General features: G+C 44.0%; 1 protein-coding gene across 6 annotated transcripts; it reads right to left on the reverse strand.

Moving 5' to 3' along the window:
• Positions 1-19943: 19943 nt before the first annotated feature.
• LOC311147377 (voltage-gated potassium channel subunit beta-2-like) lies at positions 19944-100374 on the reverse strand (the record flags this gene model as incomplete). 6 transcript variants are annotated; one of them, XM_084184071.1, is made up of 15 exons in its annotated part: positions 19944-20033; positions 22136-22224; positions 22675-22795; positions 23891-23985; positions 24502-24622; positions 24764-24849; positions 29028-29114; positions 29506-29549; positions 30395-30439; positions 35791-35835; positions 36483-36562; positions 37224-37261; positions 37651-37694; positions 98379-98432; positions 100298-100374. In XM_084184071.1, the coding sequence occupies 15 exons, from the start codon at positions 100372-100374 to the stop codon at positions 19944-19946; spliced, it is 1116 nt and encodes a 371-aa protein (XP_084040197.1). The 6 variants fall into 6 exon arrangements, with proteins under 6 accessions (XP_084040197.1, XP_084040194.1, XP_084040195.1 ...); XM_084184068.1 differs by lacking the exons at positions 98379-98432; positions 100298-100374 and adding exons at positions 28404-28448; positions 74815-75293; XM_084184069.1 differs by lacking the exons at positions 98379-98432; positions 100298-100374 and adding exons at positions 28404-28448; positions 52456-52670.
• Between the last annotated feature and the right edge of the window lie 43805 nt (positions 100375-144179).

Here is a 144179-nt window from a genome sequence, read left to right on the forward strand (position 1 = left end):
GAGGAATTAGAATGATACAAACAATTATTGATGGGTTAAGACTGGGAATATCTATCATGTTTTGTGTGTACTACCATCTTTAGATTATAACTAGGAGAAAGAGATTAGCTCATCTCAGTTAGGCAGTATTTAGGTCATAAAAGTGAGCTATCAAATTGAGTGAGGCCTGGCTATTTGTGATTGTTGTTTTTTCAAATTGGGTTAAAATGGGTTCACAAAGCCAGAGGCTGTACAGAGAAAGGTGGAGCCCCCATGTTGCCCTAGTGAAAGAACATTCAGAGGAATGGTTATCACTAGGTAAATGGATAAAACAGGGGGAAAACATTACTGACTGGCAGAATACACCAAATGGGGATCAGTATGGCCACTGGGAGATATAGAAGAAAGTTAAATTGGAGAGCAAAAAACCCAGCTCAGGGTTCACCTGGAGATTTATTTATTATTATTTATTTTTTGTTATTTAGCAGACGCTCTTATCCAGAGCGACTTACAGGAGCAATTAGGGTTAAGTGCCTTGCTCAAGGGCACACCGACAGATTTTTCACCTAGTTGGCTCATTGATTAGAACCAGCGACCTTTCGGTTACTGGCACAACGCTCTTAACCACTAAGCTACGAGATAAATTTTAACGGATGACAGGAAGAGATTTTCTTAACTCAGGAACAGGAGGCTGAGTTAGCAGCAATTCCGTTCAAATTATGGTCACAAGGACAATAGATGTAGGACTAATTAAGGGGGAAGCTCCAGTACAAGTGATTCCTCGATCCGATAATAGACCATAACAAAAGCAATACCTTATGAAACCAGAAGCAATAAAAGGGATAACACCTACATTTGAGCATTTACTTAAGGGAGGGGTGATAATTCCTGGAGATGAGGTAAACTGCAACTCTCCAGTATTTCCTGTTAGAAAGGAGACACCTAGCGCCGACTGGAGGATGGTCATGGACTTACAGTTAGTTTAATGGAAATATCATTCCCAGAGTTCCATGTGTACCAGATCCACATACATTGCTGAACCAATTGAAACCAGAGAACTCCTATTTTACAGTGATAGATTTAGCTAATGCTTTCTTTAGTATCCAAGTTCATCCGGATAGTCAGGGGTGGTTTGGCTTTACTTTTCAGGGAAGGAAATGGACTTAGGCTAGGATACCTCAAGGCTACTCGGAAAGTCTTACAATCTTTGTCCAGGCTATAACTAGGAATTTGGGAAAGTTTGAACCTAGGGAAGGAAGCCAAATGTTAGTATATGTAGATGTTATTCTATTGGCTAATCCCACTCAGGAGGGATGTAAGAGGGATACAATCCAATTGTTAACCTTCCTGGCAGAACAGGGACACAAAGTGAGCAAAAAGAAACTTCAACTTTGGTAGAGCGAGGTCATTTACCTAGGACACACTATAACACAGGAGGGGCGAATGTTAAACTCATCCAGGAAAACTGCTATATTTGAAGCGCCAAAACCGTTAAAACAAAAAACAAATGATGAGCTTTTTGGTAATGATAAACTGCTGTAAAGCTTGGGTACTCCGTTATGTACTGCATACGGGTAAATTAAGTGATCTTATCTATGGGAAGGCAATGGCAGCTCATGGTAAAGTAATTTGGAACTCTAAGGAGGCATACATACATCAGGGATGTTATCCAAATGGTAGAGAGTACAGAGGGATATGACATTGGTCGTGATTAAAAGATGATGAGGTTTTTTGGTGGGCTATTAGATATAGCTGGGTTAATCATGAACATAGAGATTTTTATTATTTGTTACTAGACAGAAGACATAGGTGACCTAAGAATGGACTTGTCATGTCCAACAATTAGTCTTCAGGTCAAGCCCGGGAGAGCCTGGGTAGAACAGAGTTTGAACTAAACATAAGTGTTTTTACAAGATAAGAGATTGAAGATTGGATTACTAATTGATTCTGAACTGGATGAAAGTTGAATTTAGCTGCCATAAAAGAAAAAGGAAGTGGGAGGAGCAATAAAGAAGCAAAAGATAATCTCAAAAATGAAAGGCATGGCAATTGGATGATAAATTACCTAAGGGATGGTTTAGAAAGGTGGTAATATTGACACATGGGCAAATCATGTGTCAAAAAGGGGGAGTGATAGGATTAAATAATAATAATAGGATTAAATAATAATGATAGGATTAAATAATAATGATACTTAAAAAAAAGAAAAAAAAAAAAAGAAATTGAGAGCTCAACATGTATGTGTGAAGATAGTTTATTAACCACAACTGTATGTCAGAGGTTTTGTGCCCCACAGGTGAACTAAAGGAGAAGGTGACCCACTCTATCTCACCAGGAGACTGGGTGTGGATCCAGTCCCTAAAAGAAGAAAAACTGGAAGCAGGCCTGTTGGGAAGGGCCCTATCAAGTCCTATTAGATCCACCTGGGTGCATGTCACACACTGCAAAAAGGTAAACCCAGTTACACCTGATGAACAAACACAGAGTTAGGAGAAAGAACCGATCACCACTAGGGCTCGGGGGTTGGCTCCTTAACGAAGATTCCCTTACCCTGTCTGATCATCCCTGTGTGAGTTCGGTAGAAGGTGAAGTAATGGGTTGGCATCTGACATGTTCTCAGGGCGAGGGTGGGGATTCACAGGTCTCCTGACGGTAGGTAGCTGTCTGATAGTGGGGGCCATATTCCTAACACACTCAGACGCTTCTGATCAGCCAAAAGTAGTAGTTAACCTAAAACAAGTTGATAAAATAATACCTGAGCACAGTCTACGAAGGCATAGGAGACAGCTAGACGTAGGGAAAGGGGAAGTTTAGGGACTTTAGGGGAGGACATCACCATTTGTATGTCACCATGTACATCCTGGGACTATGTAGTTGCTCATATTTAGAGCGTGGGGGATATGTAAATCTCCATACACAGTTTAGGGACAGGTGTAGTATTGTGAAAGTAGGGAATTACCAGAAATGGCAGTGCGACCCATAGAAGGGTAGGTACTGTCTGAAAGTCTGAAGTACGCAAAAACAGGTTTATCCTCCATGCAAGCCACCTGGGAATGTGGTGAAAGAGTCTTGTAGTAACTTGAACTATCTGTATCCCCCGATAACAAAGTCATTCCGACCTATGTTGCCTACGTATGAAGTCTCAGGGGATTCTAATTGTTTTTCTAGGACTAGTAAGATAGGATACAGAGTAGGGCATCTTAGCTCTGCTCCTACACAGAGAATATTACAACTAAAAGAGACCATGACTAATCTCTCCTCTTTGTTGCAGCCAGAGGATTTTAGGAACCAAAATCAGGCCCGTGCTGACATCTGATGGTTGTGTGGTGATTACTGATTGTGAACTCAACTACATATGTAAACAATCAAACGTGTCAGAGACTGGTGAGTTGTCACGTAGAAAGTAGGTCCTCCACCCGGGATCCTTTGATGAAAGGATCCTGTGATGGGATAGGAGTAACTCGAGCGGTTCCAGAACAATTTAAAGCTAGGAATCAGATCGCAGCTGAGTTTGAATCAAGTATTTTTTGGTGGTCAACAATTAATAAAAACGTAGATTGGATGAACTATATTTACTATAACCAGCAAAGATTTATAAACCACACTCGTGATGCAATAAAGGGATTAGCTGAGCAGACAGTGGCAACTAGCTTAATGACATGGCAGAATAGAATAGCTTTAGATATGCTTTTGGCTGAGCGGGGCTGAGTTTGTGTTCTGTTTGGATATATGTGCTGTATTTTCATCCTCAAACAATATAGCACCGGACGGGTCAGTGACAAAAGAGCTTCAGGGGAGTAACTACACTGACGAACAAACTGGCTGAGAATTCTGGTATTGATAGCTCCATAAACGGTTGGTTTGATAACATATTTGATAAATGGAAAACTATTGTTGTAACTATTCTGGGTGAAGTTATAGCTTCTATGGGTATACTTGTTCTTTGTGGATGTTGTCTTATTTCCTGTGTCTGAGGTTTGGTGAGAAAGGAGATGGGGAAGGTGATTTCCCAACAGATGGTGAGATACGGCCCAATCCTGGACTCCAACCTAGGAATGGAGGATATGACCTACCAGGCTTGGTGGAGTGACACTAGAGGGTGTCTAAAGGGGGCCAAAATATACTTCTCTGTTTGTGTTTTATGTTTTAATAGTCTTATGTTTTGTGTTCTATTAATCCTGTGTTTTATGCTTTATTAATCAAGTTAACCATGTGAATGTTTGTCTTTCCTTATGTGATGGTTTGAAGTTTTTTGATGACTGGTAACAATTTGCAGGTTGGGTGTAGATGGACTGAGGGTTTTAATTTTTTAGTATCATTATGGCCTATTAATAAAAGTGTGATTTTTTGTTTGTATTGTATTATAATGAATGACAATCTGTGTTTTCTTATTTTCTGAATCACACCTTATTAGGTGTGAAAAGGGGGATTATTGGGGATTTATTATTCTCCTAAATTGATGGGATGACTAATTTAAAAAGAATGCATTCTTGACTGGGCTAATGTAGGTTGTGACACCTGGGAGGCTGTGATTGATGTGAAGAGCTGTTTTAGGGGGTAAAGGGAGATAAGGATTTGTCTCCAAATGCTAGACTATACTGGTTCTTTGTGATCTGTGAACCTTCCTTGGACATAGGAATGATGTCTAAGGGAGCTGGCTCTTCTCACTATGACAGGTTGTTATGAGGAACGTATGCCTGGTAACAGAAGAGGCTGGCAACAGGGGTGCATCAACGGATTGGCTGAGTAAAGTTTAAACCACGCTCAAGTCTCTACTCTAATTGGCCAGCAGAGAAGTGGGAAATTCCCTCTGTCAGAGTATTTGAGTATTGAATCTGGAACAATGTCTTTTAGTTCTCTGAAGTGCCCTGCGAGGTATTTCAAAGAGCCCATATATACGAAACATCATATTTACCATTGAAGGTTTTTGCATTAATTAAAATAACTAGTATATCTTAGAAGTCGTGTTGACCTCTTTTGTTCCTAATACCAGATTTGAATTGACGCGACTTTGACAATAGCTACCGTAGCTTGATAGCCTAATAATGGAAAGGTGGGAGCGTTACGTTAACGTTAGGTAGCTGTGCCGGTCAATGTTGACTTTTGCCAGGTATTACCTACCAGAATTAATCCTACTTTTGAACCACCCGATCCTCCTGGGGTGGTTGTACTTGGCTGGCAAAGCGGACTCATGTTTTCAAGGTTCAACTTGTCTTAATCCTTTCTTGTGATGATTGGCCAACATTTGCATATAATTAACATTTTGTTATTTGACTCGTCAAATAGTGTTATTTGACGTGAATCTTTTTTAACACGCAAAGACCCGAACGGCGGTCCATACTCGTTATTCTAAAGGCAAATTTACTGCCTTTACAACCATTATCCATCTTGGCCTTCAGAGAAGACTTTTGAGTCTTTGTTGAAGTTTGTATTGGAATACTTTGTGTTTAAAGATTAAATGATCTAATTTTGCCAATGTAACCACTCACTAATGTAAACACTCTTAACCATACAACATCAAAAAAGCTGTATGTTTACACTCGGACAATATTATGTATTTGTATCAACTTTAGCTAAAGAGTAGTGTCAAAGTGGGTGCCCATGCGATACATAAACAGTCACTTTTTTGTCTCGTGTACTGGAAATCTGGACACCCCATCAATCTTGGAGGCCTGTGTTGTGTTTGCGAGCAAAACTGTTAACATATAGACTAATATGTTATAAATTGTGTTCTTACACTGGTACAGTTATGCCCTATGAGAGATGTACAACTGCGCATGTGCGAAAATAAAGAAAGGGCATTTTCCCGCGTTCTGGTTGAAACACCAACGATGAACATGTGTGTTTATTCCTCCGTTAAGTAAGCCGGTATTCCTGTTCTGAAGATGACAGCACCAACAGGTTATGGGCCCAGGAGGGAACATGGAAGTCGATGGAATAGATTATGTTTCGACGGAGATGAAAAAAACTACGAGTTATGGGAGACTAAGTTTTTGGGACACTTGCGTTTGCTAGGGCTAAAGGCCACCATATTGAGCGTGGATGAAGATGAAGAAGACGGAGAGAAAAATGAAGAAGCCTACGCCGAATTGATACAGGTTTTGGATGATAAAAGTATTTCCCTGATAATGAGAGAAGCAGCAGATGATGGGAGTAAAGCGTTGAAGATATTGAGGGAACATTATGCAGGTAAAGGGAAGCCACGTGTGATTAGCTTCTACACTGAGCTAACTTCTCTTCAGAAAGCCAGTGACGAAAGAAGTGTTACGGATTATATCATTCGTGCTGAGACGGCTATTACAGCACTGAGGAATGCTGAAGAGACTTTAAGTGACGGGCTGTTGATTGCAATGATTCTGAAAGGTTTGCCCGAATCATTTAAGCCGTTTGCCATCCACATAACGCAGAGTGACGAGCCGACAACTTATGGCAAGTTCAAAACCAAGTTGAGGAGCTATGAAAGCACCGAGAAGTTTAGCGCCATTTCCACTGACGACAACGTGATGAAGGCAAGTAACATTAAAGTTAGCTGGCCAAGAGGAAGAGATAAAGGGACCGAGATAACCTGCTTCAACTGTGGCCAGAAAGGGCACAAGGCCCGGGAATGTAGTGTTACTGGAGAGCACAGAGAACGGAGACAGTGGTGTAGTTTTTGCAAGCGCTCCACTCATACTGACGCAAATTGCAGACGAAAAAGAAGAGACAATGTGAAACAAGCAACAGATGCTGAAGGCCACACATTTGCATTCAAAATAAGTGACTGTCAGGTTCGTGGACTGAAACATAAAGGGCTGATGGTTGATACGGGAGCAACGTCACATATAGTCACGGACATCGGGAAGTTTAAGGAGTTTGACGAGACTTTCAAACCGGAAAAACATTCCGTGGAGCTGGCTGACGGAACAAGAACGAATGGTGTCGCGGAGAGGAGAGGTGCAGCGGAGGTTTACCTGAGAGACAACACGGGTCGTCGGGTGAAAACAACGCTGACGAAGGCGCTGTACGTGCCGTCGTTTCCACAGGACATTTTCTCTGTTAAAGCAGCGACAGCCAACGGAGCTTCAGTCAACTTTCGACAGGGGTGTAACAAGCTCATCCACAAGAACGGTACCACTTTTGACATCGAGGAGTACGATAGACTTTACTATCTTAACACTGTAAGTGATGAAAATGATGATGGATGTCATGGGTGCTATGATATTCACACATGGCACAAAATTCTTGGCCACTGTAATTTTGAGGATGTGTCAAAGTTAGAAAATGTGACAGAGGGAATGAAAATCACAGGTAAGATTGACAAATCTACCCTCAACTGTGAAATCTGCACACAGGGAAAATTTGTTCAGAGCAGAAACAGAGAGCCTGATGAAAAGGCAAAAGCAGCTATTGAGCTTGTGCACACTGATTTGGCTGGCCCTATTGAGCCAGAGGCGAAAGATGGGTTCAGATATACTCTAGCATTTACGGATGATTATTCAGGGGCAGTTTTTGTGTATTTCCTAAAAGCAAAAAGTGATACTGTAAAAGCTACTGAGAAGTTTATTGCTGATGTGGCCCCTTATGGAAAAATAAAGTGTGTCAGGTCAGATAATGGCACAGAGTACACAGCCAAAGAGTTCCAGTCACTGCTCAGTAAGAATGCCATAAGACATGAAACTTCAGCCCCTTACTCACCCCATCAAAATGGGACCGCTGAGAGAAATTGGAGAACACTGTTTGAAATGGCAAGATGCATGCTACTTGAGAGCAACCTACCAAAGAAATTGTGGACATATGCTGTAATGACTGCTGCAGTAATTCGCAATAGGTGTTACAATAAGCGTGTAGGACAGACTCCACACTACATGTTTACTGGGAGAAAGCCTGATCTTTCAAAGATGAAATAATTTGGATCTGTTTGCTATGCATACAGACAGAACAAGAAAAAGTTGGACTCAAGATGTGAAAAGGGTATTTTTGTCGGGTATGATAAAAATAGTCCAGCATACCTAGTCTACTACCCAGACACTGGAAAAGTTCTTAAAAACAGATTAGTCAAGTTCGTTACAAAAGGTGTAGTCGAACGCCAAACTCAGACAGATTTGGAAATGAGTGATGATCTTCATGGGGAGAGATTTCAATCCCCCATGCCAAAAGCCAAGATGGCAGATCAAAATTCCGAAGAGACACAAGATGTGCAAATCGAGACTTCAGATAGTCAGAGTCCATGCTATCCAGACAGAGAGAGGAAGAAGCCCCAGTACTTAAAAGACTAGGAGTGTAAAGTGAAGTGTGATGACCAGATACCACCTAGTGTTGACTACTGCTACAGAGTAATGTGCAATGCACCACAAACCTTCAAAGAAGCAATGATTTCACCAAAATCAGAGATTTGGGCTACTGCTATGAAGGAGGAGATGGATTCCCTTAGGGAAAATGATACATTCACATTGACCACACTGCCAGAGGGTAAAAATGCAGTGGGGGGCAGGTGGGTCTATGCGGTCAAAAAACAATTCAGATGAGACTGAGACATACAAGGCAAGATATGTTGCAAAGGGATATAGTCAAGTGGCAGGAATAGACTATAAGGATACTTTTTCTCCAACTGCAAATATGACATGAGTACGTTGTTTGATGCAGCTAGCAGCTCAGTATGACTTAGAGTTGCATCAGATGGATGTCAAAACAGCATATCTACATGCTCCTATTGACTGTGAAGTGTACATGGAGCAACCAGAGGGTTTTGAAGTCAGGTCAGATACAGGTGAGCAACTAGTCTGCAAACTGAACAAGTCACTGTACGGCCTGAAACAGTCAGGAAGGAACTGGAACAAACTGTTGCATGATCACCTTAGTGAAAATGGTTTTACACAGAACCCAGCTGATCACTGTGTTTACAACAAACAAACTGCAACAGAAAGGATCATTTTGATAATTTGGGTCGATGATCTAATTATCGCTGCTAGTGATAGTGACTCACTCACAAGTGTAAAAGAAATGTTAAGTGAAAAATTTAAGATGAAAGATCTTGGGAGGCTTAGACATTTCCTAGGCATCGATTTTACACAAAGTGAAGGGAAAATAAAGATGAGCCAAACAAGGTACATAACCAAGATACTGGAAAGGTTTGGTATGTCAGACTGTAAAACAAGGTCAACACCATGTGAACAAAAAAACAAACTTTGATGGTGATGGTGAACCTATTGATTCAAAAAGGTATCGTGAAGTGATAGGCAGCTTGATATATGTTATGACATGTACAAGACCGGATATCAGCTGGATTGTCAGCAAGCTGTCACAATACCTATCAGAACCAAAAGAGCAACACTGGATAACAGCTAAACATGGGTTGAGGTACTTGAAGGGGACAATGAATCAGGAGTTGTGTTACAAAAAGGGGGTGGAAAAACACAACCTCGTAGCATATAGTGATGCTGATTGGGCAGCAGATCAAAGTGACAGATGAAGCATAACAGGGTATTGTTTTAGTTTAACTAAATGTGGACCTGTTATTTCATGGAGGTCTAAGAAGCAGCCAACAGTAGCTTTATCTACATGTGAAGCAGAGTACATGGCACTGGCTGCTACTACACAAGAAAGTTTGTACCTTGTACAGTTATTGGGCCAGATGGATAGTGAGTGCTAATATGCACCAGTAACAATCTTTGAAGATAACCAAGGTGCAATTGCTCTGTCAAAGAACCCAGTATGTCGTCAGAGATGTAAACATGTTGACATCAGATATCATTTCATTCGATCTGCGCTCAGTGATGGCAAAATAAGTATTGAATATTGTCCAACGGCAGACATGGTTGCAGATGTTTTGACTAAACCTGTAACGAAGTTCAAAAATGAAAAATTCTTGGGTTATATGTTTGGAATGTAAACTGACATTTGTGAGATGTATAACTGTAAGCTAAATGTGTTGATAGTTAGGTTGAATACGACTTGTACAGTATAAGAGCAAGTGGGGGTGTTAACATATAGACTAATATGTTATAAATTGTGTTCTTACACTGGTACAGTTATGCCCTATGAGAGATGTACAACTGCGCATGTGCGAAAATAAAGAAAGGGCATTTTCCCGCGTTCTGGTTGAAACACCAACGATGAACATGTGTGTTTATTCCTCCGTTAAGTAAGCTGGTATTCCTGTCCTAAAGATGACAGCTGTCATGGGCCTCTCACTCCACCGGGTTACCACCTTAATTTTCTTCCACTCTGCTCACCACTCTCTCTACTCAGCCTAACTAGCTCCACCTGTCCCTGCTCTGCTCTGCTCTAATTACTCTGCCAGCTGCGCTGCATTACCCACTACCTCTCCCAGTATTTAAGGCCCTGTCTTTCAGCTCTCCGGTGTCAGATCGTCTGCAAAGCTCACACCCGGAACCTGTTTGCTCGCGCTTCTGGCTCACCCTGGTTTTGTGACCCCGGACCTGCCTGTTTTTTGGATACTCTTCTGCCTCAGGAGATCCAGACCTGCTTCTGCCATTACGACTCCTGACTACTCTTCAATCCCGTTTAATAAACTTTCTGGTGTGACGCAATTGTGGTCCTCTGGTCGTCTGTCTGAACCGTGACAGTACGATCTGACCATTATGGACTCAGCGCACACTTTCCCCGACATGGAAACCGATGAGCATGAGCAGCAGTTCCAGCAGCAGCAACAACAACTCGCCATGATCATTCAACTCCTCACCAACCTTACCCCAGCCAGTCTGCCCACCAGCCCTGCCCCCGAGTTACCTGCCCCGGTCATTGCAGCCGCTGCTCCGGAACCCAAGATTGGAAACCCAGAGCGGTTCAACGGCGATTCAACCCAGGTCCGGCCATTCCTGACTAGCTGCCGACTTCAGTTCTCCTTGCAGCCAAGGACCTTCGCCACGGAGGGGGCTAAAGTTGGGTATGCCATCACTCACCTGACGGGCCGAGCTCGACTCTGGGGAACAGCAGAGTTCGAACGTCAAACCCCCGCATGTGCAACCTTCGACCTGTTTGCTGAGGAGATGCTGAAGGTGTTTGACCTGGATTCACCCACCGCAGAGGCGTCTCGTGAACTGTTCAGTATTCGACAAGGCAGACGTACAGTCGCAGACCATTCCATCGACTTCCGAACCCTGGCTAGACGAAGTTCTTGGAACACACCATCGTTGGTGGACGCGTTCTTCCATAGTTTGGCTGACTATATCAAGGACGAGTTGGTCTCCCATGAACTGCCTTCCACTCTTGATGAAGCCATCGCACTGACTGTCAGGATCGACAGAAGGATACAGACCCGTCGTCGTGAGAGGGGGCGCCAAGGTCCACCTACTACCGGCATTCGGAGAGATCCGACTGGGCTCCTGTCATCTACTGCCACTCACCCAGGTCAGCTTGATCAGTCTGAGCCTATGGAGATTGGGCGAGCCTCTCTCACTCCTGCAGAGCGCCAGCGCCGCTTCACCTCAAACCTCTGCCTCTATTGTGGAGGTGATGGACATCGTGTGGTAACCTGCCCTTTAAAGGGCCGAAGCTCACCGGGCATAGGGGGAGTCCGGGTGAGTTCAATGACCATCCAGTCCTCCGACCGCAAACCCCTGCTGCAAGTTCACCTCCGCCTCTCTGACTCAACTCACACCCTGGCTGCTCTGGTGGATTCTGGCGCCGAAGCCAACATAATGGACATCAAGCTGGCACGCCAACTGGGACTGGAGAACCTCCGTTTGACACCTCCTATTCCTGCCCGGGCACTGGACGGACACTTACTCGGATCGGTCACTCATGTCACGGCCCCGGTCTCGATGGGTCTGTCCGGAAACCATCAAGAAACTATCCAGTTTCACCTGCTCCCCTCTCCAGGCCAACCCCTCATCCTGGGTTACCCATGGCTCCGCCGGCACAACCCTCAGCTCGACTGGGTGACCGGGGTGATCAGGGAGTGGGGAGAGGACTGCCACCGAACCTGCCTGCTTGCTGCCGCACTACCCCCTCGGCCAGTACCTACTAACTCCGCTCCTGACCTCTCCAATGTCCCAGAATGCTACCATGGTCTCAGAGAGGTGTTTAACAAAGCAAGAGCCACATCTCTGCCCCCTCACCGACCGTACGACTGTGCCATCGACCTCCTCCCTGGAACAGCTCCTCCAAAGGGTCGTCTTTATTCGTTGTCTGCTCCTGAAAGAAAGTCCATGGAGGACTACATCAATGGCTCTCTGTCCGCAGGATTAATCCGTTCATCTTCATCTCCTGCTGGTGCTGGCTTCTTCTTTGTGGGGAAGAAGGACGGATCTCTTCGCCCCTGCATCGACTACAGGGGACTCAACGACATCACAGTGAAAAACCGTTACCCTCTGCCTCTGCTCACCTCTGCTTTTGAGTTGCTCCAGGGAGCCACTGTTTTTACCAAGTTGGATCTCAGAAACGCTTACCACCTAGTGCGGATCCGGGAGGGAGATGAATGGAAAACCGCATTCAATACACCAACAGGCCACTACGAGTATCTGGTTATGCCTTTTGGCCTCACCAATGCTCCTGCTGTGTTCCAGGCTCTAGTGAATGATGTACTGCGGGACATGTTAAACAAGTTTGTCTTCGTTTACCTGGATGACATCTTAATCTACTCCAGAAACCTGTCTGAACACACCCGCCATGTCCAGCAAGTCCTTCATCGTCTTCTGGAGAATTCCCTCTACGCCAAGGCAGAGAAATGTGAGTTTCACGTCAAGACAGTGGCCTTCCTGGGGTACATAGTGGCAGAGGGAAGTATCCAAATGGATCCTGCCAAAGTATCAGCAGTCACTTCATGGCCAGTTCCGGAGAACAGAAAGAAGCTGCAACAGTTTCTGGGGTTTGCTAACTTCTATAGGAAGTTTATCCGGAACTACAGTACCGTTGCTGCCCCTCTCACTGCTCTAACCAGCACCAAGCAACCCTTCACCTGGACCCCAGCAGCCGACAAAGCCTTCAGTACCCTCAAGGTGAGGTTCACCTCCGCTCCCATCCTCCAGATGCCTGATGTGGACCGGCAATTCATTGTGGAGGTGGACGCCTCGGATGTGGGAGTTGGTGCTGTGATTTCTCAGTGGGCTGCGGAGGATAGGAAGCTCCATCCCTGTGCCTTTTTCTCACGTCGGTTGTCCCCCTCTGAGTGCAATTACGACATAGGGAACCGTGAGCTGCTGGCTGTGAAGCTTGCCTTGGAGGAGTGGCGTCACTGGCTGGAGGGGTCCACCATTCCATTTCTCGTTTGGACCGATCATAAGAACTTGGAGTACATCCGCACGGCCAAACGGTTGAACTCCAGGCAGTCCCGCTGGGCCCTGTTCTTCACCAGGTTTAATTTCACTCTGTCATACCGGCCTGGATCACGCAACACCAAGCCAGACGCCCTCTCCCGTCAATTCCAGAAGGATGACACCCCCTCCAAGGACCCTGTGTCGATTCTGCCAAGTCCCTGCATCGTTGCAGCTCTGACCTGGGCTGTTGAGGAACAGGTGCTGGAGGCTCTCCGTAACCAGCCAGGTCCCAGCACTTGCCCAGCTGACCGCCTTTTTGTCCCCGAAGACCTGAGGTCCCAGGTCGTTCAGTGGGGACATGACTCCCGCCTAGCTTGTCACCCTGGCTCCACCCGCACTTACAACCTGCTCGCCCAGAGGTTCTGGTGGCCCTCTCTGAGGAAGGATGTACGGGAATTCGTCCAAGCCTGCCCCATCTGCAACCAACACAAGTCGTCCTGCCAGCCCCCAGCCGGATTGCTGCAGCCCCTGCCTGTGCCCAGACGTCCCTGGTCTCACATCGCCCTTGACTTTGTCACGGGGCTGCCCCCTTCAAGTGGCATGACCGTCATTCTCACCATCGTTGACCGTTTCAGCAAGATGGCACACTTCATTCCCCTCCCCAAGCTCCCAACCGCCAAGGAGACCGCCCAGGTGGTCCTGGAACACGTCTTCCGGATCCACGGACTGCCAAAGGATGTAGTTTCTGACCGTGGTCCACAATTCTCCTCCGCTTTTTGGAAGGAGTTCTGTCACCTGCTGGGAGCCACAGTCAGTCTGACTTCCGGATTCCATCCCCAATCCAATGGGCAGTCAGAGCGGGCTAATCAGGAGCTCGAGAAGGCACTGCGATGCATGACTTCACGCAACCCCCACTCCTGGTCGCAGCAATTGACATGGGTGGAGTACGCACACAATTCTCTGACCTGCTCTGCCATCGGTATGTCCCCTTTCCAATGTGTTTATGGATACCAGCCTCCTCTATTTGCCAGCCAGGAAGAGGAGGTTACTTGCCCATCTGCACTTGCTTTTGCCCGTCGATGTCGCCGCACCTGGTCACAAGCCCGAGCCACACTCCTCAGATCCGTTGCCAGCTACACTACCGGGGCCAACCGTCGGAGAATTCCTGCTCCCACCTACCATGTTGGTCAAAGGGTGTGGTTGTCATCAAAGAACCTGCCACTCAGGGTGGAGTCGCAGAAGCTGGCACCTCGGTTCATTGGCCCATTCCCTATCATAAGAGTGATTAGCCCAACTGCTGTCCGGCTCCAACTGCCTAATTCCCTGAGGGTGCACCCCACTTTCCATGTGTCTAAGATTAAGCCCATCCATGAGAGTCCGCTGGTCCCTGCTGCGCCTGGTCCTCCTCCTCCACGGCTCGTCGACGGTGGTCTGGTTTACACCGTCCGCCGCCTGCTTCGGTCCAGACGGAGGGGTAGGGGTCTCCAGTACCTCATTGACTGGGAGGGCTATGGACCTGAGGAAAGGACCTGGGTGCCAGCTAGTCGGATTGTGGATAGGACTCTCATCACCGCTTTCCACCAACGGCATCCTGATCAACCTGCAATCCGTAGGGGCCGCCCCAGAGGGGTCCCTAACCGTCCTGCCCGCTCGGCTTCCTGTCCTGTGCCTGATCCTGTCTCGGGACCTGTCCCATCTCCCGACCACGGCCCTCCGGCTTCCTCCGAGGATGAGGACGTTCACTCGGACCGTTCGGAGGAGTTCTAGCCCTCCTCCGGCTCCCCTCCTCCCGCCCGGCGTGGTGTTGCTCTTGGGACTTCTGGGGCCGTCCCTTGGGGGGGGGGTTCTGTCATGGGCCTCTCACTCCACCGGGTTACCACCTTAATTTTCTTCCACTCTGCTCACCACTCTCTCTACTCAGCCTAACTAGCTCCACCTGTCCCTGCTCTGCTCTGCTCTAATTACTCTGCCAGCTGCGCTGCATTACCCACTACCTCTCCCAGTATTTAAGGCCCTGTCTTTCAGCTCTCCGGTGTCAGATCGTCTGCAAAGCTCACACCCGGAACCTGTTTGCTCGCGCTTCTGGCTCACCCTGGTTTTGTGACCCCGGACCTGCCTGTTTTTTGGATACTCTTCTGCCTCAGGAGATCCAGACCTGCTTCTGCCATTACGACTCCTGACTACTCTTCAATCCCGTTTAATAAACTTTCTGGTGTGACGCAATTGTGGTCCTCTGGTCGTCTGTCTGAACCGTGACAACAGCACCAACAAAAACGTTACATAAGCAAAATGTAATTTGCGCGCCTTGGTCAAGAGGAAACATTAGCATTGTATTTTGATATGAATTGAAATTGAAAATGAACGAACTAATTTACAATCTGATATTTTTGTCCCTTGTGTCATCATCGCTTATTTCATCAGATTGGATATGTTTACGACTAAAAATAAACAATTCAAACCGCTTTAAAAGTGTCTTTGCTTTACAAACTTGATAATCTTCAATGGGAACAAATCTCCACACAGTCAAGTCATGTTCTGTATGAAGTCAATACGTTTATTTTTATTTATAGCATTTATTTGAATATTTATACGTTCTCAAGCTGTAAACACAATTCACCTAATGTCTGCTTCAATCACAATTCAGTAAGCGATGCTTGCAAAATGAACAGAAGATAAAACAAAGGCAGAAAGTGATAGCTAACAGCCATACAGTATATACATAATTTAGATTATATACAGTACAGAAAGAATCTGCGAATCCATTGTATTTTGACATTGCAAATGTACAAGTAGCTAGTAGTTGACTATATTACAGATTCCTATGCTGCACAGTATTTGTGTGTGTAAAAAATAAGACCATTAGAATAGCTTGTCAATTAGTCCCTTTACATGAAATGCACAGTAGCATATTCTACTTAGTTGATTATGTTTGGTCTTATCTACAACATAGTGTGTGTCTTCATAGCGTGCCTTAACTAGATGCTCGGGCTGCATTTACCTGTGACTGACCAGCACTATGTTAACAATCTGCAAAGGATGGAAATGTTATATAATGTAACTTTACTTTCGAACACACCCAAAGAGACAAATATTCTAAGAGAAAGAATGATCCTTGGCTAAATAATCACTTTTCTGTTTCTCCTGGCACCCAGGCTAGCTCCCACACACTCCTTTACTTAATGTTTCTAAGTGACAGTCTGATGTAGAGATGCCTTGTGCAGTAGCTCCCTGGGACTAGGTAGAACCAGCCTGGTGACCACAAACTTAGAGAAATGCACATGCAACAAATATTTTGTTGTCCTGCCAAAGTCCACATCAGAGCACACAGGACAAAACATAAGAGAGCAGTGTGGGTTACTGGTATACACACACACATACACAGGCTCTCACTCATGAACACATGCACACACTCACACGCATATGCAACTGTACAATTTGAGCGGTTACAGTATATAACCTAGCTTTAAAATAAGATGTTTCCTCCATGTTGCTCAGTTGTGAGCTTTGGTGAAAGCCAAAAGCCTTACAGGCTAGGCCAGTTGTAATCCCTAAATACATAATTTAAGCAAACAAAACATAGGTATGTTACATGTAAAACATAGGTATACAACATAAAAAAAGCTGTATGTTTACACTCAGACAATATGCTGTATTTGTATCACATTAGCTAAAGAGTAGTGTCAAAGTGGGTGCCCATGCAATAAATAAACAGTCACTTTTTTGTCTGGTGTACTGGAAATCTGGACACCCCATCAATCTTGCAGGCCTGTGTTGTGTTGAACTACAGGCTAAGTTAACCTGGAAGCACATCCATCATCCTACCTTAAACTATCATCACACCTAATGCTCAAGTCCCAGTCATTTCAGTCCCAGTCATTTTTATTTCAGTAACTGGTTGGACAGCAGAGTTGATATGGGCCAACTATCTCAGTGTCACAACTGTAATGGGTATAGATACTTATGCAAACTTGCGGTAAGGTGTTACAAAATTGTATTTACTGTAGACTTTACTGTCTTGTTACTAAATGGCATCATACCATCAACCATCCATTGCCATAGTTAGAGCATAATAATAATAAGCCATTTAGCAGACGCTTTTTTCCAAAGCGACTTACAGTCATGCGTGCATACATTTTTGTGTATTGGTGGTCCCGGGGATCGAACCCACTACCTTGGAGTTACAAGCGCCGTGCTCTACCAGCTGAGCTACAGAGGACCACATGTCATTATAATGGCAAATGTCAAGTTATCTTGCCAAATTGAAATGACATTATCAAATCAAAATATTGAACTCAAAATATTAAGGTGAAGCACGGATCAGGTTTTTATACCAATTGTAGACAGGATGGGTGTTTTCTCAGACAAGAAGTATCAACATCAATGCTGCCACTGATGTTTTAAGACCTGAGGGGGGCGCCAAAGCCCCAACAAAGATACTCCTGAGGTTTGCAGCATTGACTTTGACATGTCCCTCTCTCTCTTTTTCTCTCTTTCAATCTCTATCTCATTTAGAATGAGATACAACCAGTGTGTCTATCTCACAAACGCTTTTGAACATTGTTTAGAATCGGGACACAATATCTTTAGGCAGAAAATGTGACATTGCAAACACAGAAAATACTATGTTTGCAACTGTGTTTCCCAAATATCATGTTCCCACATTTTCAATGACAGAGGAAAGGAGACTAGGCTGCGTGAAAGCATCCCTAAATGAATCTCAAGCGACGTTGAGACTGAAATCAAAACGAACCACAGTCACTCTGACTGGCAGAAACCACTTAGATGCCTTGTGTATTATACAGTACAGTAATATGTGTGTTGTGGTGTTCTTTTTGGCTTTAGACGAGTGAACATGTCTCTTGTCCAACTACAGCAGTGACCAAGACCAGGTAAAGTGAGGTCCACACACGCACGCACACACACACTAATATGCCTTCCCACTGGACCTTCACTATTCCGTAGCTTTGTCTGCTCACAGAAAGCATTTATGAAACGAGAACATTACGCTTACATGAAACATATATATTTTTGGGAAGGGAGAAGTAGTTGTTGACAGATGGTGCCAGTTTGTTCTGTTTTGTGTTACATCACTTCATAACACAGGAAGCTGTATTATTTAGCACTCTGGGAAAACTGCATGACCAATCCCGGGACCCTGTCTTCTGCGATAAAGGGAGTAAAAAGTTAAAAACACTTAACCTGATCCAGTCACTAAAGGATGTGACAGAGTTATTGAGGCAAGGGGTTTTCTCACTGAGTGCTCTCTGAAAAGCCATTACTGTATATGGCTGGGAGGGCAGCCCTCTTCACACTGAAGCAGAGGGAGGGAGTGTGTGTGTGTAAAGGAATTGAAGTGAAGAAATACAATTAATAGGATAGACACTGCCATTCGGTAGGCTTACAAAAAAATTCACACAGACTGGCAGATTTACAGTCTTGTAGCTAGGTGAAATTCAGAAATAACTAATAATTTATGGAGAATGGTTCATGCTAGTGTTCAATTTTAATATTCTTGTGCATTGATGTTGGCATGAATCTTCCTCCATACCAATGTTTGTCTTTGGTTGGAAGATATACTGTAGGCTTCAACTTTATGCCAGTTGAAAAGATGGCAGCCCAAGTTGCCTTAGTTGAATGGGTGTGATTTAACCATACTAACTCATGACACCTCTGTGTGCAATGTGTGTTTAAGTGTTCAATGTCCTTTTTTTCAACTAATCATCAGGGTAGTGGGACATATGCCCTTTATATCAGATACAGAATGAATCATGTCCACTCCTCATCATTCTATTTATATTGTCTATGCATGGTATAGTATCAGCTTTGGTAATCTCAACAAAAGTTATCCTATTCAGTCTTCAATACGACCAATGTATTAGTTATTTAAAGCTGCAATATGTAACTTTTTGGGTGACCTGACCAAATTCACATAGAAATGTGAGTTATAGATCTGTCATTCTCATTGAAAGCAAGTCTAAGAAGCTGTAGATCTGTTCTATGTGCTCTCTTTCTATGCTTCCCGTTCTTCAGTTTAGTTTTTGTGTCTTACTTTCGTTTTTGTACACCAGCTACAAACAGCTGAAAATACAATATTGTTGGTTATGGAAAATATATTTCACAGCGGTTTAGATTTTACAGTGATTCTCTACACTATACTTGCTTGTTTTGTCATATAAAGTGAAATTAAGCGAACTATTAGAATTTTAGCAACCAGGAAATGGCGGAGTGATTTCTGCACAGTGCATCTTTAATGGAGTGCTGGATCAATTCATTTTATGGGACCTATACAAGACAAAAACCTTTTCAAAAGGGTTCTGGATTCTGATCCTTTTAAATCAAGAATCTGTTATAGAATAAATAATTTATTAATGAAGTGCATTTAAGGACTTGCTCTGGGTCCATCTACTTTTCTAAATAATAATAAGATGGCCAAGCAGGAAAGTAATGCAAGGCAAACATGTGCGTGACTTTTTGTGTTTTTCCCTTTGACCCGAAATAAATGTTTTTTTTTTCATGCTGAAGCAAGTGTTTCACTGAAATCACTGAAATGGTGAATACAGTTCCTTGGACGGGACACGTCTCCAAGTTTCCTCTAAAATCTTTGGGTTGGGAGAAATATATATATTTTTAGATACTCTGATTGACTTTCCCAAGTGGTTTAATGGCTATATATTTCCCATGGTGCCTGGTGTCTTGTTCAACTGAAGCTGGTCGCAAACGAGGAAGTAGGAAGATGCTGAGTGCCCAACAATGTTCCACAGGCAGCCTCTAGGATCTGTAGTCCTTTTTACTGTAGGGCTTGTTGCCTAGGATACTATCCATCTCATGCACGATGGAGGACGACAACTTTGGAATAACCTGTGAGAGAAGGAGAGTGACATACATTACATAATGAACACAATGTCCCCAGTTGGAATTCAAATTCAATGCCACTACACAAGTCATCAAATCCACGTCAACAACAGTAAACAAATACAAGCAAACAGACTATCACCCCAGACGGAAATATTTCCCAATAAGGCAAAAAATAGAATTGAGCTACAATGTAAAAAACAAAACAACAACAACAAAATGTTCTGGAAATTAAGCAGATGTCGCAGATGTACAGTGCCTTCGGAAAGTATTCAGACCCCTTCACTTTTTCCACATTTTGTTACGTTACAGCCTTATTCTAAAATTGATGTAAACTTTTTTTGCCTCAATCTACACACAATAACCCATAATGACAAAGCAAAAACAGGTTTTTATAAATGTTTCCAAATGTATACAAAATAAATAAATGGAAATATCACAATTACATAAGTATTCAGACTCTTTACTCAGTACTTTGTTGAAGTACCTTTGGCAGCGATTACAGCATCGAGTCTTCTTTGGTATGACGCTACAAGCTTGGCACACCTGTATTTGGGGAGTTTCTCCCATTAATCTCTGCAGATCCTCTCAAGCTCTGTCAGGTTGGATGGGGAGCGTTGCTGCACAGCTATTTTCAGGTCTCTCCAGAGATGTTCGATTGGGTTCAAGTCCGGGCTCAAGCTGGGCCACTCAAGGACATTGAGAGATTTCTCCCGAAGCCACTCCTGCGTTGTCTTGGCTGTGTGCTTAGGATCGTTGTCCTGTTGGAAGGTGAACCTTTGCCCCAGTGTGAGGTCCTGAGCGCTCTGGAGCAGGTTTTCATCAAGGATCTCTCTGTACTTTGCTCCAATCATCTTTGCCTTGATCCTGAGTAGTCTCCCAGTCCCTCCGCTAAAAAACATCCCCACAGCATGATGCTGCCACCACCATGCTTCACCGTAGGAATGGTGCCAGGTTTCCTCCAGACATGACGCTTGGCATTCAGGCCAAAGAGTTCAATCTTGGTTTCATCAGACCAGATAATCTTGTTTCTCATGGTTTGGGAGTCTTTAGGTGCCTTTTGGCAAACTCCAAGCGGGCTGTCATGTGCCTTTTACTGAGGAGTGGCTTCTGTCTGGACACTCTACCATAAAGACCTGATTGGTGGAGTGCTGCAGAGATGGATGTCCTTCTGGAAGGTTCTCCCATCTCCACAGAGGAACTCTGGAGCTCCATCAGGTTCTTGGTCACCCCTTCTCCCCCGATTGCTCAGTTTGGCCGCGTGGCCAGCTCTAGGAAGACTCTTGGTGGTTCCAAACATTTCCCATTTAAGAATGATGAAGGGCACTGTGTTCTTGGGGACCTTCAATGCTGCAGAAATGTTTTGGTACCCTTCCCCAGATCTGTGCCTCGACACAATCCTGTCTCGGAGCTCTTCGGACAATTCCTTCGACATCATGTCTTGGTTTTTGCTCTGACATGCGCTGTCAACTGTGGGACCTTATATAGACAGGTGTGTGCCTTTCCAAATCATGTCCAATCAATTGAATTTACCACAGGTGGACTCCAATCAAGTTGTAGAAACATCTCAATGATGATCAATGGAAACAGGATGCACCTGAGCTCAATTTCGAGTCTCATAGCAAAGGGTCTGAATACTTATGTAAATTAGGTATTTCCTTTTTTTTTTTTTTTTTGCAAAAATGTAAAACAAAACAAAGTTTTTGTCTTTGTCATTATGGGGTATTGTGTGTAGATTGTTGAGGAGTTTTTTTTAAATGAATTTTAGAATAAGGCTGTAACGTAATGTGGAAAAAGTCAAGGGGTCTGAATACTTTCCGAAGGCACTGTGTTTACCACTTAGAGGCAATGCTCGGTTAGAATATATTTCTCAGTGTGTGGAGAGAGAGGGAGAGCATGTGTATGTGGTATGTGAGCAAGTATCCATAAGTATGTGTGAATGTGAGTTCTTGCACACATGGGTTCACACCCAGTGTGTGTGTGTGTGTGTGTGAAAGAGAGAGAGAGAGATCATGTGTATGTGGTATGTGAGCAAGCATGCATAAGTACAGTATGTGTGAATGTGAGTACTTGTGTGAATGTGTGTGTGTGGAGTATTCACTTCTGACCTGTATTGCTGCTAGATTCTCCATCAGTTGGTCTGTGCTGGAGGCCCCCAGTAGCACAGAGCTCACCCCTTCATTCCTCAGGCACCATGCTGTGGGAGGGAACAACCACACAGGAAAATGAACAATGTGTGTGTGGAAGCACAAAGTACAGTGAAGGAGTGAGGAAACACACACACACACGCACATGTCCAGTGCAACTAAGTGACTTCAGGTGAGCACAAAGACTCATTCTCAGGCACTGTGACGTTAAGCTGAACCAACACATCGGAATATTTGACTACCAGGGACTTGACCAACCTCCTACTTGAGGTTCTACTAGACAGACAGACTATGGACGACGGTTAGCTCATTTGCTAATTCTGGTAATTTTACATTGATGTGAACACTGATATGTTGATTAACGTGCACTGTCCCTGTTAGATAGATTGCATAAATCAGACTGACTAACAGACGCTTGAGCTCTAAAGAGACAGACAGACGGACGGCTGGACAGGACAGACAGACAGAGAGAAAAAGAGAGAGTGGCAGGTGTGTGTTACCGATGGCGAGCTGGGGCAGGGTGCAGCCCAGTCGCTCGGCAATGGCCTGCAGCTCTTTCAGCTTCGCCTGCTGACGGCGCCCCTCCTCACTCAGGATCTTGTCCTTCATCCACTGGTAGCCCTGTCACAGCACAGAACACACACGCATGCGTGTGCAAACACACACACACACACACACACACACACACACACACACACACACACACACACACACACACACACACACACACACACACACACACACACACACACACACACACACACACACACACACACACACACACACACACACACACACACACACACACACACACACACACACACACACACACACACACACACACACACACACACACACACACACACACACACACACACACACACCAGCTCAGGACTACTGTATCCAGAAACCCCTTGTGTGCAGAGATGCCTTTCTGTGAATGGCTGAAAGTTATAGAGATATCATACATAACGCATACAGTGTGTGTGGATCTCTCACCAGTGGCAGTGCAGATGTCTGCTATGTGAGGGAACTACACAGAGACTGTAACTGCCTGCCTCTGGTTATCGCACACACACAGCCACCCTCTGTCTTAGACCTTGGTTCAGTGCTTCCACATTTGTGTGCCTGAGTGGACATAAATGGCCTGTTTCAACCAGTGGAGTGTATGACATTGGAAATCAATGGCATAGATCCCTTCATTTGAGGATCATTAAGCCAAAGATGTCGCTGAACAGGAGGAGGAGAGCGATAGACAGCATGGTACAGAACACACAGAAAGAGAGAGCACAGTGTGTGTGTGTGTGTGTGTGTGTGTGTGTGTGTGTGTGTGTGTGTGTGTGTGTGTGTGTGTGTGTGTGTGTGTGTGTGTGTGTGTCTGTGTGTGTTTGTGTGTGCGCATGTGTGCATTTGTGCATTTGTGCGTAGGTGTGTAGGAATGTTCCACTGAAGCTGGGTGACCCATATACACCGAATGGCTTTCCTGACACTTTCTAAAGTCCCCAATCCTCAATTGACATGCATTAAGTCAGAGGAACGTACTACAACAATGTGCTATCAGGATAAACTGTTGTTAGCAGAAAGGAAGGTGGCACAGTGGCAGGACAAAAAAACAACACCAACTACAACCACAAGCAAAGGGGTGTGACAGACAAGCGACGAGATGTGGGCTGGAGAGGATAAGGCATCAGTCACATGTCAAGGGTCAAAGGTTACCTTTAGTGAGGCCCGTGAGCACGGGGGTACCCCACTGTCGTACTTCCCTGAGATGATCCCGCACGCCAGCGGAGACCATGTCATGGCACCCACACCTGCACAGAGACATCAGGATCATATTCATTAGTGCACACCGTAGCAAAACGTTTTGCAACGGAAACCGAAAACAAGCGTTTCTTATTGGACAAGTTCAGGTAGGCCCTCTATGTTTTAGTCTGTTTTCTTCCATTTGATGCCTAATGAATACCAAGCTTTACCGCCATTATGACTTCCATGCCTTGGTCTTTATGTGCCTTGACAGGTTACTCGGACTGAGAGCATCCCCTATGAGTGATTCATTCAAAATACAAATACTGTATATTAGCTACATTAGTATTATCACAACTTCTGGCTAGCATTAGCCACATTACCAAACATGAATAGCAGCCAATGGAGTATGTTTGTGGCAAAAATGGCAGACCTCAGCTCTTTCAGGGTCTACCCTTATTAAACGCTGGAACCATAGCGATGGAAAGAGGGCACACCTATCTTTTATCGTTGTTGTAAGTGCATCCTCTATCCACCTCTATGGGTCGAACCAAAGGGAGGCAGACGGTTGCTGTGTAACTTACCTATTTTGTGGAAGAGCTCGGGGAGCTGCACCTCCACCTTCTCCCTCTGGAACATGTGGTACTCAGCCTGCTCACATATAGGGGGGATCAGGTTGAACTGCCTGGCCACTGAGTACGCCTCCTATAGGACAGAAAAGGAACAGAAGCAAACAGGCTCAGGGACGAACAATGTACTTTCGTAACAATACAGTGATGGGAATAAGTCATTGATTATTTTAAGTAATCCATGGTTTAATTGTGTTTCAACTGTTTTCCAACTCACCATGATCTCCATGGAGCTCCAGCGAGACGTTCCCCAGTACATGGCCATCCCCTGGTTGATCACATGGGTCATTGCCCGCACCGTCTCTGCCAATCAAAAGACACCATTCACCCATTGGCCCCGACATTGGAGAAGAGGAGTGGAGGGAACAGGTGAGAGTAAGAGAGAGGGTGAAAAGGTATTGAGGAGAGGGATATGAGAAATGAAAGAGAAAGAGGAGATAGAAGGAAAGTCCACATAGAATTTAGGACAAAGGGTAAAAGCACAAAGGAGTTACCTAGTTAATGTATACATCAGTGGAAATAATGAGCAGTGAAACATATGGGGAGAAAAGGAAGAAAATGTCATTCCTTTTTGGAGTCAATCAACACACTGATTTTATTTTTTTGAGGCTTTTGTTTTGATTTGACGCTCAATTGAAATTTTTAAAAGTATTTATGCGTTAAGGTTTTACAGTCACAAATCAGGCAGTCAAATTCATTGTCTGACCAATTTTATCGGGGCAAAAACAGCACTGTTCATGCCAGAGTCAAAATAGCAGTAGGGTCAATCCAAAACCCAGAGTTTTCTTCAAAGCTTTTCATGCTCCCTTTATATAAGAAACATTACATTTTAAAAACAGGTTGTTTTAAAAGCATGTTGTAAAGAGAACAGCTCTGTGCGACCTGTAGCGTCAAAACCGTAAAATCTACCGACACCAAAACAACTTTAAAATGTGTAGGCTGACCGTCCGCAGTGCACTTGAAAAAAAAAGCTTGATACTACTTTTCCTGCTAAAACCACATTTACATAAATCCCAATGCATTTCAATGGCCATAGAGTTGAATGGTAAAAATGTATCCCTTAACTACTAGTCTTCAACCATTTAAGCTAGAAACGCCATTCAAACTTTCAAATGTGCAGACTGGTCTGGAATAGGTTGCTCGTATTCAGCGTTTTGATACCATGTATACTTTCTGAACTATTACTGTTTTAAAGGTGATACCTAAGCTTAAATGGGAAGTATTTGGATTCGCCACTGCTCTTGAACCGTTAAATATACCAACACCAAAGCAACTTTAAAACGTGCAGACTGGCACTGGTACTGTTGCTTGAAAAAAACGTTTGATTCTAATTATACTTTTCACACTACAACCATATTTGCATAAACCCCAACATATTTCAGGGGTTATAGACTTTAATGGAAGAAATACCGGTCGCTGCTAGTCTTCAATGGTTTAAGCTAGAAACGCCATTCAAACTCTAAAACGTTCAGACCGTTCTGGAATAGCGTGTTTGTATACAGCTTTTTGATACCATTTATACTATTTGAACTATAACCATTTTAAATGTCCATAAAAGCTCTATAGGCTTGAAGGCAAAGTATTTGGATTAACCAATGCTCTTGAACCATTAAAGCTACAAACACAAACCAACGCTGACATGTACAGACTGACTCAACTTAGATTGCATGTCAAGAGATTGTTGATGCTATTTGTACTTTTTGAACTATAACAGTTTCACATTTGCATAAAAGCTCCATAGACTTCAAAGGCAAATTTTGGATTCCACTGCTCTTGATCCGTTTCAGCTACAAACACCACCCCAATGTTGACATGTGCAGACTGACTCAACTTAGATGGCTTCAACACAGCTTTTTGCTACCATTCATACTTTATAAACTATGAAGCTTGTTGTATCCCCATTTATTTATTCTAGTTGATATTGATTATTGAACTGCAATGTTGAGGGAGCTAGCACACAAGCATTTCACTGCACCTTTTATACTTGCTGTAAAATGTTATTTTATTTGAGATATAACTCTGACATATGGAAAGACGAGACAAGAAAAAAACTAGATCGTTTTAGAATTATGTGTTGTAGAACAGCTGACTAAAGATGCACATTCAGATACAAAAACTTTGAGACAGTTACCACTTGTTGTAGCAAGGTGTTGTAGCAAACAAGTATCATGAAATATATGCACCAGAAATAGGGCACACTTTGTAACTTGTCAGAGATATATCAGCAAACTAGGCTAGCTAGAGCAAAATAGCTGGCTAGCTGTCTGCTTGGCTAGCTACCTAGCTGCTTGGCTAACACAGAACGTCAGCATACTGCTCTCTGATTGGCTAAACAGACCCGTCTCGTCTCAAGTCTTTAGCTAAGTTTTGACAGGTTGAATTCTGGAAACTCCAGCAGCTGAAATGAGACATTCTAAAACTAGACCATTCAGATCAAGCAAACTTTGTTCTAAAACTGCATAAAAACGTCTTGTCTTGTCTCGGCTGTTATATTTGTACCGTCTTTAACTGTTGTAAAGAGAAAAAAAGGAAGATTTGTGAATAAGGCTTCAGTGGCCCCAAAACCATCATCTAGCCCGGGGTATGCATTCTTTACCTCCTATGGCACATGTGGGTGCAAGGTTTTGTTCCAGGCAAGTATCAAACCTATTCTACCCATTAACTAGTATTTAATCAAGACTCTGATTAGTATAATCAGGTTACTGCTTGGCTGGAACAAAACCCTGATGGGTTGCATGCTCAGGCTAGAGAGACACACTGCAGTCAAGACAGCGTTCACAAAGGAGGCTGCAGCAGCACCGGCAGCGGACATCTTGCAAAATAAAAGGAAACCAAGCCAGTCGTCTGAGAAATGGGAGGGGTGAGTGATGCCAACAAAAACAGTAATGGTCAGGAGGGGTTTGTGCATGGGGTACTTTGGCTTTCACAATGCTTTATGGCTACTGTAAAGGTACATGTGACTGTGTACACCTCATATCCTGCTCCTCTTTCTACATGGTATGGAACTCTACTTTATTGCATTGATCTGTTATAAGTTACAGTTGAAGAGAGAGAGAGAGAGAGAGAGAGAGAGAGAGAGAGAGAGAGAGAGAGAGAGAGAGAGAGAGAGAGAGAGAGAGAGAGAGAGAGAGAGAGAGAGAGAGAGAGAGAGAGAGAGAGAGAGAGAGAGAGAGAGAGAGAGAGAGAGAGAGAGAGAGAGAGAGAGCGAGAGAGAGAGAGAGAGAGAGAGAGAGAGATAAAACAGAAAGACACCAAACTGAGTAAATCAAAGGATTCTGGAAGGATTACATCATATTCTGGTTACAATTGTCAGCCGGAGAGAATGGACATCTTTAAGTGTCATTTCTTCCAACAACAAAAAGTGGAAATGGCCTTTTCAAGACGACAAGGGTATCTGAAACTGCCCGCATTGGCATTATAAGCCCAGAAATAATTTATTTATTTCTGACAAATAAACATATCTGTTATACTGATGAACTGATTGAGAAAACATGAGAAAAAAAAAGATTCAAAAATAAATGTTGGCTTTGAAGTGAAAATGAGAAAGGAAATTGAAGTTAAGGATTTTTCGTTTTTACAATGAATGAGGGATCCATGAAATTCAGTGAACTTCTCCAAAATGTACTTGCAAGATGTAACGTTACCAAGTATGAATCAATCCCTCTCTCAATCCACTACAGTAGACCACCCTTTTTTGCTAGCACTACGAAAAGTCCAACATTTTATGGATTCAAAGGGGGTTTTGAATGGTAGGATAATGGAGGGAGGACTACTTCTATCAAGTCACTGCCATAAAATGCCTTTCGTTTGAAGGGGTGTTGATTGAACACTTTGTTTTGACTAAGGGTACCATGTACCTTCTATGATGAATGTCTTGGACTTTGAGGTGTGAAATGGGTCTCCTGGTGACAAACAAAAAGAAAGTGAAGACGTTGACCAGTCTGTGAATGAAATGACATCTGGAAGTATACATAAGGGGCAGCAGGGTGGGAGCCACAGCTCAATACAGCGAGCCCCATCATGCACTGACTGAGCTCGAGCTCAAGTTCAAAGTTCACAATGCTTTACTGACCATTTAAATCGGTGACAGGAATATACATTTATCATCCATTGCCCATGCCCCTGTTCGGTAGGTTTGTGTTTAGACAATCATATATTACCGCAGTTCGTACGCAAAGAGGATGTTTGAGCTGTCAACTGTGTCCTATCTCTACAGTTAGGATTCGTAAAACTTAGACTTATGTACCCAATGAAAGTAAATGTAACCTTAAGGTCCAAAGCATAGAACCATTTATCTGTCTGTAGATAATATACACGCATGAGATGCTAGCCTGACTGAGCATTATTAATGCACCGCTGCACAACTGGATGCAAGGTGGTCTGTTTATCGCAAGAATATGTCACTGTGCAGCAGATATGCAGCACTGAAAATACCACAGATGAATGTAAACAAACAGCATTCAAAGAAGAGTGCTGCCTACCTTCCATAGGTGTGTTGGGGTCCGGTCTGTTTGCGAAAACGACATCCACATACTCTAGCTGCAGTCTGTCTAGCGATGCCCTTAGTCCTGCATTATATAGGGCAAAGACCATCAAGATAACGGTAATACTTAGTCCCGTGTAGCTCAGTTGGTAGAGCATGGCGTTTGCAACGCCAGGGTTGTGGGTTCGTTTCCCACGGGGGGCCAGTATGAAAAATATGTATGCACTCACTAACTGTAAGTCGCTCTGGATAAGAGCATCTGCTAAATGACTAAAATGTAAAATGTACTTTACATTAAAGCCACAATCCTGTTTGTCTTTAATGCTTTCATTTATGCACTGTATATACAGTAGGTACTGAATCTAGTGAATGACTGGATTGGACGCAAATGTCATATTGATATCCTGCAAGTATATAGGCTACCACATTGTACATGCATTAATAACTCGGTATAAAAGTGGCTTAAAATGGCTTACCTTCGATTATATGTTTTCTGGACAACCCTCTTTCTGTTTCTGCTCTGAAAAGCAAACAACAAATGCCCTTGTCAGGATATAAAATCGTGACATTTAACAACTCCCTGCTACCATTCACAGTTTCACAAGTCATAATGTAGCTGATACAGTACAGATGTTCATTGTATTGGATCCATATTGGTGGGTTGAATGTGAGACATAGAGATAAATAGAGGGCACACTTGACACACAGCATGTCTTAGCAGGGGCAGCATGTGCCCTCTTTCCATCTGTATGATGCAAGACATAAACGTATTAAAGTTGAATGGGTGCCTCCTGTCAGTGCTAGGCAAGACCATTAAAGCAGCATTAATCGAAACATTAACTATGTGTTCTCCCCGCAGTTTCAGTCAAAAGCTGAGGGATGGGGCTGGAGAAATCGAACCACTCTCAAATCGATAGACTACGCTATGGATGCAAGGACTGACCATCCATGATATCAAAATTATAGTTTTAACCATGTTTTTAGGCTATACAGTGGTTGTTTACATTTACTTTGTTTACAAACAGAGTGAAACAAGCTTATATTTTGAGTTCTGATGGGGTACGACAGTTAAACTAAGCTCATGAGGCATTTATACGTTATATTCTTCAAGAATCAATGGGTACATATCATTCATTTATTTGTCAAAAAAAATGGATGTAGCAACTAATGATTGCCCCTTTAATTGGTCGTCAGTGAAAGGGCATTCTCATAGGAGGGGATTGACCCCATTTCCTTGCAGGAAAACAATTAAGAGTCATACAGCCTCAATGCTGCCTCTAACATACACACACAAACACGGACATGCACGCACGCACACGCACACACACACACACACAGAGAAAAAGGCTCCAGTATAATACGTACTTTCCTCCCCAGAAGATCTTGGTGGTGATGACCAAAGTGGAGCGCCTGTCAGGAGAGAGCAGTGTATGAGGGACAGGTGCATGGTGAGCATTCTGACTTGAAAATGGGAGATCCAGTGCATTATAATTCTTCTGCTCTTAAGTCCCCTTGGCGCCAATGACGATTTGAAAGAAAAACCATTCATGCTTAACCTACTTCATCTGGTTTGTTCTTTTTTTTGCTTGCAGTAATTAATTAATTGTAATTATTGACTGATTATGTGACTGATTACGTAAACAAATAAAAATCAGGATATAAATAGCCCTTTTTATGAAAACCTTGATTCCTGCTGCTGGTTGGGATGATTACCAAACAGGAGAAGAGCTGGGGGCTTTAGCAGGGTACTTCTTCAGATGTGAGGAAGAAGCATGTTTGTTTCACCTCAATGCTCCCATCCAATGCCATTGACTGGGGCTGCTGAGGCCGGCTACCCCTGCAGGCTAGATAGCTAGCGTTAAGTGCACTTCGCCATTCATAAAATAACAAAACACAGGAGTAACAAGCAAGTCTGGCCACTAGAAATCTCCTCCATCCTCCCTCACAAAGAGTGAGTCTAGCTGCTGAGACAGAACATTTTTGAAAGAGAGAGAGATTTGACAGGTGCGGCGGACTAGACACTGGTGTTCTTGTATGCTCAAGACAATGTGTTCAGTGGATTTTAAACCAATGTTTTAACGTAGCAGCAATACTTCAAATCAGCCAAAGTCAGTGGTTTTACCTCAAAGACCTACAATGTTTGAAATGTTGCAACATCAGGGGAGTATCTAAGCAGTGTGTGGATCAGCGGAGGCTCCTCAGAGGAGGAAGGGGAGGACCATCCTCCTCAGTGAATTTCAGAAAATAAAAATAGTGAAACAGTAATCCTTTTTAGATAAACTATACTAAATATATTAATGTCACCAAATCATTGATTAAAACACACTATTTTGCAATGAAGGTCTACAGTAGCCTCAACAGCACTCTGTAGGGTAGCCCCATGGTGTAGCCGGAGGACAGCTAGTTTCCATCCTCCTCTTACTTCAGCACAAAACCTAGGAGGTTCATAGTTCTCACCTCCTTCCATAGACTTACACAGTAATTATGACTAGGGCTGTTGCGGTGACCTTATTACCACCACACTGGCGGTCACGAGTCATGAAGACAGTCAAATTCCACATGACCACTTAGTCAAGGTAATTAGGCTCCTCCAAGCTCTGATGCTGTTGATGGTCATTAGTAGCCTACCAAACTTGCTAAATGCCTGGTACTAATCACTCTGACATCAATGCAAATGTTATCGAAAATCTAATCAAACACTTCATGAGAGCCCATGAGCTCATGTTGTGCAACATTTCTATAGGCTATGCAATTGCGTGAGAAAACAGAGTGATGGACTCTATTAAAAAGAGGAGGATCCCATCAGCTTTCTATAAGCTAGGCCTACTATATTTATTTCTCAACTTTCCTAATATTAAGCAAATATTAAGTACATTGCTTATCTTTACAACAGGAGTATAGCCTACCTGGATGGTATGAAAATTAACCACAGGAAAAGCGTCCTCCATTTGCTATTTAAGTGCAGAGATTACATACATTTTTTCCCCTGCCCCTGTTTCAAGACAGGTCCATAATAATGGTCCATTCTAAATCAAAACGAATTTCATACATATATTATTTAGTATATGTAAAGATAAGATTGAATCAAGAATTGTCTGATGGGTGACAATATTAGCCTATCATTTGTGAATTATATATTATCACTTGTGAATGATGCCCAGCTTAAGGCAAGAAACAATGTCTTTTTTTGTGACTTTTTCTAATCATAGTCGCACACCTCATGTAGCCTAGCCCATAGGCCTATATGTTTTGATAAGGTTTGTATCACAACTAAAGTGGCCAAATAACTTCTTCAAATGAAGCACATGAATCCGCTTTACTACGGGTGTAGAGGCTAACTGGCATACAATATTGTATGCAGCGTGTGAGTTTCAAGTTTGGGGAAGATCATTTTCACCATAAAAAGGCACCTTTATAATAAAAGCATTACATGCTTAACTGCATTTGCGGTCACTTTTGATAATGGTGTTTTCTGCTAATGGAACATTTGCGCTTATAGCCTACTACCATGTGCGCATTGCTGCGCGTATAATGTGAAGAAATAGCCTAATAGTTTATCAACATTTTAAGCTAAACGTTCTGACCTCATTGCGTAAAAATGTTTTTTTGATGCTAGTGGTTATATTAATTTGGGATCTATCGTATCCCACAACTGTCCCAGACTATGTTTGGAATATTTATTTCTCGCACAGAATAGAATAGGTCAACTTTTGTACTATGGGAGATAGTAAATTGACATAGGCTAGTGCTTTTGCTGATCGTTAGGCCTACTCATCTTGTTGGTTGACGAAAAGTAAATTTGGACAGTTCTTCCAATATCTTCAATATGCACCTCGGAATTGGATAAGGACGTGCGCAGTTGCGTCCCCGATGTGTCTGTCTTCACTTGTAGCCTGTGAGAAAGACCCGATCATGTGATGGAGAGCCGTGTGAGTGAGATGAGAGGTCAGGATCAGGCAGCACTCAGGGAGAAGGGCAGCAAAAGGCATGGATTGTTTTAGGGATGCCGCCGGGGAATTCGAGGCATTATCAAGTGCTTCTCAAATTGTGAATGAGAGACTGATGAAGTGTGAACAGCCTGTGCAAAAAAACAAAGCAGAGCTCATGCCTTTCAAGCAACTTTTTTCAAATCATCATTAGAGTCGCATCATGCAGCCTTACAATGTATTAAAAATCTAAACATATAGCCCAACATTTGTAGAACAACTAAAGTTACATTAATAACTCTAAATTAAGCATAAACCTATTTATTTGTAAACCGCTCAACACAGAATAGCCGCATGTGCGCACTCCCTCAAATTGTTTGGAGAAAATATGCTTTCTATTTTATTCATCTTTGTTCAGTTGTATTCTTCATACTATAAAATAATATAAAATAATGCCACGGAATTCTAAGCAAATCTTGTCTGCTAAATTAACTAGTGTAGCCCACAGCCATATGGCATAGCCAGATCAGGACCTAACATAAGGACAACTCAGAGTAGGCTATTCTGTTCTTCTGAAATAAACTACATTTTCTTTATATCATGTTTTTTTAGACCTGTCTAAAATAAATAATGGATTTATTGTGAAGGTGTAGGCTATATTAAATTGATTTATTATACTTTTTTAAATGTAGATGTTCCAATGGTCTGCATCAGTGGCTTGTAGGCTATGTGTGGAAGCCAGGAGATGCTAAATGTGTTTATGTTAATTAACGGTCAATTACCGTGAGTCCGGCAGTTATTTTCTTGACAAATCACCGGCTGATGAAATTTCGTGACTGCCACAGCCCTAATTATGACAACTTCTGGAGGACGTCCTCCAACCTATCAGAGCTCTTGCAGCATGAACTGACATGTTGTCCACCCAATCAAAGGACCAGGGAATGAATCTAGTATTGAAAGCATAAGCTACAGCTAGCTAGCACTGCAGTGCATAAAATGTGGTGACTAGTTGACTCAAAGAGAGAGAAAGACAATAGTTCAACAGTTTTTAACAAATTAATTTCTTCAAAAATGAAGGAGAAGCAAGAGAGAGAGTGCTAGCTATATTTTGTTATATTTTTTTCGCTTTCACTTACTTAGCTAGTGAATGCAGCCATCTAGTTTAGCCTACCCAATACCTGGCTCAAACAGAGAGGGATGCTATGTTAGCTAGCTGGCTATGGCTATGGCTATGGCTATCCAACACTGGAACTCTTCCAAGTCAAGGTAAGCTTTTGGTTTTATTAATTTATTGCCAACGGGGCCCGCCAGTGTAACTGCTAAACTGCTTGCTGACTTTACACTGTACTGCATGATTGTAGCTAGCAGGTTTACTAATGCGTTAGTTCTAGTAGCTATGTTGTCTATCACGTTAGCTAATATGATGACAACGATGTAGGCTGTGTGTAGTGTTTAGCAGTTATGATATGAAGGTTTGGCGCCTGGTCACAGACAGCTGATGTGTTGTGCACTGAAGTCCACATGCGAAGGGAAAAGGTAAGAGGAGGAGAGCACGTAGATGCGAGAAGGAATTATACAACGCGCAAAGTGATCATGCTGTTTGTATGTGGCTGCTATGAAAGTGAACTGTGTTTGCGTGTAATCAGGGATGTATTCATTCCGCCAATTCTGTTGAAAAAGTTTCTTAAATGGAAGCAAACGGAACGAAATGGGGATAAACATACATTAATTTGTCCAATAGAAACTCTCGTTTGCAACTGTTGGACTAATGTGTCACGGATTCTGCCGAGGCTGCTCCTCCTCCTTGCTCGGGCAGGCTTCGGCATTCGTCGTCCCCGGAGTACTAGCTACTGCCGATCGATGTTTCGGTGTTTGTCTTGTTCTGTCTTGAGTGGTTACACCTGTTGTCTATTATGTTTGATTGTAGATCCTATATTTACCCATGTCTCACGTTTGGTATTTGTGTGTTATTGTTTGTGTCTAGGCGGTATTGGCATCGCTTTTGTCGTATTACGTGTGTTGTGTTTTTCCTCCCGGTTCGGAGGTTTTGTTTGTTCTTTACAATTAGTAAAGTATGTCTGCTAGTATCTCTGTGTCCTGCGCTTGACTTCACTCACCACAGACACGTCGCTTCTGACAGAATAACACACCTACATGGAGTCAGCAGGATCAGCGGTGCCAACGGGATCACTGGAGGAGCGCGTAATCCACCAAGACGCCATGAGTAAAGTACGTCTGTAAAGTACGTCTGCTAGTATCTCTGTGTCCTGCGCTTGACTTCACTCACCACAGACACGTCGCTTCTGACATAATGATTAGACCCTAGATCAGCTAGATGCAGGCAAGAGCGTTCAAGGTGGTATTGAATGTGTCAATGTCTGTCACCTTGATTACTCAAATTCTTCTCTTGACCTGTGCACCTACGTTGTAAACTTTCATTCATAGGCTAGGTTGTAGCAACCTCATGATGGATATAGGAATATTTTTGGGATCATGTTGTAAACTTTCATTCATAGGCTAGGTTGTAGCAACCTCATGATGGGTATAGGAATATTTTTGGGATCATGTTGTAGCCTAAACCTATCGATGTTACATTGAGCTGGGTGAATGGAATATGAAAGACAGTCATCCAATATGCTGTAATAGAAATAAGGCCCTGCTCATTAAAAAAATTATCTTCCTCCCTCATCTTAAACAGCACCGACCGCCACTGGTGTAGTTACTATCATTTCCAACATGGATGGCATTAGCAATAATTTCTCACACACACACACACTGGGGCATGCATGAAAACGGCTCAGGACGACAACAAAAATCCCATAAAACTCTACGCACCTCCAACCTTTCTTCTTGATGATGTTCCCCAATACGACCTCTGCCCTGGAAGAGAAGAACAACAAATTCTTACAAACATGGGAAGTTGAATGAATACTACTCTTTGGATGCTATTGACAAATGGTGAATGGGGGTAGTACTGAGCACAGTTATTTGTGAAATAGGAGAGCAGTGGGGACTTCTGGTCTATGAGGTCAAGGCTAATGAAGCAGGCGATTTACTGAAACGTGACAGCAGAGAATAATGCTCTGTCTATCGCTGACAGATGTTACATCTCTGCCCCAAGGACCAATGTGTTCTCCATGAATGGCTCTTATCATTTCCCATCAAGCACATCTTCCTCTATGTGACAGCTCTTATCAAACACAGCTTTGTTAGTGTGTATTTGTGGTGTGTGTGTGTGTGTTATTAGCAATAATTTCACACACGTATACTCACACACACACACACACACACACACACACGTAATGCAGTTGAAGATGTTCTTATGCAGTTGGAGGGGATGGGAGTTCAACCACGTGCTGAAGCTACAGTGACCTCAATGTGGTTATCCCACTGAGGCCCAGTAAAACAGATGGAGATGGAATGGATGTGTGTGTGTGGTGTGTGTGTGTGTGTGTGTGTGTGTGTGTGTGTGTGTGTGTGTGTGTGTGCACGTGTGTGTCTGCGCGTGCGTGTGTGTGTGCACTCACTTCCCTGCAGCGTAGACCTCTGCTGTGTCAAACAGATTGATCCCGTTCTCATAGGCCAATGTCATTATCTCCTCTGCCATCTACAGAGAGAGAGAGAGCGAGAGAGAGAGAGAGAGAGCGAGAAAGAGGTGACATGGGTGTCTGTGTCTGTCAACAGTATTATGTACTACAGTTCTAATAGAAGGTCTGAAAAGTGAAAAGGCTTTAGTTGATTAACATAAAGCAATGACACATGGATGACATGCGCTGTGCACACATGCATACTGACGCCACACACACATTTTCACACTCACCACATACGCTGTTGCTACTGTCTATTATCTATCCTGTTGCCTAGTCACTTTACCCCTACCTATATGTACATACCCCTGCACATCGACTCGGTACTTGTACTCCCTGTATATAGCCATGTTGTTTTTACTCAATATTGTTAGTCGTTATTCACTGTGTATTTATACATTACCTCGTGTCACTATTTCAATTTTTTTTTTTTTTGCATCTTTATCTATAACTCTGCATTGTTGGAAAAGGACCCGTAAGAAATCATTTTCACTGTTACTCTACACCTAAAATGTTATTTTAATTAAAATATTAATCAATCAAGCAACTAAACTGGATATTGACAGCTGGATTAATGGTTGAATTAGGATGTCACTTTAATATCGCACATATTGACTCCACTATGTCACATACACTGTGGACATTGAGAATGGATGTTGTGAGTATGGAGTCTCCACCTACCTCATCTGTGATCTGTCCTCCGAAGGTAACCCACGTGCCTGTGGAGAACAGAGAGTGTTAGATCTCTATGGAGTGGTTTCTCAGACACAGATTAAACCTAGTCCTGGACTTAAAATAGTTTCCCATGGAGATTCTCCCTTTCGTTTGCTTTTTACTCCAGGACTAGTTTTCATATGTGCCCCTATGAGTGTGTGTGTGTGTGTGTGTGTGTGTGTGTGTGTGTGTGTGTGTGTGTGTGTGTGTGTGTGTGTGTGTGGTGTGTGTGTGTGTGTACGCGAGCATCCATGCATTTGCAGAAGTCCATTGTCTGCAGAGAATGTGGCGAACATACATGTTGCATCTTTTGTAACTCCTGGCTGCACAATGCATTTTCTACCAGGACAATGAATATGACATTGCATTCAATTAAATGGATCATCACACTCACCTAATCCCATGCAGGACACCCTCAATCCAGACTTGCCCAGGTTTCTGTCAACAAAGAGAACATGTTCGGCTGTGAAAAGGGACTTCACTGACCTGTGCTGTGACAGAAGGAGAAGAGGAATAGCATGAACTGAAGACTCTCTATCCCAAATGACACCCTATTCCCTATATAGTGAATTACTTTTGATCAGAGCCATATGAAATACTATTAGCAATAGGTTTCTATAAATGGGTTTCTATGGTTGATTTTACGTCATACAGTACACAGTATATAAATGGAAAAATTGATTCTCTGCAGGTCCTGTGATAGGATAGTGTCCCATGTGTTCAGATCAAAGCGAGGATGAACAACTCAGGGCCCAAGAGCAGCTTTCTGCTATCTGCTGGTTGAGATAGAGATCTGACAGTGAAGTCCTATAACTGCAGCTACAGCAGAAGACCCAGTTATTTCACTGCAAGTGTGAGAGATACAAAATGCCTTGTGGATATGCCATGGAGACAAGATTACTCAAAGCATTGTGTGTGTGTGTGTGTGTGTGTGTGTGTGTGTGTGTGTGTGTGTGTGTGTGTGTGTGTGTGTGTGTGTGTGTGTGTGTGTGTGTGTGACCAATGTTGCTAATAAAAGGGCTATGCAAATTGATTGATTGATGGATCCGATGGCTCAGTTGGTAGGAGAGTAGTGCTCACAACACCAAAGTTGTGGGTTCGATTGCCGGACTACATCCCACATAGGCAACTGAATATACTGTATGTTAACTGTAAGTCACTTTGGATACAACCATCTGCTAAACATAGAGATGGAAAGAGGGCACCCATATTCTTTGTGCACCCTCTACCAATCTCTATGCTGCTAAGGACTTAAGGACTGTTCAGTAGCTCTGGTGTTTTGCTATGGTGTTTTCGACCAACTCAGTGGCCACCTGAGATTGGAAGGTTGGGGATTCGATCCCCGGTCATACAAAATACCCGATGCCTCTCTGCTCGGCACTCAGCAATAAGGAGATGGATCAGGGGTATGGCCCTGTGATAGACTAGCTTCCTGATTTGCTCCATTGTTGGTGATCTCAACGAAGTCATGAGTAACACATCCACCCTATAAAGGGGCTTATGGAAAAGTGGTACTGTGGAATCAGCAGTAGTCATAGGGAGACTCAGTTTCCCCTCAGCCAAGCCCCATGGTAAGTAAGGCAGCTGTGTTCATTAAGCAATTCCCTTCCCCAACACATTACTTCATTAGCCCAGCATATGACTCAACGCTACTGGCTGTGCTCAGGTCGAGTGCCTCGGCTTGTCCACATTGAGCAGCAGATACAGCAAGCTCATACACTGACAGAGACCACACACATACACTATATATACAAAGTAGGTGGACACCCCTTCAAATTAGTGGATTCGGCTATTTCTACCACACCACAGGTGTATAAAATCGAGCACACAGCCATGCAATCTCCATAGCCAAACATTGGCAGTAGAATGGCCTTACGGAAGAGCTCAATGACTTTCAACGTGGCACCGTCATAGAATGCCACTTTTCCAACACGTCAGTTAGTTAAATTTCTTCCCTGCTAGAGCTGCCCCAGTCAACTGTAAGTGCTGTTGTGAAGTGGAAACTTCTAGGAGCAACAACGGCTCAGCCGCAAAGTGGTAGGCCACACAAGTTCACAGAACGGGACTGCCGAGTGCTGAAGCGCGTAGTGCGGAAAAATCGTCTGTCCTCGGTTGCAACACTCACTACCGAGTTCCAAACTGCCTCTGGAAGCAACGTCAGCACAAGAACTGTTCGTCGGGAGCTTCATGAAATGGGTTTCTATGGCCGAGCAGCCGCACACAAGCCTAAGATCACCATACGCAATGCCAAGCGTCGGCTGGAGTGGTGTAAAGCTTGCCGCCATTGGACTCTGGAGCAGTGGAAACGCATTCTCTGGAGTGATGAATCACGCTTCACCATCTGGCAGTCCGATGGACAAATCTGGGTTTGGCGGATGCCAGGAGAACATTTCCTGCCCCAATGCATAGTGCCAACTCTAAAGTTTGGTGGAGGAGGAATATTGGTCTGGGGCTGTTTTTCATGGTTCGGGCTAGGCCCCTTAGTTCCAGTGAAGGGAAATCTTAATGCTACAGCATACAATGACATTCTAGATGATTCTGTGCTTCCAACTTTGTGGCAACAGTTTGGGGAAAGCACTTTCCTGTTTCAGCATGACAATTCCCCCATGCACAAAGCAAGGTCCATACAGAAATGGTTTGTCGAGATCGGTGTGGAAGAACTTGACTGGCCTGCACAGAGCCCTGACCTCAACGACGTCGAACACCTTTGGGATGAATTGGAACACCGACTGCGAGCCAGGCCTAATCGCCCAACATCAGTGCCCGACCTCACTAATGCTCTTGTGGCTGAATGGAAGCAAGTCCCTGCAGCAATGTTCAAACATCTAGTGGAAAACCTTCCCAGAAGAGTGGAGGCTGTTATAGCAGCAAAAGGGGAACCAACTCCATATTAATGTCCATGATTTTGGAATGAGATGTTCGACAAGCCGGTGTCCACATACTTTTGGTCATGTAGTGTATAAACATACACACATGCTCGTGGTAATGGCTGGAGCGGTATAGGTGGAATGGTGTCAATTACATCAAACAAATGTTTTGATGCCATTCCATTTGCTCCATTCCTGCTATTATTATGAGCTGTCCTCCTGTAAGCAGCCTCCATTGGTGTTTATGTAATCACCTCTTAAAGCTAGAATCCTTAATTGAAACAATAACAAAAAGGACCATCCTGCCTCTGTTTTGTTAAAAATCTGAGGATGGGCCTGGAGAAATGTAACCACTCTCAAATGCATATACAGAGCTATGGATGCAAGGACTGACCATACATGATAACAACATTATAGTTTTAACCATGTTTTGAGGCTATACAGTGTTTGTTGACATATACATTGTTTACAACCATTAGAGTAAAATAACACCACAAAACAGCCTTGTACTCAGACACCTCATACTCTGAGTCACACATGCACGCACACGCACACGCACACACACACACACACACACACACACACACCATAACACAGCTCATACACTGACAGAGCAGTGTTGACTTTTAGTTAGCAAGCTGGTGTAGAACTAATAGATCTGAATTAGTAAGTGACCCTGTGTTTCTTGAACATATAGAGTAACTGGGGTGAGTGTGTGGTTATGCAAGACTATTCAAGTGCCTCTGTAATGTAATGTATAGGGGAGGAGGTGGAGAGATATGTGCAATGAGATATGAGAGGGCCATTATTATGAGAAATAAGATACAAGAAAGTGTGAGGTGTAAGCAGTAGATATACAAGAAGGTAATGCTATGAGAGTGAAAAAGCTTATCTGGATATGATAGGACAAAGAGCGGACGTTAGTTTTGCTAGAGCTACCGCAGAGGGCAAGCTTTATTTCACTGTTATTTATACAGGTAAGTCAATTAAGAGCAAATTCCTATTTAGAATGATGACCTGAAGCTAAGGAACTAGTCTCCCAACAGTAGACACAGCGAGTACCAAAGGAATGCCATTCCCAAATACCAAAGCCTGCCTCCAATCTTAGACCAAAAAAAACAAAAACAAAAAACATAACCCTGATATAGTGGTGGGTCGGGAAAATATATTCAATTTCCTCATTCCTTTTAGCTTGGCTACGTCCTTATATGGGCAGTTTGATAGAGTTCACATCCACCTACAAGTACTGAATATGGACAGAAAGAATGATTGAGTTCCAATGACGAAAGGTTACACAGCTTGACCTTTAAAGGTGCATTACATAACATTTCCACATTTTTATATATGTGTAGTGGTAAAGGGATGACATGACATTAAAAAAACTAAACATCTGAAGCTACGGTATACATTTGCTTGTTTACTGGGGAGTGGCAGGTTCGGCCACATCCAGCGTATACAAACAAACAGCAGTTCTTTCTATCTCTCTCGCTTTCTCTCACCCCATACTTATCTCATACTGCCAGCAGTGTTTCCGAGCTGTTGCCTTGGCCCCAGTGTGAGTTAAAAGAGGGCTGGATAGTGCAGAGCATTTAGTGTTCATCACAGAAGGTTGGTGGCACCTTAAATGGGAAGGACGGGCTCGTGGTAATGGCTGGAGCGGTATAGGTGGAATGGTGTCAATTACATCAAACAAATGTTTTGATGCCATTCCATTTGCTCCATTACTGCTATTATTATGAGCTGTCCTCCTGTAAGCAGCCTCCATTGGTGTTTATGTAATCACCTCTTAAAGCTAGAATCCTTAATTGAAACAATAACAAAACGGATCATCCTGCCTCTGTTTTGTAAAAAATCTGAGGGATGGGCCTGGAGAAATGTAACCACTCTCAAATGCATATACAGAGCTATGGATGCAAGGACTGACCATATATGATAACAACATTATAGTTTTAACCATGTTTTGAGGCTATACAGTGTTTGTTGACATATACATTGTTTACAACCATTAGAGTAAAATAAGCTTATATTTTGGGTTCTAATGCGGTACACCAGTTGAACTAAGCTCAAGAGGCACTTATAAATTGTATTCTTCAAGAATCAATGGGTATATTATTAATTTATAAGTCCAAAAATGGATGTAGCATCTAAGGGTTTTAGCTTTAATGCAGCACTTTCAATCTCTTTTTCTGCTCTGAGCAAATAATGGAGAATAAATTCCTCCACAGTGGACCGTCTAAATGAATCATTTCTTCAGTCTGTCTCACTCTCTTATCTTTTCAATTTCCCTCTCATCCTCACTCGCTCAACGGCTCACCATGATTATCTCTGGCTGTCAACCTCTCCAAAGCGCTGTCGCTCCCCTCGTTCTACCTCTCCCATCATTCTCTTAACCACATGTTTTCTGCCTTTGGTTCTCACTGTTGCCCTCTTTACCTCTCTCTCAACTGCTGTCCACTCCTGTACGATGTCTCATGGTCTGACAAACACCACCTGATATCTCTAGCTTAAACTGACAGATTTTGATGTGGATTTTTTTATTATGTTACTTAGATTGACGCAGTGTGTAAATGATAACACAGTGAATGAACAAATTGATTAAGATGCTGGAAGTGAATGCTGGAAATAAACAATTAACTATACAAATGAATAAAAGCTGTGAGCATTAAGGAAATAGACCCCTGGCTCAAATAGAAGCCTGTCTCTAATAAGCGGCAGTTGTGTTCAGTGATTGGAGCAAATAAACGCCCGGGCTATTAATTAAAGTTTTACGGTAGTGCTATCAGGTAAGCCTACTTTGCATTTAATTGAGAAGATTTTTTGGGAAAGTCTTTCTGTCTACCAACAAGACAGTTATCATTTGTATCGATAAGTGGCTGCATACAGAGTGATAGACAAACGCGCACCAAACAGACAGATGGGCAATATTGCTGGAAATTAATTGGCAGATATTATTTTAACCAGGGAAGGGATAATGTCAATGTGGCTTTGATTATTATCATGAAAGTTTGTGATGGAACACATGAAAAAATGGGTCACACTTTATTTGGATAGTCCAGATTTTCCACCTGTAGATGCTCTACAGATGGTCATACTATCAACAAATTATATTTTGATAAGCAACTGGTTGCTAAGGTTAGGGTTAGGTTTAGAATAAGGGTTAGGGCTAGGGTTAGGGTTAAGTTTAGGGTTAGGATAAGGGTTAAGGTTAGGGTTAGAGCTAGAGTTAGGTTTAGTAGATAGTTAGTTGAAATGTTCCTATAGTCTATAGAGCATCTGTTACCAATGCATGTACTTTCAGAATTGATTGGCGAGCTACTCATAGGTGGGCTGCGAGCTACTGGTAGCTTGTGATCTTCCCGTTGGAGACTCCTTGGCTAGGCCTATCGTTGATACTATATTATAGGACTGAATAATTTAAATACGTTTGGAGGAGCCCGTCTTTGGTAACCGGGTGAGAGACGTTCTTTGGAAATGGGGATGGATAGCTTACTTGAACAAGATACATTAAAGAAGCACTATGCAGAAATCCCTCCACCATTTCCTGGTTGCTAAAGTTCTAATAGTTCGCCTAATTTCAGTTTGTTACAAAATAAGCAAGTATAGTGTAGAGAATCATTGTACAGTCTACACCGCTGTGAAATATATTTACCATAACCAAAAATATTGCATTTTCAGCTGTTTGAAGCTGATGTACAAAACCAAAGTAAAAGACGTAAAAACGAAACCGAAGAGCGGGAAGCATAGAAATAGGGCACATAGAACAGATCTTCCGCTTCTTAGACTTGCTTTCAAATGAAAATTATAGATCTAAAACACACATTTCTATGTGAATTTGGTCGGGTCGCCCAAAAAGTTACATAATACAGCTTTAAGTCGGCAGGTAGGCATACACTGAGTGTATAAAACATTATGAACACCTGCTCTATCGATGACAGACTGACCAGGTGAATCCAGGTGAAAGCTATGATCCCGTATTGATGTCACTTGTTAAATCCATTTCAATCTGTGTAGATGAAGGGGAGGAGACAGGATAAAGAAGGATTTTTAAGCCTTAAGATAATAACTGAGACAAGGATTGTGTGTGTGTCATTCAGAGGGTGAATGTGGAACGTGTTATGGTAGTAGGTGCCAGCGTACTGGTTTGTGTCAAGAACTGCAATGCTGCTGAGTTTTTCACACTCAAAAGTTTCCTGTGTGTGTCAAGAATGGTCCACCACCCAAAAGACATCCAGCCAACTTGACACAACTGTGGGAAGCATTGGAGTCAGCATGGGCCAGCATCCCTGTGGAACGCTTTCGACACCTTGTAGAGTCCATTCCCCAACGAATTGAGGCTGTTCTGAGGGCAACTCGATATTAGGAAGGTGTTCTTAATGTTTTGTACACTCAGTGTATGTTTTAGGATGTGCAGTATATTTTCAATTCAAGGCATTCTCACGAATGGACCATTTAAACAACTTTTGTGGATAGGCTACTTGGCTGAAAGGCCAGGATAAAAAAGATACACGACGATGCATTGCTGTTGAACTAGACTTTGTTATAGTATGGTAAGGGTAGCCTACTGAGGGCTTTGTATTTAATCAAGTGAAACGAAAACAAGCAACTGTTTTCTTTTCACTTAAATGTTTCTAAATACAAGGGTCACCTGCATCATCTCACCTCTTGTTTCATGATGGGCATATGGCCATGGAGGGCGTTTTACGTACGTCCCCAAAAATAATGGGAGCTGGGTGAAATAATGCACAATACCTACAAAGATAAAAACGGGATGTTCTCTCACTGTTTTGCTGCTGCCAGACTTTTTTTTTTCCAAAGCAGTCTCACGAGGCAAAGCCTTTATTGATAGGCTTGGCTACTAGTAGGCCTACTTGGCGAATGCATTGGGCAGGACAAAAAAACAGCCTTTAATGAGGGGAGGGGAGGCTATGCTTGAATCAAATGAAACAAAATGGAAAAATATTTGTTTTGTATGTTTCTAAATCCGAGGGCTACCGGCACAAAAAGCACATATTCTCTCTTGTTCTATGAGTATAGAAGCACTGTGCTTCACGGCTGGATAGGTTGCACTACTGCTCTCAAAATCCATGCCATTACCAACTGTGTTACCGCTAAGACCAGCTTTTGGTTGATCTTAAATATCCCCACTAGCACTGCCTGAAATTGGCACGTTTTCTTTTTTCCTAAATTGCATCCTTTACATGTCAAACACTACATAGTGCATCTCCTTAGACCCAGCTGTATCTCTTAGTAGTATTTGTTGTGTGTCAGTATGATTATTGTGGTATCAGTATACTCAGAAACATTAGAAACTTTTCCACTCGTCTGAGACCACACTGGTACTCTATACAAGCATATATTGTAAGCCATCAATGCAAGTACGTGACATTTTAGTCATTTAGCAGACACTCTTATCCAGAGCAACTTACAATTAGTGCGTTCATCTTAAACTAGGTGAGACAACAACACATCACAATCGTATCAAGTACATTTTCCCTCAACAAAGTATTAATCAGCAAAGTCAGTGCTAGTAGGAAAAAGGTACCTTTTTATTTTGTACTTATTTATTTATTTTTGGGAGGGGGGGCGCCGTGAGATTTATTTTAGACACTCTTCAAAGAGGTAGGGTTTCAGACATTGAAATAATACTTGAAATAGTTTTTTCCTGTCTTCTCTAAGATGTAGTGATTATGTAGAAAGAAAGAAAAACTTTCTGAGCCAGAGCTGGAGGTAGTTTTGTATGTGTTGCAAAAAGGCAACATTTGGCTTAAAGTGTTGCCAAACTGAGACATAGGGCCACATTCATATATTGATAGACACATTAGAGAGATTGTTTTCTTCCTAAATCTGCACATAATGGACAACCAAATACTTCAAAATAACTTTTATGTTCCCCCTGCACATCAATAGAACAAAAATGTATATATTTCATGAACAATTGTGGTTTATGAGGTCAGAATACTGCCATTGACGACCATTCATTTTATGGTAGAGAAGTAAGAGAGGTTACTTTCCAAGTTCAGCCAAAAATGACAACCAAATATTACTAAAAGTAAGTTAGATGTTCTCCATACAATACATAAAAAACCCACAGAACAGTTGATGCTTTCAAAAATATATGTTTTTGATAGCAAAATACTAAAATATGGATTGGTCAAGTTGATATATTTAGCTATTTCAGAATAAATATGACTTCATTTCAGATGTATATACCATTACACAATAGTTTCTATCACATCTCAATGATTTTAATCCATTTTGATGTGATTTTTATAAAATGTCACAGTTTCTTAACACAAATGTTTATACCATTGAAGCCCAATGTTGCATTTAAGCAACGTTTCCAATGTTTGAGCAAAAGAGCACAGCATTAGCCATGGAAATATGCATAGAATTGCAGGAAATTATCTTTAAAACTGCAACGTTTTCTCTCAGCTCCATGGCAGAATATGGCTTAAAAATGCTAAAATGTCTCTACACAGCCAAGATTGGGGCTTTTAAAATGTTCTCTAAAATTGAGCCTCACCGACAGGCCGACCGCGCCAATTGCCACTCCCCTTCCATGCCCACCACCTAAGCCCCTTTTTGATCTAGAAAAAACCCTGTGTGCGTGTGCATGTGTGTGCATACATTTATGAGCATGCGTGTTTGTGTGAGTGTACGGTATGTTTGTACTGTATTTGAGTACATGTGGTGTGGTGTGTGTGTATGTACAGTATGTCTGTCACGACTTCCTCCGAAGCTGCCTCCTCTCCTTGTTCGGGCAGGCTTCGGCATTCGTCGTCACTGGCCTTCTAGCCACTGCCGCTCCTCATCTCATCATTCCATTTGTTTTGTCTTGTTTATTACACACACCTGGTTCATATCCCCTCATCAGTACATGTATAAGTGTTCCCTCTGCCCCCCATGTCTTTGTGTGTGATTGTTTATTGTAGAGGTTACTATAGCTCGGTGGACCTATATTATATTTGTATCGCCGGGATATTCACCCGTGTGCCTTGTTTTCTCCAGTGCACCATTATACCGCACTGTAGTGTGTTACGCATTGCTGCGTACCGCTGTATTTGCCGAATATACCATTTATTCTGTGATTTACCCTCCTGTGCCTGACTCCGTCCAGAATCACCCGCTACAATGTCTATGGTTGCCCAGTTTCCATCTGGCACTGTAACATGTTTAGCGGAATGCTAATCTGAGCAAATGGGTTGCTTATTTTGCTCTGGCCTATTTGAGGGATATGCACATTAACATAGGACCGAGTAGCAACGCTCCACCCCTACTCCCGCCTCTCCACTTCCCCTTCACCCACATACACATCGCTGTTAACATATAATGCATTATATAATACATTTCTTGAAGGAACATATTTAGAATACATTTTAGAAGAAATTGAGCTACTGTTGAGGACAGGAACAGTAGTTGTCAAAGGTGTGTCAGGGTGAGTAACTATGTTGCGATAAAATAAAATAAAGCAATCCTATTTTCTTACTTTGAAATCATGGGTAAATGCATACCAAAAGAGTCAATGATGATCCTGGCCATTCTTGAAAAACAGGCTGAAAAACAACCAGACGGGTTGACCCCACGATCCAGACAAATCCAGTCAATAACTGATCCAGATCAATCCAATCAATACCTAAAAGGTGAAATCCCAGACCAATCCAGTCAATAACTAAATGGTGAAATCCTTATACCTTACTAAGTACCATTCACAACAACACATGCACACACACCACACACACACACACACACACACACACACACACGCACGCACGCACGCAAACACAGACACATACACTGTATGTGTGGTACTACTATGCATAATTAACATGGTTTAATCATTTTATCTGAATTGACACTGGGGACTAACAGTAGAACTTGGCTGGCCGGCTCTTCAATTAACCTTCCATCTATTTATACTGATAGTATCATAATTATCATCATCATCATCATAAACATAATCACAGCTCATTAAATTAGTGTAGTGTGTGTGTGTGTGTTTGTGTGTTACACAACATCCCCTCTGTACTCCCTGACCTAAGTAGGTAAAGATTAAATCTGTGAATAATTAATATTTCAATATTTAATCAAAGTTAAGTATGTAGCTACAGTATCAAGCATCAAGCCATTCAAGTGGTTAAATTAGGACTTTCTGGACTGTCAGATACAATTTAAAAAAACGTCTACCAATTTTCACAGAAAAATTCAAGCAACAATACATATGCAAAACATACTGTGCTATAATAATTGTCTATGAGAGGGGAACAGTATTAATACAAAACAATTTGTTTTAAGTGAAATATTTAACATTTGTCTGAAGCCAAAAAGACAGGAAATTCAAATGAGCATCAAAAAGCAAATTTGACCTATGCACTAAAAAGGTTTTTCAGCATAGTCAGCTTTGACACCTGATACAGTACTGTAGCTTTTTGATACGTCACAACGCCGAACATAGAACAGGACACATAGATCAAGACACAATGCAATACTTTGAATGAGAAGGTATGGTCGGGTATGCACATTTTCATTAGGGAATATTGAGGATTGATGGAGAAAAGAGGAGAGGAAAAAGTAAATGTAATCTATGGCCAATCTATGGCCCTCACTATAATATATTGTACTGAAAGCTTAATCAAAGCCATCATTCGGAAAGTATTCAGACTCCCTCACTTTTTCCACATTTTGTTACGTTACAGCCTTATTGTAAAATGGATGAAATTGTTTTTTGTTCTCATCAATCTACACACAATACCCAATAATAGCCCGTATAGCTCAGTTGGTAGAGCATGGCGCTTGCAACACCAGGGTTGTGGGTTCGATTCCCACGGGGGGCCAGTATGAAAAAAAATTATGCACTCACTAACTGTAAGTCGCTCTGGATAAGAGCGTCTGCTAAATGACTAAAATGTAAATAATGACAAAGCAAAAACACGTTTTTAGAAATGTTAGCAAATAAAAAAATATATAATATAAAATCAAATTTACATAAGTATTCAGACCCTTTACTCAGTACTTTGTTGAAGCACCTTTGGCAGCGATTACAGCCTCAAGTCGTTGTGGGTATGACGCTAAAAGCTTGGCACCACTGTATTTGGAGAGATTATCCTATTCTTCTCTGCAAATCCTCTCAAGCTCTGTCAGGTTGGATGGGGAGCATCGCTGCACAGCTATTTTCAAGTCTCTCCAGAGATATTAGATTGGGTTCAAGTCCAGGCTCTGGCTGGGCCACTCAAGGACATTTAGAGACTTGTCCTGAAGCCACTCCTGCATTGTCTTGGCTGTGTACTTAGGGTCGTTGTCCTGTTGGAAGGTGAACCTTCGCCCCAGTGTGAGGTCCTGAGCACTCTGGAGCAGGTTTTCATCAATGACTTTGCTTTGCTCCGTTCAGCTTTCCCTCGATCCTGACTAGTCTGCCAGTCCCTTCCGCAGAAGAACATCCCCACAGCATGATGCTGCCACCACCATGCTTCACCGTAGGGATGGTGCCAGGTTTACTCCAGACGTGACGCTTGGCATTCAGGCCAAAGAGTTCAATCTTGGTTTCAACAGACCAGAGAATCTTGTTTCTCATTGTCTGAGAATCCTTTAGGTGCCTTTTGGCAAACTCCAAGCGGGCTGTCAGGTGCCTTTTACTGAGGAGTGGCTTCCGTCTGGCCACTCTACCATAAAGGCCTGATTGGTGGAGTGCTGCAGAGATGGTTGTCCTTCTGGAAGGTTCTCCCATCTCCACAGAGGAACTGTGGAGCTCTGTCAGAGTGACCATCGTGTTCTTGGTCACTTCCCTGACCAAGGCCCTTCTTCCTCGATTGCTCAGTTTGGCCAGGCGTTCCAAACTTCTTCCAATTAAGAATGATGCCACTGTGTTCTTAGGGACGTTCAATGCTGCAGAAATGTTTTGGTACCCTTCCCCAGATCTGTGCCTCAACACAATCTGTCTCAGTGCTCTACGGACAATTCCTTTGACCTCATGGCTTGGTTTTTGCTCTGACATGCACTGTAAACTGTGGGACCTTATATAGACAGGTGTGGGCCTTTCCATATCATGTCCAATCAATTGAATTTACCACAGGTGGACTCCAATCAAGTTGTAGAAACATCTCAAGGATGATAAATGGAAACAGGATGCACCTGAGCTCAATTTCGAGTCTCATAGAAAAGGGTTTGTATACTTATGTTAATGAGGCATTTCTGTTTTTCATTTGTAATAAAGTTGCAAAAATGTCAAAAAAACTGTTTTCGCTTTGTCATTATGGGGTATTGTGTGTAGATTGATGAGAATATATATATATTTTAAATCCATTTTAGAATAAGGCTGTAACGTAACAAAATGTAGAAAAAGTGAAGGGGTCTGAATACTTTCCGAATGCACTGTACATATTAGAAATGTCAGTGCAACTTGTGCTGAAAGCTACAGTCCATTAAAGTCATATCAGGACACTTCGAATTTGTAATGTTAGCAATCAGTAATACTGCTTGTACTGAACGCTTCATCAAAGGTACAGTGACATATACAGTATACTGTATATTCTGTCTATAGTCAGAATACATTAAACACATTTCAGAGATTCCATCCTGCATCATAGACCATGTATCCATTTATGAGATGGACTACTGTGGCTGAATTAGGGCTGAGGGGTGGTGTGTGTTAAGGTTAGATTAAGGGTTAGGGATAGGGGTAGGGTTGCGCCTCCCGAGTGGCGCAGTGGTCTAAGGCACTGCATCGCAGTGCTAGCTGTGCCACTAGAGATCCTGGTTCGAATCCAGGCTCTGTCGTAGCCGGCCGCGACCGGGAGACCCATGGGGCGGCGCACAATTGGCCCAGCGTCGTCCAGGGTAGGGGAGGGAATGACCGGCAGGGATGTAGCTCAGTTGGTAGAGCATGGCGTTTGCAACGCCAGGGTTGTGGGTTCGATTCCCACGGGGGGCCAGTATGAAAAATAAAAAATTAATAGTGTATGCACTCACTAACTGTAAGTCGCTCTGGATAAGAGCGTCTGCTAAATGACTAAAATGTAAAATGTTAGGGTTAGGTTAAGGGTTATGGTTAGGGTAAATCATATTTTTTATGGTGAAACATTTTTACTCCCCAAAAAGTCCTGAAATTTCACGAAAATGTGTGTGTGTGTGTGTGTGTGTGTGTGTGTGTGTGTGTGTGTGTGTGTGTGTGTGTGTGTGGTGTGTGTGTGTGTGGGGAGGAGAAGATTTAGCTACGGGTTTTGCGCGACTCACAAATTCAATAGAGGAAGTAGAAAAAAAGACAAAACACACAACTGTCACTAAATGTTAAAGGGCGCTTTATCATCAAAGCCACCTCCTGCTCCACCAGAGCTTAATGACAAAATGTTTGATCCCTCAGTCTTAACCTTAAAAGTAAAATGTAGGAATTTTAAGCTCTATTTCCACTTCAAAGTCTTTTTCATTAAGACTGATAGCGCTAATACCGTTCTGCTCGTCTCATTCATAGCAGTATAGTAGTGACGGGAAGTTGTTTGAGCTGTCAGCTTCCTTTAACTGCTGATTATGAGATTCAGCATCAGGACGAGCTGCTGTAATGTCACTTGAACTTTTCTTACAAGTACAGTTCTATTGAATCCATCACATAGCATACATCATTCGAAACATTTCTCCCAAAGGTGTACAATAATGTTGTGTCTCAAAGCAATAATACTAGCTATAGACTCGTTCTAAAGTATATCATCCCGCTTGAATTCAGCTAAAAACGTATTCACTCTCCACTTAGTTGATTGGCATAAAGTTGATTATCTGTCTTATTCATTTCACAGTCAACAATAGACAGAACTATTTGCATCATTCATAGCCAATTACAATCTGTCATCCATGAAATCTGTTCTCTCTCTGTCCTGCACAGGCATATACACATGTGCACCAGCACATCAGAGAGCAAGGTAATGTCTCAAACTATTCTACACACTTGAACAGAGAGACAAGCGACAAGGTATCTTCTGCTCATGCCTGCCATTCTTGCAAGGTTGCAGGTATAGGGTCTCGTCATTATAGAAGTACAGACAGTATCTTACGCTCTTGCTAAGGTACAGGGTCATGGTGTCATATCTATACACCCCAGTCTTGACAGAACACAGATAACTATTTAACCCACAGATGGTACAGTATCAGGGTCTGGGGCCATTTGTATCAAGCATCTCAGAGTAGGAGTGCTGATCTAGGATCAGGTCCTCCCTGTCCATATGATCTTATGTGTTGTGATCTAAAAGGCAAAACTGATCCTGTCAGCACTCGTTCTCTAAGACGCTTCATACATATGGCTCCCCAGCTCTTGTCCAGGTGCATGCATGGGGTCTTTCTTAGACTCCTACCTATACTTCATGCCAGTGCGTATGCTCTGGTCGCTGGACGAAGGGATGTTGACGGACAGCTGTCCCAGGCTGCGGGCCACCATGGCCACAGCGCGGAACTTGCTCTTGGTGCCCAGACTGGGGCTGTTGGAGTTCCGCTGGTTCAGACGTTCCTCCGTGGTGCGTGTCACGCCACCGCCACGGTGGTTGTCCGAGCACACTAACGACACCTGCATGGTGGTGGCCCAATGATGGCAGCCCTGTAGGGCAGCTTAGACTCGACTCGGACGGAAAAGAAGCACTCAAACAAGCTGGAGGAACCCACTGAAGGAGACGACAAAGATGACAACAGAGAGGGAGACCTTCCGAGTGGGGTGGTCAACAAACAGTTAGCTTTCTGTCTCAAGTCTTAGCCGACCTCCCCCAGAAGTACAGGGTGAAAGAGAACAAACTACTAGGAGTTGAACTACAAGTTCGATACTGCGTGGCAAACTGACCGGCAGAGCAGAAAAGAGAGGTGGTCTACTGTAGCTCAGTGTCCAGTATGTCCACAGTATCCACTGTGGCTTTCAGAGGCAGAGCAGTGACAAAAACTGACTTTTCAGATCCAGACTGACTGATCTCAAGTCCCCCCGAAGAACAGGATTAAGGAGAACAAACTACTAGTGGCAGTAGTTTATGAGATAAAGAAGATTTAGACAGAGAGTAGACCGCGGCAGCTCAGTGTCCAGTGGTGTAGTATAGTCCAACTCAGCGCAATGATGTGTCTCCGTCTGGAACCCTGCTCTTCAGAGTGCACGCCACAGAGAGAGAGAGTGAGAAAGAGATCGAGAGAGAGAGTGCGAGAGCGAGAGATCGCCTCAACTATTCTGTTCTGGATCAGCTAATACTCCTCAATGCACAAACATACACTGATCAGTAAAACACACACTTGCCTCCTTCCTTCAAGCAGATTTCAGAGAGTTCATAACACAGTCATTTCTTTACTATTTTGCTTCTTTGCTTCTTTTTCCTCCCTACCCCTTTCCACATTCATTCATTCATTCATTCATTCATTCCATGCTATTACTTGTATTTTACCAGGTTAAAAAAAGGCTTTCTTTTTCACATTTTGGACAAGACTATTGTCTTAGATTATTGTTCAGCTGCTTCGGTACAGACAGACACTGTCAATGTCAAACCCTGTGTCCTCTCCTCTGTTGACCACAGTGTGAAAGGGTGAAAGGTTAGGGATTTGGGAAAATTTGATTTTGAATGGGAATCAATTGTTTGGTCCCCACAAGGAGAGTAAAACAAACTTGTGTGTGTAACGGTGACCCTTATCCTTTTATTTTCTCACAATAGGAGTGTATGTGTGTGCACTGTGTACAGTATAATATGTGTTAATGTGTCTGTTAATGTGTGAGTCATAGAAAAACAGCCTCCACACAGGTGATAGGTATGCGTTACACACAGCAGTGACCTGCAACTGACATCTCTGTTCCTGGATCAGCCCCTAGCTAACTGCTTCCTAACAGGGTCCCTAGGCAAGTTACCCCCCCTCCCCCCATACACACACACACACACTACACTATTTCAGCGGTCACATCTGCCTCTGTGTGAGCACAGTCAATGTCAGCCAGCCAGACAGACAGAGCAGTTAGACTCTAACTGAGGTTGCCAGTTGGAGATGGAACAAGTTAGATTCGGGTTTCCACTTGGTTCTGAGTGACGGGCCAATCAAGGGGATGCCACATGCTAACTGGACAATTTCACAAAGACAGGGGATTGTATTTACATGTGTCCTGGAATATTGTGTGTCATGTCAGCCAGATTGACCTGTCATAAGTTGATTGACTGGATGGGAAAGGTTGTGTGAGAAAACACTAGCACACATGAGTGTGAACACATGTATGCACCCACACACAATACAGTCTCTCTCTCTCTCACTCACTCACACACTCATACACTCACACACACACACACACACAAAGGCACGTCCCCCATGTTTCTGACACACAACCCAGTCACATAGACCGAGAGCTGGGTGAGTGGGCTGAGGCGAGCTCATCTCCTCTGGCCTCAGTTTGCAAGGCTGACTGGCTGCCCTCTTTATGACTGCACACACATGTGTGTGCGCATCCGCATGCATGTGTGTTAACCACACTTGACAGTGTGTGTATATCCTTATCTAACAGACAGAACTGCTCACCCACACTTAAAAACATGATGCATGTTAATTAGCTACTGTGTATACTGTCTGAGGAATACTGTCAATAGACCAGATATGGTATTTATTCATTCAGTATTTACGCAGCCACAGCATCACATTCACATCCTAGCCATTCAACCAAGACCTCCAATCCTTAGATCATACTCGGCCCCTCAATGATTCTTGACTACTTTCAAAGTGCTAATCCCAGATTGGTCTCTGCTCTCTGCCTCTCAGTATTTCAAACACGTAGCCGGCCGCGACCGGGAGACCCATGGGGCGGCGCACAATTGGCCCAGCGTCGTCCAGGGTAGGGGAGGGAATGGCCGGCAGGGATGTAGCTCAGTTGGTAGAGCATGGCGTTTGCAACGCCAGGGTTGTGGGTTCGATTCCCACGGGGGGCCAGTATGAAAAAATACATAATAATAAAATTAAATAAATAAATAAAAATAATGTATGTCGCTCTGGATAAGAGCGTCTGCTAAATGACTAAAATGTAAGATTTAATCTGTCAAGGCCTCACTCTTTGGTTCAGAGACTTAGCATCCCCAGTTTGGTAAGCTAGTGAAATAATTTTCAATCCCTCAAAAATGTTCAATGGGTTCCCCTCGTGGCCAATCTCTCCCTCACTGCTTTTTCAAACCGGGTTTGTGGTGGACAAGGTGTGTTTTTTCACCCACCCAAAATAAATGACAGAAAACTGCCATTCACACATACATGGACACGCGTGCACTTGAGTGCACACACACACATACACACACAGACACACACACATACACACGATGGTCATCACTCCTTTTCTAAAACAAATAATAATGCTAACATACCTTTTCACACTGCATTATCTTAGCCCAGGGCTATCCTTAAAAAGGGATAGTTCAGAATTTTGTCAATGACACCCTTTATCTACTTCTCCAGAGTCAGATGAACTTGTGGATACCATGTTTATATATCTGTGTCCAGTATGAAGGAAGTTAGAGGTAGTTTCACGAGCCAATGCTAACTAGCATTAGTGCAATGACTGGCAGTCTGCAGGAACAGCTTGCATGCTAGCTGTTCCCATAGACTTCCAGTCATTGTGCTATATGTTCCAATAAACGTTCAATCATTGCACTAACGCTAGTAAGCAATTGCGCTAACGCCAGTCCCTTCAAACTGCATGCATATACATAAAAATGGTATCCATGAGTTCATTTGACTCTGGGGAAATAGATAAAGGGACTCATTGCCAAAATCCCGAACTATCCCTCTAAGACATTTTAGGTAGGTAGCTTTAGCTAGCGCCTAGGAACATGATCCTAGGCTAGCGCTAGTCAGGTGTACCTGTGCCAAAACTCTGGTAATTTTCATCCTATAGCTTGTTCTTCATTTCCGTTTTTTAAATAGTGAACCAACATGTTTTCAGCACTTTTATTTCCATGACTGATCAAAACTAATTTTCTCATGCTCTCTCTTGTCTCTCTGCAGCACAGATATAGTGAGCAATATGTTTGCAACATCAAATCGCAATAAAATCACAGTATCGAACCGCAATACATATAGAATAATGAGAATTGCAATACATCGGCGCCCAGCCATACTTTAGAATGTGCAAGTGTGACGTTGTTTAGTCCTGGGCTAAAATCTCTCTTAACCTAGGGCTAAGTGCAGTTAGAACACAACTAGAACTCTCAATCATCTCAGTCATCCCTTCTTCCTTTTGATGTAAAGCTTTAAAATACTAATTTCGACATAGCATGCAACGCTAGCCATTTGTGAGTTGAATGCAGGCTCCCAGCTAATGCTAGCAGTCATTGCGGCAGTAAATCCGCTGAATTAATAATGAGCACCTTGACTGCAGAGCACTGGGAGCACCACTGGGGAGCCTGCAAAGATGGAGGGGAGAGTTAAACAGTCCTTCTCTCTCAACTCATTCTGCAGACTGTCTGCTAAATGACTAAAATGTCAAATGTAACACGTAAAATGTGTATGTGTGTATTTAAATCAAAGGGCCACAGTCAGACAAACAATGTTCGAGATGAGCTGTTCCTTTCTCATCTCTTATAAGACATAGTAAGACACTGCAGTATGTCTAAACGGTTGGGAAGTTGAGAAATTGGTCTGAAAACATTCCTGACGAAGGTTCATGTCCCTGGCCAGACAGATGGACAGATACTGTATGTAATCCTCTTTTATATTATTTTATATCCGTTTTTAATATCACAGTCTACATTTCCCAACCACCCTGTGCAGAGCCCAAAGGAACTCTGTGCAGATGTTGGTATCCTACAGTGCAAGGCAGGTCATGAGAATGGCTGGAGGGGGAATTCAATATTAGTCACTGAGTCTAGAACTAGCGTGCTACTGTAACATGGTCTGTAAGACACTGCTGTCCCCGTGCTGGCATGTGTTCCTTTATCCACAGAGGCTGACGCAGTGTTTCCAGTTTACATGAATGTGAAATTCAGTCACACACAAACAGACGAGTGCCCATACCACATACACAGAGACACACATAGAGAGGCTCACACATGGCCCACAAACACACAGGCACGTATACACATACATACAAGTGCACACACACAAACACACACACACACACACACACACACACATAAGCATTTAATTGGACGGTGTATACCATGTGTATCCCGTACATACGACTAATAAAGCTTGAAACTTGAAACAAACACACGATGGTCTTCACTCTTGTTCTGAAACAAATAATAATGCTAAAATATTTACGCCTTTTCACACTGCATTATCTTAGCCCAGAGTTATCCTTAACCCTGGGCTAAGGATACACACACACACACACACATACATTGGCCCACAGATACATACACACAGTGGGAGGGGTGTGCATTGCTGCCTCACAAATTCAGGCAGGGCCAGAAATAGCCTTTCCTCTAAAGGGGCCGGCGGAGAGTTGGGGGAAAACAATGCCAGCAATGCTTGTCCTCTTCACTGGGTTTAAAGAGCTCTATTCACTTCAACACGCACACGCACTGTCATGACTTCCTCCGAAGCTGCCTCCTTGTTCGGTCAGGCTTCGGCGTTTGTCGTCACCGGCCTTCTAGCCACTGCCGCTCCTCATCTCATCATTCATCACTCATCATTTATTTTGTCTAGTTTATTACACACACCTGGTTCACATCCCCTCATCAGTACCTGTATAAGTGTTCCCTCTGCCCCCTTGTCTTTGTGTGTGATTGTTTATTGTGAGATTAGTGAAGCTAGGTGGAGCTCCTAGTATTTTGTATCACCAAGATATTTCCCTGTGTGCCTTGTTTTGACGCATTACTGCGTAACTTTGTGTTCTGGAATAAATCCTGTTATTCTGTGATTTACCCTCCTATGCCTGACTCTTTTGAAATCACCCATCATAGAATCACACACCAAGACATGGAGTCAGCAGGAGAGGAGCACATGCCTGGAGTCGTGGTGCGGGTCCGGGAGTATTCGACGATGCTAGCCAGCTTGGGAGAAGCGATGGATCGGGTTCTCCAGGTCGTCCAACGCCTGGAGAGGACCCAATCTTTCAGGACCAGCTGAGCGACCAGATCCAGCCACCCACACCCCAGCACCCAGAGGGATTCATATATCCCGACCTAGGGATTTTGATGGGACAGCTGCCCTCTGCCAGGGATTCCTCCTGCAATTGGATCTATACTTCTCGAACATCAGCCCGGCTCCATCGGAGCGGGAGAAGGTGTTCACCCTAGTCTCCTGCCTCTCGGGGAAAGCCCTGGAGTGGACCAAACCGGTCTGGAGTGAAGGAGGAGCCGCGTTAGGACAACTTCGGGGAGTTTGCTAGCCTCTTCCGGGCCGTCTTCGATCACCGCCCGAAGGTAGAGAGGCGGCGAGCGGCTGGTCCACCTCAGGAAGGGGACAAGGACCGCGCAGGACTTTGCCCTGGAGTTTCGTACTCTAGCGGCTGGGACCGGGTGGATCGAGCGTGCCCTCATCAACCATTTCCGATGCCACCTATGTGAGGACGTCCGAAGGGAGCTAGCCTGCCGTGACACCACGTTTTCCTTTAATCAACTGGTGGACATGGCCATCCGGTTGGACAACCTGCTGGCTTCTAGAGGATGTCCTGGAAGGGGCCTGCCCCCCCCCCCCCAACCCGGATCATGAGAGGATGGAGCTGGGTGGTGCGGCGATCCGGGAGAGTGGAGGACGACAGCGCCAGTGTCATTCTGGTGGCACGAGAAGACATTTCACTGCACGCTAATGTCAGCGTTCTTTTGGGTCTGGAGGCGGCAGGCAGGGCGCTCTCGCATCACCCCAGGTATCGAACACCCACACTCGTTCAGAGCCCTCTGCTGTGCACTGTACCATACATATCCACTTCCCTGATTACACAGTAGTTCCCCAGTGTAAGGCGCTGGTCGATTCAGGCGCAGCTGGGAACTTTATTGATAGGTTATTTGCTCGAGTGCATACAACCTGGTGAGTGTCCGAGAGGGGGACGAGTGGAAGACAGCATTCAGCACAACCATGAGGCATTATGAATACCTGTGATGCCGTACGGTTTGATGAATGCTCCATCCGTCTTCCAGTCCTTTGTGAACGAGGTGTTTCGGGACATGCTTGGTCGCGGTGTAGTGGTCTACATCGATTACATTCTACGCACGCCGAGTATGTGTCCCTGGTTCGCAAAGGGCTGGCCGACTGTTGGAACATGACCTTTCTGCCAAGGCAGAAAAGTGTTTGTTTTTCCAGCAGTCCGTCTCCTTCCTCGGATACGGCATTACCACCTCAGGTGTGGTGATGGAGGGAGATTGCATTTCAGCCGTGCGTAATTGGCCGACTCCAACCACGGTTAAGGAGGTGCAGCACTTTATTGGCTTTGCCAACTACTATCGGAGGTTTATCCGGGGCTTTGGCAAGGTCGCAGCTCCCATCACCTCTCTGTTGAAGGGTGGGCCGTACCAACTCCGCTGGTCTGCTGAGGCTGACAGGGCCTACAGTAACCTGAGGATTCTGTTCACCTCAGCCCCGGTACTGGCCCACCCCGATCCATCACTACCGTTCATAGTGGAGGTGGATTACTCCCTCCAGATTACCGTATTAACCCCTTATTCCGGTGGTGGTTGGTCCGCTCCAAGGGGTCTGAGGTGCGGGAAGTTCCTCCGCCCCCTCTGGACATCGAGGGGGCCCCGGCGTACTCCGTCCGTTCCATCCTGGATTCGAGGCATCGGGTGGGGGCCTTCAGTACCTCATGGAGTGGGAGGGTTATGGTCCGGAGGAGCGGTGCTGGGTTCCGGTGAGGGATATCCTCGATCCCTCCCTATTGAGGGATTTCCACCGTCGCCATCCGGCTCACCTTGCTCCGCGTCCTCCTGGCCGTCCCCGAGGCCGGTGATGGCGCGCTGCTAGAGCTGCGCGTCAAGATGGGGGTACTGTCACGATTTCCTCCGAAGCTGCCTAGTCTCGGCGTTCGTCATCACCGGCCTTCTAGCCACTGCCGCTCCTCATCTCATCATTACATTTGTTTAGTCTTGTTTATTACACACACCTGGTCATATCCCCTCATCAGTACCTGTATAAGTGTTCCTTGTCTTTGTGTGTGATTGTTTTTTGTGAGGTTAGTGAAGCTAGGTGGAGCTCCTGGTATTTTGTATCGCCAGGATATTTCCCTGTGTGCCTTGATGCTTCCAGTTCGCCTTTTTTTGCTCACTGGAGTGTTTTGACGCATTACTGCGTATCTCTGTGTTCCGGAATAAATCCTGTTATTGTGATTTACCCTCCTCCGCCTGACTCTTTCGAAATCACCCATCACACGCACACACTAGGGCTGTGACGATCATGGAATTTTGGGGGGACGTTTTTTTGTCAGGCAAATGACCACGGTCACTGTTAGAATTGTTTGAAATACAAGAAAAATACAAATGTTCTCCCCCCCTCCTCCCAGTCACGCTTCTCCTCTCCGCTAGCCTAGCAGCAGCAGTAAACTATCATGCGGAGCAGGCATGCACCTAGTTGACGTTCGCCAACCTTGCATGGATATTTCAATATTTTTTACGTCACGTGAAATGTATTTCAACTACATGTTGGTACATTTTCATTTTGCTCAAATGCATGTAATGCCTGACAATATTCCAGAAATGCATGGCTATGACATCTAGTCTACAGGGTGGCCAAAGCAGTTCCTCATTCGGCTTCTTAAATTACTCTTGGCATATTGATCAATGAAGATCATTTGTTGGGCCACCAAGCCAAAACTTTGGCAATGATATAATTTAAATTGTGATTAGTAAAACATACACTGCCGGTCAAAAGTTTTAGAACACCTACTCATTCAAGTGTTTTTCTTAATTTTTTGTAACTACACATGCAGGGATACAGGAAGCAAGTACAGGGTGAGGATTTACTAATAATATTTCATCTATCCAAAAAAATGTATCTAAAAATATATATTTTAAATATGACAATAGGATGACAATAGGTAGCTAATATTAGCAGACAGAGTGGTGATTTAGCTCAAGATTTGAGTTTATTTTTACAACTTTCCAAACTGGATAAAACCAGTTCAGTAGTACAGACTATCACTACAGATAGAATCTTTGCCATCACCGTGCTACAGCAGCAAAGGGAGTGCATTTTGAAGGAGACAGCGCATGTTTGAGGGAGGAGATGAAGACAGTTTGATATACACGAATGAAGGTAGCAAAACAATTGTTTATAATCATTAATTTACACTATTGGATGAAGTATATCTACTTGAAAATTAAGTTGATCACCAAATATGAAAGAAATGTATGGATTACAACGTTTATGACGTTTACATTTTTTGTTCACATTCATCCATAATCGTCGGTTACACGTTTATAAAATGATCGTGCAAGCCCTAGCACACACGTCAATGCACACTCACACACACACGCCTGCACGCACACGTACACAGAAATTGCTTCTCCTTTCCATCAAACAGCTCAGGGCACCCATTAGCCAGATAGTTCTTCTCTAATGGCCTCGCATGGCTTTGCTTTTCAGCCTTGTCCTCACCAAGTTCCTTGGTTTTGTAAGACAGACCTGTTGGGGACTGGGGACTATAGTGCCATCTGTGTTACTGAAGGAAGAGTCTCCTGTGATTCTATAGCCAAGGGAATACAGGCATTCGTGGTCATGGTCAAATGTTGAATGAATGAATGAATTCCTGGTTTAGGTCCAGGCCAGACAGCATTGTTGTCAAATAAAGGATCTCAGTGTCTTCTAAAAGATTAATCTACATTGATGAACAATCAATTAAGTTTATCCACTCAAGAACCTTCTTTCTTCTCATTCAACAACTCCCTAACATCAGGAGCTGGCCTCACTGACAACAGTAAACTGATTTGACTCCGAATGTGTCAATTAAAAAGCTGTCAATCAATATCAAATCAGTAATTGTGCCAGTCAAAAACAGACAAATGTTTACAGACAAAATCCATCACCAGTTCCTATTACCGGGGGAAACTAGAGTAGAATGGATTATAACATAACCAAGTCAGCCAAATCTGACATTAGATTTTTATTACCATGGCGCGCAGTCTATACTCCTATTGACTTGTATCGACTCGTGTTCCTTAAAATATGTGGTGGATCTGTGTAAAAGAGCTCTAACCTGCATTGTGAGACCAAAAATTGCTTGAAAAGTAACAAAAACATTTTAAACCTCTATTAGTTATTCAGGCTATTTGGTGGACGAAAAGCAGTGTATATGTGGATGTTTTGATTCATTACATGCTTGACTTAGTACTTTGTACCTTAATGTATTTTTGTGGGGAGTTTATTTTGAGTTTGTTACATAGGAGAAAGTTCTAAGAGAATCCTTCCAAATTTAATTCGGAACATTCTCCCCAGAGGCCAATCCACCCCCACCACCACCATCAAAAAAAAAAAAAAAAGAACAGGAAATACAGCAGGAGCTTTTAATTAAAGAGCAGAAAAGAGGAGGACCTCATCAGGTCTGCCACAAGGATGGCGAAACAGGAGGATACATACACACATACACACACACACACACACACACACAGACAGGTAGACAAGCAGACAGGCAGATAGACTAGTAACAGACATTACATTAGTAGTGATGTGGTGAATCACTGTCACCTACTCACAATGCAAGCCTAAAGCACCTATAGAAAGTGCTGAATAAATGCAATCTATTACTATCAGCACTATTATTCAAATTCAAGGGAAAAGTTTAATTCAATAGTTTTTCAAGTGTTGAATAATGGATTTAACATGGTGAGTCATTGGGCCAAAATAAGGCCAACTGGATCTTGATGTTAGAAAAAGAACATCACTCGTCATCAGTGTCACAGGCGGTAGGGCAGACGTTGCTGGCGCATAGCCTTTTTACAAACTCACCAAAGTTGGTTAAGCAATTCTTGCTGCAGTGCTGTATGTCATTTCAAATCACTTCTAAGCAAAGAACAACATTTGAAGGAGTGCTTGTCTTTAGATCATGCTACAATTTGATTAGTAAAAGCAGTGCACTGAGCTGATACCTAAAGATCCCTGTGTTAGCCCCCAAATACAACTCTAGTTACAACTCATTGTTAAAAAACTGTGGAATGTTTCCACATCAGTTATTAAAGACATCAGTTTCAATCTAAGAAACAATGGAACTCAATATGAATCTACTGTATGTGTGCATTAATCTGCAGTGGAACATTAGTGTAAATGTGCTGCCATCTGCTGGACTACAGTGCCATTGCAATATGCCAGAGCAGTTCTCAATGAGTATGTTTACATTCACATTAACAATTCGATTTAAAGTGATTATGGCAGTAGGCCATGGGGAGGGGGGGGGGAGGGGGGGGGGGGGGGGGGGGGGGGGGTGCTTCTGTAGTAGTAGCTTGCCAGTTAGCCCTATTGACTTACTATGGGCTTGCGATCTACGCACACTACAGTGGGCATTGTAGGCAGGTAAACATGCCAAAATTAACACAGCATGTATTTATTAACGTATCAAGATCAAATATTGTAGTTAGGCAACATATGAGATGTGAGTAGGCAACGTTTTCATTCCGAAGTCGGAGTGTATTTTTTTTGCTTCAGTTCAAATAATGGCCGACATTGATTTCAAGAAATCTTGCGTCATATTTTACGTGGTTGCGTTATATTTCTGTGCATACTTTCCATTGAAGTTTGCATCGATGCATGCTTCAAAATACAGTATGTTCAAACAGAGTACGCATTCGAGAAGTGCCCTCCATTTAGCATACTTTGATTTGGACTCACACTCCGACCCCCCTTTGCTCCAATTTGCGTGCTCGGAGGACGGTTGATGCATTTTAAGAAGCACCCAGTGTGTTTTAATCAGTTAATTGGTGACGTGAATATATTTAGTATAGTTTTATCTAAAAATGATAACTTTTTTAATGTTTCACTCAGCAAAAAAAAATGAAATTCACTGAGTAGGGATGGTCCTCCCCTTCCTCCTCTGAGGAATCTCCGCTGGTGGAGGTCGCTAGCTACAGTAGTGTCTTCAACATAACCTAGCTTTTAGCTAGCTAGCTAGCTGCTCTGCAGTTCAAACTAGCTTGACCTGCTATAAAGTTAGAGAAACAAGTTGAGGAAAAAGTAACTAAACAAAACATGTTTTCTTATCACCTGAAACAATATATTTATCCTGTCCTGAATGAAAAGGTCACAATTTTGAAATCTCCCAAAATAAATGCGATCTCTGGCGAGAAACAGGTTCTCCTCCATCTTGCATTACAAACGCTACACTTGTCCGTTCAAGTGGCAGGGCAAGACTCCGTGAAGATGACATATGGCGTAATGGTAATGTAAACGGGGCAACATATACAAGTGAAGTGAATTGGAAAAACTGAAAGTATGTATCTTAGAAATAGCTTTCGCATACAAACTTTATATATCCAAACTCAAAATCAAATAGGCTTCGCAAAAATAACATGTGGTAGGACGTTTATTTTGATTGGTGATTTTCTGCATTTATTTAAGTCCCATCAGGTAGCTTGATTTCAGATGTGTCCATGTAAACAGGATTAGTAGGGAAATTGTTATTCTTGAAAAGCATATAAACGTTTTAAACAAACTGTTATATTTATCTGACTATCTACAATAATTGTATTATTGTACTCAATAGAAGTCAGCATGACAGCGACAGATTGGACAAGGTGACTTTTATGAATATATTCACCTGTATTTACCTGCCAAAAATGAAAAGCTAATTAGCTGCTAATGTGGCTATCATAAAGAACTACAAATGCCATGATGATCTGGAGGAGCCTGCCGAATCGTGGCAAAGGTAAGAATCTCTGGATTAACTATCTAATGTTAGCTAAATGTAATGTAATAATGAATAAATTGGCCACATTTCATTAAGTGGACAATTCTGTGAACTGTCTTGTGCAAGTTTTAAATTGACACAATACCTGTTAGTAAATGTGTCAGCTAGAGATGACATGCAGGAGCTTGCAGGGATTTGAAGTTTTGCATTATGTCTACTTTTATGCTAAATAGCATTTTCGAATCTGAGAGTAAATAGAGCCGAATATATTGATAAAAGTCACAACACAATGCCACAGTCTCAAGTTTTGATGGAGTGTGCAATTGGTATGCTGACTGCAGGACCAGAGTTGTTGCCAGAGAATTTAATGTTCATTTATCTACCATTTATTTCATTTATCTCCAACGTCATTTTAGAGAATTTGGCAGTACGTCCAACCGGCCTCCCAATGGCAGACCACGTGGCTTCTTCACCTGCGGGATCATCTGAGACCAGCCAACCGGACAGGCGATGAAATCCATAGATTAGGGCCTAATGAATTTATTTAAATGAATTTATTTAAATTAATTTATTTCCATTTTGTGGCCCCCTTTCACCCTGCATTTGTATTAGAAGTCTGATGGCACTATAACTCAGTCAAATCTTGGAATTGTTGCAGGTTGCGTTTATATTTTTGTTCAGTGTAGTTCATTTAGCAGACACTCTTATCACACATTAGTGCCATCAGACTTCTGATACCAATGCAGGATGAAAGGGGACCATAAAATGGTGAACCGTTATAAAATAATTGTATAGAAAAGTATTTTGTATTTTGAAAATACAAATTACAGCTCTCGGAAGTATCTTGTTAGAAAATACATTGGAGTGTAGGACCGAGTTTGGGAAACTATGCTTTAGCTAACCACCATACTAAAATATCCACACAAGCCACTGGCCAGCCAGCCATATATTATGAGTTAGAAATTATATGATTTTTGTATTATGAAGTTATTATTTGATACGAGCATTAAAGATAAATCACAATCAGTAAATGAAATCGAGCTAGCTAACTAGCAGATTTACATCAATCATCAACATCAATGATCAGCTGATCTTTTCCCGATGTGTTTAAGAGGCACTGTAACTAGCTTGCTTACAATTTGTGATGATGTGTCAGTGTGCTGTTGCAGAAATGAATAGGCCTATGCTCAAAAAAGTAAAACTTTTTGCTACAGAGGCATTTGGTATGTTAGGAATTTCAAGATATGAATTATAAAAGTCAAAATAACATCAAGCGGGGGTTGCCCTTTTTTATTTTGAGCACCTGCTCCCTGAAAGGTCTGTGCACAGCCCTGGTAAGCACTGCTCTGCATCGGAAAACCATCAATGTAAAACCTAAAGAATGAAACATGATGAGGAAAAACAATGATCAGGACTCCACTTTGTCTGACTGTAAATAACATACTTTCAAGATAAGGAAAAATTAGAGCTTCTTTGTAAATAAATACATGATTACATTTTAGTGAAGGAAAGTACTCACATAACAAAGTTTAACTGCATCTTCCCATAACACACTTTCACAAATAAGGAGAAACAAAAAGTCACAACTGCCGTCAATTAGATATCAGAGCCGATGACAGCATTAGATATATACTTAGCACTTGTGATAAAGCTCCAATTACACCCAGATGAGTTGATAACAGAAAGTAATTATAGCTTAGTGGGGGGAACATCAGAGGACGGCCAACAAACTACTCACCAGACCTGGGTTCAAATACTATTTGAAATCGTTTACATGCTTTGTGCATTTGCTTTAGCCGGCTTGGAGTGCCAGATGGGCAGGGTTTGTCATTTTGTGACCATTCCATTGGTTCCATTGCACCAGACAAACTGAATCAGGCACAGCAAAATGATTTGAAATTATTTCAAATAGTATTTGAACCCAGGTGTGCTACGCACAGGCCAGGCCAAACTCCAGCCAGTCAGTCAGAGAGAGCCATCTTCATAAGCAATTTGTAACTCGAGAGCACAATGACCTGTCACACTCAAGTGATCGCTCACAGAAGAAAACCTTGCTCTGAGACAATGGGTCACGGGGATCACGGGATGTCATGTGTCATACAGTCATGTGATATCCTCGAGTCTATTCTGCACGTCTTCAGGTCAAAACAGCAACTGTCTTTTGACCAATCACCAATTGTGTGGCGACAATGACTTATGGCTTCTTCCATGAACAGTGACACGCGAAGTAACTGATCTCTTATTTTGAACAGCGCTGAAAGTAGTTTACATTGCTTGTGATGTCCCCAGAGTACATTCCTTTAATGAATGCTTGACGTGATGGGTTTTGATTGTTTGTCATCTTACACTCTCAACATAATAAGGTCAGGTGACACCACTGGTGATTATGTGACTCCAGCCGGTCCCAGTTTGCTCCCTCCCCCTTGGCCCTAACCCCATCCATGTTTGCAGATCTGCATAGTGAAGCAATATATTGTGGAAGCTCCACCACTACACTGCTTACACCTGTCCAGACTCTTCAGATGTTATCGACTGACAGATTGCTATAACATATAATGTGGTTAGATGTCACTTAAAATAACTATCCAGGCGTTGTAAGATCTGGCAGGTGTCAGCAACGCCTGGGCCGAGGAACACACCCTGAAGCAAGTTCACCTGCACTGAGGCAAGTTCACCTGATTTCCAAAGTGGGGTTGGTTCATTTGTATCCCACCCTATAATGCCATACAATGCTCCAATGCTGTGCTGTCTATACTCAAGGACACATTAACATGTAAATTCACATAATAGTACTGTTTGCAGTCTTAACCTCCCACATTATGAGGTTGTCTGCCAGGGTTGGGGTCAATTCTGAATTGAGTTGCGGCTTGCTCTTTAATTCCAATTCAATTCTTTAATTTTAATTTACACTGAACAAAAATCTAAACGCAACATGCAACAATTTCAAGATTTTACTGAGTTACAGTTCAAAAAAGAAAAATCAGTCAATTGAAATTAATCCATTAGGCCCTAATCTATGGCTTTGACATAACTGGGCAGGGGCGCAGCCATGGGTGGGCATGGGAGGGCAGAGTAAACCCACTTGGGAGCGAGGCCCACCCACTGGGGAGCCAAGCCCAGCCAATCAGAATGGGTCTTTCCCCACTAAAGGGCTTTATTACAGAGATAAATACTCCTCAGTTTCATCAGCTGTCCAGGTGGCTGGTCTCAGGCAATCCCGCAGGTGAAGAAGCCGGATGTGGAGGTCCTGGGCTGGCGTGGTTACACGTGGTCTGCGGTTTTTAGTCCAGTTGGACATACTGCCAAATTCTCTAAAATGACATTGGAGGCGGCTTATGGTAGAGAAATGAACATTCAATTATCTGGCAACAGCTCTGTTGGACATTCCTGCAGTCAGCATGCCAATTGCATGGTCCCTCAAAACTTGTGACATCTGTGGCATTGTGTTGTGTGACAAAACTGCACATTTTAGAGTGGCCTTTTGTTGTCCCCAGCACAAGGTGCACCTGTGTAATGATCATGCTGTTTAATCAGCTTCTTGATATGCACACCTGTCAGGTGGAATGATTATCTTGGCAAAGGAGAAATGCTCAGTAATAGGGATGTAAGCAAATTTGTGAACAAGATTTGAGAGAAATAAGCGTTTTGTGCATATGGAACATTTCTGGGATCTTTTGTTTCAGCTCATGAAACATGGGACCAACACTTTAGATGTTGCGTTAATATTTTTGTTCAGTATAATCTGAATTGGTATCACCCCACAGGAAGCAAAATCTGAATTGAATTTGAATCAAAGGAAGTAGAATTTAGAGAGCAACTGCCCCTAAAAAACAACTTCTCATTAAGAAAGCAGCCTTTGGGGCATTGATATGAGTCAGACACATTTACTCTTCTGTCAAAATTGACTACAAAGTATAAATATGATAATTTCACACTTTTTAGTCAGTCAGAGTTTTGTGAGACTTCTGGTCGTGACCACATCACAACGTAAATGGTTGGGTTTGTTTCAATCCTGCCCACAGCTGGCAGCACACAAGTATTCATCAATTCGGAGTATAGCGTGCATCGTATTGCGTACATCCTCTTTTCACCAGGTGTAGCACTCGTCGCCGGCTCCTTACCAAGCACCCCGATCTCCTTCCGCGATATCTCCTTTTCTTTCTACTGCGAATGACGGGGATGAGGGCCCTGTCAGATGTCTGGAGCAAATCCCTCTCGTCCGACTCATTAAAGAACAATTATTTGTCCAGTTCAAGGTGAGTAATCGCTGTTCTGATGTCCAGAAGCTCTTTTCGGTCATAAGAGACGGTAACAGCAACATTATGTACAAAACAAGTTACAAACAATATGAAAAAACACACAAAATAGCACGGTTGGTTAAGAGTCCATAAAACGGCAGCCATCCCCTCGGCGCCATCTTCTCACAATATCATTTCACAAGTACATATGACAGTGAATGCACACTAAAAAGATTTACACCAAGTTTGATGTTAAATTTTTCACTCAGAATGAACAGCTAAGTCAAACAACAATCAATACCAAAATGTCAATATCAATCATGTTACTAGTATGGAAATCAGGCACATTTCACCATGGAATTAAATTTTTTATTTTATTTTTGCATTTTAGCTAACCCTAATCCTTTTCCTAACCTTAACCTACTCCTCCTAACCTGTAACGTTAATTATACTTACCGGCTACGAAAAGTAAATTTTGGTCCCTTCTAGACAAAACCGGATTTACACATCATCCTCCTTCTCTTCCGAACCTCTCCTTTCCACTTTGAAGGGTATTTTCTATTCTTGGCTGGCCCATTCTCCTCCCCTTCGGTTGTGCCGCTACAAGCTGTAAATAAAATGACACACACAAAAAACTTGATTTCTAGTATATGGCACAAAATGTTTACTGAGATGATACACTGACTGTATGACAGAGGTGCTTATAGACCCATAAAAACAGAATGACATTTAGACACACACACAGAGAGTGAAAGAGAGCAATGCGTGAGAGGATGCTGCGGTGGACTGACCCATTGATCTAGCTAACGTTAGCTAGCTACATGGTTGACACTGCAACTAGCTAGCTAGCTTAGCCAGTTTATTTAGTGGCAACCGAATGTGATAGCTAGTTACCTATTGCCACACACATCTAATTAATCTGTTCACTCTTTATGCCAATGACAAGGTGGCTAGTTGGCCAACAAACAGAGATCATATGGGGAGCTAAAAAACGCATATTAAACTTTTTCTGTCGGATTCTGGGTTAGCCAAAGTTAGCTAACTAGCTAGCTAGTTAGATACCTAGTCATTTGTGTTGTACTTGTTCTCAAAACACAATTTCAACAGCAGAATTATATTTTTGAAATACTTATCTTACTCCAGAAATATATAATATTACAAAGGCAGAAGGTAATTAAAGTGCAACTTACCTCAGATTGCGTCTGGCTGAGAACCAAAGAATAAAAAAATCCTCAGGAATTACTTGAGTGAGTGTACAAGTACAGCCCACAGAGAGTAAGTAGAAAAGTAACGCACTTTTGTACATCGTGCTGTTCCGTACATTTGACCTTATTTTAGCACCCCAAAAAACGTAATACTTCCAGGTCAACTGTAATATGAATACCATTGTAAAGCACAATTTCTCCCCTTTCTAGCAAAGTAAATGATGAGACCTTCATGCTGCCCGTCTCTGCATGATCGAAGAAAGCAATGGAGCTCCGCCGGGTCTTTTTAAAAATGGCGGGTGGGGAAGCGAAAGCTACTGCGTCATAGTGAAAGGGGGAGATATGTCATGTGGGGAACTGGCTTTTTTCACCCGACTTGTCCAACTTAACACCTCTAAAATGTAAATAAAACACTATAAAGAGTTTATATAATGTCTCATTACATACCTAATTTAAGGTTTGTGTTGAATTTGAATAGGGTTTTTAGGGTGGCGCTAAATTTATCTTCACAATTAAACTGTGGGTGTCACGGTTTTGAAAGTAAGGATGGCTCGCAGTGATTACGCAAAAAAATAAACAATTGATTGAATTAACTATTGATGAATTCACAAGTAATTAACTTTACACTCACCATTACACTCACCATTGATCATTTCTTGTTTTTAATCTGTGAGAGAAGTGCTACACCTGGTGGAAAGAGGCTGTACGGAACAGAATGACTGAATAATGCGCGCCGTACGTTACGTCGTGACATGTCACACTTTAACGTACAGTGTCAGCGGGGTCAGTTTTTTCAACTTTTCTCCAATACTATTGGTCCATTACCATATCAATCAACGATGAATCGAAACTTAGTTCACACCACGGATTTTGATGCCAACACAGTCCCATTCGTTTTCATTGCAGCCTCGTTTGAATGCCGCGGTTGCCCACATGTGTACGGAAAAAAGGTCAATAATGGGCCGATTTCAAACCCATGCCTATGGTGGCATATGTGTGCCGTTGTCAGCAGCTGTAAAAGCTGGACCATACAGGCACTGAGATAAACATTCATTTATTTTACCTTATGCTTGCCTTGAACATGTGATAAAATAATTGATTTAAAAACATGGATTTTCGAAAAATATATCTATACATCTATATATCTACCCCCCTACAAATATGGTCAATTTATTATAATCCACATAAGTATTCACACGAGATGCGCTGTAGCCTGCACGTAACTTACATAGGCTACTTGAACTGACGCCCAGTGGACCTGCAGTCTAAGTTATTGTATAGCCTACAAACACCACTCCCAGCTACCCTCTGGCGGCGATTCTAAATATGAAATATCCTTTCAAATCCTCCTGCTGCAGGATTATTTTCCTCCTGTGACAAAATGGGTCATATTAAGATCCGACATCTGTAACACCTCATGACAAAGACACATACTGTTTGACATCTTTGAGTTGTAATCAAACTAATACTTGAAATGGTAGGTGTATTCCTTGCATTAATACGTTTTGGCCAATTCAAATACAGTTGAAGACGGAAGTTTACATACACTTAGGTTGGAGTCATTAAAACTTGTTTTTCAACCACTCCACAAATTCCTTGTTAACAAACTATAGTTTGGCAAGTCGGTTAGGACATCTACTTTGTGCATGACACAAGTAATTTTTCCAACAATTGTTTACAGACAGATTATTTCACTTATAATTCACTGTATCACAATTCCAGTGGGTCAGAAGTTTACATACACTAAGTTGACTGTGCCTTTAAACAGCTTGGAAAATTCCAGAAAATGATGTCATGGCTTTAGAAGCTTCTGATAGGCTAATTGACATCATTTGAGTCAATTGGAGGTGTACCTGTGGATGTATTTCAAGGCCTACCTTCAAACTCAGTGCCTCTTTGCTTGACATCATGTGAAAATCAAAAGAAATCAGCCAAGACCTCCGAAAAATAATTGTAGACCTCCACAAGTCTGGTTCATCCTTGGGAGCAATTTCCAAACGCCTGAAGGTACCACGTTCATCTGTACAAACAATAGTACGCAAGTATAAACACCATGGGACCACGCAGCCGTCATACCGCTCAGGAAGGAGACACATTCTGTCTCCTAGAGTTGAACGTACTTTGGTGTGAAAAGTGCAAATCAATCCCAGAACAACAGCAAAGGACCTTGTGAAGATGCTGGAGGAAACAGGTACAAAGTATCTATATCCACAGTAAAACGAGTCCTATATCACCATAACCTGAAAGCCCGCTCAGCAAGGAAGAAACCACTGCTCCAAAACATTTACATTTACATTGTAGTCATTTAGCAGACGCTCTTATCCAGAGCGACTTACAGTTAGTGATTACATTTTTTTTATTTTTATACTGGCCCCCCGTGGGAATCGAACCCACAACCCTGGCGTTGCAAACGCCATGCTTTATCAACTGAGCTATATCCCTGCCGGCCATTCCCTCCCCTACCCTGGACGACGCTGAGCCAATTGTGCGCCGCCCATGAGTCTCCCGGTCGCGGCCGGCTGCGACAGAGCCTGGATTCGAACCAGAATCTCTAGTGGCACAGTTAGCAAAACCGCCAAAACCGCCATAAAAAAGCCAGACTATGGTTTGCAACTGCACATGGGGACAAAGATTGTACTTTATGGAGAAATGTCCTCTGGTCTGATGAAATAAAAATAGAACTGTTTGGCCATAATGACCATCATTATGTTTGGAGGAAAAAGGGTGTTGCTTGCAAGCCGACGAACACCATCCCAACCGTGAAGCACGTGGGTGGCAGCATCATGCTGTGGGGGTGCTTTGCTGCAGGAGGGACTGGTGCACTTCACAAAATAGATGACATCATGAGGAAGGAACATTTTGTGGATATATTGAAGCAACATCTCAAGACATCAGTCAGGAAGTTAAAGCTTGGTCGCAAATGGGTCTTCCAAATGGACAATGACCCCAAGCATACTTCCAAAGTTGTGGCAAAATGGCTTAAGGACAACAAAGTCAAGGTATTGGAGTGGCCATCACAAAACCCTGACCTCAATCCTAGAGAAAATTTGTGGGCAGAACTGAAAAAGAGTGTGCGAGCAAGGAGGCCTACAAACCTGACTCAGTTACACAAGCTCTGTCAGGAGGAATGGGCCAAAATTCACCAAACTTATTGTGGGAAGCTTGTGGAAGGCTACCCGAAATATTTGACCCAAGTTAAACAATTTAAAGGCAATGCTACCAAATACTAATTGAGTGTATGTAAACTTCTGACCCACTGGGAATGCGATGAAAGAAATAAAAGCTGAAATAAATCATTCTCTCTACTATTATTCTGACATTTCACATTCTTAAAATAAAGTGGTGATCCTAACTGACCTAAAACAGGGAATTTTTACTAGGATTAAATATCAGGAATTGTGAAAAACTGAGTTTAAATGTATTTGGCTAAGGTGTATGTAAACTTCCGACTTCAACTGTACATTGTTTGAATTTAATTAAACTCAGAATATTCAGAATTGACCCCAACCCTGGTGTCCGCCGTCATGCAGAGAATGGTAACCATTGCCAGTGTATACACTCTTAGAAAATGTGTTGTTGAACAACACAATTTATGTGTAATGTCTACTCTTACACATTTTGTGTCAGTTCCTGCAATCAATGTGTAAAAAGCTGAAAACCATACAACACACCCTAAATGTGTTTGATTATTGACCAATCACATTGCAGATCCGACTTCATTGTGCATCTATGCCACGCTCCCACACTGTGGCCCACACGCAGCACATTACGAGAAGTTCAACTGACAGCCTGGAGTGAGCCAGCTAGCAGGAGGAATAAGAAACAAGAACAAGGTAAATGTACTCTTTATCAGAATAAGGTGAACATTTTAGCCCAGTTGTATACAAATATTAAGCGTCTCAGATGAGTTTGAACCTGTTTTCCTCCATAATGCACTGTAAGCTATATAAATAAATAAAGAGAATTGCAATCTCTCTCTCTCTCTCTCTCTCTCTCTCTCTCTCTCTCTCTCTCTCTCTCTCTCTCTCTCTTTCTCTCTATGTATATATATATTTAAATTAACTCCCAGTAATCTATTGGGTAAAACACCAACGTTTCGGCATCACTGTGCCTTCTTCAGGGTAATGTCAAGAATGCTTGGACAATAGAACCATCTACCATTCTGATCTCATACCTTGGGCCTGGCTTGAGGTTGAGGATAATCTCCTCCCTTTCACCTTAACCTCATCCCAATCTCATTGCTAACCTTTAGCCCTTATCTTGCCAAACCGTTGAGAACTTCAACCTCAATATTATGCCTGACCAAGGCCTTTAGCTCTGTTTAGGAGAGCTACATGGATTGTATTTCCTTAGGTGCTGGTTTACTAAAGATTGTTAGCTCCTGGATTGCAGCACCATTCTACTTTCTCCACAGCCTTCCATACAAACCTGTACCTGTTCAGTACCTTATCCCTACCTCATCGCTAACCTGTGGATCATGCCAGCCTCCCATCCCACTTTCCACTTAGCCCTTACCTGTACCTCATCCCGGTGGTGTAGGACACACACTCCCGCAGTGACACAGCATTCATCTTCAGAAAGTCCTCCAGGTTCTTGAGCTGGGCGGCGGCACGCACCTCCCTCAGCCGCTGCATCTCGGCCAGCTGGTCGCTGCGCTGCTGCCGCTCCTCATTATCCAGGGCTTGCTCCGACAGGAAGCAGCTCAGGCCACTGCGCACGCTCTCGCTCATCGAAGACAGGGACAGCATCTTACCCGTGCCGGAGTTGCCGGTGTTACCGCCGCCGCTGCTGACGCTGCTGCTCCGCCTCATGCTGGCTACAGGAGGCCCCTGCCCACCGCTACTGACACCACCACCGCTGCCGGCTCCATTGCCACCCGGCTTGGGCATCTGGTGGTCAGGGACACTCTGTTGGCGGCTCATGCGACGTCCGGCCCCCCCATGCCCGTGCCCGCCCCGCACCTCGCTCAGGCTGCTTTTGTGTGTGCCAAACATGCCCAGGCAGCACTGCCAGTGCCCACCCCCGGTCAGAGACTGTATAGGTTTGCCACCCGAACCAGTGTCGTCAAACGGACGGACAGGACAGACAGACTGTACGGATGCAGAGAGTGCAGTGGTGGTGCTGTGTGTGGCCACTTAGCCCCCGAGGCGAGGCAGAGGGGAGTGGGACAAAGCAGTGGCTTTAAATAGCACCTGTTCCTCTGCTCTGAGTGGGTGACAGGACAAAAACACCCCCAACCCCATGCATCACAGCCTGTAATCAGAGCTGGCAGGCAATCCCCTCCACCAGCACCGCCACCACTCCCCTCGCCCCATTGTGTAAGAGACACAAACACAATGGCGCCATTTAAAACTGATATAGGGGCTCTTCCTGGGTGGGTGTGGTCCAGTAAGTGAGGTGAAACGTGTGTGGTGTTACTCGAGTGTGGCACAGTCAGAGACTCTCTGGTGGCAGGAGCAAACGTTTGTGGGTACTGTGGCATGCAATGAGAATGTTGGGGGAAAGAGGAGGGCATAGCATTATGCCACCTCCAGCCGTGGCAGGAGGGAGGGAGAGGCAAGTTGAGTGACATCTCTCTTGAGAACTAGCCAGCACCCAATTATCTAAAGCTGTCCACTAATTTGGGATTGTGGGATTGTCAAAAAATAGACAGACACAGAGAGAGAGAGGGCTGCTGGCCTTTTAATCAAATCAACTTTCAGATATGGTCCGTCTTTGGAGAACTACATTGCAATGCCACATGTCAACATACAAACGTCAACAGCAAATGCACAGGGCAATGCTTTTGGCCATTGAAATGTAAAGAAATGCTGTGTGAAATGTTTACAAAGAGACCCTGCATGTAGCCCTCATGTTCAAGCGTGTGTTTACATTACTACTCTCTTTCATAGCTTCAGGCCCTGTGGAATGCTATTTTAAAAGACAAGCTCACTATTTTTAGATTCACATTCATTTTATATTTAGTCATCCGTCTTTCTCATTCGTTTAAATACCCATTGCCTACTTCAGCTATCGTTTGCCACTGCTTACCATAAAACAATGGTAGGGAATGTTTCACGTTTGCAGATAAATCACTTCGAGGTAACTTCAAATCATTGAGTAAATTTGAGTTGATCTGGTCATGGATTGTTTTACTTAATAACATTGCCCCATTCACTCTTATTGTTTTTTGGTCAGGAGAAACAGATTTTAAGGAGTGCGCCTTTAAATGGTATATCATCCTCTGAATACAATCAACTTCTATGATTCAAGAACTCTACTCAGGCAAATGTTTCCATTATCAGTTAAAGTGAACAAATGAACATAACTGAAGTATTGTATAATGCTACTGAATACAGGGGTGTATTCGATGACATAAAACTTCAGAATGTTGCAAATATAAATGTTATAGATATAACTGACTTAATTCCCTATTCTTCACAACAGACAATCATATCCATTCTACAGAATAGTGTCTAGTGAAATAACACCCCTTACACAGTTTTCACATTTTGCCGGCTGAAATCTAAAAGGGATATAATTAGATTTTTTCCCTACTTATCTACAAAACCTGCACCACATTTTCAAAGTGAAAGAAACACTATATAAAAAAAGATGTATTAATCAAAAATCTGAAAATGAAGTTGTCTTGATTGTGTATGACTTTACACCCCAGATTTAATATCTGGTGGAAGCACCTTTTGGCAGCAATTACACCTCTTGGAAAGCCATTCTGGTGTGTCTTTGGCATACACTTTTGTGTAATTGTCCAGCTGAAAAGAAACGATATCTCAGGGTTAGGTATTCAGAAGACTGAGGCAGGTCTTCCTCTAACCTTTCACCTGGGCTTTGCTCATTTCATATTTCTTTTTATCCTGACAAACTCCCGCAGTCTCTGATAATGACAAGCATATCCATAATATGATGCTGCCACCACAATACTTAAAAATTACAGACGGTTTAGAGAGATTCTCGAGAGACATTACTGTAATGCCAAACAGTTGCCCCCCTCTAAGCAGGCCAGAGTAAACAGAATTGTCTTGTTGAGCCCAACATTCATACTGTAAAAATACTAATAGCAGAGCAATGTTTTTGAAACAGCTGAAATGTATAGACATTTTAATTATATTTTAGTTTAGTTTTATTTCGTTTTCACCTGCTACATTCTGAAATTGTCTTTAAGAAAGCGAAGCTCATGCTGCTCTGAGTCATCGTCCAGGCAAGAAGAATGCAGCAAGAAGCTGATCAACTCACCTGCGAATTATCAACGTTTTCACTCGCAATTTAGCTTTTACCTCATATAATGACATCCATAATATTGATCAAATTAGGTAACTTTAATACGCTGAAACAGTACTTTTATATTCGTATGAGAGGGGTAAATGTTAATGTTTCATATGCTAACATTACTGGCTAGCATAGCTAGCTAGCAGTGTTATTATCTTGCAAGCTACATTTAATGTGTGTATGAATGAGAAAATTAACCCTTTAATTGTCTGTACATGCTTGTGAATTGTTGCATTATTCAAGAGTGTAGTATGGTTTGGTTGAATTATTCAAGAGTGTAGCTAATATGTTTTAGAAGAAAAGTTGCTTGCATTGTTGAATAATTTGCAAGCTTACTGGCTATTCAGTGGCTACTGTGATACTGATATTTATGGTAAATTTGGAGCTGCAGAGCAAGAATGTCACGTTGCCAGCCACAACAAAAGGTAAGGCAAGGATGTCATGTAAATTGAAAAGTGTATGTACATATTATGTAAATTGAAATCTCATGGCTCTGCCTCTCTTTAAATGTTTCTAAAGGAGAATAGCCACTTACCGAAAAACTTCAATTAATAGCATGTGCGTTTATTTGCTTAAATCACTGAACACAACAGACGCTTATTAGAGACAGGCTTCTATTTGAGCCAGGTGTCTATTTCCTTAATGCTCACAGATTATTGCTTATTTTCATAGTTAATTGTTTCATTCCAGCATTCACTTCCAGCATTTTAATCGATTTCTGGGGGTCTTTTGACTGTTTTTGTGCTTGCAAGTTAGCTAGCAGTTCTCAGCTGTTAGCAGCCAATGGCTAGAAGTTTCTTACTGGCAATAAAAACGGATGATTGCCATCATTTTTTCAAATCATTACAGAATTATTTAATGTAACAAATTAAACATTAAACCTTGTAAAACAATTAATGGTAACCTCGTAAACAATTCATTTAGACCCGGCGTTTATTTGAAATGGGTTTATTTGCTGAAATGTGTGCCGTTGCCCAGCTATTAAAAGGGGCAGGCGCCTATTTGAGACTCAGCGTTTAATGAAAGTTTTACGGTATTCAAAATGATTCACAGCTATAATTGCTGCCAAAGGTGCTTCCACTAAGTACTAACTCTGGGGTGTGAAGACATACGCAATCAAGACGTATATATTTTTTTTTATTAAGAAACATTTTTATATTTTTTCTTTCACTTTGAGAATATGGAGCAGGTTGAATTGAATCGAATCCCTTTTTAGATTTAGTTTTAGTGCAGCAAAATGTGAAAACTTTCACTAGACACTGTATCTATCTGAAAGTTTTGTAACGTTGCACCCTTCTGAACAGGCCCCAGATAAAATATGCTGCCATCAGGACTGTTCACACCTCCTCTGATACAGTACATAGCACGTATACACTGAATTCAGTCCAACTAGAGAAAACACTACACTCACCAACCACACCAAATCTTAACGGAGGACCTACAGTACGGTAATACACAAGCACATATGCCGTACGATGTCCTTCTCAAACAAATCTAGAGCATCTTTGTGTTTCTCCCTCCATGACAGTCAGCCTCCATGTTCCCGACCAGTAGCCAACACAAGCCCCTACTGAGCAACGGGAAAGAATCTACTAAATTTTTCAACAGCCTCCTCTCCCTCTCCTTCTTCATGACTAAGATATAGAACAGCAGCAGCGAGTCTGCCTTACTGGCTGACTGAGGATTTGCAGCAGTAATGCTGGAGTCAGTGTCCCAGGAACGGGAAATAAATCCATCCATCCATTCTCCCCTCCACCACCCTGCTCTCCCTACCCAGCGTGCTCTTGGCAGGACACAGGGTCCCACACACAGTCCAGGCCAGGGGCAGCATCTCCATGCAGCATCCACCCCTTTCCTTCCTTCCTCCATCCCTCCATTCCTTCTCCATCTATCTCTCCATCCATTCTTCCCAACATTAGCTCATGTGAAGCTAACACTTACCCTGTTCCGGGTAGGGGGCCGACTCATGTAGGGGTTTTGCACCACGCTAGCGCTAGTCATTCAGACGACTGATGGCGGCCCGAACTAACAAAAATGAAGATCTCTTGTCACCGCCCCAAAAGAGACAAGAGGAAGAAGCGCAGATGTGTCAAGCTGCTAAACTAATTGTCCAGGACAGTTACAGCAGTTACAGTGGTGTGCCAGCCAGTGAGCAACGGCCAGCACTACACCCCCACCTTTTCCCCTCCGCCCCTCACCATCACATGTCAGACAGGAAGTGCTTTTTGTGCCTATCAGAGGAAGCTTTTCTGTTCTGCAAACCCCAGCAAAATAATCCCACAAGTAAATTATTCAGGTCGTTTTTGCACTAAAAGCTTTTGATTGTCTGAACCACTAGAAAGAATACTGAAAGCTTGCTTGTTCCGGGGTATGTGTGTGTATATAAAATGTAAAACACACCCTCACTGGCTCCATGCATACTAAGGGGCTAGAGGAGGATAACCTACAGACAAGGGGCAAAGAACATATTTTGTAGGACTGCAAGTCCATCTCTTATGAGGGGCCAATGATTACAATCTTATTAAAGTGTTTAATGGGATGTTGCATAGTAAGTTGCGGTCTGGGGGCACATACGGTGTGTATGTGTGTGTGTGTGTGTGTGTTTGGTTTTACTATCCTTGTGGACCAGAAGTCCTCACAGGAATAGTAAAACAAGGAAAATTAATTTTGCCTGTCCCCACAAGCAAAAAGGCTATTTTAGGCTTAGGAGTTCAGTTTAGGGTTAGAATTGGGGCTAAGGTTAGGGGTTAGGGTTAGGGTTAAAAGTTAGGGTTAGGTTTAGGGTTAGGTTTAGGGTTAGGGGTTAGGGAAAATAGTATTTTGAATGGGAATCAATTGTTTGGTCCCCACAAGGATAGTAAAACAAATGTGTGTGTGTGTGTGTCAATCACATTGTGCCTTAGACATAAACCATGTTCATGCCTGCTCTGTAAAGTTTCTTAAAGTTTGTAACTTGCGCCGACGAAGATGGCGGCCTCGCGACTAGCTCTTAGGAAACTTTGCGGTATTTTGTATTTTTATGTATCATTTTTTTACATGATTAGCTCAGAAAGTGTTTTGTATCATTACATACAGCCGGGAAAAACTATTGGATATCAGAGCGGCGGTAACTCACCAGCATTACGACCAGGAATACGACTTACCCAAAGCAGATCCTTTGTTTGCTCTCCCCAGGGCAACTGAACTGATTCCAGCGGCTGACCCAAAACATCGCCGGCGGAGGAGAGGCACTCAGAGCGGCCTGCTGGTTCGAGGTGCGCACACCACCCACCGCTTCCAAGTACACTACTCGCTAATGTTCAGTCTTTGGATTACAAAGTCAGATGGGTTCTCAGTTCATCGCGCAGACAGAAATAAATATCTCTCCGGGAAGCAGAAGGGCGGAGGTGTGTGTTTCATGATTAATGACTCATGGTGTAATTGTAGTAACATACAGGAACTCGAGTCCTTTTGTTCACCCGACCTAGAATACCTCACAATCAAATGCCGACCGTATTATCTCCCAAGATAATTTTCTTCGGTTATAGTCACGGCCGTGTATATCTCCCTCAAGCCGATACCACGACGGCCCTCAAAGAACTTCTCTGGACTTTCTACAAACTGGAAACCACATATCCTGAGGCTGCATTTATTGTAGCCAGGGATTTTAACAAAGCAAATTTGTGGACTAGACTGCCGAAGTTCTATAAACATATCGACTGTTGTACTCAGGCTGCTAAAATTCTCGACCATTGCTATTCGAACTTCCGGGATGGTTATAAGGCCCCCCCACCCCACCCTCCTTTCGGCAAATCTGACCACGACTCCATTTTGCTCCTCCCTTCCTATAGGCAGAAACTCAAACAGGAAGTACCCGTGCTAAGGACTATTCAACGCTGGTCTGACCAATCGTAATCCACGCTTCAAGATTGTTTTGATCACGCGGACTGGGATATGTTCCGGGTAGCTTGCGAAAATAATTTAGACGAATACACTGAAACGGTGACTGAGTTCATCAGGAAGTGTATAGGAGATGTTGTGCCCACTGTGACTATTAAAACCTACCCTAACCAGAAACCGTGGATAGATGGCAGCATTCGCGCAAAACTGAAAGCGCGAACCACCACATTTAACCATGGCAAGGTGACTGGGAATATGGCAGAATACAAACATTGTAGCTACTCACTCCGCAAGGCAATTAAACTGGCAAAACATCAGTATAGAGACAAAGTGGAGTCGCAATTCAATGGCTCAGACACGAGACGTATGTGGCAGGGTCTACAGACAATCACGGACTACAAAAGGAAAACCAGCCACGTCGCCGACACCGACGTCTCGCTTCCGGACCACCTAAACACCTTCTTCGGCCGCTTTGAGGATAACACAGTGCCACCAACGCGGCCCACTACCAAGGACTGTGGGCTCTCCAGCTCCGTGGCCAACGTGAGTAAGACATTTAAGCATGTTAACCCCTGCAAGGCTGCTGGCCCAGGCGGCATCTCTAGCCGCGTCCTCAGAGCATGCACAGACCAGCTGGCTGGTGTGTTTACGTACATATTCAATCTCTCCCTATCCTAGTCTGCTGTCCCCACATGCTTCAGGATGGCCACCATTGTTCCTGTACCCAAGAAAGCAAAGGTAACTGAACTAAATGACTATTGCCCCGTAGCACTCACCTCTGTCATCATGAAGTGTTTTGAGAGACTAGTCAAGGATCATATCACCTCTACCTTACCTGTCACCCTAGACCCACTTCAATTTGTTTACCGCCCCAATAGATCCACAGACGATGCAATCGCCATCGCACTGCACACTGCCCTATCCCATCTGGACAAGAGGAATACCTGTTTAAGAATGCTGTTCATTGACTATAGCTCAGCATTCTACACCATAGTACCCTTCAAGCTCATCATTAAGCTCGAGGCCCTGGGTCTGAACCTCGCCCTTTGCAACTGGGTCCTGGACTTCCTGACGGGCCACCCCCAGGTGGTGAAGATAGGAAACAACATCTCCACTTCGCTGATCCTCAACACTGGGGCCCCACAAGGGTGTGTGCTCAGCCCCCTCCTGTACTCCCTGTTCACCCATGAATGCATGGCCAAGCACGCCTCCAACTCAATCATCACGTTTGCAGACGACACAACAGTAGTAGGGTTGATTACCAACAATGACAAGACAGCCTACAGGGAGGAGGTGAGGGCTCTAGGAGTGTGGTGCCAGGAAAATAACCTCTCACTCAACGTCAACAAAACAAAGGAGATGATCATGGACTTCAGGAAACAGCAGAGGGTGCACCCCCCCCCCCCCCCCCACATCAACGGGACCGCAGTGGAGAAGGAGAAAACCAAGTTCCTTGGCGTACACATCACTGTCAAACTGAAATGGTCCACCCACATGAAGAAGGCGCAACAGATCCTGAATAAATTTGGCTTGGCACCTAAAAACCTCACAAACTTTTACAGGCACAATTGAGAGCATCCTATCAGGCTGTATCACCACCTGGTACGGCAACTGCACCACCCGCAACCGCAGGGCTCTCCCGAGGGTGGTGCGGTCTGCCGAACGCATTACCAGGGGCAAACTACCCGCCCTCCAGGACAGCACCCGATGTCACAGGAAGGCCAAAAAGATCATCAAGGATATTAACCACCCGAGCCACTGCTTGTTCACCCCACTATCATCCAGAAGGCGAGGTCAGTACAAGTGCATCAAAGCTGGGACCAAGAGAATGAAAAACAGCTTCTATCTCAAGGCCATCAGACTGTTAAATAGCCATCACTAGCACATTAGAGGCTGCTGCTGCCTATTGAAATCACTGGCTACTTTAAGAAATGGAACACTAGTCACTTTAATAATGTTTACAGTACTTGCATTACTAATCTCATATGTATATACTGTATTCTATAATATTCTACTGTGCCTTAGTCCATGCCGCTCTGTCATTGCTTGTCCATATATGTATATACAGTGCCTTGCAAAAGTATTCATCCCCCTTGCTGTTTTTCCTATTTTGTTGCATTACAACCTGTAATTTAAATTGATTTTTATTTGGATTTCATGTAATGGACATACACAAAATAGTTGAAATTGGTGAAGTGAAATGAAAAAAATAACTTGTTTAAAAAAAATCTACAAAATAATTAACGGAGAAGTGGTGCGTGCATATGTATTCGCCCCATTTGCTATGAAGCCCCTAAATAAGATCTGGTGCAACCAATTACCTTCAGATGTCACATAATTAGTTAAATAAAGTCCACCTGTGTGCAATCTAAGTGTCACATGATCTGTCACATGATCTAAGTATATATATATATATATACACCTGTTCTGAAAGGCCCCAGAGTCTGCAACACCCCTAAGCAAGGCGCACCACCAAGCAAGCGGCACCATGAAGACCAAGGAGCTCTCCAAACAGGTCAGGGACAAAGTTGTGGAGAAGTACAGATCAGGGTTGGGTTATAAAAAAATATCAAAAACTTTGAACATCCCACGGAGCACCATTAAATCCATTATAAAAAATTTGAAAGAATATGGCACCACAACAAACCTGCCAAGAGAGGGCCGCCCACCAAAACTCACGGACCAGGCAAGGAGAGCATTAATCAGAGAGGCAACAAAGAGACCAAAGATAACCCTGAAGGAGCTGCAAAGCTCCACAGCGGAGATTGGAGTATCTGTCCATAGGACCACTTTAAGCCGTACACTCCACAGAACTGGGCTTTACGGAAGAGTGTCCAGAAAAAACCCATTGCTTAAAGAAAAAAAATAAGCAAACACGTTTGGTGTTCGCCAAAAGCCATTTGGGAGACTCCCCAAACATATGGAAGAAGGTACTCTGGTCAGATGAGACTAAAATTGAGCTTTTTGGCCATCAAGGAAAACGCTATGTCTGGCTCAAACCTAACACCTCTCATCACCCCGAGAACACCATCCCCACAGTGAAGCATGGTGGTGGCAGCATCATGCTGTGGGGATGTTTTTCATCGGCAGGGACTGGGAAACTGGTCAGAATTGAAGGAATGATGGATGGCGCTAAATACAGGGAAATTCTTGAGGGAAACCTGTTTCAGTCTTCCAGAGATTTGAGACTGGGACGGAGGTTCACCTTCCAGCAGGACAATGACCCTAAGCATACTGCTAAAGCAACACTTGAGTGGTTTAAGGGGAAACATTTAAATGTCTTGGAATGGCCTAGTCAAAGCCCAGACTAGAACCCATCCAACTTGAAGGAGCTGGAGCAGTTTTTCCTTGAAGAATGGGTAAAAATCCCAGTGGCTAGATGTGCCAAGCTTATAGAGACAACCCCCAAGAGACTTGCAGCTGTAATTGCTGCAAAAGGTGGCTCTACAAAGTATTGACTTTGGGGGGGTGAATAGTTATGCACGCTCAAGTTTTCAGTTTTTTTGTCTTATTTCTTGTTTATTTCACAATAAAAAATATTTTGCATCTTCAAAGTGGTAGGCATGTTGTGTAAATCAAATGATACAAATCCCCAAATAATCTATTTTAATTCCAGGTTGTAAGGTAACAAAATAGGAAAAATGCCAAGGGGGGTGAATTCTTTCGCAAGCCACTGTATTCTTAATTTCATTCCTTACTGCATCTGTGTATTGGGTATATGTTGTGAAATTGTTAGATATTACTTGTTAGATATTACTGCACTGTCGGAGCTAGAAGCACAAGCATTTCGCTACACCCGCAATAACATCTGCTAAACACGTGTATGTGACAAATAAAATGTGATTTGATTTGATTTAAAACACAATTTTTCCACCAGTGCATGAACTGCTCTTTCTCCATACGAATTGGCTTGTTGAATCACCCATAATAACTCATTGGCACTGTGAATCATTTCAAAATCTTCCTTCCATCCATCCAACAAGGTTGGAATTGTATAAGCAATAGGACTTTGAACTTCACTGTAACTTATCCAACCATATACTGATCAGTGATCAACTCAAGGAGAAGAGGAAACATTCAAACACATTTCACTAGCTCTTCTTTCAAACTGAAATTACTGTCCCCTTCCCATCGATACAAAGACAGCCATCGACATTGTACAAAAGCACGACTGCATAAAGTCTGCAGTTCCAACGCTGTGTTTCTCCACACAACTAACAGGATCAGGCTTGTCTGAAAACAGTCCTATCTATTATTTAGGCTCAACCATTTGCCAGCCAAGCCCCAGCAAACTCTAAATAGAAAACTCTGATATCCATTGGTTTACTGCTTGGTACTTTTTAATGGAGTCTCTAAGCTCACTGCTGTCGGAATGTGTCAGTTTGTAACATCCCAGTGCTTCCCACGGGTAGAGGGTAAGAAAAAAGTGTGTGTGTGTGTGTGTGTGTGTGCATGCGTGTGTGCGCATGCTCCTTGGGTACCTGCTACCCTCTGGGCCGTTATGCAATTCATATAGATCGGAAAGACTGGCATAGTTATAAGCAATATAATAGCTCCACTTTGCTCTCCGTTAGGCTACATGGAATTTTGCCATATTGCTTAGCTCTCCAATCCTAGGGGCAATGGGTTGTTTGTAGACAGGGCCTAAGGGTTTCATTGGAATCAAAGGGGACATAGTCCCTTTTAATTCACAGGTCATCAGAGAGAATGTGGTTTTACATTGTGCTTGAGATATGTATACAGTACATATACAGGTAACTGCCAAAATAAAGGAAACACCAACATAAAATGTCTTAGTAGGGCGTTGGGTCACCACGAGCAGCCAGAACAGCTTCAATGTGCCATGGCATAGTGTCTGGAACTCTATTGGGTGGAAGCAACACCATTCTTCCACGATAAATTCCATCATTTGGTGTTTTGTTGATGGTGGTGGAAAACGCTGTCTCAGGCGCCGCTCTAGAATCTCCCATAAGTGTTCAATTGGGTTGAGATCTGGTGACTGAGACACAAATACACACGCACGCACACACACACACCTTATGCTCCTTTGAGACCCCACATTCAAAGTTACTGAGAACTCTTCTTCTAGCCATGGTAGCCAAAATAATGGGTAACATGGCATTTTTATACATGACCCTAAGCATGATGGGATGTTAATTGCTTACATGTAATTAACTCTGGAACCACACTTGTGTGGAAGAAACTGCTTTCAATATACTTTGTATCCCTCATTTACTGAAGGTTTTCCTTTATTTGAGCAGTTACCTGTATATGTGTTTGACATATGTGAATATACTTAGTGTACAAAACATTAAGAACACCTTCCTAATATTGAGTTGCACCCCCCCTCCTTTAGTGTCGAAAGCATTCCACAGGGATGCTGGCCGATGTTGACTCCAATTTTCCCACAGTTGTGTCAAGTTGGCTGGATGTCCATTGGGTGGTGGACCATTGTTGATATACACGGGAAACTGCTGAGAGTGAAAAACCCAGATGCGTTGCAGTTCTTGACACAAACCGGTGCGCCTGTCACCTACTATCATACCCCGTTCAAAGGCACTTAAATCGTTTGTCTTGCCCATTCACCCTCTGAATGGCACACATACACAATCCATGTCTCAATTGTCTCAAGGCTTAAAACGTATTCTTTAACCTGTCTCCTCCCCTTCATCTACACTGATTGAAGTGGATTTAACAAGTGACATCAATAAGGGATCATAGCTTTCACATGGATTCACCTGGTCAGTCTATGTCATGGAAAGAGCAGGTGTTCTTAAAGTGGAACTGACAGCGTTTGAACTACTTTGCAGATATGAAACAAACACAATCATGATATCAGTCACAAATATCAATTTCCTAGTTTATGCTACAAAACCAACTTTATAAGAGTAAAAAAAAAAAAAAAGGTTATATTTTTCTTAAAATTCCATGACATGCACTAAGGCATTGTTGTCAGAATAGAAGGATGCAGTTTAACGCATTATTAATATAATTCTCTTATATTTTTCTTGGTAGTCCCAAAAATATTTATATCAGGATGTAAATCACAGCAGGCTTGCTACATTGTTTGCTGCCTCCACCCATTTGGGATGCACTGTTTCAGTTTCAAAAACAGACGACTGTAACTAAGGCTGGGAATGTCAATACAATCAAACTAGCAAGGGCAATGATCACAAGTCAGTCATAACATGGCTAATAGGCTAGCGCACACTGGCTGAATAGAACACACAAGCGAGCAGAGCATGTGAGCGGAGTGGAGCGGGAGCAAGCGGAGCGCGAGTGGCCGGATTTTGGACAGAGCGCAGAGCGGCATTTTTAAAAGGACGGAGCGTCGCCCTATGTCCCGCTCCAATTTCGCTCGCTCACACCACGAGTCTGAAGCATGCTCAAGCCTGACCCAGAATCCATCTGTTTAATTTAATTAGTGTCGTCCATGAATTTGTATTTTATAGAGCGAGAGGAGCAGCAGCAGCAGCAAGAGAAAAGGGTTGAGGAATTCAAAAGTTTCTTCATGCACGCAAAGGCCCAACCATAACAAGGGAGAGAAAAAGAGAGCTGGATGTAGCATTTTTTAAAATGATTTTCATGGACTATGAACCACTGAGTAAAGGAGAACGCGAAGGGATGCAACACTTCGCCAGCGCAGCTCAACCGGGCTACACCCCCCCATGCTACAACACTGTACGGTACACGCTCATGCCACTTGCCCTGGAAGAGATGGAAGCCAAACTGCAAGACCTACTGCAAAATGGTGATGGGCTCGTTCTGTCAGCGGACATTTGGACCAGTAGAAGAGGGCACAGCTTCCTTGGCATCGTGGCCAGTTTCATTGATGGGACGTTCCGGGGGCACACGGTTTTGTTGGGCTGTGAGCACATACAGGGGCACCATACCGCAGATCGTATTTACCAAAAGTATGAAAGTGTACTGAAATATTGGAACGTGCAACGACGTGTGATTCGGGTCGTCACTGACAGTGCCAGCAACATGATCAAGGCGTTTAACCTCCTCAGTGACCCTGAAGAGGAGGCGGAGTGTGAAGTGACCGCGGATGCCAGCAGCAGCGCAGAACATGAAGAGGAGGATGAGAAACTATGATAAATCAGTACTTTACTGTGTCAAATTTACATCTGAGATGCCCCATTCACATGCTTCAGCTGGCGATCAAAGACGCCATTAACGAGCACGACAACATTAATAGGCTGTTAGTGAAAGTCGGGCACCTGGTGAAAAGTGTACACAAGAGCACCCTGAACACAGAGGAAACCGACCAATTAGGTGTCCGCCCCACAAATGCCTGCACCACTCGATGGAGCAGCCAGCTGCGGATGATTCAGTCGTTCATCCGGTTGTTCCAAAAATACCCGTTATGGCAAAACAAACTCAAGTCGAATGTTGCTAACATCACCTTGAATCAAGTACGGCAGCTGACGCACCTTGTCAGTGTGCTGACACCACTGGCAGACCTCACAGACAAAATGCAGAAGAAGCTGGGGAACCTGGGGATGATCCTCCCTGCTGTCACAGAAATCAAATTACATTTACATTTACGTCATTTAGCAGACGCTCTTATCCAGAGCGACTTACAAATTGGCGCATTCACATTATAGCCAGTGGGATAACCACTTTACAATATATATTATTATTTTTTCTTTGGGGTGGGGTAAGGGGTGTAGAAGGATTACTTTATCCTATCCCAGGTATTCCTTAAGGAGGTGGGGTTTCAAGTGTCTCCGGAAGGTGGTGAGTGACTCCGTTGTCCTGGCGTCGTGAGGGAGCTTGTTCCACCATTGGGGTGCCAGAGCAGCGAACAGTTTTGACTGGGCTGAGCGGGAACTGTGCTTCTGCAGAGGTAGGGGGGCCAGCAGGCCAGAGGTGGATGAACGCAATGCCCTCGTTTGGGTGTAGGGACTGATCAGAGCCTGAAGGTACGGAGGTGCCGTTCCCCTCACAGCTCCGTAGGCAAGCACCATGGTCTTGTAGCAGATGCGAGCTTCAACTGGAAGCCAGTGGAGTGTGCGGAGGAGCGGGGTGACGTGAGAGAACTTGGGAAGGTTGAACACCAGACGGGCTGCGGCATTCTGGATGAGTTGTAGGGGTTTAATGGCACAGGCAGGGAGCCCAGCCAACAGCGAGTTGCAGTAATCCAGATGGGAGATGACAAGTGCCTGGATTAGGACCTGTGCCGCTCCCTGTGTAAGGCAGGGTCGTACTCTCCGAATGTTGTAGAGCATGAACCTACAGGATCGGGTCACCGCCTTGATGTTAGCGGAGAACGACAGGGTGTTGTCCAGGGTCACGCCAAGGCTCTTCACACTCTGGGAGGAGGACACAACGGAGTTGTCATCCGTGATGGTGAGATCATGGAACGGGCAGTCCTTCCCCGGGAGGAAGAGCAGCTCCGTCTTGCCGAGGTTCAGCTTGAGGTGGTGATCCGTCATCCACACTGATATGTCTGCCAGACATGCAGAGATGCGATTCGCCACCTGGTTATCAGAAGGGGGAAAGGAGAAGATTAGTTGTGTGTCGTCTGCGTAGCAATGATAGGAGAGGCCATGTGAGGATATGACAGAGCCAAGTGACTTGGTGTATAGCAAGAATAGGATAGGGCCTAGAACTGAGCCCTGGGGGACACCAGTGGTGAGAGCACGTGGTGCGGAGACAGATTCTCGCCACGCCACTTGGTAGGAGCGACCGGTCAGGTAGGACGCAATCCAAGAGTGAGCCGCGCCGGAGATGCCCAACTCGGAGAGGGTGGAGAGGAGGATCTGATGGTTCACAGTATCAAAGGCAGCAGACAGGTCTAGAAGGACAAGAGCAGAGGAGAGAGAGTTAGCTTTAGCAGTGCGGAGAGCCTCCGTGACACAAAGAAGAGCAGTCTCAGTTGAATGACCAGTCTTGAAACCTGACTGGTTTGGATCAAGAAGGTCATTCTGAGAGAGATAGCAAGAGAGTTGGCTAAAGACGGCACGCTCAAGAGTTTTGGAGAGAAAAGAAAGAAGGGATACTGGTCTGTAGTTGTTGACATCAGAGGGATCGAGTGTTGGTTTTTTGAGAAGGGGTGCAACTCTCGCTCTCTTGAAGACGGAAGGGACATAGCCAGCTGTCAAGGATGAGTTGATGAGCGAGGTGAGGTAAGGGAGAAGGTCACCGGAGATGGTCTGGAGAAGAGAGGAGGGGATAGGGTCAAGCGGGCAGGTTGTTGGGCGTTGGCCATCACAAGTCGCAAGATTTCATCTGGAGAGAGAGGGGAGAAAGAAGTCAAAGCATAGGGTAGGGCAGTGTGAGCAGGACCAGCAGTGTCATTTGACTTATCAAACTAGGATTGGATGTCGTCAACCTTCTTTTCAAAATGGTTGATGAAGTCATCCACAGAGAGGGGGGGGGGATTCCGCAGGGAGGAGAAGGTGGCAAAGAGCTTCCTAGGGTTAGAGGCAGATGCTTGGAATTTAGAGTGGTAGAAAGTGGCTTTAGCAGCAGAAACAGATTAAGAAAATGTAGAGAGGAGGGAGTGAAAAGATGCCAGGTCCGCAGGGAGTCTAGTTTTCCTCCATTTCCGCTCGGCTGCCCGGAGCCCTGTTCTGTGAGCTCGCAATGAGTCGTCAAGCCACGGAGCAGGAGGGGAGGACCGAGCCGGCCAGGAGGATAGGGGACATAGAGAGTCAAAGGATGCAGAAAGGGAGGAGAGGAGGATTGAGGAGGCAGAATCAGGATTTTGGAGGGAGAAGGATTGAGCAGAGGGAAGAGATGATAGGATGGAAGAGGAGAGAGTAGCGGGAGAGAGAGAGCGAAGGTTGCGACGGCGCATTACAATCTGAGTAGGGGCAGAGTGAGTAGTGTTGGAGGAGAGCGAGAGAGAAAAGGATACAAAGTAGTGGTCGGAGACTTGGAAGGGAGTTGCAGTGAGATTAGTAGAAGAACAGCATCTAGTAAAGATGAGGTCAAGCGTATTGCCTGCCTTGTGAGTAGGGGGGGACGGTGAGAGGGTGAGGTCAAAAGAGGAGAGGAGTGGAAAGAAGGAGGCAGAGAGAAATGAGTCAAAGGTTGAACGACTCTGGCTACCAGTATGTAAAAACAAAACACAAATGTAGGTTATAACTTACTCCTAGCAGCTACTGTTAGCTAGCCAAGTGCAAAGCTAGCCACTGAATCGATTCGGCCAGTTCGCGTCTGTTAGCTAGGTCGTTCCAGCTATTGTTTAGTAGCTATCCAGGTAGCAACAAGCTAGCTACATTTCGAGCACAGTAGCTACTTACTACCTAACGTTAACGCTTCAGACAATGAGGTTAGAAAAACAGCTGAATGGTAGGCAAATCCCTGCTCACCGATGCACTTCCAATGGATGCACGCTGCACTTCCAATGGGCATCGCTGCTTTTGCAGAAACATTGGCAAACAACGTGACAATTCGCTATGGAATATACTATACTGATTAACATCAGTGTTAGATCCCCGTTTCAAGACAGAATGGATAATCCGAGATGAGTCTGTTTGCAACAAACTCGGGGAGATAAAGCAAGGCTGTGGTTTAAGCAAAAAGTGAAATACATGCAGATTTTTTTCCTTTTTTGGAGCGAGCGGGGGGGGGGGGGGGGGGCGATTTGAGTGGAGTGCGATGCAAACTGCGTTGAGCGCTAAGCGATAATGAGCGGACTGGCCTGATGTGGCTTTGAGTGGTGGGAGCGGAGGGGTGAACAGCTCCGTGAGCGAGGAGCTGAGATTCTCACCGCTCCACTCCGCTCATATGCTCTGCAATCGAGTATAAATTAGTCAACAGTTGAGTCATCTACTATATGAAATTACAGCCTGATGCGCTTGCATCAGTGAATTAATCTTCAATTGCGCTGCTTTCGCAGTGTGCAGCGGAGGGAAAGTGAACAGACACATGCCAAAGTCCTAGCTAGGCCACTAAAATGTTGCAGTCTGGCCCCATAATGTGAAAGCAAAAACAGGTTTTTATACATTTTTGCAAATGTATATAAAATAAAAAACTTAAATATTACATTTACATAAGTATTCAGACCCTTTACTCAGTACTTTGTTGAAGCACCTTTGGCAGCTATTACAACCTCGAGTCTTCTTAGGTATGATGCTACAAGCTTGGCACACATGTATTTGGGGAGTTTCTTCCATTCTTCTCTGCAGATCCTATCATGCTCTGTCAGGTTGGATGGGAAACGTCGCTGCACAGCTATTTTCAGGTCTCTAGAGATGTTCGATCAGGTTCAAGTCCAGGCTCTGGCTGGGCCACTCAAGGACATTCAGAGACTTGTCCCGAAGCCACTCCTGCATTGACTTGGCTGTGTGCTTAGGGTTGTTGTCCTGTATGAAGGTTAACCTTTGCACCAGTCTGAGGTCCTGAGTGCTCTGGAGCAGGTTTTCATCAAGGATCTCTCTGTACTTTGCTCCGTTCATCTTTCCCTCGATCCTGACTAGTCTCCCAGTCCCTGCCGCTGAAAAACATCCCCACAGCATGATGCTGCCACCACCCATGTTCACCGTGGGGATGGTGCCAGGTTTCCTCTGCTTGGCATTCAGGCTAAAGAGTTCAATCTTGGTTACATCAGACCAGAGAATCTTGTTTCTCATGGTCTGAGAGTCCTTTAGGTGCCTTTTGGCAAACTCCAAGCGGGTTGTCATGTGCCTTTTAATGAGGAGTGGGTTCCGTCTGGCCACTCTACCATAAAGGCCTGATTGTTCGAGTGCTGCAGAGATGGTTTTCCTTCTGGAAGGTTCTCCCATCTCCACAGAGGAACTCTAGAGCTCTGTCAGAGTGACCATCGGATTCTTGGTCACCTCCCAGACCAAGGCCCTTCTCCCCCGATTGCTTTGTTTGGACAGGCGGCCAGCTCTAGGAAGATTCTTGGTGATTCCAAACTTCTTCCATTTAAGAATGATGGAGGCCACTGTGTTCTTGGGGACCTTCAATGCTGCAGAAATGTTTTGGTACCCTTCCCCAGATCTGTGCCTCGACACAATCCTGTCTCGGAGCTCTACGGACAATTCCTTCGACCTCATGGCTTGTTTTTTGCTCTGACATGCACTGTCAACTGTGGGACCTTATATAGACAGGTGTGCGCCTTTCCAAATCATGTCCAATCAATTGAATTTACCACAGGTGGACTCCAATCAAGTTGTAGAAACATCTCAAGGATGATCAATGGAAACAGGATGCACCTGAGCTCAATTTAGAGTCTCATAGCAAGGGTCTGAATACTTGTTGTTTTGACTCTGTACTCCAGCACTTTGAAATGTCATACCCCCAAGACATGCTAACCTCTCATCATTACATTAACAGGGAAGGTTAGGGGGGTATGATATTTGTGGGTCTGTAACTTTCTCACTCATAATTACTAACGGTTCATTCATGATTATCCGTAATCATGGTAGCATCCAGATTAATGTTGAAGTGTTTAAAAAATATTATATTCTTATTTACAATAAAACTGACTCCAAAATGACACCATACATTATTTGCCATTAATTTCTATTGGGCACAAAATAATCTGAAACACAACCAAAACAAACAGCAAATGCATCCAAACAATTGGTAGAGCCACAAGCTCCATGTAGTCATTGTGTGCTATGAATATGGGACCAAATACTTAACTTTTTACTACTTTAATCCAAAAAATGTTGGCCCAATACTTTTGGTCCCCTAAAATGGGGGCACTATGCACAAAAAGTGATGTAATTTCTAAATGGTTCACCCGATATGGATGAAAATACCCTCAAATTAAATCTCTCTGCACTACAACCTCATAGTCATTGTATCATTTCAAATCCAAAGTGCTGGAGTGCAGACCCAAAACAAAAACAACAAATTGTCACTGTCCCAATACTTTTGGAGCTCACAGTGCATTCAGAAAGTATTCACCCCCCTTCACTTTTTCAACATTTTGTTGTGTTACAGCCTAAATTTAATTGAGATTTTTTTTGTCACTGGCCTACACACAATACCCCATAATGTAAAAAGGGAATTATGTTTTTCGAATTTTTACAAATTAATTAAAAATTAAAATCTGAAATGTCTTGAGTCAATAAGTATTCAACCCCTTTGTCATGTCAAGCCTAAATAAGTTCAGGAGTAAACATTTGCTTAACAAGTCACATAATAAGTTGCATGGACTCACTCTGTGTGCAATAATAATAACTACCTCATCTCTGTACCCCACACATACAATTATCTGTAAGGTCCCTCAGTTGACCAGTGAATTTCAAACACAGATTCAACCACAAAGACCAGCGAGGTTTTCCAATGCCTCACCAAGAAGGGCATCTATTGGTAGATGGGTAAAAAAAAAAAGCAGACATTGAATATCCCTTTCAGCATGGTGAAGTTACTAATTACACTTTGGATGGTGTATCAATACACCCAGTCACTACAAAGATACAGGCGTCCTTCCTAACTCAGTTGCCAGAGAGGAAGGAAACCACTCAGGGATTTCACCATGAGGCCAATTGTGACTTTTAAACAGTTACAGAGTTTAATGGCGGTGATAAGAGAAAACTGAGGATTGATCATCAACATTGTAGTTACTCCATAATACTAACCTGATTGACAGAGTGAAAAGAAGGAAGCCTGTACAGAATACAAATATTCCAAAACATGCTTCCTGTTTGCAACAAGGCACTAAAGTAATGTTGCAAAAAATGTGGCAAAGCAATGAACTTCTTGTCCTGAATACAAAGTGTTATGTTTGGGGCAAATTCAATACAACACATTACTGAGTACCACTCTTGAGTAATGGCTGCATCATGTTATGGGTATGCTTGTAATCATTAAGGTCTGGGGAGTTTTTCAGGATTAAAAAATAATAATACGGAATAGAGCTGCACAGGCAAAATCCTAGAAGAAAACCTGGTTCAGTTGATTTCCACCAGACAATGGGAGATGAATTCACCTTTCAGCAGGACAATAATCTAAAACACAAGGCCAAATCTACAGTGGAGTTGCTTACCAAGATGACAGTGAAAGTTCCAGAGTGATTTATATCTACTTGAAAATCTATGGCAAGACCTGAAAATGGTTGTCTAGCAATACTGTCTATTAATATTTCTGTATTTTTTAATTTTTTTAAAATGCTAACATTTCGAAAAACATGTTTTTGCTTGGTCATTATGGAGTATTGCATGTAGATCGGTGAGAGATTTTTTTTTTATTTAATCAATTTTGAATTCTGTCTGTTAGACAACATAATGTGGAATAAGTCAAGGGGTATGCATACTTTCCAAAGGCACTGTACCTATATATACTGAGTATACAAAATATTAAGAACACCTGCTCTTTCCATGACGTAGACTGACCAGATGGTGAACCCAGGTGAAAGCTATGGTCCCTTATTGATGTCACTTGTTAAATCCACTTCAATCAGTGTAGATGAAGGGGAGGAAACAGGTTAAAGAAGGATCTTTAAGCGTTGTGACATATAATACATGGATTGTGCATGCATGCCATTAAGAGGGTGAATGGATAAGACAAAAAATGTAAGTGCCTTTGAACGGGGTATGGTAGTAGGTGCCAGGTGTACCGGTTTGTCAAGAACTGCAACACTGCTGCGTTTTTCATGCTGTCATGACTGTCCTGTGTGAGGATCCAAGGGCTCAGATTAACTTGGCAATGATTGACAATAACCAGACCCTCTCTCACCCACAGAAGAGGGGAGGGGGGACTGGGCCGGTTTTGACACCTCACACCCTGTTGTAAATTAGGCAGGAGGGGAATCTCTTTCTACCCGTCCAGTATTGGTGATTGGAATGTCCCTTTGTCTCCAGAAGACTTTTGCCGCCAAAACTCTAACGTCCAAAAAGTAAACGCTGGAACAATATTTCTAAGGTAAGAATGTGGGGAACAGTCAGTGGGGACCTAAAGAATAATCATGTCATATTGTTAATTATTTTGTGATGTCATTAAGAATGGCATCAAGAAAATACTGTAACTTGAAAAGTATACACAATATATATGTCAAATATTCATCCTTTTACGTTGTATATGAAAAATGGTGAGAGTAGTTTTGTTAAGATAGGAATGTGATTTTAGTTTTCTAACAAGATCATAGTTTTTGATGATGCTTTGCACCAGTAACTAGCCACGCCCCAAGTGAGCTCAGAGATCGTGTCAGCATGATGGAACGCCCTTTTGACCAGAGTGTATAAAGGATGAGTTAAGAATTAACATATCAGACCAGAAAGACGTGGAGTGGTCGCTACACGTCTGAAAATGGTTGGAATGTTGAACCTCAACACAAGGTGAAGAAAATCAACTCTCAGATTAGACCCAAACTTTGCCAGGCTGCAGCTGTGCGTGTAAAGTGGTTCAAACTCTGACTAACCACACAAATTAGAGAAGAAAGCTCCCCTCTCAGACAATCACTGGGACAGCTAAGTAGCTGTTCTGGAGCGACTCCACTACAGACGAGGACAACTAAGAAAAAGGACATTGTGACCTCTTGTGGACAATCAGAGCCTTACAAGTGACCCACCGGAGAACCAGCCAAACCCTTTTCAAGAAGGCTTGGTCCGACAGAGATAAATGGCGAATGAAGGCATTCAAACACGTAAATACATTCATGATTTCTTACTCTAAACGGGCAGTGGTTCATGTGCAAAGTAAATGATTACTGTGAGTGTAGTTTCCAAATGTACGATAAGTGTTGTGTCTCTCTTTCTCTCTCTCGCTCGCTACCCCTCCCTCTTTTGGTAACCAAGCAGTCATGTTGTTGTTAGTCCGCCAGTGACTTTTTCTCATTTATTAAGTGTGTATGCTATTCTGTGTTATTATTTAGTTAGCTAGTAAATAAATAATTAAACCAATTTGCGTAGTGCTGAGTCATAAGTAAAGCTGGAGTTCCTGCAGATCCAAGAAGTCTACGACCGTTCAGAATGACGACTGATGAGAGTTAATGATTAATACGTTGACTGTTTTATACATATTGATAGGTAAAGACCTTTAGAGTTTAATTCGGGAGATGGTAACTCTATAAACAACTTATTCCGAGGTGCCCCAAATCCTAATGAGTTAATTGCTACATGATTAATTTAATCGAGTAACAATTAAACATAGTTAGTTGATTTGATAAATAACAGTCATCATATTAATGAAAGTCACGTCACGACAACGCTGTGTGTTATAGATCTGTCATTCACAGTGAAAGCAAGTCTAAGAAGCTTTAGATCATATCTATGCGCGCTCTTTCTATGCTTCCCGTTCTTAAGTGTCTTTTACTTTCGTTTTTTTTACACCAGCTTCAAACAACTGAAAATACAACATTTTTGGTTATGGAAAACATATTTCACAGTGGTTAAGATGGTACAATGATTCTCTACACTATACTTGCTTGTTTTGTCACATAAACTGACATTAATTAAAGCAACCAGGAAATTTCGGAGCGATTTCTGCATAGTGCATCTTTAATATTTTATGAGCTGGTTCCACAGGCATACCACTGTGGTACATTGACCGAGGAGTGACCAAGAATATGACAGTGAAATTACTGTAGATCCAGGGGGAGGGATATAGGACAGACAAATTACTGTAGATCCAGGGGGGAGGGATATAGGACAGACAAATTACTGTAGATCCAGGGGGGAGGGATATAGGACAGACAAATTACTGTAGATCCAGGGGGGAGGGATATAGGACAGACAAATTACTGTAGATCCAGGGGGGAGGGATATAGGACAGACAAATTACTGTAGATCCAGGGGGGAGGGATATAGGACAGACAAATTACTGTAGATCCAGGGAGGAGGGATATAGGACAGACAAATTACTGTAGATCCAGGGAGGAGGGATATAGGACAGATAAATTACTGTAGATCCAGGGAGGAGGGATATAGGACAGACAAATTACTGTAGATCCAGGGAGGAGGGATATAGGACAGACAAATTACTGTAGATCCAGGGAGGAGGGATATAGCACAGACAAATTGTACCTGTAGAACTGCAGCTGTCGCTTGCTGGGACTCCCATGGCTCCCATACCGAGCACTGAAGAGAAAAAGAGAAAAGGAGCGAGAGAGCATTGTAAAGCAAGCAAGCAAGATACAAGGCAACCTACAAGTAACACAAGGGTAAAGATAATACAGAACTACAATACAACACACTAAGCCAATTTTCTCTGCTGATGTGAGGTTTTAATCTTTCAGCCATACATGTATGGCTCCACCTAGTGTTGATTCTGTGTGTGAGTGTGTGTGTGTGTGTGTGTGCGTGCGTGTGTGTGTGTGTGTATGTGTGTACACGTTTTACTATACTGGTGAGTACCAAAAGTCCTCACAAGAATAGTAAACCAACAAAAATTCTGAGAAATTAGGATATTTTGCCAGTCCTCACCTGTAAAAATGCTATTTTAGCCTTAGGGGTTAGGTTTAGGGTTAGAATTGGAGTTGGGTTAGAATTAGCTGTGTGTGTGTGTGTGTGTGTGTGTGTGTGTGTGTGTGTGTGTGTGTGTGTGTGTGTGTGTGTGTGTGTGTGTGTGTGTGTGTGTGTGTGTGTGTGTGTGTGTGTATTTTTTACTATACTTGTGAGTACCAAAAGTCCTCACAAGAATAATAATTCAGGGAAGTGAGGACATTTAGCTGGTCCTCACTTATAAAAAGGCTATTTTAGTCTTAGGGGTTAGGTTTAGGTTTAGGTTTAGGGTTAGAATTAGGGTTATGGTTAGGATTAGGGGTTAGATGTTAGGGTTAGGTTTAGGGTTAGGGGTTAGGGAAAATAGGATTTGAATGGGAATCAATTGTTTGGTCCCCACAAGGATAGTAAAACAAACGTGTGTGTTTGTGGTGTGTGTGTGCGCACATTTTACTATACTTGTGAGTACCAAAAGTCCTCACAAGAATAGTAAACCAACATATATTCTGAGAAATGAAGACATTTTGCCGGTCCTCACTTGTAAAAAGGCTATTTTAAGCTTAGGGGTTCGGTTTAGGGTTAGAATTGGAGTTAGGGTTAGAATTAGGGTTAGGGTTAGGGATAGTGGTTAGGTTTAGGGTTAGGAGTTGGGGTTAGGTTTAGGTTTAGGAGTTAAGGTTAGGGTTAGGGTAATGGTTAGGTTTAGGGAAAATAGGATTTTGAATGGGAATCAATTGTTGGTTCCCAAAAAGTCCTCACAAGTATCGTAACACGTGTGTGTGTTTGTGTTTGTGTGTGTGTGTGTGTGTGTGTGTGTTTGTGTGTGCGTGTGTACTTTTTACTATACTTGTGAGTACCAAAAGTCCTCACAAGAATAGTAAACCAACTCAAATTCAGGGAAGGGAGGACATTTTGCCGGTCTCACTTGTATAAAGGCTATTTTAGGCTTAGGGGTTAGGTTTAGGGTTAGGGTTAGAATTAGGGTTATGGTTTGAATTAGGGTTTAGGGTTAGGGTTAGGGGTTAGTGGTTAGGTTTAGGGGTTAGGATTAAAAGGGTTTCTGTTTGTAATGGAATCAAACCTTGGTTTGCACTGGCCTTTTGCAACTTCCTGCTCTGTCTGCATATTGCACATCAGTCCGGTCTGGAGAGGGTGGGAGAACATTGGGCGGTTATTTGCCTGAGAGATCAGTGGAGGCAGAGAGCTCAGAGGGTTAGGAGTTGCGGTTAGTTTTAGGTTTAGGGGGTAAGGTTAGGGTTAGGGTTAGGGTTAGGGTTAGGGTTAGGGTTAGGGTTAAGGTTAGGTTTAGGGTTAGGGTTAGGGGTTAGAGAAAATAGGATTTTGCATGGGAATCAATTGTTGGTCCCCAAAAAGTCCTCACAAGTATGATAAGTCATAGCTGTGTGTGTGTGTGTCTGTGTGTGTCTGTGTGTGTGTGTGTGTGTGTGTGTGTGTGTATGTGTGTGTGTGTGTGTGTGTACAAGTGTGTGTATGTGTTGTACCTGTAGATCATGCCTGGGGAGGCATGCTGTTTATGGGAGAGGCGCGCCGGCGAGTCCTGGTTGGATTCAGGATACATGAGGTCACGAGGAGGGGGGCGTGGCGGGATGGAACGCCTGCTGTGGGGTCACGCTCTCACCTATGATCTCTCACCTCTGTGGACAGACAAGAAACAACATGGTAAGACTGAACTTGCTGGGTTTAGAGAATGTGTGGTGAGTTTTCATAAAGTCTTTAAATAAATACAAAATCTGAAATAGATAGTGTTTCCAGAGGCTTCAGCGCTCTCAATTTGATATTTTTCTATAGTGCATCCTAGAGTCTGCTAGGGGGTTTTCATGACAATGTAGGGTATTTTGAAGGGTTGTATCTGTCACATAGTGTTTATGTGGGGTGCATCACAATTTCAGAGGGGGAGAAGCATTAGCCCAAACCCTTCATGAAATGATTTCTAAAGTCAGACGGGTTGTTTTAAGGGTTTCTGCACATAGCCAAAGGGGAACAAATATTAATAAAACGTTTGCCTATCTGATAATGTTTCTAGAAGCATCAGAAGTATCATTAGTCTTATAATGTTCTACGGACAAACCCTCCAATAGATGGTGCTGTTCTATAACAATATCTGACCATCTTCAATCAGAACAAAGCAAGCAAATCACTTTAAAAGTCCCATTTCATTATTGCTTCTTACACATTTCTATCAGCCAAAATGTGACAATCATCCCCCATCCCTAGATACATTTTCTGATCCAATCTACTTTAAAGGCCAGTGTTCTCTCTGATTCTGTCCCCCCTTTGGATTCTGTTTACCCTAACTCTGTTGTAGGATCATTGATATAAACACAATCGGATGTAGCATATGATGTGGTATCACTGTTAGAGATTTGGTTCAGATCCAAAAATGCTCATCCAAATGCAAGGAGTGGGCCATGGCTGTTGAATAAAATGGCCAACTCGAGAGGTCAGTCACATTTTCATTAGTGAAGGTCATGTCCTACAGTATCATACACTGAGTATGATAAACCATTTTTTTAAAAATGCCACTCTGAAACCCACAGTTGAACTAAAATCCACTGTAAAACCAAGAGAGTCGTTCACCTTCCAGGTCATAGATAAGACTCAAGCCACTGTTAAAGGAGGGCTGTTGCATGCTCTGGTGTGGTCTCAGTGCCAGTGACTGTGGCTGAAGCGTATCAATGTTACGACTCATTACCCTCAGCATTGTAAGGGAGCGGTCATGATAAAGCAGGGGCAGATCATGTGAAGGTGACTCCCAACTCCCTCCTCCAACTCATTGGGATACAGAGAAGAGCAGGGCTGGCCACAGGAATAATGGCTGCCTACTAGCCATTGAGCAGTTTCTGGTAGATATTCTGTACTCTGGCTGATACCAAACTCGAAATCCTCCTGACTTCAGAGTCTGGAAAGCCTGTTTTGATGTTATCTGCACGATGCGTTGATAATGAAGGGGGCTGTGCTTTTACTGGTTGATTCTCCTCCATGTCTTTGTCACTCAAACACCCACAGGCACAGCCACACACAGCCCCCGAGCGCCGCCCCCTTCCATTGCAACTGTTGGATTTTCAAATCTAAACAACGAGAGGTCTCAACCCCCCAGGAAAAAAAATACATTTGAGAGATCCAATCAATGCGTCCACTCAATTTCTGAGCGAATATTGCATTAACAAACGGCCTCCTTTCCAGATCAGTGAGTCACAGCTCTTCCTCGCTGTGTGGTCACGTGGGTCGCGTCAGCCAGGCACTGCTTTGCTTTATCTTGGCCAGGTCGCAGTTGTAAATGATAACTTGTTCTCAACTGGCCTACCTGGTTAAATAAAGGTTAAATAAAAAAAATAAAAAAATAGGTATTCTGTGTTTAGGAGGGAAAAGAGACACTATACAATTAAAAAAGTGCTCCGTCTACTGAAAGTGCTGTATTACACGGGCACCATAGTTCACATATCTATATCAAATTCAGATTATTCTTGCCAACCGATTCTTCTTGACGATTTAGAAAGGAACATTGTCACAGATGACTAATGCTGAATCTGAAAATGCACATTTTGGATGTGTCTGAAATGGCACCCTTTTAAATGGTGCACTACCAGAGCCATGACCAGAAGTAGTGCACTATATACAGTATGGAATAGGGTGCCATTTCAGACACATCCAACATTAGTCTTTTCAGATTCAGCATTAGTCATCTGTGACAATGTTCCTTTCTAAATCGTCATGAGGAATCGGTTGGCAAGAAGAATCTGAATTTAATATAGATATGTGAACTATGGTGTCCGTGTAATACAGTACTTTCGGACAACTCTGCATTGTGTCACACATAGGCATCACCATCCATTGAATGTAACATAAAATAGGCCTATTAGTTGATGTCGCTGTACAAACAGTAGATGGAGCACTTTCTTTTATGATATAATTTAGGTCGTATTCACCAGACAGCAAATGGAGGAAAACAGACTGAAACAGGGAGGGACTACCTGAACTTTTTTCCCTTTTCCACTGTGCACTAATGAATGCAACCATAGTTTTCCCACTGTCATAGAGCTTCACTGTTAAACCCGTCCCTTGCCCTTGGTCTGATAAATCAGCCTAAAACGCTGGTGTAATTGGAAATGTATACTCCCTCGATCTAAGAATAGAAGTTCATTAAAAAATGGAAAGGTCTGATGAATCCAAGAATAACAGATTACATAGAAGGATGAGCAGGGAGATGGCAACCAAGAGGGACATGGACCAATTCAGACTATGGCCCCGTCCAAAAAGAACCCCTTGCCCCTTAGGCACTTGAGTAGAATGTGAAATAATTTTAAAGTGTAAGCAATATGGGGGTTGCTCCACCGTTCCCTCTGATAGGCTGGGTGAAATTTTCACCATATTGCTAATACCTATCCAATCCTTTCAGATGAAGAGAAATTGACTGCCAATGTACACATGGAGTTTGGTGTTTAAAATGTAGTGCATAGCTGTAGGCATTAAACTAAGCAGTAACCTGGTTTCTACTCTAAAAATACATAGATCCCAGATGCCCTCTCAATTTTTTTCCTGTGTGTGCGTGTGTGTGTGTCTGTATGTGTGTGTGTGAGCGTGTGTTTGTGCTGACGAGGAGCCCAGGGAGGCCGACCTACTCCTGCCTCTTGCCCCCGTCCTTGTTCCGGCCAAGGAAGCAGAGAGCGAGCCAAGAACAATTTTCCTGGCACCAAATGAAACACGACAGACATGGTGCCATAAAACAAGAGGGAATGGAGTGAGGGAGAAAGTGAAGAGTCTACGTTCCACCGTTCCTGTAGCTCTTTGAGCCTATAGAGCAACTGAAACAACCCACCACAGCCCTCCGACTGCAGCTGCCTTTGAACCGAACACAAGCCATGATAGTGGATCAACAACTCCCAAGAGCTAGAGACCAAGAGGTGAGACGGGAAGGAGTCCAATGTATCCATGTCTTAGTGCTTTGCTGGATGTGGTCAACAAAATGCATGCTTGCTCTCTGAAGTCAGTGCTGAATGAGGTGATATGACATATAGAAACCATAAACCAGAGGTCAAAAACAAGCGAGCAAGATTACCAAAACTCTAAATGAATCTCCAACAGGTAGACCCCAGGGGGTAAACACATTGTGAGAAATCAGCAGGTTTTTCAAACCAAAAGGGGTATAGAAAGAGGTGTAAAGGAGAGACGGCAAAGGGAAGAGGAATGCATTGACTAACAGTATATAGTGGAGCAACACATGGGAACTCTGCAGCTTGCTCTCAGCCAATGACAACTAATCTGGGACAAACTCCAACCGAGAGGATCGTCGGCCCGTCCGCAGCTGGCTTCCGACCGGAGAGGACGTTTGATGTATCACCCTCAGCTCACATTTCTGCTGTCTCATGCCATCATCATCGGCTTTCAGCAGAAGGAGAGAGGGAGGGACAAGAGGAGCAAGGTAGCGAGGGAGGGAGGGAGAGTGCTCACTTTGCAGCTATGCCTAAGGAGGTGACACTGATTGGAAAGACTAGAGCCTGGATCACACAGGGATGCAGCTAGAGAGAGGACAGTTGATACAATACCAATCAGCAGACAATCTACGACTAAATTATAATCAGGTCCTGTGTGGCTCAGTTAGTAGAGGATGGCACTTACAATGCCAGGGTTGTGGGTTCGATTCCCACGGGGGACACGTACGAAAATGTATGTGTTCACTGCTGTAAGTCGCTCTGGATGAGAGCATCTGCTAAATTACTCAAATGTAAAACATTGAAATAATACTAGTGTGATGAAAATAAATTGTTTACTGAGTGTTTCCATATGAAACGAGGAGAAAAAAACACCATGATAATGAGTAGTTTTTTTATTTCAATAAAAAAAGTAATACATTAATTTATGAATATTGTCAAATATAAACATGAATATTGAAAAAACTCAACTTTAGATTTGGCTTCTTTTTCAATATATTGTTGAACATAATATACTCTATGGGCAGATCAAAGTTTCCGAATGCGATCTCTAACAGTTTTAAAGTTATTTTATAAAGAGAAAATGGTATAGTAGGCAATTGTCACGGTTTCGGCCGAGGCTGCTCCTCCTCCTTGTTCGGTCAGGCTTCGGCGGTCGTCGTCCCCGGACTACTAGCTGCCACCGTTGTATGTTTCGATGTTTGTTTGGTTTTGTCTGATTGGTTACACCTGTTTCTGTTTTGTGCTTATTATGTGTCCTATAAGTTCTCGTCGTTTGTGTCTTGTGTTGTGTGTAATTGTTTCACCGGTCAGCAGGAGCTGTGAGTTCTATTTCTCTCCATTTGTTGTTTTTTGAGAGAGTGTCCGCACTGTTGTGCGCATTTGCTTGTACTTTGTGGTTTACGCAGTGTGCGTAAAGTTCACTTGCCTCCGGCTCGTTTGTAGCCGTTTGTTTGTTTTTTCGTGTCTTACTAAAGACTTTTGGACGAAGCCTCTGTTGTCCTGCGCTTGATTCCCACACCACATCCACGCTCGCACCTGACAGCAATGTAACCAATCATAGCCCTGCTGTTACTTGTATCATTGCATATCCTGAAAATCACCAGCAGAGGGCGACCTCTTTGAATTCATTTTCACATTCTCTCTGTTGGTAATCCCTACAAATTGGATCATAACTCTTAAAGTAGCAGAGATCCCACTCTGGAACTTTGATATGCCCGTACAGTATATTATGCTCAACAATATATTACAAAATGTGCCAAATCGAAAATTCTGTTTTTTCAATATTCATCTTTATATTTTTCTATATTCATAAATTCATGTAAAAATTGTTTTAATGAAATCAAAACACTACTCATATTACCAGAGCAAGCAGTAAAGCTTCATATGACACCAATTGTTGCTTTGTAGCACCTATAGATAACAAATTATGGAGTCTTCAAGGAGGCCTAGGTAAGGCCAAAATGTCATAAATAAGCTATATAAGCACTGATAAACTATATAACATGTTCACATTATCCTATCCTATCGCAGGTCAAGTCAACCCAGAGGGCTACGAGTCACAATACTTACATTGTATATAAATGTATGACATAATTTAAATATCATATCACAATCCTTTATACCAGTCATTGTGGAACCTGCATTATGTGCACTGTTTCTGTCCCAATTGAATCCAAACAGGGTATGATGCATTACCATGATTAACAAGGAGACATTGAAACATTCAAATAGTAATAAGAGACTAATATCACTGTAGTAAAACGTAGCAGAATGGAGTGCATGTCAGCTATACATACGGTCTGTAGCATGACCGTTGGTAGAGGGGCTGAGTCATTTGTGTGGATGTTTGGAATCAGACAGAAAATCTGTGCATGTTTTATCTTGATGTGTAAATAGATCTGGAGCTGTCCTGGGGGAGATGGACTGGCATGGAGACAGGAGAGGGTTGGCTAATGTTAGGCTATAAACTCCATCTCCCCCAGCCCTATCACAATGTATTGAAACCTGAGGCTCGGCTGACTTTGATAAAATCAAATCAAATCAAAAGGTATTTGTCACATACACATATTTAGCAGATGTTATTGCGGGTGTAGCGAAATGCTTGTGTTCCTAGCTCCAATAGTGCAGTAGTATCTAACAATTCAGTAGTATCTAACAATTCAATGGTGGGTTTATCACCGATAGGGGAGAGTGGGGTAAATTGAGCCGATGGTGTAAATTTAGCCACCCTTGTTTCTTGGGAACCATACACAAAATTAATCATTTTACCAAATATTTAGGAAGAGGTCATCATTTCATGGAGTCTGTGAAGGAAGAAACCAAATGTAAAAAATGTTAAGCAAGTTAAGTCCAAGTTAAGTAATTTTCACTAAGTCAAATGAATTTATTGTGTTAGAGGTTTCATGATGCTTGTATCTAAACCAAAGTAGATACTTTTAAGATTATGCTATACATTAGTTGGGGTCTCTATAAGCTTCAATATGAGGTCCTAAACCTAGCATAAAAGTGCATCCTTGTAGCTGTGTGGGCTAATATACTGTAGTCAAAATGTTTGCCTTGCGGTAAGTTGAGCCAATGACAAGTTGAGTAAATTGAAGTGTTTTCTTCCCAGGCGTAATGCAAGGCATTATCGATGGGGATATGAGGTAACAACAGGGCCTGGCCTATGTTAAAAGTGTAAAAGAAAAAGTACAAAGTGTTTGCAAGGTGTTAAGCATATGTTAAAATATTCTTTAAATGATTAAAAGACAAAAAAGCAATTGTGATTGTGTTGAATTGTGTTTGGGAAATAAAGAAAAAGGTAGTGTTACTATTTAATTCAGTTAATAAATTTGTAGGCAGCTTAATTTACCTTGTCTCGTGGCTCAACTTACCCCATACCCGGGATAAGTTGTGCCAAGCGACCATTTTTTTTAGACAAGCTATGCTTTCAAAACTGTAATGTTTACATGAATCCTGATTATTTCCAGGGATATGCAACATCCTACAATATATTTATTTGTTGAAAAGAATACTATATTTCCCTTGATGGAGTGATGCTGAATATAAAAAATGGCTCAACTTACCCCACTCTCCCCTACAGTATGTTACTATTTCTGCTACATAATATACTGCAGGTATCTTCTTCAAACCTCCTCTAACAGAGATTATCTCAGTATATCATATAAAGTCTGAAGCTCGTTTTGACTGCAGTTGCTCCAAGCAACTTTTGGAAGACATTTTAAGCACTCAAATGAATGGAATGGAGTTAATGTTAGGTCATACTGCGGCCCGAGTGCTTGTTGGAGCAGCAACCACTTAGTAAGGTATTGCAAACATTCCCTCATCCGGCATTATCTGCATTGTCAGCGAACTTCCAAGATATTTTTCTTTACATCCCCTGTATCTATCCATCTATCCTACACATACTGTGTGTTTTGTCTGTGTTCAGTGAGTATGTTGTGAGTCCTTTGTGTGTTGAGTCCGCTGGTACCAGAGGCAGTTTAAAGCGCCTGAATGGACACGGTAGTAGTAGTGACTCCACGTTTCATTCGAGATTCTAGATACCTCTATATGTTTTTATCTCCCTCAGTTCAAAATCAATCAGAGTGCAGTGGTACTACACCATCTGCCTGTGGGAAGATGCAATCAGCCCAGTCCACCTGGTCGTGCTGCTGCTTCAGTTTCAACTGTTCTGCCTGCGGCTAGGGAACCCTGACCTGTTCACCGGATGTGCTACCTTGTCCCGCACCTGCTGTCTCGACCTCTGAATGCTCGGCTATGAAAAGCCAACTGACATTTACTCCTGAGGTACTGATCTGTTGCACCCTCTACATCCACTGTGATTATGATTTAACCCTGTTGGTCATCTATGAACGTTTGTACATCTTGAAGAACAATCTGGCCTTAAATGGCCATGTACTTTTATAATCTCCACCCGGCAAAGCCAGAAGAGGACTAGCCACCCCTCAGAGCCTGGTTTCTCTCTAGGTTTCTTCCTAGGTTCCTGCCTTTCTAGGGAGTTTTTCCTATCCACTGTGCTTCTACATCAGCATTGCTTGCTGTTTGGGGTTTTAGGCTTGGTTTCTGTATAGCACTTTGTGACATCGGCTTTATAAATAGATTTGATTGATTGATTGATATTACACAAGCATCACAAGGGCTATACATTCTGAATCAGCATCAGCATCAGCATTGTATCAGCATCAGCATCAGCAAAGGTGCGAGATAACTCCTGGACTATGAAGGCAGAGAGGAGAGGACGTTCAGTTGTGCTACCTTTCTGTAACTAAACATTTAGAACAAAATATGTAAATCCAGATGTGATTTTGACTTTTAGATTTGGTAAAGAGAAGACCAAAACACTGAGCTTGACTGAAGCTCTCCACCCATTTGTAATTGGACTATGTTTTTGTATCATCCTCTTTCTCCAATGTTCCTCGGACCATCAATATCCTTGCTCTGACTGAGTAAACCGTTGTGACTATTAAATACAGAGCGTGATTCCGTTTCACAATCATCAATATTTAATGGTGTTAACTCAGATGGAAACTGCAGTTACCAGAGGCAATGCTCTGAGGGATGGGAGGGTATTATCAACAGAGGACGGGCATTTATCATTAACTACTTGGATTAGTAACAATTCTGAAATGGCTGTTAGAAGGTTTCTATGAAGTTAGAAGTTTGCTATCATGGAGTTTAACAAAATTGCCAAATTACCAAAGCATGGCTAATATTCACTCTAAGAACAGAACATTTTGAGAATGTAGGTTGCTTCAGATACAAATCCATTGATCCAAATTGTATTGTGGTCCTCTGTAGCTCAATTGGTAGAGCATGGCGCTTGTAACGCCAGGGTAGTGGGTTCGATCCCCGGGACCACCCATACGTAACAAAATGAATGCACACATGACTGTAAGTCGCTTTGGATAAAAGCGTCTGCTAAATGGCATATTATTATTATTATTACTCAGTTCCTACTTCCAGGAATAATAATAATTATTATTTACTCCCTTTCGGGAAATGTGTCTTGCATCTCAACAAAACACAGCACAGCATCACCACATACAGTGAGGGAAAAAAGTATTTGATCCCCTGCTGATTTTGTACGTTTGCCCACTGACAAAGAAATGATCAATCTATAATTTTAATGGTAGGTTTATTTGAACAGTGAGAGACAGAATAACAACAAAAAAGAAGAAGCACATTAAGGTCCTGGAGTGGCCTAGCCAGTCTCCAGACCTTAATCCCATAGGAAATCTGTGGAGGGAGCTGAAGGTTCGAGTTGCCAAATGTCAGCCTCGAAACCTTAATGACTTGGAGAAGATCTGCAAAGAGGAGTGGGACAAAATCCCTCCTGAGATGTGTGCAAACCTGGTGGCCAACTACAAGAAATGTCTGACCTCTGTGATTGCCAACAAGGGTTTTGCCACCAAGTACTAAGTCATGTTTTGCAGAGGGGTCAAATACTTATTTCCCTCATTAAAATGCTAATCAATTTATAACATTTTTGACATGCGTTTTTCTGGATGATTTTGTTGTTATTCTGTCTCTCACTGTTCAAATAAACCTACCATTGAAATTATAGACTGATCATTTCTTTGTCAGTGGGCAAACGTACAAAATCAGCAGGGGATCAAATACTTTTTTCCCTCACTGTAAGTGCATAAATACATACATAATTCACAAGCAATAACTTCAGCAGACAACACAGCGTTTTCTACTATTACTGAGGTAAAATAATGTCCTGATAATTCTATGACCCAAATAGCCTATAGTAAATGGTTGCTCCTTCAAAGGACAGATCCATCATCTAATATTTGTCATAACCCAATGGGTCTATAGCGCCCCAGGTCAGAGGGCACTTAATATACGATCAAGAGAGGGAGGGAGCAACGCCTTGCAACAAGTCAAATCCCCACTTCCTGACATCATCGCTGGACACATCGTGTCAATGTTCAGAGAACAGCGCTGTAAGTGTGCAGAGCATAAAGATCAATTTCTTAGCTGAACTGAGGATACCACTGACAGCTGTGCCAAATACGCTTGCCCCAGGATTAAATTATTTAAGTATTATCAAACAGTAGATACACAAGCATCTCGTTGACAAAACAGGAGCATGTATGGTACAAAGTTGTGTATGACTAGTAGTCATTCTTCTACTGGTATTTTTTAATATATTGCTAATGCCTGGTCTATAATTGCTGAGTCAAGAATTTGGACAATGGTATAAACTGAGATTTGTGATCAATGGATAAATGTTGTTCTCTAAAAGCGTATTCAAACTCACAGATCCAGGACACTCGCTTGTATTCAACACCTTACTGCACCAAACAATGCAACAGTCTTAAACCCAGCTTTGGACTGAATCTCAATCTTACATGCAATGCCCCCCATTGAATGCGCAAAAACAAAATACTCTAGCTAAACCCTTCAGTAATTTGGCAAGAGCAGATTGCAGTATTAAACTGCATGTTTAAGACTAAAATCAAATCAAATCAAAATGTATGCCGAATACAACAGGTGTAGGTAGACATTACAGTGAAATGCTTACTTACAAGCCCTTAACAAACAATGCAGTTTTAAGAAAAATAAGTGTTAAGTAAAAAATAGATAAGTAAAAATGACAAATTATTGAAGAGCAGCAGTAAAATATAACAACTGTAGGGAGACTATATACAGTAGGGAGGCTATATACTCTGCACACAAAAAACTAGTTTCATAGCCACGGAAACTAAAAGTGTCCTCTAGCATGCATCAAATTGACACCTAAACCATATGCAGAAATATCAAACAAATAGTTCATCATAATTAAGAGATATCTCAAAGAGGACATTCACTGAAGATTATTGATTTCTACTGGTGGCAGACCATCTCTAGTGAGGCAATCACACAGTTAACTTTCAAGTCTGGTTTGCACAGCAAGAAAAGATAAATGTGTTAAGATGATATCATCGTCTACTAGAGACCACTGCAGCCCTGCAAAGATAATATACTGCAATCAGCCATACGCACATTCAGCACACCAATATCTGTTCTGCTCCGTCCTCCAGCACAGTGCTACTGCAAGCTATTAGACTAAAACAGAACACTAGTTATTGAGCAATGTCATTGAGCTTCAGTACCCACCTCTGTCTTTGCCAATGCCCAGTTTAGCTAACCCCAACCTGGCTCAGATGGTGGAGATGAGGGGTGGTGATGGAAGGGTAAGCGGAGATCTCTTTTAGAGAGTGAGAGGGACAAAAGGAGAGAAAAAGGGGGGATGTCAGCAGAGGGATGCCGGTGGCTAGCCTTCACTTGCTGTATTCTTCCCTGCAGAGTCTGCCTTTGCGCAACAGCATATCTGGAGTCAGTGTGTGTGTGTGTGTGTGTGTGGGGGGGGGGGGGGGGGGGGGGGGGGGGGGGTAATGAGATGAGAAGCTCAGAGAGAAACTGAGATTCATAGAGGAGGGGCATTCCCTCTTACTCCATGGAGCACTTACCGACACGTGCACACACTTCAGGAATATCAGATCTACTATAGAAACTAGAAATACATTAACCTAACAAGATATTCAATCAAATGATACAATACACATTACCCACTGGGCAAAAACTGGTTGAATCAATGTTGTTTCCACGTCATTTCAACAAATAAATTAAATATGATGACGTTGAAACAACAATTTCATATTTCTTTCACATAAATGAATTATTTTGTTGATTTTAAGTTGAATTCACGTTAGTTGACAACTCAACCAAATGTAAATCAAAACTAGAGGTTAAACTGACATATGTGCCCAGTGGGAACCTTTTGACTGGATAGTATCTTGAACCTCAAGTGATTGCTCTAATTTTGTTCCTTGTTTGACGGACAAGGTATCAAACCCAGGTCTTCTGCACACTGTGTTAGCCTACTGAGCTTAAGCTTCGCGAGCTAACACAAGTATTCAGGTCTCAGACAAGGTTGCTCATCATGCTAGTTCCTCTCCTCAGATCCCTCCACTCTGACACACTGGCTCAAAGCAAAGTTAGTCTTGCCACACAAAGTGACTGGAGGTTTGAATGGAACCTGTCACCTCTCAAAGCAGGGTCACAAAAAGGGAGAGGAGCACTTCTTCTAGAGAGGCTCAGGTTTCTGTCACAGAGGTGTATATGGTCACACTGCATTGTAGGGTTTTTTCCATCAGACTCAAACATTCAGCACTTTGCTGAAACTCTGCCCCAAGGTCATCATTGTCAAAGGAAAGGACTGCTGCCATGAGGAAAAACACTAGCTTGGCCATTCCCTCAAAAAAGTATGCACCAATAATGAACGTTTGACACCTCAAGGGTGTCTATCTCTGTTGCGCAATAATTAATTTGCAAACGTATTTCTAATTGTTTGTTTATAGCTCTGATAGTGGGTTTATAACTAAACTGGGCACATGCCATGAGTCAAGAAAGTAATTGGTTACCCTTGCTTTCCAGGATGTAGCGATACTATAGTCTGGTGAAAGAAGACTAGACCATGTGTCGGGGGACAGACGTCACAACCTGCAGTGTAAAAGTCTCAGCATGCTGAGCAGTGGAGGCTCCTCAGAGGAGGAAGGGAAGGACCAGCCTCCTCAGTGAATTTCATAAAAATAGTGAAACATAAAAAAAGCTATACTTTTTTAGATAAAACAACACTAAATACACTGCTCAAAAAAATAAAGGGAACACTTAAACAACACATCCTAGATCTGAATGAATGAAATAATCTTATTAAATACTTTTTTCTTTACATAGTTGAATGTGCTGACAACAAAATCACACAGAAATTATCAATGGAAATCAAATTTATAAATTAAAGTGGAAAACCACACTACAGGCTGATCCAACTTTGATGTAATGTCATTAAAACAAGTCAAAATTAGGCTCAGTAGTGTGTGTGGCCTCCACGTGCCTGTATGACCTCCCTACAACGCCTGGGCATGCTCCTGATGAGGTGGCGGATGGTCTCCTGAGGGATCTCCTCCCAGACCTGGACTAAAGCATCCGCCAACTCCTGGACAGTCTGTGGTGCAACGTGGCGTTGGTGGATGGAGTGAGACATGATGTCCCAGATGTGCTCAATTGGATTCAGGTCTGGGGAACGGGCGGGCCAGTCCATAGCATCAATGCCTTCCTCTTGCAGGAACTGCTGACACACTCCAGCCACATGAGGTCTAGCATTGTCTTGCATTAGGAGGAACCCAGGGCCAACCGCACCAGCATATGGTCTCACAAGGGGTCTGAGGATCTCATCTCGGTACCTAATGGCAGTCAGGCTACCTCTGGCGAGCACATGGAGGGCTGTGCGGCCCCCCAAAGAAATGCCACCCCACACCATGACTGACCCACCGCCAAACCGGTCATGCTGGAGGATGTTGCAGGCAGCAGAACGTTCTCCACGGCGTCTCCAGACTCTGTCACGTCTGTCACATGTGCTCAGTGTGAACCTGCTTTCATCTGTGAAGAGCACAGGGCGCCAGTGGCGAATTTGCCAATCTTGGTGTTCTCTGGCAAATGCCAAACGTCCTGCACGGTGTTGGGCTGTAAGCACAACCCCCACCTGTGGACGTCGGGACCTCATACCACTCTCATGGAGTCTGTTTCTAATAATAATAATAATAATATGCCATTTAGCAGACGCTTTTATCCAAAGCGACTTACAGTCATGTGTGCATACATTTTTACGTATGGGTGGTCCCGGGGATCGAACCCACTACCCTGGCGTTACAAGCGCCATGCTCTACCAATTGAGCTACAGAGGACCGTTTGAGCAGACACATGCACATTTGTGGCCTGCTGGAGGTCATTTTGCAGGGCTCTGGCAGTGCTCCTCCTGCTCCTCCTTGCACAAAGGCGGAGGTAGCGGTCCTCCTGCTGGGTTGTTGCCCTCCTACGGCCTCCTCCACGTCTCCTGATGTACTGGCCTGTCTCCTGGTAGCGCCTCCATGCTCTGGACACTACGCTGACAGACACAGCAAACCTTCTTGCCACAGCTCGCATTGATTTGCCATCCTGGATGAGCTGCACTACCTGAGCCACTTGTGTGGGTTGTAGACTCCGTCTCATGCTACCACTAGAGTGAAAGCACCGCCAGCATTCAAAAGTGACCAAAACATCAGCCAGGAAGCATAGGAACTGAGAACTGGTCTGTGGTCACCACCTGCAGAACCACTTCTTTATTGGGGGTGTCTTGCTAATTGCCTATAATTTCCACCTGTTATCTATTCCATTTGCACAACAGCATGTGAAATGTATTGTCAATCAGTGTTGATTCCTAAGTGGACAGTTTGATTTCACAGAAGTGTGATTGACTTGGAGTTACATTGTGTTGTTTAAGTGTTCCCTTTATTTTTTTGAGCAGTGTATATTCACGTCACCAAATAATTTATTAATACACACTGTTTTGCAATAAAGGTCTGCAGTAATCTCAACAGCACTCTGCAGGGTAGCACCATGGTGTAGCCGGAGGACAGCTAGTTTCCGTCCTCATCTGGGTACATTGACTTCAATACAAAACCTAGGAGGCTCATGGTTCTCATCCCCTTCCATAGACTTACACAGTAATTACTTCCGGCGGATGTCCTCCAACCTATCAGAGCTCTTGCAGCATGAACTGACATTTTCTCCACCCAATCAAAGGAACTAATAATGAATCTAGTACTGAAAGCTACAGCTACAGCTAGCTAGCACTGCAGTGCATAACATGTGGTAAGTTGACTCAAAGAGAGAGACAAACAATAGCAGAAATTTTTTTTCAAATGCATTTCTTCAAAAATGAAGGAAAAGTGAGAGTGAGGGAGAGAGTGAGAGAGCTAGCTATATTTAGTATAATTTTTTTCACTTTCACTTTCACTTACTTAACTAACTTAGCTAGCTAGCTAGTTTAGCCTACTCAAACACCCGGCTCAAACAGAGAGGGATGCTACACTATATATACAAAAGTATGTGGACACCCCTTCAAATTAGTGAATTTGGCCATTTCAGCCACAAACGTTGCTGACAGGTATATAAAATCGAGCACACAGCCATGCAATCTCCATAGACAAACATTGGCAGTAGAATAACCTTACTGAAGAGCTCAGTGACTTTCAATGTGGCACCGTCATAGAATGCCACTTTTCCAACAAGTCAAAATGTCTGCCCTGCTAGAGCTGCCCGGTCAACTGTAAGTACTGTTATTGTGAAGTGGAAACGTCTAGGAGCAACAACGGCTCAGCCGCGAAGTGGTAGGCCACACAAACTCACAGAATGGGACCACCGAGTGCTGATGCGCGTAGCAACACTCAGTACTGCGTTCCAAACGGCCTCTGGAAGCAACATCAGCACAATAATTGTTTGTCGGGAGCACAAGCCTAAGATCACCATGCGCAATGCCAAACGCCGGCTGGAGTGGTGTAAAGCTTGCCGCCATTGGACTCTGGAGCAGTGGATACGCATTCTCTGAAGTGATGAATCACACTTCACCCTCTGGCAGAATTAATGTTCGAGGAGCAGGTGTCCACATACTTTTGGTCATGTAGTGTATGTTACCTAAATGGATATATGGCTATCCAATACTGGAACTTTTCCAAGTCAAGGTAAGCTTTTGGTTTTATTAATGTATTGCTAAACTGCTTGCTCACTGTACACTGTACTGCATGATTGTAGAGGGTTTACTAATGCGTTAGTTCTAATAGCTATGTTGAATAAGACGTTAGATAATATGGTGACAACGATATAGGCTGAGTGTAGCGTTAGCAGTTATGATATGAAGGTTGGGCTTTGAAAGGTTTTTTCGCCTGGTCACAGACAGCTGATGTATTGTGCACTGAAGTCCACAAGCGAAGGGAAAAGGTGAGAGAGGAGGAGAGCGCATAGATGTGAGATGGAATTACAAAGAGCAAAGTGATCATGCTGTTTGTATGTGGCTGCTATGAAAGTTAACTGTGTTTGCGTGTGATTAGCGGTGTATTCGTTCTGCCGATTCTGTTGAAAAACATTTCTTAAACGGAAGCAAACAAAACGGAACGGGGAGAAACATACCTACATTCTTCCAATAGAAACTCTTGTTTGCAACTGTTGGACTAATGATTACACGTTAGATCAAATAAAAAGTTTCTCAATACTTTGTTATATACCCTTTGTTTGCAATGACACAGGTCAAACGTTTTCTGTAAGTCTTCACAAGGTTTTCACACACTGTTGCTGGTATTTTGGCCCATTCCTCCATGCAGATCTCCTCTAGAGCAGTGATGTTTTGGGGCTGTCGCTGGGCAACACGGACTTTCAACTCCCTCCAAAGATTTTCTATGGGGTTGAGATCTGGAGACTGGCTAGGCCACTCCAGGACCTTGAAATGCTTCTTACGAAGCCACTCCTTCGTTGCCCGGGCGGTGTGTTTGGGATCATTGTCATACTGAAAGACCCAGCCACGTTTCATCTTCAATGCCCTTGCTGATGGAAGGAGGTTTTCACTCAAAATCTCACGATACATGGCCCCATTCATTCTTTCCTTTACACGGATCAGTCGTCCTGGTCCCTTTGCAGAAAAACAGCCCCAAAGCATGATGTTTCCACCCCCATGCTTCACAGTAGGTATGGTGTTCTTTGGATGCAACTCAGCATTCTTTGTCCTCCAAACACGACGAGTTGAGTTTTTACCAAAAAGTTCTATTTTGGTTTCATCTGACCATATGACATTCTTCCAATCCTCTTCTGGATCATCCAAATGCACTCTAGCAAACTTCAGACGGGCCTGGACATGTACTGGCTTAAGCAGGGGGACACGTCTGCCACTGCAGGATTTGAGTCCCTGGCGGCATAGTGTGTTACTGATGGTAGGCTTTGTTACTTTGGTCCCAGCTCTCTGCAGGTCATTCACTAGGTCCCCCTGTGTGGTTCTGGGATTTTTGCTCACCGTTCTTGTGATCATTTTGACCCCACGGGGTGAGATCTTGCGTGGAGCCCCAGATCGAGGGAGATTATCAGTGGTCTTCCATTTCCTAATAATTGCTCCCACAGTTGATTTCTTCAAACCAAGCTGCTTACCTATTGCAGATTCAGTCTTCCCAGCCTGGTGCAGGTCTACAATTTTGTTTCTGGTGTCCTTTGACAGCTCTTTGGTCTTGGCCATAGTGGAGTTTGGAGTTTGGAGTGTGACTGTTTGAGGTTGTGGACAGGTGTCTTTTATACTGATAACAAGTTCAAACAGGTGCCATTAATACAGGTAACGAGTGGAGGACAGAGGAGCCTCTTAAAGAAGAAGTTACAGGTCGGTGAGAGCCAGATATCTTGCTTGTTTGTAGGTGACCAAATACTTATTTTCCACCATATTTTGCAAATAAATTCATTAAAAATCCTACAATGTGATTTTCTGGATTTTTTTTCCTCAATTTGTCTGTCATAGTTGACGTGTACCTATGATGAAAATTACAGGCCTCTCTCATCTTTTTAAGTGGGAGAACTTGCACAATTGGTGGCTGACTAAATACTTTTTTCCCCCACTGTAGTAGCCTAAACCTATCAATGTTACATTGAGCTGGGTGAATGGAATATGAATGACAATCAACCAATGTGCTGTAATAGAAATAAGGCCAACAATTATTTTATCGTCCTCCCTCATCTTAAAAGGCACAGACCGCCACTGATGCTGAGGTGGCAGATCATGTGGTGAGAGCATCTGGTGCAGGGTATGTTGGGCAGTGCTGGCAGCATGCGCTCTGCTTGGCTGAGAACAAGACTCATAGGTTTGGCCAATCTGCTATCTAGCTAGTAATAGAGATGCCTGACGAACATGCAGAGGCTTTTCAGGTTTTCATTTTGGTGTTGATAATCCAAGATATTGCTTCAGGGCCTCTTGAGCGCAACATACTTAACACACTAACAATCACCCTGACATTAACATCTTACCTGATAATCTTCCCTGAGACCATGGCATCACATTGAACTGAGACCAACAAAGGTCAATGCCGCACATTAGCACTGGAATGTTATTTCACGCTTAAGAGTACCTGTAATTAAGCGAGCTAGCTACCTACCATTCAGCTGTTTTTCTAACCTCATTATCCGAGGCATTAACGTTAGGTAGTTAGTACCTACTGTACTTACAGCTACTGATTGCAGAAGACCGATGTCTTCTTGTCTGCCACCCAGACAGCTGGCGTCGGGTAAGTTTGGCTTTATACATATCTTGGGCTTTGTCGAGTAAGGCTTAAACTATGTATTCAGTATTTAGATTGTAGTTAGGTATTATAGGTAGGCATCGTGGGCTGTATATTATTAGGTATTATAGGTAGGCATCGTGGGCTGTTGTGGGTAGTTATTGTAGGTTAGCATTGTATTCGGCGGTGCCGGGTGTAGCACGAAGCTAGCTAGCTAGCTAACTCACCTCCTGGACTAGCTGGCGAGTAGCTATTAGCAACGGTAGCAACTAAATACAATATCCTTTTAGCCAGCTACATTTGTTCGCAGCGCCGCCGTTTTTTAAACAAAGTCAACACAGCAGCCATTGCTAGCTAGCCAACACGACCAGCTAGCTGTACTGTAGCAGCTAAATACAATATATTTGTGCTAGCTAGCCAACGTTTAATTATTGCTGCGTTATGAAAGGAACTAGACACGGACACGAATTATCTGTTTAGTGTGTTAACACACTATTGGTAGTTTGTTGTAACCAAGTATTGGTGCTAAACTGTGTGTTATTGGATGCTAGCATGCTAGTTAGCTATAGCGTCATAGTTAGCTAGCTGAATAAAGTAAGTTGAGTCTATTCCTTGAAACATTGAACCGCTGTAGTTCACAACAATTCTAATTTCTAAAGTGGAAGTTGGGAGAGTTTTATTCGGGTGGTTCAGTGAAACAATTATAGTTTCTGAGGTGAAGTTGGGAGAGTTATATTTGGGAGTTTTGGTTTTTACTCTCTCCTTTCCCAGATGTTTAGTTCATTCCATTCCGATCTCCTCTGCATTATTGTAGCCATTTGCTACAGCCTGTCAACTATGCCTCTGCCTATCCCTGTTCTCTCCTCTCCGCACAGGCTACACAAACGCCTCACACCGCGTGGCTGCTGCCTCTCTAACCTGGTGGTCCCTGCACGCACCCCACACCTGGAGTTCCAGGTCTCAGGCAGCCTCTGGAACTGCCGTTCTGCTGCCAACAAGGCTGACTTCATCCCAGCCTATGCTACCCTCCAGTCCCTCGACTTCCTGGCGCTGACGGAAACATGGATTACCACTGAAAACACTGCTACTCCTACTGCTCTCTCCTCGTCTGACCATGTGTTCTCGCATACCCCGAGAGCATCTGGTCAGAGGGGTGGTGGCACAGGAATCCTCATCTCTCCCAAGTGGACATTCTCAATTTTTCCCCTAACCCATCTGTCTATCTCCTCATTTGAATTCCATGCTGTCACAGTCACTAGCCCATTTAAGCTTAATATCCTTGTCATCTATCGCCCTCCAGGTTCCCTTGGAGAGTTCATCAATGAGCTTGACGCCTTGATAAGTTCCTTTCCTGAGGATGGCTCACCCCTCACAGTTTTGGAGGATTTCAACCTCCCTACGTCTACATTTGACTCATTTCTCTCTGCCTCCTTCTTTCCACTCCTCTCCTCTTTTGACCTCACCCTCTCACCGTCCCCCCCTACTCACAAGGCAGGCAATACGCTTGACCTCATCTTTACTAGATGCTGCTCTTCTACTAATCTCACTGCAACTCCCCTCCATGTCTCCGACCACTACTTTGTATCCTTTTCTCTCTCGCTCTCCTCCAACACTACTCACTCTGCCCCTACACAGATGGTAATGCGCCGCCGCAACCTTCGCTCTCTCTCTCCCACTACTCACTCCTCTTCCATCCTATCATCTCTTTCCTCTGCTCAATCCTTCTCCCTCCAATCTCCTGATTCTGCCTCCTCAACCCTCCTCTCCTCCCTTTCTGCATCCTTTGACTCTCTGTGTCCCCTATTCTCCCGGCCGGCTCGGTCCTCCCCTCCAGCTCCGTGGCTTGATGACTCATTGCGAGCTCACAGAACAGAGCTCCGGGCAGCGGAGCGGAAATGGAAGAAAACTAAACTCCCTGCCGACCTGGCATCTTTTCACTCCCTCCTCTCTACATTTTCTTCATCTGTTTCTGCTGCTAAGGCCACTTTCTACCACTCTAAATTCCAAGCATCTGCCTCTAACCCTAGGAAGCTCTTTGCCACATTCTCCTCCCTGCTGAATCCCCCCCCCCCCCCCCCCCCCCCCTCCTCTCTCTCTGTGGATGACTTCGTCAACCACTTTGAAAAGAAGGTTGACGACATCCGATCCTCGTTTGTTAAGTCTAATGACACTGCTGGTCCTGCTCACACTGCCCTACCCTATGCTTTGACTTCTTTCTCCCCTCTCTCTCCAGATAAAATCCTGCGACTTGTGACTGCAGGCCGCCCAACAACCTGCCCGCTTGACCCCATCCCCTCCTCTCTTCTCCAGACCATCTCCGGTGACCTTCTCCCCTACCTCACCTCGCTGATCAACTCATCCTTGACCGCTGGCTATGTCCCTTCCGTCTTCAAGAGAGCGAGAGTTGCACCCCTTCTCAAAAAACCAACACTCGATCCCACTGATGTCAACAACTACAGACCAGTATCCCTTCTTTCTTTTCTTTCCAAAACTCTTGAGCGTGCCGTCTTTAGCCAACTCTCTTGCTATCTCTCTCAGAATGACCTTCTTGATCCAAACCAGTCAGGTTTCAGGACTGGTCATTCAACTGAGACTGCTCTTCTCTGTGTCACGGAGGCTCTCCGCACTGCTAAAGCTAACTCTCTCTCCTCTGCTCTTGTCCTTCTAGACCTGTCTGCTGCCTTTGATACTGTGAACCATCAGATCCTCCTCTCCACCCTCTCCGAGCTGGGCATCTCCGGCGCGGCTCACTCCTGGATCGCGTCCTACCTGACTGGTCGCTCCTACCAAGTGGCGTGGCGAGAAGCTGTCTCCGCACCACGTGCTCTCACCACTGGTGTCCCCCAGGGCTCAGTTCTAGGCCCTCTCCTATTCTCCCTATACACCAAGTCACTTGGCTCTGTCATATCCTCACATGGCCTCTCCTATCATTGCTACGCTGACGATACACAACTAATCTTCTCCTTTCCCCCTTCTGATAACCAGGTGGCGAATCGCATCTCTGCATGTCTGGCAGACATATCAGTATGGATGACGGATCACCACCTCAAGCTGAACCTTGGCAAGACGGAGCTGCTCTTCCTCCCGGGGAAGGACTGCCCGTTCCATGATCTCGCCATCACGGTTGACAACTCCGTTGTGTCCTCCTCCCAGAGTGCGAAGAGCCTTGGCGTGACCCTGGACAACACCCTGTCGTTCTCCGCTAACATCAAGGCGGTGACCCGATCCTGCAGGTTCATGCTCTACAACATTCGGAGAGTACGACCCTGCCTTACACAGGAAGCGGCACAGGTCCTAATCCAGGCACTTGTCATCTCCCGTCTGGATTACTGCAACTCGCTGTTGGCTGGGCTCCCTGCCTGTGCCATTAAACCCCTACAACTCATCCAGAATGCCGCAGCCCGTCTGGTGTTCAACCTTCCCACGTTCTCTCACGTCACCCCGCTCCTCCGCACACTCCACTGGCTTCCAGTTGAAGCTCGCATCTGTTACAAGACCATGGTGCTTGCCTATGGAGCTGTAGAGGGGATCGGCACCTCTGTACCTTCAGGCTCTGATCAGTCCCTACACCCAAACGAGGGCATTGCGTTCATCCACCTCTGGCCTGCTGGCTCCCCTTCCTCTGCGGAAGCATAGTTCCCGCTCAGCCCAGTCAAAACTGTTCACTGCTCTGGCACCCCAATGGTGGAACAAGCTCCCTCACGACGCCAGGACAGCGGAGTCACTCACCACCTTCCGGAGACATTTGAAACCCCACCTCTTTAAGGAATACCTGGGATAGGATAAAGTAATCCCCCCTAAAAATAGTAGCCCCCCCCTAAAAATAAAAAAATAAAAAAATAAATAAATATTGTAAAGTGGTTATCCCACTGGCTATAGGGTGAATGCACCTATTTGTAAGTCGCTCTGGATAAGAGCGTCTGCTAAATGACGTAAATGTAAATGTAAATGAGTCGGCTCTCCAGCTGGGCATGCGGTTTCAGTTTTAGATACCTGGGGCTTCATTTATAACCATAGTGTAAATTTAACACAAAATACCTGTGTGCGACATTTCTGAAAGTAACAGAGCAAATTAAATGTGACCATACTTTATCAATCATCAATCTTGCTATTTAGGCCTACAGTGCCTTCAGAAAGTATTTACACAGCCTGAATTTAAAATAGATTATATTGAGATTTTTGGTCACTGGCCTTCACACAATATCCCATGATGTCAAAGTGGAATAATGTTTTTCGAATGTTTTTACAAATCAATTAAAAATGAAAAGCTGAAATGTCTTGAATCAATAAGTATTCAACCCCTTTCTTATGGCAAGCCTAAATACGTTCAGGAGTAAACATTTGCTAAAACAAGTCACAATAAGTTGCATGGACTCACTCTGTGTGCAATAATAGTGTATAACACATACAATTATCTGTAAGGTCCCTCAGTGGAGCAGGGAATTTCAAACACAGATTCAACCACATTGACCAGGGAGGTTTTCCAATGCCTCGCAAAGAAGGGCTCTTATTGGTAGATGGGTAAACATTTAAAAAGCAGACATTGAACATCCCTTTCAGAATGTTGAAGTTATTAATTACACTTTGGATGATGTATCAATACACCCAGTCACTACAAAGATACAGGCATCCTTCCTAACTCAGTTGCCGGAGAGGAAGGAAACCGCTCAGGGATTTCAACATGAGGCCAATGGTGACTTTAAACAGTTACAGAGCTTAATGGCTGTGATAGGAGAAAACTGAGGATGGATCAACAACAATACTAACCTAACTGACAGAGTGAAAAGAAGGAAGCCTGTACAGAATAAAAACATGATGCATCCTGTTTGCAACAAGGCACTAAAGTAATACTGTAAAACATTTGGAAAAGCAATTAACTTTTTGTCCTGAATACAAAGTGTTATGTTTGGGTCAAATCCAATGCAACACATTACTGAGTACCACTCTCCATATTTTCAAGCATAGTAGTGGCTGCATCATGTTATGGGTATGCTTATAATCGTTAAGGATTGGGGAGTTTTTCAGGATAAAAAAGACATGGAATGGAGCTAAGCACAGGCAAAATCCTAGAGGAAAACCTGGTTCCGACCGCTTTCCACAAGACACTATGTCACGACTTCCTCGTCACCGGCCTTCTAGCCACTGCCGCATCTCATCTCATCATTCCATTTGTTTTGTCTTGTCATTTACACACACCTGGTTCATATCCCCTCATTAGTACTTGTATAAGTGCTCCCTCTGCCCCTTGTCCTTGTGGGTGATCGTTTAATGTGTGGAGAGAGTAGCTCGGTTGAGCTACGTGTATTTTGTATTGCCGGGGTATATTTTCCCAGTGTGCCTGTTTTGTTCCAGTGCACCTGTTTTGCGCACTGGACTGTTTGACGCTATCCTAAGTAACTCTGTATTCTGTGATTTACCCTCCTGCGCCTGACTCCTTCAAATCACCCATCACAGAATCACCCACCCGCTATGGAGTCAGCAGGAGAGGAGCGCATGCCTGGAGTTGTGGCACGGGTCTAGGAGCATTTGACGATGCTAGCCAGCTTGTGAGAAGCGATGGATCGGGTTCTCCAGGTCGTCGAGACCAGCTGGGCGACCGGATCCAGCCACCCACACCCCAGGACCCAGAGGGATCCATATATCCCGACCAAGGGAGTTCGACGGGACAGCTGCTCTCTGCCATTTCACAGCACAATGTTGTCAGTGTTCTTTTGGGTCTGGAGGCGGCCGGCAGGGCACTCTCGTGTCACCCCAGGTATCGAACACCCACACTCGTTCAGAGCCCTCTGCTGCGCACTGTACCCTACCCATCCACTTTCCAGATTGCTGTGTAGTTCCCCAGTGTAAGGCGCTAGTAGATTCAAGCACAGCTGGGAACTTTATGGACAGGTCATTTTCGCACAGTCTAGGCATTTCATTGGTTCACCTATCCATTCCACTTCCCATCAGAGCACTTGACAGTCAACCATTAGGGTCCAGGTTTGTTAGGGAAGTTACAGCACCAGTCACTATGGTTACCCAAGAGACTCATCGCGAGCAAGTCACTTTTTTTTATTATTGAGTCTCCTGCTTTCCCTGTTGTATTAGGTATTCCTTGGTTAGCACTCCCACCTTTTCATGGCTGCAGACGGTTCTCACAGGGTGGTCGCGAGAGTGTCAAGGTAGGTGTCTCAGTGTTTCCGTTGGTGCAACCACGGTGGAAAGTCCAGACAGTACCTCCACCATGCACATTCCCCCCCGAATACCTCGATTTGGCGCACGCGTTTTCCAAAACGCAAGCGATCAAGTTACCACCTCATCGGGTGGGGGATTGCGCGATAAACCTCTGGGTAGACGCTGTGCCTCCCAGGAGTCATGTGTATCCCCTGTCACAGGCTGAAACGGAGGCTATGGAGACATACGTCACCGAGTCCCTGCGCCAGGGGTTTATACGTCTCTCCACTTCGCCCGCCTCCTCAAGTTTCTTTCTTGTGAAGAAGAAAGATGGCGGTCTGCGCCCTTGCATTGATTATCAATCACTGAACAAGGAGACAAAACGATTTTGTTAGGCTCTCCCCCTCATTCCTTCGGTGATCGAGTCAATGCATGGGGCGCGCTTCTTCACCAAATTAGATCTCCGTAGTGCGTACAACCTGGTGCGTATCCGAGAGGGGGATGAGTGGAAGACAGCATTCAGCATAACCACGGGGCCTTATGAATACCTGGTGATGCCCTACGGTTTGATGAATGCTCCATCCGTCTTCCAGTCCTTTGTGAACGAGGTGTTTCGGGACATGCTTGGTCGCGGTGTAGTGGTCTACATCGATGACATTCTGGTATATTCCACTACGCGCGCCAAGCATGTGTCCCTGGTTCGCAAAGTGCTGGCCCGACTGTTGGAAAATGACCTTTATACCAAGGCAGAAAAGTGTCTGTTTTTCCAACAGTCCGTCTCCTTCCTCGGATACCGCATTACCACCTCAGGTGTGGAGATGGAGGGAGATCGCATTTCAGCCGTGTGTAATTCCAACCACGGTTAAGGAGGTGCAGCGCTTTATTGGCTTTGCCAACTACTATCAGAGGTTTATCCGGGGCTTTGGCAAGGTCGCAGCTCCCATTACATCTCTGTTGAAGGGTGGGCCATCCCGGCTCCGCTGGGACCCTTTTGATAACCAGGTGGCGAATCGCATCTCTGCATGTCTGGCAGACATATCAGTATGGATGACGGATCACCACCTCAAGCTGAACCTCGGCAAGATGGAGCTGCTCTTCCTCCCGGGGAAGGACTGCCCGTTCCATGATCTGGTAAAGTAAATGTAAATGGTCTGCTGAGGCTGACAGGGCCTTCAGTAACCTGAGTGGTCTGTTCACCTCAGCCCCGGTACTGGCCCACCCCGATCCATCCGAGGTAGGGATAGGCGCTGTCCTATCTCAACGCTCGGGCACGCCACCCATGCTCCGGCCCTGTGCGTTCTTCTCCAAGAAGCTCAGCCCGGCGGAGCAGAACAACGACGTTGGTGATCGGAAGCTGTTGGCTGTTGTTCGAGCCCTAGCCGTGTGGAGGCACTGGCTCGAAGGGGTGAAACACCCTTTCCTCGTCTGGACGGACCACCGTAACCTGGAGTACATCCGGGCAGCGAGGAGGCTGAACCCTCGCCAGGCCAGGTGGGCCCTATTCTTCACCCGGTTTGATTTCACTCTATCTTACATCCCGGGCATGAAGAACATGAAGGCAGATGCACTGTCATGGCTGTACGACACAGAGGAGAGGCCCAGAGACAACACCCCCATACTCCTGGCCTCCTGCATTGTGGCGCCGGTAGTATGGGCGATGGACGCGGATATAGAGCAGGGGTTACGCACAGAGCCATCTCCACCTCAGTGTCCAGCTGGGCTGCAGTACGTGCCTGCTCTTGTCCGTGACCGTCTGATCTACTGGGCACACATGTCCCCCTCCTCTGGTCACCCAGGTATCGGTCATACAGTGCGCTGCATGACCGGAAAGTACTGGTGGCCTACCTTGGCTAAGGATGTGAGGGTGTATGTCTCCTCCTGCTTGGTGTGCGCCCAGAGTAAGGCACCTAGGAACCTCCCAGCGGGTAAGTTACAGCCTTTACCAGTTTCACAATGGCCATGGTCTCACCTGAGTATTGATTTCCTGACTGATCTGCCCCTCTCTCAAGGTAACACCACCATCCTGGCCGCTTTTCCAAGGCCTGCCGCCTCCTTCCTCTGCCCGGTCTCCCCACGGCCCTGCAGACTGCGGAGGCCCTGTTTACACACGTCTTCCAGCACTACGGGGTACCAGAGGACATAGTGTCTGACCGGGGTCCCCAGTTCACATCCAAGGTCTGGAAGGCATTCATGGAAGTCGCGCGCCCAATCCTCATGTTTTACCGCCGATGATTTGTGCCAGCCTGGTCCATCATTGGGCTATATATAATCAACCTAAGCCACGCGCCATTCGATCATACAGTTGAAATTGTTATTGATATTCATGTTCCTGTAAGATTCTTACGTCACGGTTGCTGTATGTTTTTTAGCAGTTGTTTTCAGAAATGTGTCTATTTCTCAGGCTCCCCTTGGTGTCATCTAGGCCTACTACACACGCTACAGATTTCACCTCCGAATGACAGGTTAGTCAATATAAGTTGCATAATCCTACAAGCCAATGGCTGCAAAAAGGTAGGCCTAACGCAGATTAGGCTACAGCACTGTCTTTGGCTGCAGCCTTCAATAGCCTCAGCTTGATGATAGCCTAGAATGAATGATGGCACGTAGAACGTATAGACATCCCTAATGGGCCACTCAGTAGCATAGCCTACAGCCTATTTTATATAGGCTAATAGCCTACACTCCTTTACAGCCCTAATAAGATTTTTCTTCTTGATAATTTATCCACTGTTTATATCTATGTAAACCCATTTAAAGTGTAGTCCTCCCAGGGTCAAAGTTATTGTAATGAGATGGTGTCCTCTAGAGGAGAAATACACTACCCACTGGGCACAAACTGGTTGAATCAATGTTGTTTCAACATATTTTGTCAACATACTGTGACGTGGAATGACGTGGAATCTACGTGGAAAATACATTGGATTTGAAAAAAAGTAATCGACTGTTGTTTTGAGAGTGACATTTCATCCAGAGGATTATGTAATCATTGTAACCAATTTTCAACATAGACAAACCTTGTATACATTTTTTTTGAATTTGTACTTTTGAATCAATGTCAGAGCTTCAACATTATATAAAGGGGTAGGTTTAACTAAGCAAATGAAATGAAATGTAACGATACTTTATGAGTCATATATCATTGTCACGATCGTCTAATGAGGGAGACCAAGGCGCAGCGTTGCGGGTGAACATATTATATTTATTCAACTGATCACATGATCAAAACAATAAACGATAACGTGACGTCTATGGTTAAACACAAACCGAAATGAACAAGAAACCACAAAACACAAAGTGCAAGACAAACAGTTAAATATGGCTCCCAATCAGAGACACCCAGCTGACACTCGTTGCCTCTGATTGGGAGTCACTCAGCCCAACATAGAAAATTAAACAGACTTACACACCCTGGCTCAACATAACATAGTCCCCAGAGCCAGGGCGTGACAGTACCCCCCCCCCAAAGGCGCGGACTCCGGCCGCGCCAAACAACCACAACAGGGGAGGGACCGGGTGGGCACTCCGCCTCGGCGGCGGATCCGGCTCCGGACATGACCCAGGCACGGGTTGTGCTGGACTGACGACGCACACCCCTGGCTTGATGCGTGGAGGAGGAACGGGCCGGACCGGGCTGACGAAGCGCACCCCTGACTTGGTGCGGAGAGCAGGAACGGGCCGTGCCGGACTGACGACGCACACCACTGGCTTGGTGCGGGAAGCTTGGATGGGCCGGACTGGGCTGGCGACGCGCACCACAGACTTGGTGCGGAGAGCAGGAACGGGCCGGGCTGGGCTGTCGACGCACACCGTAGGCTTTGTGCGTGGAGCAGGGACAGGCCGGGCTGGGCTGTCGACGCACACCACTGACTTGGTGGGAATGGCAGGAACAGGCCGGGCTGGGCTGACGACGCGCACCACTGACTTGGTGGGAATGGCAGGAACAGGCCGGGCCGGGCTGACGACGCGCACCACTGACTTGGTGGGAATGGCAGGAACAGGCCGGGCTGGGCTGACGACGCGCACCACTGACTTGGTGGGAATGGCAGGAACAGGCCGGACCGTACTGGGGACACACACCACTGGCCCCACGTAGGGATCAGGAACGGGCCGGACCGGACTGGTAACACACCCCAGTACCTCTCGCCGTGCCTCCACACTTTCCCTCTCCTCTGTGCCCAGTGGCCCCCCTAACCTGGCGGCCTTCTCTGCCAACGCTTTGCACCGCTCTAACCCGTACACCTGCTGGCCCGACGTCGTGAGCCCCCCCCTAAAAATTTCCTGGGGGTCTCTCCTCCCTCTTGCCAGACTCGCAATCATCTCCTCCCACGTCCATCCTCTCTCCTCGTCCCGCTGCTTGATCCAGTCGAGGTTGCCACGGAGATCTGCCAGCGATGGCTCCTGAACACGCTGCTTGGTCTGGTTAAGGTGGTTTCTTCTGTCACGATCGTCTAATGAGGGAGACCAAGGCGCAGCGTTGCGGGTGAACATATTATATTTATTCAACTGATCACACGATCAAAACAATAAACGATAACGTGACGTCTATGGTTAAACACAAACCGAAATGAACAAGAAACCACAAAACACAAAGTGCAAGACAAACAGTTAAATATTGCTCCCAATCAGAGACACCCAGCTGACACTCGTTGCCTCTGATTGGGAGTCACTCAGCCCAACATAGAAAATTAAACAGACTTACACACCCTGGCTCAACATAACATAGTCCCCAGAGCCAGGGCGTGACAATCATCAATTATACTTCACTGAACAAAAATATAAACGCAACATGCAGTAATTTCTCAGCTTTTACTGAGTTACAGTTCATATAAGGAAATCAGTCAATTGAAATAAATTAATTAGGCCCTATTGTATGGATTTCACATGACTGGGAATACAGATTTGCATCTGTTGGTCACAGATACACTAGATATAAAAGAAAGTATGTGGACGTCCCTTTAAATTAATGAATTCAACTATTTCAGCCACACCTGTTGCTGACAGGTGTATAAGATCGAGCAATCTCCATAGACAAACATTGGAGAATGGCCTTACTGAAGAGCTCAATGATTTTCAGCGCGGCACCGTCATAGGATGCCATTTTTCCAACAAGTCAGTTCGTCATATTTCTGCCCTGCTAGAGCTGCCCCGGTCAACTCTAAGTGCTGTTATTGTGAAGTGGAAACGTCTAGGAGCAACAACGGCTCAGCCGCGAAGTGGTAGGCCACACAAGCTCACAGAACGGGACCACCGAGTGCTGAAGTGTGCAGCGTGTAAAAATCATCTCTCCTCGGTTCAACACTCACTACCGAGTTCCAAACTGCCTCTGGAAGCAACGTCAGCACAATAACTGTTCATCGGGAGCTTAATAAAATGAGTCTCCATGGCCGAGCAGCTGCACACAAGCCTAAGATCACCTTGTGCAATGCCAAGTGTCGGCTGGAGTGGTGTAAAGCTTGCCGCCATTGGACTCTGGAGCAGTGGAAACACGTTCTCTGGAGTGATGAATCATGCTTCACCATCTGGCAGTCCGACGCGCGAATCTGGGTTTGGCGGATGCCAGGAGAACGCTACCTGCTCAAATGCATAGTGTCAACTGTAAAGTTTGGTGGAGGAGGTAGAATGGTCTGGGGCTGTTTTTCACGGTTTGGGCTAGGCCCCTTAGTTCCAGTGAAGGGAAATCTTAACGCTATAGCATACAATGACATTCAAGACAATTCTGTGCTTCCAACTTTGTGGCAACAGTTTGGGGAAGGCCCTTTCCTGTTTCAGCATGACAATGCCCCCTTGCACAAATGGTTTGTCCAGATCGGTGTGGAAGAACTTGACTGGCCTGCACAGAGCCCTGACCTCAACCCCATTGAACACCTTTGGGATGAATTGGAACGCCGACTGCAAGTCAGGCCTAATCGCCCAACATCAGTGCCTGACCACACTAATGCTTTTGTGGCTGAATGGAAGCAAATCCCCGCAGCAATGTTCCAACATCTAGTGGAAAGCCTTCCCAGAAGAGTGGAGGCTGTTATAGCAACTCCATATTAATGCCTATGATTTTGGAATGAGATGTTCGACAAGCAGGTGTCCACATACTTTTGGTCATGTAGTGTACCATAAAAAAAAGTAGGGGCATGGATCCGAAAACCCGAAAACCACCATTTGCCTCATGCAGTATGATTTGGATCTGTGGAATGTTGTCCCACTTCTCTTCAATGGCTGTTCGAAGTTGCTGGCTATTGGCGAGAACTGGAACACGCTTTCGTACACATCGATCCAGAGCATTCCAAACATGCTCAATGGGTGATATGTCTGGTGAGTATGCAGGCCATTGAGGAACTGGGACATTTTCAGCTTTCAGGAATTGTGTACAGATCTTGCAACATGGGGCAGTGCATTATCATGCTGAAACATGAGGTGATGGTGGCGGATGAATGGCACGACAATGGGCCCCAGGATCTCGTCACGGTATCTCTGTGCATTCAAATTGCCATCAATAAAATGCAATTGTGTTCGTTGTCCGTAGCTTATGCCTGCCCATACCCCACCGCCACCATGGGGCACTCTGTTCACAACGTTGACATCAGCAAACCGCACACCCACACGACGCCATACACGCTGTCTGCCATCTGCCCATCTGCCATCTGTACAGTTGAAACCGGGATTCATCTGTGAAGAGCACACTTCTCGACCGTGCCAGTGGCCATCAAAGGTGAGCATTTGCCCACTGAAGTCGGTTACGACGCTGAACTGCAGTCAGGTCAAGACAACGAGCACGCAGATGAGCTTCCTTGAGACGGTTTCTGACAGTTTGTGAAGAAATTCTGCGGTTGTGCAAACCCACAGTTTCATCAGCGGTCCAGGTGGCTGGTCTCAGACGATCCCACAGGTGAAAAAGCCGGATGTTGAGATCCTGGGCTGGCGTGGTTACACGTGGTCTGCGGTTGTGATGCCGGTTGGACGTACTGCCAAATTCTCTAAAACAGCGTTGGAAGTGGCTTATGGTAGTGAAATGAACATAAAATTCTCTGGCAATGGCTCTGGTGGACATTCCTGCAGTTAGCATGCTAGTTGCACGCTCCTTCAAAACTTGAGGCATCTGTGGCATTGTGTTGTGTGACAAAAGGTGTACCTGTGTAATGATCATATTGTTTAATCAGCTTCTTGGTATGCCACATCTATCAGGTGGATGGATTACTAACAGGGATGTAACCAATTTGAGTGTGTATTGAATTTTTTTTAGATCTTTTATTTCAGCTAATTTATTTTATTTATTTATTTCACCTTTATTTAACCAGGTAAGCCAGTTGAGAACAAGTTCTCATTTACAACTGCGACCTGGCCAAGATAAAGCAAAGCAGTGCGATAAAAACAACAACACAGAGTTACATATGGGGTAAAACCAAACATAAAGTCAAAAATACAACAGAAAATATATATACAGTGTGTGCAAATGTAGCAAGTTATGGAGGTAAGGCAATAAATAGGCCATAGTGCAAAATAATTCCAATTAGTATTAACACTGGAATGATAGATGTGCAAGAGATGATGTGCAAATAGAGATACTGGGGTGCAAATGAGCAAAATAAATAACAATATGGGGATGAGGTAGTTGGGTGGGCTAATTTCAGATGGGCTGTGTACAGGTGCAGTGATCGGTAAGGTGCTCTGACAACTGATGCTTAAAGTTAGTGAGGGAGATAAGAGTCTCCAGCTTCAGAGATTTTTGCAGTTCGTTCCAGTCATTGGCAGCAGAGAACTGGAAGGAATGGCGTCCAAAGGAGGTGTTGGCTTTGGGGATGACCAGTGAGATATACCTGCTGGAGCGCATACTACGGGTGGGTGTTGCTATGGTGACCAATGAGCTAAGATAAGGAGGGGATTTGCCTAGCAGTGATTTATAGATGGCCTGGAGCCAGTGGGTTTGGCGACGAATATGTAGTGAGGACCAGCCAACAAGAGTGTACAGGTCACAGTGGTGGGTAGTATATGGGGCTTTGGTGACAAAACGGATGGCACTGTGACAGACTACATCCAATTTGCTGAGTAGAGTGTTGGAGGCTATTTTGTAAATGACATCGCCGAAGTCAAGTATCGGTAGGATAGTCAGTTTTACGAGGGCATGTTTGGCAGCATGAGTGAAGGAGGCTTTGTTGCGAAATAGGAAGCCGATTCTAGATTTAACTTTGGATTGGAGATGCTTAATATGAGTCTGGAAGGAGAGTTTACAGTCTAACCAGACACCTAGGTATTTGTAGTTGTCCACATACTCTAGGTCAGACCCGTCGAGAGTAATGATTCTAGTCGGGTGGGCGGGTGCCAGCAGCGTTCGATTGAAGAGCATGCATTTAATTTTACTTGTGTTTAAGAGCAGTTGGAGGCTACGGAAGGAGTGTTGAAGCTCGTTTAGAGGTTTGTTAACACAGTGTCCAATGAAGGGCCAGATATATACAAAATGGTGTCGTCTGCGTAGAGGTGGATCTGAGAATCACCGGCAGCAAGAGCAACATCATTGATATACACAGAGAAAAGAGTCGGCCCAAGAATTGAACCCTGTGGCACCCCCATAGAGACTGCCATAGGTCCAGACAACAGGCCCTCCGATTTGACACATTGAACCCTATCTGAGAAGTAGTTGGTGAACCAGGCGAGGCAGTCATTTGAGAAACCAAGGCTATTTAGTCTGCCAATAAGAATGCGGTTGTTGACAGAGTCGAAAGCCTTGGCCAGGTCGATGAAGACGGCTGCACAGTACTGTCTATTATTGATCGCTGTTATAATATCGTTTAGGACCTTGAGCGTGGCTGAGGTGCACCCATGACCAGCTCAGAAACCGGATTGCATAGCGGAGAAGTTACGGTGTAAATCGAAATGGTCGGCGATCTGTTTGTTAACTTGGCTTTCAAAAACGTTCGAAAGGCAGGGTAGGATGGATATAGGTCTGTAACAGTTTGGATGTAGAGTGTCACCCCCTTTGAAGAGGGGGATGACCTCGGCAGCTTTCCAATCTTTGGGGATCTCAAATGTTACGAAAGAGAGGTTGAACAGGCTAGTAATAGGGGTTGCGACAATTTCGGCGGCTAATTTTAGAAAGAAAGGGTCCAGATTGTCTAGCCCAGATGATTTGTAGGGGTCCAGATTTTGCAGCTCCTTCAGAACATCAGCTGTCTGAATTTGTGTGAAGGAGGAGCGGGGAGGGGGGGCATGGGCAAGTTGCAGCGGAGGGTGCAGAGCTGGTGACCGGGGTAGTGGTAGCCAGGTGGAAAGCATGGCCAGCCGTAGCAAAATGCTTGTGGAAATTCTCGATTATTGTAGATTTATCGGTGGTGATAGTGTTTCCTAGCCTCAGTGCAGTGGGCAGCTGGGAGGAGGTGCTCTTATTCTCCATGGACTTTACAGTGTCCCAAAACTTTTTGGAGTTAGTGCTACAGGATGCAAATTTCTGTTTGAAAAAGCTAGCCTTTGCTTTCCTAACTGCTTGTTTATATTGGTTCCTAACTTCCCTGAAAAGTTGCATATCGCGGGGGCTATTTGATGCTAATGCAGTACGCCACAGGATGTTTTTGTGCTGGTCAAGGGCAGTCAAGTCTGAGGAGAACCAGGGGCTACAGTGAGGGAAAAAAGTATTTGATCCCCTGCTGATCAGTCTATAATTTTAATGTAGGCTTATTTGAACATTGAGAGACAGAATAACAAACAAAAAATCCAGAAAAACGCATGTCAAAAATGTTATAAATTGATTTGCATTTTAATGAGGGAAATAAGTATTTGACCCCCTCTCAATCAGAAAGATTTCTGGCTCCCAGGTGTCTTTTATACAGGCAACGAGCTGAGATTAGGAGCACACTCTTAAAAGGAGTGTTCCTAATCTCATCTTGTTACCTGTATAAAAGACACCTGTCCACAGAAGCAATCAATCAACTCTCCACCATGGCCAAGACCAAAGAGCTTTCCAAGGATGTCAGGGACAAGATTGTAGACCTACACAAGGCTGGAATGGGCTACAAGACCATCGCCAAGCAGCTTGGTGAGAAGGTGACAACAGTTGGTGCGATTATTCGCAAATGGAAGAAACACAAAATAACTGTCAATCTCCCTCGGCCTGGGGCTCCATGCAAGATCTCACCTCATGGAGTTGCAGTGATCATAAGAACGGTGAGGAATCAGCCCAGAACTACACGGGAGGATCTTGTCAATGATCTCAAGGCAGCTGGGACCATAATCACCAAGAAAACAATTGGTAACACACTACGCCGTGAAGGACTGAAATCCTGCAGCGCCCATAAGGTCTCCCTGCTCAAGAAAACACATATACATGCCCGTCTGAAGTTTGCCAATGAACATCTGAATGATTCAGAGGAGAACTGGGTGAAAGTGTTGTGGTCAGATGAGACCAAAATGGAGCTCTTTGGCATCAACTCAACTCGCCGTGTTTGGAGGAGGAGGAATGCTGCCTATGACCCCAAGAACACCATCCCCACCATCAAACATGGAGGTGGAAACATTATGCTTTGGGGGTGTTTTTCTGCTAAGGGGACAGGACAACTTCACCGCATCAAAGGAACGATGGACGGGGCCATGTACCGTCAAATCTTGGGTGAGAACCTCCTTCCCTCAGCCAGGGCATTGAAAATTGGTCGTGGATGGGTATTCCAGCATGACAATGACCCAAAACACATGGCCAAGGCAACAAATTAGTGGCTCAAGAAGAAGCACATTAAGGTCCTGGAGTGGCCTAGCCAGTATCCAGACCTTAATCCCATAGAAAATCTGTGGAGGGAGCTAAAGGTTTGAGTTGCCAAACGTCAGCCTCAAAACCTTAATGACTTGGAGAAGATCTGCAAAGAGGAGTGGGACAAAATCCCTCCTGAGATATGTGCAAAGCTGGTGGCCAACTACAAGAAACGTCTGACCTCTGTGAATGCCAACAAGGGTTTTGCAAACATAGTACTAAGTCATGTTTTGCACAGGGGTCAAATACTTATTTCACTCATTAAAATGCAAATCAATTTATTAAATTTTTGACATAAATTTTTCTGGATTTTCTTGTTGTTATTCTGTCTCTCACTGTTCAAATAAACCTACCATTAAAATTATAGACTGATCATTTATTTGTCAGTGGGCAAACGTACAAAATCAGCATGGGATCAAATACTTTTTTCCCTCACTGTATATCTGTTCTTAGTTCTGAATTTTTTGAATGGGGCATGCTTATTTAAGATTGAGAGGAAAGCACTTTTAAAGAACAACCAGGCATCCTCTACTGACGGAATGAGATCGATATCCATCCAGGATACCTGGGTCAGGTCAATTAGGAAGGCGTGCTCGCTAAAGTGTTTTAGGTAGCGTTTGACAGTGATGAGGGTTGGTCGTTTGACCACGGACCCATTACGGATGCAGGCAATAAGGCAGTGATCGCTGAGATCCTGGTTGAAGACAGCGGAGGTGTATTAGAGGGTAAGTTAGTCAGGATGATATCTATAAGGGTGCCCATGTTTACGGATTTAGGGTTGTACCTGGTAGGTTCCTTGATAATTTGTGTGAGATTGAGGGCATCTAGTTTGGATTGTAGGATGGCCGGGGTGTTAAGCATATCCCAGTTTAGGTCACCAAGCAGTACGAACTCTGAGGATAGATGGGGGGCAATCAATTCACATATGGTGTCCAGAGCACAGCTGGGGGCTGAGGGAGGTCTGTAGCAAGCGGCAACAGTGAGAGACTTATTTCTGGAAAGGTGGATTTTTAGAAGTAGGAGCTCAAACTGTTTGGGCACAGACCTGGATAGTATGATAGAGCTCTGCAGGCTATCTCTACAGTAGATTGCAACTCCACCCCCTTTGGCAGTTATATCTAGACAGAAAATGTTGTAGTTGGGTATGGACGTTTCTGAATTTTCGGTGGCCTTCCTAAGCCAGGATTCAGACACTGCTAGAACATCAGGGTTGGCGGAGTGTGCTAACGCAGTGAATAACTCAAACTTAGGGAGGAGGCTTCTGATGTTAATATGCAAAAAAACAATGTTTTTACGGTTACAGAAGTCAACAAATGATAGCTCCTGGGGAGTAGGAGTGATACTGGGGGCTGCAGGGCCTGGGTTAACCTCTACATCACCAGAGGAACAGAGGAGGACTAGAATAAGGATACAGCTAAAGGCTCTAAGAACTGGTCTTCTAGTGCGTTGGGTACAGAGAGTAAAGGGGGCAGATTTCCGGGCATTGTAGAATAGATTCAGGGCATTATGTACAGACAAGGATATGGAAGGATATGAGTACAGTGGAGGTAAACCTAAGCGTTGGGTAACAATGAAAGAGATAGCATCACTGGAGGCACCGATTGAGCCGGTCTCCGCGTGTATGAGGGGTGAAACAAAGGAGCTATTTGAGGCAGTTTGAGAGGTGAAATTGTATAGTAAGAACTAACTGGAACAGCAATAGGCAAGGCATATTGACATGGGAGAAAGGCATAAAGCAACCACAGGTGCTATTCGAGAGAGCTAAGACAACAACTGGTAATGGCGATGAAAGTTTGGGCTGAGGCTAAACAGATAAACAGGACAGGGTACTATGTAAAGGAACATCCAGCAGGCATCAGCTGTGCAGCTGAGTGATCATAAGGTCCAGTGAACAGCAATATGTGAGTCTGAGAGCAGTTCGAATTGGTGCTACAGCACAGGCTAGCAGGAAGCACTGCTGTTGTTTGCGTGTGCTAGCGGGCCGGGGCTAGCAGATGGATCTTCGTGGTCATCGCAACGGGAAGCCTGTTGAAATCACAGACGATTACGTCGGCAGACCAGTCATGATGGATCAGCGGGGCTCCTTGTCGACTCTAGGAGGTCCCGTCCGGTTGACAGAGAGGTAGATAGCCGGGAGATGGGCCTGACTCAAGGCTAGCTCAAGGCTGATTAGCCAACAACAACATCCATTTGGTTGCAGCTAGCTAGTTGCGATGATACGGAGTTAAACGTCGAGTGATTCAGTGATTCCGGCAGAAAAACCAATATGTTCTGGGTCGATAACGCGCTGTGCAGACAGTGCAGACTGGCCGATAATAGTCCAGGCTAGAGCTGGCTGGTAGGTAGTGCAGGCCACGGACAATGGTGAAAAACCGCTAATGGTGGCTAATAGCAAGTAGCTAGTTAGCTGGCTACTCCCGTCTGGTAGACAGAGAGGTAGATAGACGGGATATGGGCCTGGCTCGAGGCTAGCTCAAGGCTGACTGGTGCTTGCTTTGGGGGCAGTGGTGATTAGCCAACAGCAACATCCATTCGGTTGAGGCTAGCTAGTTGCGATCCGGTGTTAATGTCCAGTGATTCAGTTATTCCGACAGAAAATCCGATGTTCTGGGTGAAAAACCGCTAACGGTGGCTAATAGCAAGTAGCTAGTTAGCTGGCTAGCTAGTTTCAACTGGAGATTCTAGATAAAAGGTAAGTCAATAATAGAATCCGTTCCACATTGAGTGAGGCGGGTTGCAGGAAAGTATATATTGTTTCAATTCAACCCAGGTTTCAACAAAAAATTGACAGTACATATAGGCCTAGGGTTTCAAGCTTTGGTTGATTTCACATTTCATCTTCTTGTTAATCATTATTATGTTGGATTCACGTCTCCATCTCAACCAAAAATCTAAGTTAAAGAATAGGACTAAATCAAATCAAACTTTATTTAAAGTGAGGTGGTGGGGGGGGCAATGCAAATAGTCCTGGTAGCCATGATTAGCTGTTCAGGAGTCTTATGGCTTGGGGTTAAAAGCTGTTAAGAAGCCTTTTGGACCTAGACTTGGTGCTCAGGTACCGCTTGCCATGCGGTAGCAGAGAGAACAGTCTATGACTAGGGTGGCTGGAGTCTTTGACCATTTTTAGGGCCTTCCTATGACACCGCCTGGTATAGAGGCCCCAGTGATGTACCAGGCAGCACGCACTACCCTCTGTAGTGCCTTGCGGTCGGAGGCCGAGCAGTTGCCATACCAGGCGGTGATGCAACCAGTCAGGATGCTCTCGATGGTGCAGCTGTATAACTTTTTGAGGATCTGAGGACCCATGCCAAATCTTTTCAGTCTCCTGAGGGAGAATAGGCTTTGTCGTGCCCTCTTCACGACTGTCTTGGTGTGTTTGGACCATGATAGTTTGTTGGTGATGTGGACACCAAGGAAGCTCTCAACCTGATCCACTACAGCCCCGTCGATGAGAATGCTCAGTCCTCTTTTTTTTCCTGTAGTCCACAATCATCTCCTTTGTCTTGATCATGTTGAGGGAGAGGTTGTTGTCCTGGCACCACACGGCCAGGTCTCTGACCTCCTCCCTATAGGCTGTCTCATCGTTGTCGGTGATCAGGCCTACCACTGTTGTGTCGTCGGCAAACTTAATGATGGTGTTGGAGTCATGTCTGGCCATGCAGTCATGGGTGAACAGGGAGTACAGGAGGGGACTGAGCACGCACCACTGAGGGGCCCCGTGTTGAGAATCAGCGTGGCAGATGGGTTGTTGCCTACCCTTACCACCTGGGGGCGGCCCGTCAGGAAGTCCAGGATCCAGTTGCGGAGGGAGGTGTTTAGTCCCAGGGTCCTTAGCTTAGTGATGAGCTTTGAGGGCACTATGGTGTTGAACGCTGAGCAGTAATCAATGAATAGCATTCTCATGTAGGTGTTCCTCTTCTCCAGGTGGGAAAGGGCAGTGTGGAGTGCAATAGAGATTGCTTCATCTGTGTATCTGTTGGGGCAGTATGCAAATTGGAGTGGGTCTAGGGTTTCTGGGATAATGGTGTTGATGTGAGCCATGACAAGCCTTTCAAAGCACTTCATGGCTACAGACGTGAGTGCTACGGGTCGGTAGTCATTTAGGCAGGTTATCTTAGTGTTCTTGGGCACAGGGACTATGATGGTCCGCTTGAAACATGTTGGCATTACAGACAGTCAGGGACATGTTGAAAATGTCAGTGAAGACACTTGCCAGTTGTCTCCCTCGTCCCCAGTGAAAGTTGCGCCCCTAATCCAAGCATTAGATATCCTTTAAATGTTGGTTGCGGTGTCAAATAAACACAATTCAATATTACTTTTGTAATACAGTTAATAGCATAAAGTAAAGGCTATCTTACAAACTAAGGGACAGAGAATGCTGAGGGGACGGCTTATAATAATGGCTGGAACGGCATGAATGGAATGGCATCAAACACATGGAAACCATGTGTTTGATGTATTTGATACCATCCCACCCAGGGGCGCAACTTTGGTTTTAGAAGTGGGGGGGACATAATAATAATTATTATTTATTAAATTTTTATCCATTTGGATAAACACTCCAAACAGCCTACCCGACCGCACAGAGGCATCCGCATGGTCCTAAAGCCTCGTTTTGTATCACATTCCAATGATAAAACTGGAGGGGACAAAAATGTCTCCCCCGTCCCCAGTGAAAGTTGCGCCCCTGATCCCACCTATTTTGCTCCAGCCATTACCATAAGCCCGTTCTCCCCAATTAAGGTACCACCAACCTCCTGTGATCTAAATTTACTGGGGGGGAAGGGCTGGTCCAACTCAAGGTGTCATAAAAAATGCACCCCTCTCCCCAAAGTAAAACATATTTTCACATAACTCTCCCCTTGTAGAGTAAAATAAATGGAACACCCTCCCCCCTCATAGAATTAACTCAAAATAATGTTTACGACAACAAATAACAATAACTGTAGTGACCCTGTGTTTATAAATGTGGATATCGACTTTGCCACTTCAGCATGCTTTTGTGGCACGGTCGATGCCACCCAGGGCTATGGGCCACCACAGACGAGCTCACTCTCCCTGCATCTTTCATTACACTACGATCAGAGCCGGCTGCAGACAATGATCAGCTAGGGGAAAATCCGATTTTCAACATTTTGATGCTGTATTTATAATTATATAAAATATATGCAACACATTTTTCACTGACAGGTTTCTCTGCCAATGCACCACACAACCAATAAACAAAGCATACCGACTTTGGGCACTTCAATATCATGGTTTGTGTTTTCAACACCACAATAAATAGACTATGTTAAACTCGACAAACAGAAAATATATCCCTCCCTACCTTGTAGGCTTACCCAGTATAGAAGGCTTGGCTTGACAATCTCCGAATGTCATTCAACTTTTTGGTGTTTTGTAATAGATGTCTTTTTCCATTAATCAATTGGCCACTGTACAGATTGGATTGATTGATTGATGATTTATTTGATTTGACGGTTTAAAAAAATACATACAGTACCAATCAAAGGTTTGGACACACCTACTCATTCAAGGGTCTTTCTTTATTTTTACTATTTTCTACATTGTAGAATAATAGTGAAGACATCAAAACTATGAAATGACACATAAGGAATCATGTAGTAACCAAATAAGTGTTAAACAAATCAAAATATATTTTAGATTTTAGATTCTTCAAAGTAGCCACCCTTTGCCTTGATGACAGCTTTGCACACTCTTGGCATTCTCTCATCCAGCTTCACCTAGAATGCTTTTCCAACAGTCTTGAAGGAGTTCCCAAATATGCTGTGCACATGTTGGCTGCTTTTCCTTCACTCTGCGGTCCAACTCATCCCAAACCATCTCAATTGGGTTGAGGTCAGGGGATTGTGGAGGCCAGGTCATCTGATGCAGCACTCCATCACTCTCCTTCTAAGTCAAATAGCCCTTACACAGCCTGGAGGTGTGTTGGGTCATTGTCCTGTTGAAAAACAAATGATAATCCCACTAATGTCACGATCGTCTAGAACAGAGGACCAAGGCGCAGCGTTGCAGGCAAACATACTCTTTAATTAGAGACACGATCAAAACAACAAACGATACGTGACAGTTCACGGTCTAACATAAACAGACTTGAAACAAGATCCCACAAACACAAATGGGAAACAGACAGTTTAAATATGGCTCCCAATCAGAGACAACCAACGACAGCTGACACTCGTTGCCTCTGATTGGGAGCCACTCAGGCCAACATAGAAATACACATACTAGATCAACAAATGAAATGCACACCCTGGCTCAACATACAAGTGTCCCCAGAGCCAGGGCGTGACAGTACCCCCCCCTAAAGGCGCGGACTCCGACCGCGCACACCAAACACCACAGGGGAGGGACCGGGTGGGCACTCCGCTTAGGCGGCGGATCCGGCTCCGGGCCTGATCCCCGCTCCCTCTCCAACCCCCCAAAGTACCCCTGGTCCGGTCTGGCCCCGCTGGCCGGAGCTGGACTGCACACTGGTGGAGCGGATTGCTCTAGCTCCGGCGTGAAGCATCTGACCGGTGCCGGACCAGCCACCGGTGGAACAGGCACAGGCCGTGCCGGACTGACGACGCACACCACTGGCTTGGTGTGGGGAGCAGGAGCGGGCCGCGCCGGGCTGACGAAACGCACCACTGACTTGGTGCGGGGAGCAGGAACGGGCCGTGCCGGGCTGACGAAGCGCACCACTGACTTGGTGCGGGGAGCAGGAACGGGCCGAGCTGGGCTGACGAAACGCACCACTGACTTGGTGCGGGGAGCAGGAATGGGCCGGACCGGGCTGACGACGCGCACCACTGACTTGGTGCGGGGAGCAGGAACGGGCCGCGCCGGGCTGACGAAACGCACCACTGGCTTGGTGCGGGGAGCAGGAGCGGGCCGGACCGGGCTGACGAAGCGCACCACTGACTTGGTGCGGGGAGCAGGAACGGGCCGTGCCGGGCTGACGAAGCGCACCACTGACTTGGTGCGAGTGGCAGGAACAGGCCGGACCGTACTGGGAACACACACCACTGGCCCTACGTGGGGATCAGGAACAGGCCGGACCGGACTGGCAACACACGCCAGTACCTCTCGCCGTGCCTCTACATCCTCCTTCCCCCTGGTGACCAGTGACTCCCGTAACCTGGCGGCCTCCTGCTGCCCCGTCGTCCACGGCGTTAGCCCCCCCCCTAAAAAATGTATGGGCTTCACTCCTACCCGTGGCCAAGGCCTCCATCCCTCTTGCCAGACTCGCACTCATCTCCTCCCAAGTCCATCCTCTCTCCTCGTCACGCTGCTTGATCCAGTCGAGGTGGGATCTTCTGTCACGATCGTCTAGAACAGAGGACCAAGGCGCAGCGTTGCAGGCAAACATACTCTTTAATTAGAGACACGATCAAAACAACAAACGATACGTGACAGTTCACGGTCTAACATAAACAGACTTGAAACAAGATCCCACAAACACAAATGGGAAACAGACAGTTTAAATATGGCTCCCAATCAGAGACAACCAACGACAGCTGACACTCGTTGCCTCTGATTGGGAGCCACTCAGGCCAACATAGAAATACACATACTAGATCAACAAATGAAATGCACACCCTGGCTCAACATACAAGTGTCCCCAGAGCCAGGGCGTGACAACTAAGCGCAAACCAGATGGGATGGCGTATCGCTGCAGAATGGTTAAGTGTGCCTTGAATTCTAAATAAATCACAGACAGTGTCACCAGCAAAGCACCTCCACACCATCACACCTCCTCCTCCATTCTTCACGGTGGGAACCATCCATGCGGAGATCATCCGTTCACCTACTCTGCGTCTCATAAAGACACGGTGGTTGGAACCAAAAATCTCAAATTTGAACTCATCAGACCAAAGGACAGATTTCCACCGGTCTAATATCCATTGCTCGTGTTTCTTGGCCCAAGCAAGTCTCTTCTTCTTATTGGTGTCATTTAGTAGTGGTTTCTTTGCAGCAATTTGACCATGAAGGCCTGATTCACACAGTCTCCTCTGAACAGTTGATATTGAGATGTGTCTGTTACTTGAACTCTGTGAAGCATTTATTTGGGCTGCAATTTCTGCGGCTGGTAACTCTAATTAACTTATCCTCTGCAGCAGAGGTAACTCTGGGTCTTCCTTTCCTGAGGCGGTCCTCATGAGAGCCAGTTTCATCATAGCGCTTGATGGTCCCCTGTAGCTCAGTTGGTAGAGCATGGCACTTGCAACGCCAGGGTTGTGGGTTCATTTCCCACAGGGGGCCAGTATGAAAAATTTATGCACTCGCTAACTGTAAGTCGCTCTGGATAAGAGTGTCTGCTAAATTACTAAAATGTAAAAATGTAATGGTTTTTGCGACTGCAAAGTTCTTGGTCTTTTACCAAATAGGGCTATCTTCTGTATACCCCCCTACCTTGTCACAACACAACTGATTGGCTCAAATGCATTAAGAAGGAGAGAAATTCCACAAATGAACTTTTAAGAAGGCACACCTGTTAATTGAAATGCATTCCAGGTGACTACCTAATGAAACTGGTTGAGAGATTGCCAAGCGTATGCAAAGCTGTCATCAAGGCAAAGGGTGGCTTCTTCTTTTTTCTTTTTTACATAGATACAGACAAATCACAGAGATAGAGATGAAAAAATGCTCAACATCCAGATGAGTATGAGGGGGAGTTTAAGTACAATTCTTACAAGCTTGTTTGGCTGGTAGCTTATTTTTTAGATGTTTGGGTCTGCTGGTGAACCATGATGTGCCAGCGCCATCAATAAACAAGGGATATTGGCCAAATGAACCACGTTTACGTGTCCTTAAAAACAGCCTATAACAAATTATAAAAACTCTATTCCTTGTGTTTCCATGTAGCATATGCAAAATGTATAGCCTACTTTTTATTGTTTTTTTAGGCTATTTTCCTAAAACAATAATTGTCCACCTC

Source organism: Coregonus lavaretus (genome assembly GCF_964263955.1).
Source record: "Coregonus lavaretus genome assembly, chromosome: 20".
Lineage (NCBI taxonomy): Eukaryota > Metazoa > Chordata > Actinopteri > Salmoniformes > Salmonidae > Coregonus > Coregonus lavaretus.